General features: G+C 40.4%; 1 protein-coding gene and 1 non-coding gene across 2 annotated transcripts; one reads left to right on the top strand and one right to left on the bottom strand.

The window, feature by feature from the left end:
* The first annotated feature begins 28,713 nt into the window (after positions 1–28,713).
* SHQ1 (SHQ1, H/ACA ribonucleoprotein assembly factor) lies at positions 28,714–130,314 on the top strand. Its single transcript, XM_047097247.1, has 11 exons — positions 28,714–28,922; positions 33,389–33,453; positions 35,902–36,024; positions 37,241–37,401; positions 46,366–46,478; positions 53,291–53,418; positions 62,486–62,640; positions 64,448–64,501; positions 67,320–67,443; positions 86,954–87,074; positions 129,154–130,314. Exons 1-11 carry the CDS (start codon positions 28,780–28,782, stop codon positions 129,695–129,697), a joined length of 1,731 nt encoding a protein of 576 aa, XP_046953203.1. The 5' UTR covers positions 28,714–28,779; the 3' UTR covers positions 129,698–130,314.
* TRNAN-GUU (transfer RNA asparagine (anticodon GUU)) lies at positions 72,309–72,381 on the bottom strand. The gene has a single exon. It is a non-coding gene; the product is annotated as a tRNA-Asn (tRNA).
* Positions 130,315–130,970: the final 656 nt, after the last annotated feature.

Raw genomic sequence — 130,970 nt, 5'->3', positions numbered from 1 at the left:
CCTGCTGATCACTTAGATTCCACCTACACCTGCCTAAATAACCCAGAAAACCGCCAGAGGATTAGCAGAACAGAGTCACCGGACCCAAGTGCAGACGAGAGGCCCACGGAAGAGGGTAGGAAGGGCGGCGAGGCGGTGCGCGCTCCACGGACTGGCGGGAGGGAGCCGGGGCGGAGGGGCGGCTCGCCGGCCAAGCAGAGCCCCCGAGTCCGGCTTGCAAAAGCGGAGGGGCCTGACGGACTGTGTTCCGACAGCAAGCGCGACTTAGCGTCTGGGAGGTCATAAATTAACAGCTCTGCTCGGAAAGCGGGAAGGCTGGAGGACAAAGGGAGGGTGAGCTGCGGAGCCCCCGGACGACAGAGCTCAGTTTGGCGGGGAACAAAGGCGCTCGCCAGCGCCATCTCCCCCGCCCATCCCCCAGCCAAAATCCCAAAGGGAACCGGTTCCGGCCAGGGAAATTGCTCGCTCCGCGCAAACACCCAACTCTGTGCTTCTGCGGAGCCAAACCTCCGGCAGCAGATCTGACTCCCTCCGGCTGCCACAGGGCCCCTCCTGAAGTGGATCACCTAAGGAGAAGCGAGCTAAGCCTGCCCCCCCTGCCGCCGTGCACCTTGCCTTCCCACCCCAGCTAATACGACAGATCCCCAGCATCACAAGCCTGGCAGTGTGCAAGTAGCCCAGACGGGCCACGCCACCCCACAGTGAATCCCACCCCTAGGAGAGGGGAAGAGAAGGCACACACCAGTCTGACTGTGGCCCCAGCGGTGGGCTGGGGGCAGACATCAGGTCGGACTGCGACCCCGCCCACCAACTCCAGTTATACACCACAGCACAGGGGAAGTGCCCTGCAGGCCCTCACCACACCAGGGACTATCCAAAATGACCAAGCGGAAGAATTCCCCTCAGAAGAATCTCCAGGAAATAACAACAGCTAATGAGCTGATCAAAAAGGATTTAAATAATATAACAGAAAGTGAATTTAGAATAATAGTCATAAAATTAATCGCTGGGCTGGAAAACAGCATACAGGACAGCAGAGAATCTCTTGCTACAGAGATCAAGGGACTAAGGAACAGTCACAAGGAGCTGAAAAACGCTTTAAAGGAAATGCAAAACAAAATGCAAACCACCACGGCTCGGATGGAAGAGGCAGAGGAGAGAATAGGTGAACTAGAAGATAAAGTTATGGAAAAAGAGGAAGCTGAGAAAAAGAGAGATAAAAAAATCCAGGAGTATGAGGGGAAAATTAGAGAACTAAGTGATACACTAAAAAGAAATAATATACGCATAATTGGTATCCCAGAGGAGGAAGAAAGAGGGAAAGGTGCTGAAGGGGTACTTGAAGAAATCATAGCTGAGAACTTCCCTGAACTGGGGAAGGAAAAAGGCATTGAAATCCAAGAGGCACAGAGAACTCCCTTCAGACGTAACTTGAATCGATCTTCTGCACGACATATCATAGTGAAACTGGCAAAATACAAGGATAAAGAGAAAATTCTGAAAGCAGCAAGGGGTAAACGTGCCCTCACATATAAAGGGAGACCTATAAGACTCGTGACTGATCTCTCTTTTGAAACTTGGCAGGCCAGAAAGAATTGGCACGAGATTTTCAGGGTGCTAGACAGCAAAAATATGCAGCCGAGAATCCTTTATCCAGCAAGTCTGTCATTTAGAATAGAAGGAGAGATAAAGGTCTTCCCAAACAAACAAAAACTGAAGGAATTTGTCACCACTAAACCAGCCCTACAAGAGATCCTAAGGGGGACCCTGTGAGACAAAGTACCAGAGACATCACTACAAGCATAAAACATACAGACATCACAATGACTCTAAACCCGTATCTTTCTATAATAACACTGAATGTAAATGGATTAAATGCGCCAACCAAAAGACATAGGGTATCAGAATGGATAAAAAAACAAGACCCATCTATTTGCTGTCTACAAGAGACTCATTTTAGACCTGAGGACACCTTTAGATTCAGAGTGAGGGGATGGAGAACTATTTATCATGCTACTGGAAGCCAGAAGAAAGCTGGAGTAGCCATACTTATATCAGACAAACTAGACTTTAAATTAAAGACTGTAACAAGAGATGAAGAAGGACATTATATAATAGTTACAGGGTCTATCCATCAGGAAGAGCTAACAATTATAAATGTCTATGCGCCGAATACCGGAGCCCCCAAATATATAAAACAATTACTCATAAACAGAAGCAACCTTATTGATAAGAATGTGGTAATTGCTGGGGACTTTAACACCCCACTTACAGAAATGGATAGATCATCTAGACACACGGTCAATAAAGAAACAAGGGCCCTGAATGAGACACTGGATCAGATGGACTTGACAGATCTATTTAGAACTCTGCATCCCAAAGCAACAGCATATACTTTCTTCTCGAGTGCACATGGAACATTCTCCAAGATAGATCATATACTGGGTCACAAAACAGCCCTTCATAAGTTTACAAGAATTGAAATTATACCATGCATACTTTCAGACCACAATGCTATGAAGCTTGAAATCAACCACAGGAAAAAGTCTGGAAAACCTCCAAAAGCATGGAGGTTAAAGAACACCCTACTAACGAATGAGTGGGTCAACCAGGCAATTAGAGAAGAAATCAAAAAATATATGGAAACAAACGAAAATGAAAATACAACAATCCAAACGCTTTGGGACGCAGCGAAGGCAGTCCTGAGAGGAAAATACATTGCAATCCAGGCCTATCTCAAGAAACAAGAAAAATCCCAAATACAAAATCTAACAGCACACCTAAAGGAAATAGAAGCAGAACAGCAAAGGCAGCCTAAACCCAGCAGAAGAAGAGAAATAATAAAGATCAGAGCAGAAATAAACAATATAGAATCTAAAAAAACTGTAGAGCAGATCAACGAAACCAAGAGTTGGTTTTTTGAAAAAATAAACAAAATTGACAAACCTCTAGCCAGGCTTCTCAAAAAGAAAAGGGAGATGACCCAAATAGATAAAATCATGAATGAAAATGGAATTATTACAACCAATCCCTCAGAGATACAAGCAATTATCAGGGAATACTATGAAAAATTATATGCCAACAAATTGGACAACCTGGAAGAAATGGACAAATTCCTGAACACCCACACTCTTCCAAAACTCAATCAGGAGGAAATAGAAAGCTTGAACAGACCCTTAACCAGCGAAGAAATTGAATCAGTTATCAAAAATCTCCCAACAAATAAGAGTCCAGGACCAGATGGCTTCCCAGGGGAGTTCTACCAAACGTTTAAAGCAGAGATAATACCTATCCTTCTCAAGCTATTCCAAGAAATAGAAAGGGAAGGAAAACTTCCAGACTCATTCTATGAAGCCAGTATTACTTTGATTCCTAAACCAGACAGAGACCCAGTAAAAAAAGAGAACTACAGGCCAATATCCCTGATGAATATGGATGCCAAAATTCTCAATAAGATACTAGCAAATCGAATTCAACAGCATATAAAAAGAATTATTCACCATGATCAAGTGGGATTCATTCCTGGGATGCAGGGCTGGTTCAAAATTCGCAAATCAATCAACGTGATACATCACATTAACAACAAAAAAGAGAAGAACCATATGATCCTGTCAATCGATGCAGAAAAGGCCTTTGACAAAATCCAGCACCCTTTCTTAATAAAAACCCTTGAGAAAGTCGGGATAGAAGGAACATACTTAAAGATCATAAAAGCCATTTATGAAAAGCCCACAGCTAACATCATCCTCAACGGGGAAAAACTGAGAGCTTTTTCCCTGAGATCAGGAACACGACAGGGATGCCCACTCTCACCGTTGTTGTTTAACATAGTGCTGGAAGTTCTAGCATCAGCAATCAGACAACAAAAGGAAATCAAAGGCATCAAAATTGGCAAAGATGAAGTCAAGCTTTCGCTTTTTGCAGATGACATGATATTATACATAGAAAATCCGATAGACTCCACCAAAAGTCTGCTAGAACTGATACATGATTTCAGCAAAGTTGCAGGATACAAAATCAATGTACAGAAATCAGTTGCATTCTTATACACTAACAATGAAGCAACAGAAAGACAAATAAAGAAACTGATCCCATTCACAATTGCACCAAGAAGCATAAAATACCTAGGAATAAATCTAACCAAAGATGTAAAGGATCTGTATGCTGAAAACTATAGAAAGCTTATGAAGGTAATTGAAGAAGATTTAAAGAAATGGAAAGACATTCCCTGCTCATGGATTGGAAAAATAAATATTGTCAAAATGTCAATACTACCCAAAGCTATCTACACATTCAATGCAATCCCAATCAAAATTGCACCAGCATTCTTCTCGAAACTAGAACAAGCAATCCTAAAATTCATATGGAACCACAAAAGGCCCCGAATAGCCAAAGGAATTTTGAAGAAGAAGACCAAAGCAGGAGGCATCACAATCCCAGACTTCAGCCTCTACTACAAAGCTGTCATCATCAAGACAGCATGGTATTGGCACAAAAACAGACACACAGACCAATGGAATAGAATAGAAACCCCAGAACTAGACCCACAAACGTATGGCCAACTCATCTTTGACAAAGCAGGAAAGAACATCCAATGGAAAAAAGACAGCCTCTTTAACAAATGGTGCTGGGAGAACTGGACAGCAACATGCAGAAGGTTGAAACTAGACCACTTTCTCACACCATTTACAAAAATAAACTCAAAATGGATAAAGGACCTAAATGTGAGACAGGAAACCATCAGAACCTTAGAGGAGAAAGCAGGAAAAGACCTCTCTGACCTCAGCCGTAGCAATCTCTTACTCGACACATCCCCAAAGGCAAGGGAATTAAAAGCAAAAGTGAATTACTGGGACCTTATGAAGATAAAAAGCTTCTGCACAGCAAAGGAAACAACCAACAAAACTAAAAGGCAACCAACGGAATGGGAAAAGATATTTGCAAATGACATATCGGACAAAGGGCTAGTATCTAAAATCTATAAAGAGCTCACCAAACTCCACACCCGAAAAACAAATAACCCAGTGAAGAAATGGGCAGAAAACATGAATAGACACTTCTCTAAAGAAGACATCCAGATGGCCAACAGGCACATGAAAAGATGTTCAGCGTCTCTCCTTATCAGGGAAATACAAATCAAAACCACACTCAGGTATCACCTCACGCCAGTCAGAGTGGCCAAAATGAACAAATCAGGAGACTATAGATGCTGGAGAGGATGTGGAGAAACGGGAACCCTCTTGCACTGTTGGTGGGAATGCAAATTGGTGCAGCCGCTCTGGAAAGCAGTGTGGAGGTTCCTCAGAAAATTAAAAATAGACCTACCCTATGACCCAGCAATAGCACTGCTAGGAATTTACCCAAGGGATACAGGAGTACTGATGCATAGGGGCACTTGTACCCCAATGTTCATAGCAGCACTCTCAACAATAGCCAAATTATGGAAAGAGCCTAAATGTCCATCAACTGATGAATGGATAAAGAAATTGTGGTTTATATACACAATGGAAAACTACGTGGCAATGAGAAAAAATGAAATATGGCCTTTTGTAGCAACGTGGATGGAACTGGAGAGTGTGATGCTAAGTGAAATAAGCCATACAGAGAAAGACAGATACCATATGGTTTCACTCTTATGTGGATCCTGAGAAACTTAACAGGAACCCATGGGGGAGGGGAAGAAAAAAAAAAAAAAAAAAAGGACGTTAGAGTGGGAGAGAGCCAAAGCATAAGAGACTGTTAAAAACTGAGAACAAACTGAGGGTTGATGGGGGGTGGGAGGGAGGGGCGGGTGGGTGATGGGTATTGAGGAGGGCACCTTTTGGGATGAGCACTGGGTGTTGTATGGAAACCAATTTGTCAATAAATTTCATATAAAAAAAAAAGCCAGTTTGTTTAAAATAATAATAGCAATATGTGTCTGATGCTTAGAGGTATGTATAAGTGAAATGAATGGCAGCGATAATAAAAGGAATGGAAGGAGGGCATTAGAAATATTTTTTTACTGTAAGGTACTTGCACTACTTGTGAGGCAGTATAGTGCTGTTTAAGAGCAGACTTGGATTAGTTGTAAATGTATATTGCAAATCCTATTTTTAGAAAGAAGTATAATTGATATACTAAGGGAGGAGGGAAAATTTAATTATGTAATACACTTGACTAAAACCACAAAAAGCAGAAAGGGAAGAGAAAAAAACAGGAATAAATGAAAAGTGCAATGAATCAAAAACAGTAACAAATAGAATACATTTTAATCAAACTATATCAATAACTGCTCTAAATATCAATTGTCTAAATACACGAAATAAAAGAGATTTTCAGTGTGAATCAAAAAACAAGACCCAACTAGGGGCGCCTGGGTGGCGCAGTCGGTTAAGCGTCCGACTTCAGCCAGGTCACGATCTCGCGGTCCGTGAGTTCGAGCCCCGCGTCAGGCTCTGGGCTGATGGCTCGGAGCCTGGAGCCTGTTTCCGATTCTGTGTCTCCCTCTCTCTCTGCCCCTCCTCCGTTCATGCTCTGTCTCTCTCTGTCCCAAAAATAAATAAAAACGTTGGAAAAAAAAAATTTTTTTTTTAAAAAAAAACAAGACCCAACTATATGTTATATGTAAGAAACCCACTTTAAATACAAAGACATATAAAGATTAAAAGTTCAAGGATGGAAAAGCAAAGGGGTGGAGAAAGTTATACCATGCTAACACTCATCAAAAGAAAGCTGGAGTAGCTACATTAATTTCAAAAGAACCAGATTTCAGAGGAAGAAAATTATCAGGGGTAAAGAAGGAAATTACATATTGATATACGGGTCAATTTTTTAAGAAGACATAACAATCCTTAATGTGTATTCATCTAAGAAAAGAGCATCAAAATACGTGAGGCAAAAACTGATAGCAATGCCACAAGTAGGTGAATCCGCTGCTATAGTTAGAGACTTGACTTTACCAGCAGTCTGTCAGATATGGACACATTCATCAGGCAAAAAATCATTAAAGACATAGCACTTTTGATCCATCTATAATTGACATCTATAAACTACTTCATCCAACAAAAACAGAATACACACTGTTTTCAAGCTCACATGGAAGATTCACCGAGATAGACCACAGTCTGAGCTATAAAATGCACCTTAACAAAATTAAAAGAATATAAATTATTCAATGCCTGTTCTCAGAAAACAATGGAATTAAGCTAAAAATCAATACAAGAGATAACTGAAAAACTCTAAAATACATGGAAATTAAACAACACACTTTTCCAAAACACACGGGTGAAAGTAGAAATCTCAAGAGAAACTTTAAAATATTTTGAACTAGGGGCACGTAGGTGGCTCAGTCACTTGAACATCTGACTCTTGAGTTTGGCTCAGGTCATGATCTCAGTGTCATGGGATTGAGCCCCGCATTCAGTTCTGCACTGAACATGGAGCCTACTTGAGATTCTGTCTCTCTCTCCCCATCTGCCCATCTCCCCTGCTCACAATACTCTCTAAAATTAAAACAAACTATATATATATATATATATATAGTTCAATTATATATATATATATATATATATATTTGAACTAAGTGAAAATGGAAATACAACTTATCAAAATTTGTGGGATTCAGGGAAAGCAGGGCTTCGAGGGAAATTTATAGCATTTGATGCATATATTAGAAAAGAGAAAGGTGGAAAACCAATAACCTAAGATTCCACCTTAGGAATCTAAAAAAAGAAGAACAAATTATATCTAAAGTAAGATAAAAGAAATAATAAAAATTAGACCAAAAATCAATGAAATTAAAAGGTGCAAATCAACAGAGAAAATAAAACCAAAAGCTGTATCTTTGGAAAGACCAACAAAATAGATAAACTGCTAGCCAGACTAAGAAAAAGAAAAGACAGAGATGACTCATATCAAAAATGAAAGATAAGGTATCACTACAATTTCCATGGATGGTTTAAAAGATAATGAAAGAATACTGTGAACAACTTTATGCCTGCAATTTGATAAACCAATTCCTTGTAAATAACAATCTGACACAACAACCACCAGAAGAAATAGATGAACTGAAAAGGCCTATAGCTACTAAAGAAATCGAATCAGTAATTAATAAACTTCCCCACTCCTAAACCCGATATTGCACTATAAACTAAGTAAAATATAAATTAAAAAATAATGATAATTAGTAAACTTCCAAAATTGAAAACACAAGGCCCAGGTGGATTCATGGATGAATTCTAACAAACACTGAAGGAAGAAAGTATGCCAGTTGTCTCTAAAATTCTTTCAGAAAATAGAAGCAGAGAGAATGCTTCCTTATTCTATCAGGCTAGCATTACCCTAATACCAGAATCAGAAAAAGACATAAAAGAAAACTATAGTCCAGTATCTCTCATGAACATAGATACAAAAATCCTCAAAAAAATTAGCAAATCGAATCCAACAGTGTATAGGAAGATTTATACACTATGAACAAGTGAGATTTATTCCAGGTATACAAGGGTGGGTTCAACATTAAAAAATCAACTAATGTAATTCATCATGTCAACAGGATTTAAAGAAAAAAATCACATCAAATGTCAATGGGTGCAGAAAAAATTCAACACCCATTCTTGAGAAAAACTCTCAGAAAACTAGAAATAAAGAGACTTTCCTCAACTTGATAAAGAACATTAACAGTAAACTACAGGTTATATCGTACTTAATGATGAGAACTTTTCCCGCTAAGATCATGAACAAGGCAAAGTTTTTCCTTCTTACCATTCTTTTCAACATCATACTGGAAGTCCTAGCTATTTCAATAAAACAAGAAAAGAAAATACAGGTATGCGGATTTGGAAAGAAGAAATGAAACTACTTTGTTTAAAGATTACATAATTGTCTATGCAGGAAATTCAAACGAATAGACAAAAACTCCTGAAATTAATAAGCAGTTATAGCAGGAATGCGAGATACAAGGTTAACATACAGAAGTCAATCACTTTCCTACATACTAGTGTTGAACAAGTGGAATTTGAAATCTGTAAACACAATACCATGTATAATAAATAGCACCCTCCAAAGTGAAATACATAAGTATAAATCTAACAAAATATGTGTAAGATCTATATAAGGAAAGCTACAGAATTTGATGAAAAAATTCAGAGAACTAAATAAATGGAAAGATTCCATGTTCGTGTGTAGGAAGGCTCAATGTTGTCAAGATATCAGATCTTCCCAATTTGATCTATAGATTAAATGCAATTCCAATCAGAATACCAGCAAGTTATTTTGTGGATACTGACAAACTGATTCAAAAGTTTATATGGAGAGGCAAAAGACTTAAAATAACTTGTATAACATTGAAGGAGAAGAACCATATTGGAAGACTGGTGCTACCTGACTTCAAGACTTACTATAAAGCTACAGTAATCAAGACATTGCAGTATTGGTAAAAGAATAGACAATAGACCAATGGAACAGACTAGAGAGCCCAGAAATAGACCCCCATAAGTATAGTCAACTGATCTTCGGCAAAGGAGCAAAGACAATACAATGAAGCAAGGATAGTCCCTTCAACAAATGTGCTGGAACAATAGGACATCCACATGCAAAAAAAAAAAGAAAGAAAGAAAAAAAAATCTATACCTAAACCTTACAGCCTTCACAAAAGTTAACTCAAAATGGATCTTAGACCTAAATGTAAAATGCCAAACTATCAAACTCCTAGAACATAACATAGGAGAAAACCTAGATGACCTTGTATGTGACAACACCAAAGGCACAATCCATGAAAGAAATAATTGATAAACTAGACTTCATTACAATAAAAAACTTCTGCTCTGCGAAAGACAATCTCAAGAGAACTGGAAGACAAACTACAGACTGGAAGAAAATAATCGTTATAGACAAAATAGATCATGGACTGTTATCCAAAATATACAAAGAACCCTTAAAACTCAACAATTAAAAAAAGTCATCGCAGAGCCTTGCATGGGGCTCAAACTCACAAATCTTGAAATCATGACCTGAGCCGAAACCAAGAGTGGGACACTTGACTGACTGAACCACCCAGGTACCCCTAGAAGGTATTCTGTTAAGTGAAACAAGTCAGACAGAACAAGACAAATACCACGTGGTTTCACTTATAGATGGAATCTAAAACATAAAAGAAACAGACAAATAAACAAAGAAACAAACAAACTGAAAACAGAAATAGACTCATAAATATGGAGAATAAACTAGTGGTTGCCAGAGGGGAGGAGGTGACGGGGATAGATGAAATAGGTGAAGATGATTAAGAGATACAAACTTCCAGTTATAAAATAAGTAAGTAATGGAGATGAAAAGTACAGCATACAGGATATAGTCAATATTGTGATAACTTTGTATGGTGACAGATGGTAACTACACTTATTGTGGTGAACATTGTGTAAAGCACAGAATTGTCAAAACACTATGTTGTACACCTGAAAGTAATATAATATTGCATGTCAACTATACTACAATTAATAAGTAAAATTAAAAAAAAAGAATACCATAAAAATAAACCAAGTCCCCTCAAAGAGTGGCACCCTGATAGAAATCTAGAAAACAATCCATCTCACAGAAGATGGGGAAGATATAGCCTGTGTTGACTATGTTCCTCAGATGAGGAAAATAATATGAGAATTTTTAACAACCCACTTTCACATAGGCTTCTGTGAGGCAAAATAATAATAATAATAATAATAATAATAATAATAATAATAACTACTAAAAATAAATTTAAAAAAGAAGAAGAAAAAGAAAACATCCAAGGAGAAATTTTAGGTTAAAACAACCAAAAAGTGGTAGATAGTCCAAGTTCCAAAAGCAAAAGCAAACTTTAATTGGCAAAACACACTTAAATCTTAGGTATGGTGGGCTGAAGAGTGATTCCTTAAAATTTATGTCTAGTCATAACCTCAGACTATGACTTATTTGGGAAGAGGATCTTTGCAGATGTGATTAAGGATCCCAAGATGAATCACCTTGAATGTAGGGCGGGCCCTCAATCCAATGATTGGCATACTTATCCTGGTAAGAAGAAGAGACGACACAGGGAAACACAGATACATGAAAGAAGAAGCCATGTAAATATGGAGGCAGAGATTGAAGTCATACTGACACAGCCAAGAGACGCTGTGAGCCACCAGAAATTGGAAGAGGCTAGGAAGGACTCTCCTCTAAACTTCCGAGAGAGCATGGCCCTGGTGACACCTTGATTTCAAATTCTCAACATCCTGAAGCCTCAGACAGTACATTTCTGTTCCATAAGCCACCCAGTTTGTGGTGATTTTCTATGGTCACCCTAAGAAATGAATACACTAGGTTTCAGGAAATTCACACACATAAAATTCCAAGGAACTTGATTTCATCATCCCAAACTATAAAATACACATATAAAATAAATTATGATAGGGGCGCCTGGGTGGCTCAGTCAGTTAAGCGTCCGACTTTGGCTCAGGTCATGATCTCATGGCTTGTGAGTTCGAGCCCTGCTTCGGGCTCTGTGCTGACAGCTCAGATGCTGGAGCCTCTTCAGATTCTGTGTCTTTCTCTCTTTCTCTGCCCCTCCCCACCTCACACTCTGTCTCTGTCTCTCAAAAATAAATAAACATTAAAAAAATTTAAAAAAATAAATTATGATAGAAAAAAAAGAATCAACATAAAGAACAAAATGTGGAGAACAATCTGTAAAAAGGACAGGCATTGGAACGGTCACTGTGCAAAAGAACATAAGTATGTGCAATACCTTTTTTACAAGAGAGGTTATGGAAACTACATGTAGGTATAAGAGACTACCAAAAGGGAGAGGGAAGATTTGAAAATAAAAAAGCATAACTTCTAGTAATACAAAATTTGTAATAATAAAATTAGAAGCCCAACTTAAAAGTTAAAATCTAACTGAAAAGAAAACTCAAAAAAAAGGAAGATGAATAAAAAAAGATAAGGAACTTACGAAAATGTAGTACAAAGAGATAAATATAAAAACTTAAGTGGTTTTTAAACTAAAGGAAGATAGATTTAAAAAAATGAAGATAAGGAACGGATGAAAATGTAGCATGAAGAGATAAATAAATATAAAAACTTAATAGGTTAAAAGACAAAAAGGATAGAGTGAGAATATTTACTATACTTTTTTTTTTTTTAAGTAGACTTCACACCCAGCGAGAAGCCCATTGTGGGGCTTGAACTCACGACCCTGAGATCAAGACCTGAGCTGAGATCAGGAGTCAGATGCTTAACTGACTGAACCACCCAGGCACCCCAATTTAATATACTTCTAATTAAACTTCCAGAAGCTAAGAATGGGGCAAAAGGGGGCAATGTTAAAAATGAAAGTGGCTGAGAATTTTACAGAACTGTAAAAAGGTACAAATCCTTAAACTGATAGAGCATAGTGAGTTGCAAACAGGATAAATGAAAAGAAACACAGGCCTATATATATTTCAACAAATACACAGAACATAAAGGAAAAACAAGGAAACTTCAATTTGCAGAAAGAAAAATCTGTGTACCTGCAAGGGAATGAAAGCCAGATTTCTCATCAGCCATAACATAGACAGAATATAATGACATGATATTTTCAATGTGCTGAAGAAAAATGTATGAACCTGGACTTCTATGCCCTGAAGAATAGTCATTCAACTTAGAGGGCGTAAACGTAAAAAATATTAAAAATATTAAATCAGTTGGGGAATTGGTTAATGGACTGAGGCTGGAAGAATTTTGAGGCACATGATAGAAAAATCTTAGATTTCTTTCAAGAGATTATTGGTAGAAATATGGATGTTTGAGATGTTGCTGGTAAGCGTTCACAAGGAAGTGAAAAGAGAAGGTGTATGTCATCTCAGGGAATAATTAAATCGTCATAAACAGAATGTTGATACAAATAAAAATGCTAAACAAACTGTTGATGAGGGCTCACGGGGAAATGAGAAACACATTACGGAAAAGTGGAGGAAAGGAGATCCTTAGGACATAGTGTTAGAAGCTTAGGTGAATTGCCTCCCACAGTGACATGCAAAGCAGAATTTGTACTCGACGAACTCTGATACTTAGTGGAATGTTGAAAGTACGGACTGGTTTCTTCTGGCTGCATTTAGTGAAATGTGAGAGGTAAGAAATAAATTTAGGGAAGAACTGTTTGAAAAAAGGTGGAGGGGAACCAGGACTTTTGGGAAATTCTCAGCCTATCCACTTTGCAAGAAATGGAAAAATTTAGAAGATTCAGTGTAAGGAAACTATACCCGGGAGAGAAAGTCATGGATGTGGCTGGACAACATGTTGCTAGTACCTGGAAAGGAGCATATATATTTGGATATTCCACTGCACAGAGGGCTCTTCAAAGAGATTAGGTGTGTGACTCATGGATATCCTCAGTTGTCTCTGCAGAAGCCAAGCATGGAGATGATATTGTCCAGCAAAGACCTGTGTTTAATAGGATGAATTCTCACAACTCACATGAGAGACCCACATGATTTTTGAGAACGTATCATCAGTAGAAACACTGCCAGCTCAGGCAGAAAGATAAGACTAAAGGAAAGAAGGCCATGGGACCCCCAACATTCTACAGGCAGTAAACGGGTTACTAAAATAACTCCATTGCAAACATGTGCTATTTCAGAAAAAGAAAAGGATAACTCAGAAGGCAAAGCTGTGGGCTCAGAAGGCAGAGCCGAGCGCCACAGAGGATTGTTCTCAGGCATTGCAACTAATGGAGTTTGTCTAGCTGGATCAAAATTGCTCGGGACCTAGAATCTCCAGAAGGAACCAGCATTTCTGACACGTTGGCTTTAGCCCACTGAAACAAATTTTAAATTTCTGGCTTCCAGAACTGTAAGTGAGTGCATTTCTGTTGTTTCAAGCCAATAACTTGGTGGTAATTTGTTATAGTAGCAATAGCAATCTAATACAGAGGGTACAATACAGTGCACAAAGTCTGGAAGTGTACCGCCCGGAGATTATTCAGTGAATGAATAATAAGCATATACTTTGAAACGAAGGAAACTGAACTCAAGAAGGAATAGAATGTAAGAAGCAGAGGTGGGTTAAGAAATATGTAAAACAGGAGTGGCCGGGCGGCTCAGTCGGTTGAGCGTTTGACTTGGGCTCAGGTCATGATCTCACAGTTTATGAGTTCGAGCCCTGCATCAGGTTCTGTACTGACAGCTTGGAGCCTGCTTTGGATTCTGTGTTTCCCTCTCTCTCTCTGCCCCGCACCACTCATGCTCTGTCTCTATCTCTCAAAAATAAGTAAAAAGTTTAAAAGAAAAGAAATAGGTAAAACATATTGACAAATATTTTAAAAAGTAATATTTTGGAGGAGTTTTATAATCAGGGTGCGACTAACATCTATAAACAAAAACGTGAAAGATTGATTGAGATAGTTCAGAAGAAAGTTAAAAGGTTAAGATCCCTGCTCTGCCCAGAAAGAGGATAGAAATACTGTTTATATTTTTCCTAATAAAACCTAGATTCTTTATGTTCTTTATGTGTATAGAATCTAAAGCTAACTTTAAAAATGTACATATAAAAATTGAGGGTACAGGTGAACATAAAATATTCACTGTAACATTTCTTTTGACTCTTTTGTTTGCTTGAAAAATTTTGTAATAAAATATTGAGAGGTGAAAACCCACAGTGAGATTTCTACCAGAATAACTAAAATCAAAAAGTCCGATAATATTGGGGCACCTGGGTGGCTCAGTCGGTTAAGCGTCAGACTCTTGGTTTTGGCTCAGGTCATTATCTCAAGGCTGGGGGTTTGAGCCCCCCTGTTGGGCTCTGCACTGGCATCATGTAGACTGCTTGGGATTCTCTCTCTCCCTGTCTCTCTGTACTTTCCTCACTCTCTCTCTCTCTCAAAAATAAATTTAAAAAACTTAAAAAAAAAAGTCTGATATTATCTAGCATTGGTGAGATTGTGAAGCAACCAAAACTCATACCTCAGTGGTAGGAGGATAAATTGGTCCAAATACTTTGGAAAAATTGCAGAATCTACTAACAAAACGTGTGCATAATCTATGCCCCAGAAATCCCACTTGCAGGTATAATGTATATTTAGTAGAAATCATATCTATGTGCACCCAAAGCTATGTAAAAGAAAGTTCATGGCAGTTTCATTTATAATTGCTAAAAGCTAGAAATAACCCAAATGCTCAACAAAAGGAGAATGGATGCATAGTGGTACATATTCATTTGATGGAATACTATATGGTAATGAGAGTAAATAAGCTACTACTACATGCAATTATATGAGTAAATCTGATTAACCTAATATTGAGTGAAAGAAGCCACACACAAAAGAATCTAAATCGATTGTGTTTGTATGAAGTTCAAAAACAAGCCAAACTACTCTTGTTCCACATCAGGATACTGGTTTCCTCTGGGGGGGAGAGAGAGGTAGTGATTGGAAAGGGGATAGAGAGGGAGTTTGGGGGATGGTGGTCATGTTCTGTTTACTGATCTGGGTGGTAGGCATGGGCATGCTTGCTTTGTGATCATTCATCAAGCTGTGCACCTGATATGCTTTCTAAACTAAAAAAAAAAAAAGTATCGTTTTAAAAATTTCAAGGTAATTGCTGGTGATTTCAAAAGAGACACTAGGATCAATACTCAAGGCAGGATGAAAGATCTTCCAGTTATTTGGAGGGAACTGAGTTGAGAGGACACTGGAAAAGAGCCTTGGGAGTGGCCATGTCATAGGTGTTCCCTGGGCTCTGCAGAGTGAGAACACTAAGGAGGAACCCATAGCTGAGATCTTCAGAGCAGACAAGAAGAGGTAAGCTTCCTTGGCCCTGGAGTGGGTCACAGCATGGCTGAAAGTTCTATGTCCTGAGAAGGGCACTAAGTTGAGCAATAGAGACCTATCAGGCCCATCCCCTAGTATTCACAGGGTCTGAGGCAAGAGTATAAATGGAGACCTACCTACCACCTGCTGAAATATTGGGCAGTCATAAGCCAAAGTAACCACTGTCAAATAACATGTGTTCTATGCTCATGCCTGACACATATGCTTTTACAACAACCTGGAAGGTCAGAATGAACTTTAAGGGTTCTATACTTATACATGGAGGTGGTGAGAGCGAATCCCAAGCCTCAGCCTCTGGCCTACCCCCTTCTCCCTCCACCCCTGACACATACAGGGACACCCCACCCACACATCAAAGTTTCGTCCATGGCCCTGCCAACAGCTGACCCTTTGTCACCCTCAGGCGTGAGGCTGTGTACGCCAGAGAGAGTTAGACTTTAGAAGGGTCACTTGGAAAAGAAGCCTACATCAACCTTGCAAGTGGACTTGGGAGCATTTAGATAGGGACTTATCGTGTCATAGCTATCCAGAGGGTGTGCTACAAAGGGGAGGGGCTAGAGCTCTGGATGGGCACTGCCTGAGAAGGGCCAGAATAGGGCCTCTAAAACATGCTAGGGTATACAGACAGGATAGGTCCTTGTGCTGATGAGGGGGTGACTCAGCAGAAGTTGACATGTACTGTATGGCTATGAAATAGAACTTTGGATGCCTTCATAGTTTCATGCGTCTATGCAAGAGCAATGACTCCAAGGGTCAGCAGTCTCCTCAGCTCACCCTGTTCTACTCAATGCCATGATTCTTTGAAAACTTTCTTAGAAATGAGATGAATCAGGGAGGAAGAGAAGAACATTGACCTCTTGAAATGGAGGTCTCTTTCTCCAAAGAGATGGAGGAAAAACTCTCAAGTGACTGGGTTTACCATGAACTGACTGGCAAACTACAGCTGGAAAGAGAAGTTCAGATATGGAAAGTCAAAGTTCCTTTTTTTTTTTTGGCACACCAGAATTTTGTGCATTGAAAATTCCTATCTAATACAGATCATAGCAATGCTGTGTAGGGATGCTATGGTTTCAAGATCCATTTATTTTTTAGAACACTATGATTCACAGCTCACACTCATCTCATCACAGGGACAGGGAAGGAAGTCCAGAGCTCTGGTCTGAATAAAAGATGGTGGTCAGGTGAGGGGGAATGGACAAAGATGGAGAAAGATGGCGGTAAGAGGGAACCATGACTGTATGTATTACAAATAACTTACCCTAAGTTTGCCTTCAACCCAGGGGTTCTCTTGGTGAACTCAGAAGATGATTTTGCTATTAAAATGTGTAAATTGTTTCAAAATTCCCAGGCCATAGATATTAACAAAAATTGGACTTTCCAGGACAACATGAAACAAGACAATGTTCACAAAAGAGGTGTTAACCTCTATGTATCATGATGCATTAGTCAGGTATAATTAAGACAAGCTGGTATGGGCACGTAGAAGTTGCTTGATGAAATAGAATATAGACCTAGAAAAAGATTCAGGGTGATATTTACCTGTGCTGTGCAACGAAGAATGCTTTTTAAGTCAACGTGGAAGGATGGCTTTGGAGTACATACCAAACCACATTCAGGATGAAATAAAAAGTTATGTAAACAATAAACCAGAAAAGATCTGAAAGAAAACAGAAGTAAGTAGTTTTATGAATTGAGTCTGTAGATAACTGTTGTGAGCATAGCAACAATTAATGCTATTTATAATGACAAACAAATGGATAGATCTGAGTTATTTAATCATTGGGATAAATTATTAGCTAGTAATTGGGATCAAATTATGGTATATCAATTCAACAGAACGTTACTGATGTAGAAAAATTATTCATGAAAACATTAATTTTAAAATAAGCACATACTGGGGCACCTGGCCAAGCATCTGACTCTTGATTTTGGTTCAGGTCATGATCCCAGGATTGTGGGATCGAGCCCTGTGTTTGATTCTGTGCTGAGCATGGAGCCTGCTTGGGATTCTCTCTCTCTCTCTCTCTCTCTCTCTCTCTCTCTCTCTCACTCTCTTTCTGTCCCCCTTTGCCCCTCTCCCCTGCTTGCATGCTCTCTCTTTCAAATAAAAAAATTAATAAAAAAATAACAATTTTTAAAAAGTACGTACCATTTAGTATTATAAAGAAAATAATCATATATATGGTTAGAAAAAAGGTGTAGAATACTAATAGCATAAGTGTATCTGAATGAATTTATTTTCCTCTTCATGGTTTTCTGTGTTTTCTTATTTTAGTAAGCAATCCCCTCAAAACCCCCAAAACTTCTGTAAGTAATGTCTCTATACTTAGCAATCCTTACTACGATTAAGACTTAACGGAAGCAGCCTTATTCACAATAGCAAAAAAAGTGGGAACAACTCAAATATCTGTTAACTGATAAATGGATAGATAAGATAGGGTACATCTGTATAGTGGAATACTATTCATCCGTAAAAGGGAATGAAATACTGACGCATGTCACAGCATGGAGGAACCTCCAAAACGTGCTGCACAAAAGAAGACAGACATGAGACAACCTATTGCCTGGTCCCATTGATCGCAAATGTTCACAAAAGACAAATAGTGGGACGAAGTAAATAATTTCTCGTCTGCAGCTCCCGAAGGGAACAAAGATTAACTGCAAATGGGCAGAGAGATTTTACTGGGGCCGTGGAAATATTCTGGAACTGGACAATGGTGAGGCTTGCACCAATCAATACTAAAAAATCACCGAAGAGCATACTGAAAATGGAATGAATTTTATGAAATGTAAATTATACCTCTTTGAAGTTGTTTAAAAAAAACCTAGTGAAGAATGTGGTGAAAGCTCAGAGACTGAAAGGTATTGAGATTCCATTTGGTTTGGTTTCTAGCATGAAGGAAGAGAATGAGGTATGAGTGTTAGAGAAGACACTAACGTCTGGGGGTCAGTTAGTTAAGCATCTGACTTTTGATTTTGGCTCAGGTCATGATCTCATGGTTCACGCTGACAGCGAGCACAGAGCTTCCTTGGGATTCTCACTTTCCCTCTCTCTGCCTCTGCCTCGCTCAGTCTCTAAATAAATAAATAAATATTAGAAAAACATGTTCGAGACTTCACAACTACAAATTACAGCAACTGGCTTTATATGTGCAGTGGCTTTCCAGATATATTAGGGTGGGTATACTGTGGTACTTTGATGCCCAGGGAGACAGCTTATCTAGATTTAGATGCAAAAGAGTGATCCCATTTCCCTAACCAACTGTGGGTTCCTAGAGGAAAGAGATCATACTCTAGCCTTGAGTATTAATGTCTGTGCCAAACAGCTATGTGACTTTCCCTAAATCACTTCTTTCCCTAGGTTTAAGTTTCCTCATTTGTAAAGAAAGAAAGAAAGAAAGAAAGAAAGAAAGAAAGAAAGAGAGGAAGGAAGAAAGAAAGAAAGAAAAAAAAGAAAAGAAAAAAGAAATTGAGTTGTACTAGATTGTTTTCATAGTCCTATTCAGCTGGAACATTATTTTCCTTGGCATTCACCACCCTCACCACTCTGCCCTAGACTCTTTTCCAACCTGAGTTATTGCTTCCATTCTTGCAGTCTTCACATCAGATAAGGTGACCTGGTTCTACACTATTTATCTGTATTTTGTCTCCCTGGAGCCTTTGCTGGGGCCCCAGACATTCTTATCAGAAATGGGATTTTTCTAATTGTTCCATCCCCAGGCATTTCCCTATCTCTGGATCTCCCTGACTTAATCTGTACACCCTTTGTGGTCTTTCATTGCTGTTCCATTTGTCAATTGCTATATTGCAAACCTCTCCAAAACCTAATGACTTAAGATAACAACCATTTTATTATGCTGACCATTGTGTGAATTAGGAATTATGCACAGTAGGGATGGCTTATCTTTCCTCTCACATGGCTTGGGCGTTAGCTGGAGTTACTCAAAGGATTGGAGGTGGCTGGGATGGGGCCATAAGCCGTGTGCCTTGTTTCTGGCAGATGGCTAGGCTCCTCTCTTCTCTGTGTGGAGTCTGCTGGGGCTTGAATATCCAAGATGGCATTTTTACTCCTGTGAACGGTGCCTGGTCTAGGACGGCTGAGGTAGCTGGAGCTGGTTATACACCCTCTCCACGTAGCTAGGTTGGGCTTCCCCACAGCATGGAGGTCTCAGGGTAGTTGGATTTCTTACACTGTGGCTAGCTTCCATCAGAGCATCTGTTCCAAGAGTGTAAGGTGGATGTGGCAAGGCCTTTTACCACCTGGCCTTCAGAAGTCATCTAGTGTCACCTCTGCTGCATTCTCCTGGCCACACGGGCTCAACCTCAATTCACTGTGGGAAGGGACCAAACAAAGTGTGATCATTGGGAGTAGTGGCTCATTGTGAGAGGAGGCGTCTTTGGAAATTGGCCACCGCAGTTCCTAATCCTTCTGTGTTTTATTTTCTCAACTGAAGTCCAAATTACTTGAAGTTGAGAGTCATGTCTTTCATCTTTTATTATCTCCATTCACTTCTCCTCTCTTCCCAGAGCATCAAGAACAGAAACATGTGTTTTATAGACAGTGGGGATAGACATAGGATAAGTTTATGGATCCCAATCCTGGCTGTGTCACTTATAAGCCATGGGACTCGGGCGATTGCTCAACCTCTCCAAGTCCAAGTTTCCTCATCTACAAAATAATGTTGGAGGTGATGTAATAGCTTTTTCCTCATAGAGTTTATACAGAGATCAAGTAATGATATTGTTTGAAAGTCACTTGGGAAAATAATAAGCAACCAATAAATACCAGCTATTATTGTTGACTAAATGTATACCACAAATTTATGATAATTGGGAGCAGTTTTGCCTAGGGGAAAAGTGGAGAACTCAAGCATTATTCTCCAGAATGAAAAAAAAAGTTATATAAACTATGATAATGGAAGTAACTGGCTCTATAGTATCTATTCAAATTCTATCCCATTTGCTGGAAACTTATGAAGACATAGCTGAAGTTTTCATGTTTCTTTTTGTTTCTTAAAGTCTTGTCTAAATTTTTTTTTTAACGTTTATTTATTTTTGGGACAGAGAGAGACAGAGCATGAACAGGGGAGGGGCAGAGAGAGAGGGAGACACAGAATCGGAAACAGGCTCCAGGCTCCGAGCCATCAGCCCAGAGCCTGACGCGGGGCTCGAACTCACGGACCGCGAGATCGTGACCTGACTGAAGTCGGACGCTTAACCGACTGCGCCACCCAGGCGCCCCACTTAAAGTCTTGTCTAAAGAGAGGATAGGTCTAATTGGCTATAAATTATGATTTAAAGAGTCACAATAAAGTGGTTGTTAAGTACTGACCTGATCAAGAAAACAAGTATAAATAAACAAAACCCATAAAGGAAAAAAATAGATGTGAAATGAAGAAAATGTCAGTGCAGGAAAAGAATCAATCGAGGGGTGTAGATCAATTGAGGGGTGAAGGAACCCTTAACAGAGAATATACACAACCCGAGGGCAGAATGGAGCAAAGTGAAAGGAGAAGATTGGGAGGATCCAAGGCTATGTCTTGATTATGTACAATTGACAATAACATAATTACTAACCACATGTTAAACACTAGGGCATCTTGTTGAAAGGGTTTATCTTTATTCAGGAAAAAAAGTGACTAATGTGAACTCTTCTGGGAAAACAATATAAAACAATCCAGTTATGCCATTTTAACTTTATAGAGGAGTGCCTGTAATGAGTTTACAATACATATAATCAACAGAAATTGTTTCAAATTGCAGGGGAAACTATTTTTCTCCTGCTTAGAGCTCATAGTTTTATTGACTATTTTCTTCGCAAGATTGGTTTTCTTCTGAGTGGCTGCAATATTCAAAAGGCATTCAGGAAAATAGAGAGCCCTAGCAATAGTTTTTTTGCAATACAGTCAAAATCATGGCTATAAGACCCCCTTAGTGAGGAAATGTCGGGAAATGGCCTTGCAGAAAAATCAAGAAAAAGGTCATAGAGTTAATTTTGGGAATTTCAGTATTGAGAGGAAAGTGGATCTGTAGCACATACAACATCTTAGTTTGGGACTCTAGGAAACACAGTTTTCAGAAGGACAGTTGAATGCAGATGGTTTTGGGGTGATGCTCTTGGGAACTACACCTGTAAGAAGGGGAGGGTGGGACTGGACAGAGGCCTAAGATGCAATACAACCAAGGCCTCTGCCAATTCTACAGGAAGTTCTGGAGTGGGGATGACTTTCAAAGTTGTCCCACGTGAGATAGGACACCAGGCCTTTGTATATGGCATCCGCTTTCTGGAGAGGGTTAACTCTGTACAGGGCACTTCTCTGCAGTCAAGGGCAATCCCATGTGAGAAACACAGATGTGAGCTATCTGCTGGTAGCATCCAGGAGTGATCCAAATCTCTGATTGGTTTCTAGTCATGCACAGAATCTCATTTTAATTGAGATATTACATACAATAAACATTCCATACAACATACAATATGTAATAAATATTACATTCAATAAAGTGCACAAATCTCAAATATACAGCTCCATGAATTTTTATCTATGTGTATATTCGTGTAATCCCCACTAAAATCAAGACATTGACTAAATTTTCACCACCCAGCTGGTTTTCTCATCTCTCCTCCCAGTCAATAACCACCTTCACAAAGGTACTTGCTATTCTCACATCTATGACTATACATTAGTTTTTCCCCTTTTGAACTTCATATAAATAGAAACGTAGTATATGAACTCTTTTGGTGTTGTATAGAAGTTCATTCTTTCTTACTGCTTTGTTGCAGTACAGAGTGAATATATTACAATCTGTCTTTTGCACTCTTGATAGGCCCTTGAATTGTATCCAGTTTGGGCTATTATGAATGATGCATCTACGAACATTCTCATTCATACCTCTTGACGGGATGATTACCACTCATTTCTGTTATATATCAAAGAGAGAAATTGCAGGATGTTAGGGCATACATATGTCTAACTTTATTAGTATGTACTGCCCAACAATTTTTAAAGGTGTTTGTATCAATGTACAATCTACCACAATCTTTGACGCCAGAAGAGGTACATTTAAATAATTTCTGCATAAAGAATGAAAAACATGTTCACTCTGAATCAAAGACAACATTAGTTAGGTTAATGATAACTAGATTATGAGACCTTAAAAAAAACTAACATAAAATCTCATCAGGTAGTCTCTGTAGATATTGCAGATACTTTTCTCCAGTCATTTTGCAGAAGTGTAAAGAATGTGAAGGAAGGAGTTTTTTAAGATGAGCTCATGGGTCAGTGCCCTAGATCTATTCCCCAGAAGCAGATCCTGAGGCAAGGATTTGGCTGCCTGTGATTTATCCAAGAGGTGTTTGCAGGAGAAACCAGTAAGGGAGAAGTGAAGAAAGACAAAGATAGGGAAAGAACTGAATGAGCATGTGGACTCAGGAAAAATCTACTCTTGGCCACAAGGAACTCTGAAGCATAAGCCACACTGGAGTCATCTGCTCCTTTAAGGCAGTCTCAGTACCCCAGATCAGTTTTCATGGTTGTGGGCCTGATGGCAGAGTGGTAGTGGTGTTGGTGGTAATTATTTCCTGGAGCCTCCAATCAATCTATGGCAGTCATTTTCAACTGTGGGCAATTTTGTCCCCAGGAGACATTTGGCAAAGTCTGGAGATATTTGTGGTTGTCACAACCGCAGGGCTTGGACTGGTATTGGGAAGCTAGAGGCCAGGATGCTGTTAAACATCTTACAATGCACAGGACAGCCCCCCACAACAAAGACTTGTCTTCCAGAAATACTTGGGGTGGAGAAACACTGGACTAAGGCAATTCTTTGAAGAAGTGGTCAAGAGCAAGCCACTAACAACACTCCTGACTAGTGACAGATGGGTTCCCTGTTTTCCTAAAGGGCACCTGGGCAGGGCATCAAAACCGCACCTTTTGTAGATGTCTTTTAGAAATATGATGTTACACAATGAAGGAAGCTTGAGACGCTGTTTGGTTAGCATTCTTATGTGATCTGCGTTTCATCTAATGGGATGAGACTAGCATCTTAAAATATGTGGTGCTAAACCCTTGGCTACACATTGCACAAAAATGTTGCAAAAAGCTTACTGGTGTCAGCTGCAGCCATGTTAGATCTTCTTCAGAACTTCCCTGAGTTTGTATGAAATTTAAATTGCACTAAATCCTACCTGAAATACCCATTACTGTGCTATTGTTATTGCCAGTGCTGTGCTCTTTTAACAACGTAACTTGAATTTGCTGAAGGATTGGTGCAAGGATCAGAAAAAGTGCTTAACTACAAAGGGTTTAAAAAACAGTGGAGACTCAAGGGCTGCTCTATTTCCTGTTGGGACCATCCCTTAAGCCTCTTTTACGATCCAGTATTTATCTGTAAGTTACCCAAGAATTCATCCAAGCCCTCTGGGAATCGCAAAGCTTAGGATATCTAGTCTTACTGTATTTACTACTGTTACATAAAAGGATAATTTTATTTCATACTTCAAAATGTTTTTATTGAGTTTGTATTCTAACTTTCGTATTTTTTGGACATTTATTTATTTTTGATAGAGAGAGAGAAAGAGAGAGAGAGCAGGTGGGGGAGGTCCAGAAAGAGAAGGAGACACAGAATCAGAAGCAGGTTCCAGGCTCCAAGCTGTCAGCACAGAGCCTGATGCGGGGCTCAAACCCACAAACTGTGAGATCATGACCTGAGCCAAAGTCGGATGCTTAACTAAGCCACCCAAGCGCCTCCTAACTTCTGTATTTTTATCCTAGGGTTATGATCTATGTTTATGATTCTACTGTTGGTTTCATTTTTTTCATCTCTCAAAAACAATCACTACTTTGTTCATTTCTTAAGGGTTATGATACTAACACAGGTAAATAAGGAGTGTATGGTTATGATACAATATTCTTGGCAAAAAAAGTGGCCAAATGGAAATATTTCAATGCTATGTTAGGTGGAAAAAATTAAAAATATAGAGGATGATACCATTTTTGTTTAAACGTCTTTCTATACTTCCATGGAGTCTGAAAGGAGGTATGCCAAAATAATAACAATTTAAGGTGTCATTTGCAAATTCTGCATAAGATCCCACCACTTCCTAAAATGGCTCAGAGAATCAACTAGAGTTATAAATAGCTTTTTAGAGGAAGCTATTTCCAACATAAGTTAAAATTCTGTTCTTTGTAAGAACATTGTCTTAATCGACTGTACGAATGCCACCTTCTGGAAACAAGGAGTATTTCACCCTAAAAAACTGCTAGAACAATAGCATTTTGTCATAAGGCTGAAATTGGAAATGTTTATAGAAAAAATATTTTTAAATTTAATACTTAATTTTGAACCTTGAAGATCACAATCAAGTTTTGTTAGAAGAGGGGCTGATTCAATATAATCAAAGATGTAGATTATATACATATCCTCAATAATGTGGCCAAGCAAAAGATTATTTTTAAAACACTGGAATGGCATCCAAAAGTAAGCCTTAAGGAGAAGGAAAAATGTAAACAAATACTGTAGCCATTGAATAGCTCAAAAAATGATGAAAAACTTCATTCCTGTTTGATTTTCCTCTAGAGTTAACACAAAAAAATGAAATATTGTCTTTCTTTTGAAATAATGTCTATATCTAGACATGAACTCAACTGGTTCTATGAGTCAATGTAGATATGTCTAAAAAATTACCAAAGTAAAAAATTAAAATAATGTTGTAGATTTACATCTGTAGTGTGATAACATACCTATGCACAGACAAACAAAGTAACATGGTACCTAAAAATGTATACAGAAATGTAGAATGTTTGCAAGTGTATCTAGAATGATTAACTTTGGGGAAGTGGAAGAGAGGACCAGTTAGATGGCAAAGACTTACATGTAAGTTTATATGGGAAACTTACGTGTATGTAATATTCTATTTTTTAAAAAGAGAATGTATTTAACTTGTATAATTTACTGCTAATTGGAAATACAAAATAAAATGAACTCTTGCTGAGAAGTAAAACAACAGAATCCTGTTATATAGGTACAGCTGTCAATATTTTGTGCTATAGCAGATGCAATGTGTGTTTCTTACATATACTGTATGTGAACCATACAGTCTAACTGTATTGCAATCCTGTGTGTGTGTGTGTGTGTGTGTGTGTGTGTGTGTGTGTGTGGTCAAACACAGAATAAAGTATCTAGGAAGTGCACAGGTCTGATTTGTAAGGTGCTTTCACTTACGGTGTCCTCATGGATAACATAGACTCAGTCTCAGTTAATTCTTTGGCATTAATAATTTAAAAATATTAATGCTTGTGACCTATAGAAATGAGGTCCCCTGGTAGAAGTAAAGATACTTTCTAGACCAGCCAAAGGCCTATCTCAAGGGACCTTTTGAGAGTTTTGCTGATTCCATGGTTGCACCAATTCATTTTCAATATTGAGTGCCTATGATAATACCTGTGGTCTAAATGTGGAACAATTGGGTACATGGTAATATTGGAGGGATTGTAACATAGAGTCAATTCTATAGTATATGAGAGCCTGGGCCCAGGAATCAGACTCATTTGGGTTTCAATTCCAATTGCACCACTCACAGCTGTGAGATACTGTGCCTGCCTTGGGAATATAGAATGCCTATTTTAAAGAGCTGTCAAGGGGTGCCTGGGTGGTTCAGTTGGTTAAGCGTCTGACTTTGGCTCAGGTCACGATCTCATGGTTTGTGGGTTCGAGCCCTGCGTCGGGCTCTGTGCTGACAGCTCAGAGACTGGACCCTGCTTTGGATTCTGTGTCTCCCTCTCTCTCTGCTCCGCCCCCCCCCCCACTCATGCTTTGTCTCTCTATCTCTCAGAAATAAACATTAAAAAATTAAAAAAAAATAAAGAGCTGTCAGGAGGGAAAAGGGAGATCATTATAAAGGATTTGGCACAGCGCTGGCACATACTAAGTATTCAGTTAATTCAATGAATCCTTCTGCTATCCAGGAAATAGATTGATGTTTAAAGAGTACTGTTCCGGGGGCCTGGATGGCTCAGTTGGTTAAGCGGCCGGGTTTTGATTTTGACTCAAGTCATGATTTTATGGTTCTTGAGATTAAGCCCCCAGCCTGGATTTGTGCTGACAGCACGGAGCCTGCTTGGGATTCTCTCTCCCCCTCTCTCTGTCCCTACCCCGCTTGCACTCTCTGTCTTTCAAAATAAATAAAATAAACTTAAAAAAGATAAAAGGTACTCTTTCAAGTGTTTCACACACAACCTCTTATTTTGTGTTTATTAAAACTCCCAGAGTTAGGGCGACTAGGTGGCTCAGTCGGTTGAGCATCCGACTTCTGCTCAGGTCACGATCTCATGGTTGGTGAGTTTGAGCCCTGCATCCAACTCACTGCTGTTAGGCCAGAGCCTGATTTGGATCCTCTGTCCCCTTCTCTCTGCCCCTCCGCTCCCTTTTCTCTCTCTCAGAAGTAAGTAAACTATTTTTTTAAAAAATTCCCAGAGTTATGGGGTGCCTGGGTGGTTCAGTCGGTTGAGCGTCTGACTTTAGCTCAGGTCATGATCTCACGGTCTGTGAGTTCCAGCCCCGTGTCGGCCTGTTTGGCTCTGTTTGGTCAGTTTGGAACCTGGACCCTTCTTCGGATTCTGTCTCCCTCGCTCTCTGCCCCTCCCCCGCTCACGCTCTGTCTCTCAAAATATGGATAAACATTAAAAAAAAAAAACTCTCAGAGTTAAACAGAGTGGTTTTTATTTTGAAATTTTTATTTTATTTGCTCCTACTATTGTTTTCCTGGGTCCTAATTAATTTTTAAGATTCATAAAAATTGGAGGTTGAAAAGGCTTTTGAAGTTATCTGGTCCACTACCACAGAGATGACTCTTACCCCTTTTCCATTGACATTTAAAACCAGGAGGTAAATACTATTTCCTGGACTAATCTAGTTTCTGGTGGAATAACAGCAAATACAACAAGAAGAAGCAAGGCCAAGGGACTAAGTAGGGAAAGATGGACATCAGTGGGACGGGTACTGGGAGAGTATGAGGAGCATAGACTAAAGTGTACAGAGAAAAGTGAGAAAAGGAAAGAAGGGATATGGAGGTACAGCAATTTGTCAATTCAGGCACTAACAGGGTTTAAGAGTCAACGTCCTGGGTTCTGGTAATTGTAAGATGTATGATTATAAGATACAGTGCTTAACCTCTCTTGACTCGTGTTCTTTGAAACTCATAGTAGAGATTAAACGAGGTTAGGGAGATGGACGATCTGTATACGAGAAAACTACTCAAGGAAATCGGAAGGGGAAAGAAAGTAGCAGATAAAGAGAGGGAGAGGGAAAGGGAGGGGAAGAGAAATGGGCAGTGAAACACGGAGGGGGGGCTGGAGAAAGGGGGAATTGCGGACAAGGCAGGTGAGAACTAAGGAAACCACAGTAACGACGCTGCTGTGGCTTCTGCGGTGACTGCTTCCATACAAGGAGCGTTGACAACTTGCCAGGTACCTTGTTAGAGCTTTACTTACGTAATATCATGTTATCTTCACATCTCTGCGGGGTTAGTGTTAGTGCCATTTTATCGAAAAGTTATCCGAAGCATGGGGACGTTTTGTAACTTCCCTAAGGTCTTAAGCTGAGAGGTGGCCGAGAAGGGATTCGAACGCAGGTCTGTCTACCTCCAAGGCCAGTGAGGTTAAAATTAATCTCTTAGGATTTCGAAACAGGGTTGGTGGGTCTAAGGAGGATTCTAGTCCCGGTTTTTCCAAGTTTTGACCTTAGTTCCATTTCTGCGGTCAAATCCCCACGCTCCGCGCCCTTTCTCCACTAACAGCGTCCAGTCTCCATGGAGATCGGCGTGGGGCGGGACTTCCTGCCTCACGCGCAAACACTTCCGTCTGGAGCCGGAAGCGCCTTGGCTACGAGACCCAGTCTCCCGCGTGGGTACTTACTGGGGAGTTTGAGTGGCGGGACTGCGGCGACCGTGAGTGTAAGTGGCTGGGACACCTGAGTCCGGCGCGGCCATGCTGACCCCCGCGTTCGACCTCAGCCAGGACCCCGACTTCCTTACCGTCGCCATCCGCGTGCCCTACGCCCGGGTCTCCGAGTTTGACGTCTACTTCGAGGGGGTCGACTTTAAGTTCTACGCCAAGCCGTACTTTCTCAGGCGAGTTCTCTGTGTCCGGCCCTAGAAAGAATGTATTTAGGGGATTGATTCGTTGATTGATCTTTCATCTCCCAGTTACTCTTGAGATAACTGTTTACCGAGGAAAGAAGAAAGAGCGAGGGATTTAATGATTGCCTTTTCCCGAGATTTCCGCGGCTTCTTTCAGTGCTGAGGAAATGACCTCGTCAGAAGTGCATTCCACGTGTTGTACAAGCTCATTCCGTTCTTAAACTTTGTTAAATCCCCACCGTAAAAAAGATTTCGAGCCATTATAAGACCTGGCGTTTGGGATCTTGTAACGTCTGCAGTTTCTGTCCTACCGCCCTAGTTCTCGTACCTTTTTACTGTTGTTATTGCCCTGCGTTGGTCCTCCTACCCTATCCCCTGCTCCAGGACGGTGCGCGCTGACTTCCCAACTGACCAGTCCTTTTGACTTTTATCAGTCGACCTTCTGCTTAAGAGTTGTGTCGACGCTTGGCGGGCCGCTCCCTACTTCCTGATATTCTCTCCTTTCTTTGCCCCCTTGACACCAAATTAACCTCGTTCTCCTACCTCCTCCTAACTTGTCTGATTTTGCCCTTTGGTTGCGGTTGTCGTGCTTTCGCAGTGAGGGCCCTTCATCACAACCTGTTTGCATTTTTTCCTTACAGAACCATGACAAAAGTAGCAACAGCTCCGTGGGCTCACTTTAACGCATAAAGGCGTATTATGTGTATTTGTGTGTATTATCCCATTTGACCTGGGCAGCGAGAGCTCCTTGGAAATAGGCATTGATTGATATTAGCTTCTTTTTACAGAAGACACTGCAGATTTTTCTTCCTAAAACATTGTCAACCCCTTTCCCTTTCCTGCTACATAAAATCCATTCTCCTAATCTTTCTAATTCAAGTGTAGCTGTAGCCTACCTTTTCTGCCCAAGTACTTTCCTAATAAACCTTGCTCTTGAGTCAAACTCGTTCCTTCACTGGGTGGGAAACCGTTTTGCTCAGATTCCGATTAAGCCCTGACTTAACTTGCATATACTGCACTTTCCTGTTTCTTTATTCATTTGTTCCTTTGATTTATTTATACCAGGCTGGGTTTTAGGTATTGGAGGTGTAGTGGTGTCTCATATAGTTTACATTCTAATGGGGAGAGAACAGCAATAAACGAACAAGTAAAGGTATGACTCCAAATTGTGATAAGTGCTCTGAAGGGAAGTGCACGGAAAGAAAATAAAGGGGATCCTGTTGAAATGTAAAGTGGCCCCGGGAAAGACTTTGAAGAAGTGATATTTAAGGCAGGACATGAAGAATGGGAAGTAGATGGTGATGGTGGTAGCAAACATGTAGTGAATTTTCACTTCAGGTTAATACTTTATGTGGATTATCTCATTTGATTTTAGGACAGTCCTACAACATAGTTTCTGTTGTTAACTCATGTCACAGATGAGGTATCAGAGGCTCAGAGAAAAGATGTTAAATGTGATAGGAATGTAAAATTAAATACAATAATAGGAGTTTCAAGGTAAAAACCATTTTGCCTAAGTTTGGGAGTCTTGATGAAGCCCAAATAAGAGGTTATTTGTGAAGTACTTTAAAGAGTATTCTTTACACCAATTCATCCATTCCTTGAGTAGCAGGGACTGGGGAGTTGGGCACACCTGCGTCTCAGCACGCTTAACAGTTCTGGCACTTACAGCAAATTATGCTGTCTCAGTTTCCTAATCTTTACAATGGGACTAATATTAGTGATCGTACAGAGCTGATGTGAGGATTGATATAATGGATGCATAGTTTTTATTGCCGTGCCCATATGTTCAGTAAACAGTAGATATTTATTATAAGGGCATATTGTTCTAGTTATCTGTTGTTGCATAACCAATCAAATAGTGTTTTAAAACAACAGTTATCTAACTCTCTTGCCCTGGTTGTACCTCAGGAATTTGGTAAGAGCCTGGCCAAGCTGTTCTGACTTGAGATCTTTAATTCAGTTGTAGTCATATATTGGCTGGACCTGGAACAGTGAGGGCCAAAGCAGGTGGGGACTGGTGGAGTGGCTGGGGCACAGCCTCTCTCTTTGTGTACTCTCAGGACTCCCTGTGTGGTGTGTTTGCATGGTCTAGTTTGATTCCTTTGTGGGGGGTGGGGGGGTGGAGCTGAAAGTTTCAAAAGCCAAGTATTCCGGGGGACAAGGCAGGTTCATATCATTTATGACCTAACCTCAGAAATCACACTGTCATTTCTGTTCCATTTTATTGGCCCCAAGGCCACTCAGTTTAAACAACAACAACAACAACAACAACAAAAACCTAGTTAATTAATTTTTATTTTAATTCCAGTATATTTAATATACATTGTTATATTAGTTTCAGGTATACAATATAGTGATTGAGCAATTTTGCATGTTACTTAGTGCTCATCATGATAAATGTGCTCTTAATCCCTTTCACCTATTTAATTCAGTCCCCCCCCCCCCAACCATTGGTTTGTTCTCTTTGGTTAAGAGTCTGTTTTTTGGTTTGTCTCTTTTTTGTTTTCCCTTTGTTTTGTTTGTTAAATTACACATATGAATGGAATATGGGATTTGTCTTTCTCTGACTTTGCTTAGCATTATACTCTAGATGCATCCATGTTGTTGGACATGGCAAGATTTCATTCTTTTCTATGGCTGCATAATATTCCATACTTCTATGGCTGAGCAAATATATATATATATGTGTGTGTGTGTGTGTGTTTTATATATATGTATATACATATGTATATGTGTATACATGTACACACACACTGCAACTTATTCATTCATTTATCCATGGACATTTGCAAGCTCACTCAGTTTTAGGGGGAGGGGACATAGACCCCACAGTTGGGAGGAGTGATGTGAGATGGGCCATCTTTGAAAATACAGTTGGCTACAGTACAGCAGAGGTGAATAAAACCTCCTCACTCCTCTGCTTGGGAAACTGAGAGTCTATCAGGGGTAGCAGATCTGTGGATAAACAGGATTTCACTCTTATGCAGTAAGAATTTAACTCTATACTTACAAAGAATTTAGGAGAAGAACATTGGTATTAATAGCTTACATTTTTGGAATGCTTACCTACTTCACAGTAATAACCTCTTCTTGCAGTAACTCTGGGGGAGATCTGTTATTTCTCACTTTTTACAGATGAAGTGTATGAGCTTCGAAGTTGATTAACTTATACAAAAAAAGTTGGAGAGATGGCGAATGGCAGAGCTGGAACTCAGTTCAGATTCTGAAAGTGAAGTTAGTGTTTGTAACCATTAAAACAAGCTAGTTTATCCATAAACGGACTTCTTATGTTGGACTTAGAAAGGATTTTGGTTTGGAAACTGCATTGTAGCTCCAGGAAGCATTAAGATCAAAGTTAACTAGGTTGTGAAGCCCCGGGCCTTTGGGACCTGCCAAGTTTTGTTATTGTTGTTGTTGTTGTTATTATAATGTTAGAATAGGAAGCATATGAATAGGAGATGTGGGAGGAAAGGAGCCTCACATTTTAAGTTTGGAATGGAATGGAGCTGGTCTCATATGTGGTACTCATGAGTGTAAATTATTGAGTTGATGTCAGGCAGCCATGAAAACTTTTTCACTAGAAAAGTGACACTCTGATTTCTATTTAATTTTTTAAAGTCTGTTTCAGTGTTTATTTATTTTTGAGAGAGAGAGAGAGAGAGAGCCCAAGTTGGGGAGTGGCAGAGAGAGGGAGACACAGAATCCGGAGCAGGCTCCAGGCTTTGAGCTGTCAACACAGAATCTGATGCGGAGCTTGAACCCACAAACACTGAGATCATGACCTGAGCCGAAGTTGGGCACTTAAACCCACTGAGCCACCCAGGCGCCCCTGATTTCTATTTTAGAAAAATTCTTTTGGGACCTCTGTGGAAGACGCGACTGAACCAGAGTAAAACTGGAAACAGGGAAATCAGTTCATTTCCTTTACAGTGAAAGGGGGAAAATCCCTGTATAGTAATAATGAGAGTTGAGAAAAACTTTTGTTTTTTGCTTTTTTTTTTAAAGTATTAATTTGCCCCAAATAAACAATTGGTTTTGTTGTTTCTTTATTGTTTTCCATTTTAAAAATGCTTTTGGGAGGGAGGGGAGCCATTTAGTATACCTTTTTGGAGTCCCTGCTGTATCAGGCACCAGGTATATGATAATGCCCTTACTCATTAGGAAGACGAAAGTACTGTAGAAATAGTGATGACTAATATTTATTGTGGTTTTTCTTTTTAAGCATCGCTTTTATTGGTGACTAGGGAGTATTCAGACAGAAAGATGAGGCAGCTGTGATTTCTTTTATCTTAGCTAGGGAAGAAATGTAAGTTATTTAGTTTGCAAGATGTTAAAGAAATGCTGAAGAATTGCCTTTTAAAATGGTTGATAGATTTCAGTGGTAAACGTACTATCATTGATGGTCACTTATACTCTGTAATTTAAGGACTTGATGTAACCTATTAAATCTGCAGATTAACCCTTCCTGGAAGAGTTGTAGAAAATGGAAGTGAACAGGGATCCTATGATGCGGATAAAGGTATTGCCTTTGGAATTTTGTTACTTTTTTTCTTTGGATTCTTCATGTTAGAATAAGTACATCATAATCTTTCAAGATACTATGGGGACCTTTAGATGTATTGCAAATGCACACTTCTTTGTTTCTTAACGCCCCATGCCTATTGTTCATGGATTTCTTGACAATTACAATTTCCTCAGTCCTGTAAAGTACTTCACAGTATTCTTTAAAGTTACTTAAATACCCTGTTTCTGTTTCCTAGGTGTTTTATTTTCTACTTCTTCTACTTTGAATAAGAGTTTAAAAGTTAGATTATGTGGGGGGTGCCTGGGGGGGCTCAGTTGGTTAAGCGACTGACTCTTGATTTCAGCTCAGATCATGATCTCACGGTTGGAGAGTTTGAGCCTCACGCAGGACTCTGTGCTAACAGCAGAGCATGCTTGGCATTCTCTTTTTCTCCCTCTCTCTCTGCCCCTCCCCCGCCCAATAATAAATAAACTTTTTAAAAAAGTTAGATTATATGAGAAAAGATGTGGATGATTTTTGGAAGCTGCAAATCAAATTTTTCTTGTATACTTTTTAAAGTTAATAACAGGTAAGTGAGAAACTGTTCAAAGGTGGCAATTAAAGGCCGACTGCATTTTCTTCTCATGATTGATAAGCCCTTCAGTTTAGCTAGTGTCGAAACCATTTATTTTCCTTTTGTAGATGCCTCTGGATTTTTCTTTATCAGTGAATCTGGAATAAGAATACCCTGTATAGTCTTGTGTAATTTATTAAGTGAATATTTCTTGACCTCAGTAAACTAGGGTAAGAGAGGAAGGATGGCATGAAAGTTAAATGACAAAGTTATAACCCATAATACAATGTAATTAATGTGATAATGAAATAGGAAACTGCCTTTCTAGGTAGTAAGTGTGCTTTTAATTGCAGGGAAGTTGCATACTGAAACAAATTTATTAAATTTCAAAAGTACCCAGGGATTTAGGAAGCTGCACCTGTGGGTTTGGATTGAGTTGTTTTTGATATATACTTGACTTTCATACAGCGTGGGTTTGAACTGTGCAGATCCACTTATATGCGGATTTTTTTTTGATACGGTATTGTGTTGTAAATGTATTTTCCGTACGATTTTTTTTTTTTAATTTTTTTTTTCAACGTTTATTTATTTTTGGGACAGAGAGAGACAGAGCATGAACGGGGGAGGGGCAGAGAGAGAGGGAGACACAGAATCGGAAACAGGCTCCAGGCTCTGAGCCGTCAGCACAGAGCCCGACGCGGGGCTCGAACTCACGGACCGCGAGATCGTGACCTGGCTGAAGTCTGACGCTTAACCGACTGCGCCACCCAGGCGCCCCCCGTACGATTTTTTTTAACAACATTTTCTTTTCTCTTTAGTGTAAGGGCACAGCATTTAATGTATACAATATACAGAATATGTGTTAATCAACAGTTTATGTTATTGATACGGCTTCTAATCAACAGTAGACTATTCATAGTTAGCTTTTGGGGGAGTCAAAAGTTAAACAGATTTTTGACTGGGTGGGGGTTCATATCCCTAAGCTCCATTTTGTTCAAGGGTCAACTGTATTGAAATATGTTTAAGTGCAATGAAAAAGGTAAAAAATATTTTAAATTCACAGTAGTAAATAATGTAAGAAGTCTATGGGGTAGCCTCGATGAAGTGATAAACCTAGTCAGGGAAAGGAAAGAAGTGCATAGGTAGAATTTGAGTCTGTCTTAGACTTTGGGGATATGTCTCTTGAGATCTCAGATAGCTTTTTAAGCTATAATTGCTTTAAGATTTTGTGAATTTTTGAAATTGCTGCTATTCATTGGATTAGATATCTTGATTTTTCTTTCCTAGTTCAGAAATAAATCTTATAAGTAGTTATGGGCTAATTCTAAGCTACTGCCTTCTCAGGTCATTGAGTTTTAGAGGTTTTGGCTTGGACTTTTAATATTATCAGTAGGTTAAGGGGATACTGTGTAAGACTAAAGCATTCTGCAGTTTTAGCAGATTAATTTCTTATACAGGTGACAGCTGAATCAGTGATTCTGAAAAACCCTACTTGAGCCTTTTTCTTTTTTTCCCAAGGTTTTTTTTTTTTTTTTTTTAATATTTATTTTATTTTTGAGTGAGAAACAGAGCGGGAGCAGGGGAGGGGCAGAGAGAGAGGGAGACACAGAACCTGAAGTAGGCTCCAGGTTCTGAACTGTCAGCACAGAGCCCAATGTGGGGCTTGAACTCACGAACCGCGAGATCATGACCTGAGCTGAAGTCAGACACTTAACCTACTGAGCCACCCAGGGGCCCAAGCCTTTTTCTATCCTGATTTTTATTCACTGTATAACAAGGGCATAATTTTGGAGCCCTATGAAATAGGAATACATATTTCTTGGATGTATTTGTGTGAAGTCTTTGATTTTTTTTAATAGAGCTAAGTATAAAACAAATTTATCTTTAAGGAATTTTTACCATTCGATTGCCGAAAGAAACTCCTGGCCAGCATTTTGAGGGACTGAACATGTTAACTGCTCTTCTGGCACCAAGAAAATCCAGGACTGCCAAACCACTTGTGGAAGAAATAGGTATGTTTTTTGTAGTTAAGAAGAAATAAAGATAAACAGAAAATTTGGAGTGCTTTGTGTTTCTGGGGGAAGAGGGATATAGCAAATAGGAAATGGGAGAAAATGGTTCCGGTGACAAGATAAGGACATCACATGAAAATAAAACTAGCTCATTTGGTGACATATTATTTCATTTATTATTTATTTATTTATTAAACATTTATTTATCTTTGAGAGAGAGAGAGAGAACATGAGTGGGGGACGGGCAGAGAGAGAGAGGGAGACACAGAATTCGAAGCAAGCTCCAGGCTTCAAGTTGTCAGCCAGAGCCCAACACAAAGTTCAGACTTGTGAACTGCAAGATCTATCAAGACCTTAGCGGAAGTTGGACGCTTTACCAACTGAGTCACCCAGGTGCCCCGGTGACATATAATTTAAAGACAAACACATTACTGACTCAGTGTGTCAGTCACATTTTTGGACTAGTTAAAACAGCATCTCTGTCTTTTGCAAAGTAATGGCCTCTTGAGCTTTGATCAAAAGTTTATAAATTCAATGAGTTACATAAAATGAATACCGCCTAGGTCAAGAAATGGAATGTTTCCAATACCCTGGAATCCTACCCTGTGCCTCCTCCTGGTCCCTTCTTCCTCCCTCCTCTGCAGTGTTACTGCTACCTTCAGTTTTGCCTGTTTTTGAATTGTGTATATAACTCAGGCAGTATGTGTTCTTTTTTGTATGGCTTCTTTCACTTAATATTCTTGTGAGGTTTTTCCATCTATAGCTGAGGTTTGTTTGCTTTCATTGCATTTATTATTTATACATCTGACTCTTGAGGGCCTTCGGATTGGTTCCTTTTTTTGGGGGGAAGCTATGAAAAATAGTGGGGTTGGGGCACCTAAGTGGCTCATTTGGTTAAACATCTGATGATGGCTCAGGTCATGATCTCACGATTCGTGGGTTGGAGCCCCACGTTGGGCTCTGTGCTGACAACTGGGAGCATGGAGCTTGCTTCAGATTCTGTGTCTCCTCCCTCTCTGCTCCTCCCCCGCTTGTTCCCGTGCCCTCTCCCTCTGTCTCTCAAAATTAAACGTTAAAATTTTACAAATAATGAGGTTATGTATATTCTTTTACATACCTTTCAGTGCATGTGGGCAGGCATTTTTTATACTTTTTCCCCTCCAAGTTGTACCTAGGAAACCCAGTACTTGAATAAATTAATATTTAACACATTCAGGTGCTTCTGAAGTTTCTGAGGGAGGAGTAGAAGCTGAGGATGAAGAGTTTGACTGGGAAATTGAACAGGTCCCCTATGAAGAGGTATCAGAAAGTGCTCTGAATCCACAGTGCCACTATGGATTTGGAAATTTACGATCCGGAGTGTTTCAGCGGTTACAGGTACGGTTTCTTTCTAAAAGATCTTGTTGTATAGGGTTTTACCATTTTGATATTTTAATTTCAGTTCTGCTCCTACTTGGAGATCTTTAATGAAGATTATAGGAGGTGATGTATTCAGAGCACAAGTCACAGCTGCTTCTCTGTAGTGATTACACACGTTTGTTCCTTTCCATTGCATTGGTGGTTCTGCCCAGTCACACTGTGCTTACAGATGTCAGATGTCCTGTTACTTTCTTTTTTCTCCACTTCATTCAGTATTCTAGACATGAAGTTTCCAAAACACAAAACGGAACTCCTCTTTCCTCATACTTAACTGCGAATCTTTGTGTTACACTTCTGAAAGATGAAAATGATTACGTGATGTTTTATAACTATAAATGAGAGAGAATGTTCCCGGTGAGAATGAATTTGTGTCTTTTGATCGAATTGTTTAGTTCTTGGTGTACAGTGGGCACTTGTGTCTGTTTACTCTTGGTGGGGGTTGAATGTAATCTCTTGTTAGAACCCAATCGTTTGTCACTTAGGCTAAAAAGGAATGACATCAGTCTCTCTTCCTCAAAAAACATAGGAAATTCCGCTTTATTTTAGTTTATGAGGGGAGAATGAAATGGAGAGGAGAGATTTTGAACTATTTTGTACCTGTGTTGTTTTATAGAAAATGCCTCCCTAGAATGTTATATGATGGAAAGTATTTTTTTTTTTTTTCAGCGTTTATTTATTTTTGGGACAGAGAGAGACAGAGCATGAACGGGGGAGGGGCAGAGAGAGAGGGAGACACAGAATCGGAAACAGGTTCCAGGCTCTGAGCCATCAGCCCAGAGCCCGACGCGGGGCTCGAACTCACGGACCGCGAGATCGTGACCTGGCTGAAGTCGGACGCTTAACCGACTGCGCCACCCAGGCGCCCCTGATGGAAAGTATTTCTGAACCATTAGCTTGGAGTTTTGTTTCATTTTGTTTTGTTTGAATTTTAAATGAAAGAAATCGTAACAGACAACTTTTTTTTTTTTTTTTTTCTCAATCCCTATCTGGGCAGAGGACATGAAATCTCTTTAGGCTGTAGTTTATTATAGTAAGACATATTTGAATTTACTAAAGAAGGGTTTACCTATGTTTTAGTCCCACTTCAGCTGCTTAGATTTGGGGTGATAGGCCAGTTATTTGATCATAAACAAGTCTTGTCTCCTCTTTATCAAATAGGGATAAATTTACTCATCTACATTGTAATAGCATTTAGAAAACTTAGGAGATGCTGCATTATAAAAACTCTTTGAAAAAGAATAGGATGCTAGAAAGACTTCTGCCTATGAAAATATAAAATGCTCTCCAGACTCTTTAAAGAGAACAAAATTGGGATTTACTTGAGCAAATAATGCTGATTAGATACTCCCTTCAAAACCCTTATATGCTTTTTTCCCTGAATTACGGTCTCTCCATAGTCTCTCTCCCCAATCACATTTTCTGGTCATCTCTGAGGTAGTTAGAGTCCATTTTGTCTACAGCGCTAACTACAGTGCATGGACCTCACTGTTTAGCTGAGAGCTACTTTGTGGTCCATCACTTGGGGTGTACCTGTGTGAAGCTCTAAATGAATGCTAATACAAGTCAAGCAGGCCAAGTACAGATTGTACATTCAGATGGATCATCATTTCTGAGGCGAGGGCACTTGCTTTCTTGCTGCTGCCGTTGAGGGGAGAGCCTTTCAAGGGATTTCTGCCAGGTTGCTGAGAAGATGCTGGAATGCCATAACGTAAGCCTAGGCCAAGTCCTTTAGGTCCCAAGTTCTTGTATCTGTTGGAAATGTTCAATAAGTAATTTAGATTTATTTTTAAAAATGTTATGAGATATTCTCTGGGTCTTTCTGAATGTCTTAACTAAGGCACCAAATCTCTGGGCACCTATCACCCAGCTTTAAAAATAAATGTCAGCATAGTTAGAGCCCCTGATTACATCATTCTGTTTCCCCTCAGAAATGAAACACTGAATTTGATGTTCATGATTCTCGAGCCTTTAGCTTGATGATCTAAAATCATTAAAATGTTCAAATTTGAACTGAATGAGCATTGCTGTTCTAAGCTGTTTGAATGCATATTTTCTTCAACAGAGGAAAAAAAGAGAGCCATGGATGTGAACAAGCCCTGAGGGGTGATGTAACTGGTAACTAGTGGTGCAGGCTTATAACCCATGTCTGTAGTAACGGGGTAACAGAAAGTTCTCAAAGTAAACATTTTTGTGTGTTTAGTTTTGTGACAAAACCTGATCTGAATCGATGTCTTTATTATTATTTTTTTTTAACATTTATTTTTGAGTGGAGAGGGGGAACAGGAGGGGCAGAAAGAGGGAGACAGAGGATTGGAAGCAGAGTCTGCACTGTAAGCGCAGAGTCTGATGCGGGGGCTTGAACCCACGAGTTGTGAGATCATGAGCTGAGCCAAAGTCAAGTCGGCCCCTTAACCCACTGAGCCACCCAGGAGCCCCACTGATGTGAGTCTTTTATTAGTTTCTTAAATCCCGCTTAGTGTGCATATTGACAGATTTTGCCAGAGAAATAGTAATGCATTTGAATACAGGGTGCTGCCCCAGATTTAGAGGGGGTTAAATAAAATATGTAATGGGTGTGTACCAGTTAACTTCTCTAAATTCTTTAAAAGGTCTGGATGCTGAAGTTCGCTCCTCTCTAGGGGGACTTGAGTAACAGGTACTGGACTTCCCTGTCTGTGCATCAACAGCCAACAGCTACTGACTATGTCGCTGTGCCAGGCACTGTGCGGGGCTCTCGTGTGTATCTGTTCCATCCTGGCATCGTTGCTGTTACTTGTGCACCTTTTACCAGTGGACAAACCAGTAGATGTAGGTACTGGTTTTTCAAAATGATATACATATATTTTTTTATTGAATGATTTTTTTTTTAAATATAATTTATTGTCAAATTGGCTAACATACACTGCGTAAAGTGTGCTCTTGGTTTTGGGGGTAGATTCCTGTGACTCATTGCTTACGTACGATGCCCATTGCTCATCCCAACAAGTGCCCTCCTCAACGCCCATCACCCATTTTCTCCTCTCCTCCACCCTCCCCTCAAGATTGTATGTTCTAATGAATAAAACTAGAAGTTTGTGGTATTCTTCATGACCATTAAGGAATGAAAACTTTCAAAAATCCTCTGTGAACCAAAGGACACCCTCTCTGGGGTATTAACATAGGTGTGTTTTGTGCGATAGTGGCCCCCAAATCTCACATAATTGGTGTTCCTCGCAGAGTTGTTCTGCATTCATGACTGCTCTGTGTATGACACCACTACCCTGTGCTTAAAAACTGAGCGATCATTTGACTAAGGTTAGTGGTGTGGGTGTCTTTCTGCTAGTGAAGCAATGAGAAGAAGCTGGAGTGATTACTGCCTAAATACCTTTGAGAACATCTCTTCTGTTTTCAAGTGATGGACTTAAGAAACGTCAGCATTTTCTCAAAGAATGTTTTCTCACAAGTTTAGACTTTCTCTCATTCTGCCTTTGGATGAGAAAATATCCATGAAGTTTTGTTGATGGCTCATATTTTACTAGTTTTTCCACAGTCTCTTTTTCCCCCCCTTAAGTGAAAAATAGGTTTATTTTCTTTGATGATAAAAGCGATACATATTCATTATAAAAATATAACAAAGAAAGGAAACATCATTCGTAATTCCAAGACCCAGGTATCTGCTCTTAATCGAATAATTTAATCCTTCATGGTGGGGGGGGGATTTATAGTCGATGTTTTTTCCCCTCTGACCATGTACACGGCATATGCTTCGAAACTTCCATATTTCATACTGATAATGAGAAGAAAAAAGAAGTGGTATTTGCTGAAACATTCTTTTTAATGTATCTCTCCCCTCCCCATCCCTTTTTTCTTTCCTTTCTAAAACCGCTGCCAGCCGCCGGGGCGCCTTTGGAAAACTGCCCCGGCTGCTCAAAGTCAGGGCCTCACAACCGGCGTCAGGCGGTGGGGGCTGCCAGGAGCAACCATCCCAGAGTCTCTGGGCGCCAACCCAGCAAGCTCCCGGCACCGCCGCTGCCAGCAGCCACAGGACGCTGGCTGGCCGGCCCTTTTCCTTCCCGCAGCTGCACCAGGGACCCGAGGCTGTTGTCTCCAGGAGGCCTATTGGCCAGATGTGCACACAGTTCATTTTCTCCCTGGAGGGTCTCTGCCATAGCGATGCCAAAATTTAACATAAGCCTGATTTTCATCCTGCATGACCTTTTCTTGGCAATACCCACTTTAAATGGTTCAACTGACAGTGGCCGTAGCAGAATCACCGCTGTTCTGGTATGGCCGAACATTTCCCATCTTCTTATCTTTCTACCTTTGGTTGGTTGATGCCCTAGATGGATTTCTCTTCCCCCACGCTAACTTGGCTTTGTAGTTCCTTTCGGTTCCTCTTGAGAGTCTGGTTTGAACAGGGCCACTGTGTATGACCGTGTGTAGGACGAGCCTGGTGGGGCTTGTACTGCTGGGGATGTTCGTGTTCTTTGGGGTACAGACTGCATAGCTACATGTGGAGGCCCTGAGTCTGGAATCAAGAGGGGAGAGGAGGGAGAGAGGAAGGACAGCTGCATTCTTACTGTCTAATTCTTACTCTCATGAGAGCAGAGACCTGGTGTGTATATTTATTTCTGGGTCTCTAGCACCCCAGGCAGCCCCTCATACAGTATTTGCTGAATGAATGATTTAATACTGAAGGTCAGGAACAGTGCCAGGGATACAGTGAGGAAAAATATTGACCAGACTCCTGTCCTCATGGAATCTTCTAGTGGGAAGCTAGTCCGTAATCCTGTAAACAACAAATAAACTAGAGAATTTCAGATAGTGACAAGTGAAGGAATGGATGGGGTAATGTGGGAGACTGTGGGGTACTCCTTTGGTGAGGATGCCCAGAGAAGGCCTCTTTGAGGAGCGACATTTGCACTGAGTCTTGAATGGTGAGAAGTGTATTGTAAATGCAAAGTCTCAGCGTTTTAGAAAGGGAAGGAAGCCTGGTATGTGGCTTGGGGGATTTGAGCCAGAAGAGGAAGGTAGGAGGTGGGCATGAAGTACAGGACAGGGGCTAGATTGTGCAGAGCTGTGGGGAAAGTCTGGGTTTATTCTCAGTGCAATTAGTATTTTGAAATGCCTGTGGTTCCCTTAGTCCGTTTATCCTCTGAAATGTAGTTACCTACAGAAATTCCCAGATTCTACCCCATTTGTGACCTTATATCTGGTTCAGGTGAAGTAATGAAGCAGCACATTTTAATCCCTATTTTTCTCTTTTTATTGCTACTGGCAAGTGAGGACGTGGAAGGGGAAGGAGGACAGGTATTCCCAGTAGGAAGTTGGACAGTGAGTGCAGGGAACAGCATGGAACAGGGGGACACAGAGGAAGGAAGCTAATTATTGAATGTATTAAGCCTTGTACTTGATGCTTTACTCGTATTATTTCATTTAATCCCCATAACAGCCTGTGGTAGACAGAATGATGCTCCTTCCCTCCCCATTCCCTGGCATGTCTGTGTGTGCCAATCCCTGGAACATGTGAACATACTGCATTATGTGGCAGAAGGGACTTTGCACGTACAATTAAGTTAAGGATCTTACGATGGGGAGATTATCCGGCATTATCCAGGTGAGTCCTATCTAATTACAGGGCCTTTATAAGAAGGAGGTAAGACAGTCAAAGTGAAAAGAGAGAAGGCCACATGATGATGGAAGCTGAGGGAGGAAGGGCATTGTCATGGGACATTTTTTTAATATGCCTGCCAAGAAATGAGGAAGCTACCCTCCAAGATGAAAGAGGCAAAGCAACCGATTCTCCCTTAGAACCTTGAGAAGGAACCAGCTTTGCCTTCCCTTCATTTTAGCCCAATGAGACTGACTCTGGACTTGGGAGCTCCACACCTATAAGAGAATATATTTGTGTTGTGTTAAGGCGCTAAGTTTGTAGTAATTTGTTATAGCAGCAAGGGGAAACTAGTCCCCAGCCTCACGGTGGAGGTGTCACTAGACTCATTCACAGAAGGGAGGCTAAGATTCAGGGAGGATGCACAGTTAGACTGGAGCTGAGGTGTTTTGTTTTTTTTTTTTTAACTTTTTAATGTTTATTTTTAGTTTTGAGAGAGAGAGAGTGTGAGTGGAGGAGGGGCAGAGAAAGAGGGAGACGCAGAATCTGAAGCAGACTCCGGGGTCTGACCCCGACACAGGGCTCAAACTGAAGAACTGCAAGACCATGACCTCAGCTGAAATTGGACGCTTAACCGACTGAGCCACCCAGGCGCCCCTGGAGCTGGGTTTTAATTTCAGTTTGTCTGACTACAGATTCACATTTTTTTCTGCTTCATTGGGCTGCTTTCAGAAGTGAGTGAGTGAGTGAATGAGTACATGTATGGTATGTGCAAGGAACTCCTTGGGGCTAGTAGGGAAGCAAATGTGTGACTTAAGGGTGCTGGGAAGAAGGACTTGGGGTCCGTGGGCAGGAAACGGCTCTCATGGTAGCCATCTGGCTGACATGAGTCCAGTGGGCCCAGTACAACTCGACCTCTCCTCCCAAGGCCTACGGTCAGCACCTTTTCTGGCCATGTGCCTGGAGGACTTCATTTCAGGCAGGTGAGGAAGAGAGGAAGAGTCCAGATTGTCCTGCTTGGGGAAGAGATGTTTGTGGTGGGTTGCAGTGGAACTCTGAAAGCATTTTTTCATGGAAACATTGCCACAGGGTTGTACGCTCTTTGAATGGAGAGTACTCTATTTAAAGTTTATTATAAGTGGAATAAACTTGTGGGTTACCATGAGCACATAAATACTGGTTTTAATAGTATTTCTATAGGGAAATATATTCTTAATCTCCCAAAAGTGAATTGTAAGGGAACTTTTGGAATGCAAAATTTTATTTGGGGACAGCCAAGAATCTGGTTTTTGCCTGGAATGTTTGTAGTTAGAAGTATTAACGTATTCTGGACGTGACATCCAAAAAGTTTTCTGGGCCCTTTCATTGTATTAGAATGTGCTTAGGTTAAATGTTGTTGATATTACTTGAGCTAATTGGATTGTGATAGGAATGAGAGAATTTTTTTTTTTCAATGCAAAAATTTGGATTGTGTGGGGAGTGTTTATGTTAGTGTCTCCTTGGCTCCTTCAGCTTATTGTAGCTCATTTCTTTGTGGTGAGGTTGCCTCACGGCTCTCGACTTTAAGCTCGATTATTAGGCACTAACCTGTCATTCCTTTTGCCAATCTGTTTTCAGTTTCCCTCCATGACTCTCTCGAGTAATTTCCCTGGATTTCTTTTTAGTTAAGGTTCTTTCAGTTTCTATACTTCTCATTTGTGGTCAGTAATTGGAATGAAGAGGTTGAAAAAAAGATGTCGCTATAGGGATATTTTGCATTGTATGAGGTTTTTTGGCTTCATAATTCTAATAATAATAAAAAAAGATTATATGGTTTCCTAGACAGTTTTCCTACTATACCTATTTTCTGTAGGATTTGACCTAAGAAACATGCTCTGTATCAGTGTGTGTGTATACATCAGTGAAGACTTTTACGGTAAAATTGAATATCAATTAGGATTAGATTTTTAAGTTTGCAGATAGAAAGTCATATACATCAAAATTGCCCTTAAAAATTCTTAAATATGCTCATAAAGTAGAACACACACAGTTTTATATGTAAGTTTTATTTGGAAATCCTTATTTGAGACCAGCTGAGTTAGTCCTTAGGAAGAAACAAAAGGAAAGTCTGCATGTAGATGTTCAAAAGTGATTAAAGAAGACAGTTTTCAGTGATACAAACAGACTTTATTTAACGCTTTAGGAAGTGAACAGTCTTCACTGGGAGACATGGAAAAATGGGCGAAAGGCAGAAAATTTTAATGGGATAAAGAATAACAAAGAAGAAAGATAGGAAATGTCTGATTGGCTAAGGCCACACAGTCAACCTTGTTTGGGGTAAGAGGGAACCAGGAAGTAAGCATAGCACCCAGGGTTGGCCTGGCTTCTGGAGATGGGCTGACTGGGTCTAGTGGATTTCTGGTCGAGCAGAGATTTATGGGCACACAAAAGTTACCTAAGGTTCTGTTTGCTAACATGGCAGGAGCATCTCTATCTTCCAGTCTAGAAATGTATTTAGGGGCGCCTGGGTGGCTCAGTCAGTTAAGGGTGCGACTTCAGCTCAGGTCATGATCTCATGGTTCATGGGTTCGAGCCCCGCTTTGGGCTCTGTGCTGACAGCTCAGAGCCTGGAGCTTGTTTTAGATTCTGTGTCTCCCTCTCTCTCTGCCCCTCTCCCACTCATGCTCTGTCTCCCTCTGTCTCAAAAATAAATAAACATTAAAAGAAAAATTGAGAAATGTATTTAAACATGCTGTTAATAACTTTAAAATCTCTAGGAGTAAATGGGGAAGAGATGGAGAATTGAATGTTCCTGTTGCTTGCAGGGAGTTATTCTGTTTTTTGCTTTTTGTTTTTTGTTTTTTGTTTTTTTAATGATGAATGTTCAGGGGTGCCTGAGTGGCTCAGTCAGTTAAGTGTCCGACTTCGGCTCAGGTTGTGATCTCATGGTTCGTGCGTTTGAGCCCCACATCGGGCTCTGTGCTGACAGTTCGGAGCCTGGAGCCTCCTTTGGATTCTGTGTCTCTCTCTCTCTGCCTCTCCTCCGTTCGTGCTCTGTCTCTGTCTCTCTCTCAAGATTAAATATACATTAAAAAATTATGATGAACGTTTATGTCTGATATATATTGATCACTTTGTTGTACGAATTAAATGAGATAACTTATGTGAAAACTTCTAACAGGGAAGCAGTAGGTGTTTAACAAACATTTGCTGGATTTGAATCTACATGTCACAGGTAGTATTATGGCCTGCTGATCAGATTGTTCCTTTGTTTTGGCCTTTCATGCAAAATTAGATTTTTCAATGACAAAATAGGAGATAGCAATTATTCTTTCTTTTCTGGGTGTTCTTAGGATGAATTGAGTGATGTTATTGATATTAAGGATCCAGATTTCACTCCTGCACCTGAACGAAGGCAGAAACGCCTGGATGCTGAGCTGGCCAAGTTTGATCCTGATCATTATCTGTGAGTATTGAGTTTTTTGAGCGTTTAATTGACCTGACGTTGATTTGAAAATTTTTGGAGTGCCTTTTTAACTATGCTAGGCCTGTGGTTTTGGGATTCTCGAAATTAGTGATGGCTCAGAACCTTAATTGACTTTTGAATTAACCTACAAAGTGTTAAGCCTCTGTGATCTTTCTAAGATACCATTCCAGCATCGGAGAACTCTTAATGTACTTCTTTAAGTTTTTCCTCGCCAGGCTAAAAAGTAGAACACTGCATTCGTGAGAATATTTATAGTTCTTCTCAGTAGACTTTTTGTTGTAATTAATGGTCTATGTAAATGAAAAGATGTTTCAGTTTTTTTTTAAGAATTTGAATCTACATTTACTTCATTTCTTGGCTGATCCAGGGTTTTACCAACACTTCATTTCCGAGCACCTGTAATTGAAGATCTGAGTCTAATTAACAAATAATTGTTCATTGCAGTAGGGTATAAATAAAATCTAATTTTAAGTTTTGTTGTATTTCCCATCTGCCTTGATTGTGTCTTTTGCCATAATGTGTCACTTGCAGGCTTGTATTTGCCTAACAAACTTATCTAGTTGATGCATAGGTAAATAATCACTTGAGCATTGTGATGTCTCTCATTGGCCACAAAAGCAGTACTTCTTCCAAGTAAGGGATTGTCACCTGGCTTCTGTGGATACTCGGCTCTCTTAGGATGTGAGTCCTAGGTTGATGTAGGCTTCAATTATTATTCTTCCCAAGCTCTGGGCCAACAATTTCTAAACCGTTATACATGCAGCTGTAATCATCGTATTCCCTTATATTTGTATAGTGCTTTCAGCTTATCAAGTGCTCTCAAGTGATTATTTAAATCCGTTTTCACAACAGTTGGGTAAAGAAGGTTAAGGGACTTGCCCAAGGTCATACCACTACTAAGTGGCTCCGTCAGGACTTGAAAAGAGTCTTTCCATTTGTCATTTTGTATTTCCTTTTCATGTACACTATTTCAGTTTAACTGCTGTTACTCTTGTGATTAACATTCTATCTCCTGTGACACAGTGGGAGACTAATTGGAATGGCAGAAATATATCTTGTGATGTGCAAATGCATTGAGTGATGTGTAGTGATAAATGGTCAGAACTGTTCAACATCCTAGGGGGAACTGGGTAAGAGCAGGGTATGTTATATTTTGGAGGACGTCTGAGAGATTCAGCTCCATTTATATTGCCATTTCTAATTACCTTTATCTCTCCAATTGTGGCTTTAAAGGTCCACTGAAGAGTAATTTGAAGAAACCTATTTAAAATCATGCTGAATATTTAAAGTGGGAAATTTCATTGTCAGCAAATTTCTCAGGCCAGCATGAAAACAGAATGAGCTTTACAAGAGTAAAATTTCAAGTGGGAGGGAGCTTAATTAGAAGAACTGCCTATCTCTTCTCTTCTAAAACTGGAAGAATAACGACATGGCCTGAGAGAATTAGGAAATTGGAATTTATAGTTAGCAGTGTGATATTATATGCAGCCCTTATTTTTCTCCATCTTCTGTGTTTCTTTATCCAGAAGCTCATTTTCTTTAATAGTATGCATGAGCTATTCTTTCCATTATTTAAAGAAGAGTTCTTACACGAGTGGTTTAAATTTAGTCATGGGCAGGTCGGAGAGTGGGAGCTGTGCGGTAAAGGTTCTTTGTGACTTCTCCAGTAACAGTAAGACTTTGGCTAATTGTAGTTTTTGTGTTACTTCTTACCCATTATTTATATTGGCTGACTGACTCACCCAGATGTGTTAATACTAGAGAAGTCCAAGTAAAATTCTTTTAAATTTTCAATTAAAAAAAATTTTTTTTAGCTCAGTGCTTTTTAAATTGTTCTTAATGGTTAATACAGTGGAGGAAAAGGTTTGCTTCAATTTTTACCTACCATGCAGACAATACATTGCGTGTGTCATGTTAGACATTTATGTACGTGAATGTAATGTACACGCGTAATACATAATATATGTCATTGTGAAGTATATGAGACTTTCAAGTTGTGTGACTTCTTACTGGTCGTGATGTCTCGTCACGGTGTCTGATATTTTACAGGCTTAAGGAAAACTAATTTTAATTCTATCCTAAGGCAGAACAACACAGTGAGGTAAATTCAGTATATAGAAAAATTCATACCTTTCAAAGGCACATATAAATGACTTAGGATAATAACTATTTTTTAGGTCTTGTGTTGTAAAATCTAGAGGCCATTCTGTGATGTTATTCCTTGCTGTGTGTTTTGCAGCCCAGCAGAATACTGGGCATATAACAGATGATCCATAAACATGCATTGTTTTTGATTGTCTATTTTTTGCTATTTGTAACTCCTTTTGGGCATTATTTTTACACTACAGTTTGTTGAAGGTATCTGGAAACATTCTTTAATAGGCCTTCCTGTTTTGCCTGTCATAGCCAAGTTTTCATATTTCTCTTGCCGAGAGTGGTTTTTCTTTCCTTCCCTAGGCATATTGTTTTTTTTAATTGTCAGCATATCTTTTACCTGAACCAATTCATAAATCTGCCTATGTCCTTCTTTGGGAGAAAATAGAAGAATTGAGTTAGCATTCTAAATATCTGTGAGATGAGAAGAGGTACAAAAATGATCCCTAGCATTTGGGGTGCCATTTTAAATTGTAACTTTTCAGTGCTGTAAATTTGTTTAAGAGTTTGATACACTCATCTGGCTTTTGGATTAATTGAGGAATGTCAAGGCTCCGAGTACTAATGATGAGGCTGGGAAGAAGATCACTTGCTTCCAGCATGGCTCTTTATTCAAAATGGCAAGCTTAGGAAAAAGCATTAGAGGAAAATCTCATCGATTTCTTCTTTCACATATGCACTAATTTGTTCAACAAATCCCAGTTTGAATGAACTGCATGCCAGGCAGAGTCACACATACTGAGGATTTGTGTGAATACCACAAGGTCACTGCATTCATGGGGCTTACTTTCTAGTGGGGAAGGAGACAAGATTTGGATTGTGATAAGTGCTCTGGAGAAAAGTCACGTTGTTAAGGGTTTGGGGAGCGACTGGGTATTTGCTGACCTCCTCTGCTGAGTGTCCAAAATTGAACTCATCATTTTTACCTGGAAAGTCTTCCTACATTTTCCGTTCGGTGGAGTGTACCATTTTTCACTCCAGTCACTCAGGGTAGAAACCCGGGATTTATCTTCGACTCCTTTCTTTCTCCACACTTCTAATCCATCCAGAAGTGGTACCATTTATCTCTTTGCTGTTTCCTTCACTCAATCTCTTTCTGGTCCTCCTATATGTCTGGCTTAGTGCAGCAGTCTCATGACTTCGTATTTGGTGTATCCACCTCCAGCCTGGACTCCTGCAAATCCATCAACCATAAAACCACCAGTATCATGTCTTAAGTACTGAAAGTGAACATCTGTTTTAAATCTTCACTGGGTTCTCCATCAATTAAAGTATATAAACTTCTACCTCCTTAGCACGGTGTAGAAAGTTCTCTGTGACCTGGACTGTGCTTACGTCTGGAGCTTCTCTTTTGCCTGTCCCTGTCTACCCTATACGCTGCAGCAGTAATGAATTTTAGTTATTTCTCTGCCTGTACCACGCCACTTCTTGCACACTTTGTATTCATGATGCTCCTGTGACAGCTGTTTTCTCCCTTGCTCCACCTAGCTTGGATAACTTTTATCTTTTAAGACTGGGCTCCAGTGTCACCCCTTGGCACACCCCCTCTCAGACTGGCAGAGGAAGCCCTCCTCGGGGCTTCCAAGTGACAGATCATCTTGATGTTACAATATTCTCTCTTTGTATCCATTCCCATTTCATTGTGGAGCCCTGAAGGGTCAGGAGTGTCTTACTGATCCTCATCTCCCTGATGCTGCATTTTCATGGGGCACTCGGTAAATGCTCATTGAGTGAATGACATTTAGAAACTTGAAAATAAATTCATTCTGGAAAGTAGAACATTAATCAACTTCAGATCTTGTTCACAAAACTCTTGAACCATGGACAGTGTAAAGGATAAGCCATCACATTTTCAACTATTGGGTCTATATTAGTGAGATTTTACCCAAAAGAGTCATTTAAACATTTTGAAATTTTTAGAGGGAGGGCGTGGAAGTGGTAGATTTTACAAGGTCTTGTTTTGTTTTTTTTTGCCATCACTTCTTCTAGGGAGACCCAGAATCATTTTAGATGGGCTCTTCAACTCTTGACTTGTGTCGTCAGCCCTCCAGTATGTGGAGTCCTTTTTTCTCATTCTCCCAAGTTCTCTCTGGGTGATTGTGTGTTCTCCCTTGGCCTCCGTCACTGTCTAAATGCTCACAATTCCATGTGTCTCTCCTGAGCATCAGATTTGTGTGGCTAACTGCCTATTGCGCCAGTCTCTGTATGTCCTGCAAGGATGTCTCAAACTCAGCCTGTTCCAAGCGGAAGTCTCCAGCTATTCTGTTTAGTGTCCCTGTGTTCCTGTCTCGTCAGAGGGCACTGTTGTCCACTGAACTGTCTCAGCTGGAATGCTGGATATAGACCTTGACTCCTGGCCCCCTTTATGTCTACATCCTAAGGATTCTAGCCTATGACTGTAGCTCAGATCCACTTTGCTCCATGTCCGTTGCTACTGCCCCCTTCCAGGCCTCCATGATTTCTGTGCTCTGGGGCTTGCTCCTAGACCATGTTCCAGACCAGTGAGAGCAGTGGGCCAAAGCACACTGATATGAGACCCATATGTAAAAGGTTTTAAGTGTCTAGTCGTTTTTAGTGACAAAAATCCACTAGATTTTTTGGACATGGCTTACAGTGTTGTTGTCACTACAGCGTATTGTTTTCAGCTATCCTCAACTCCCCTTTGCCCCCTTAAACGTGCCTTCTTGTTTCCTGGCCTTTGCTACCTATTCTTGTAGTCAGAATACTCTCTCCTATCTGTCTTAGTCTAGTTAACTGTTTATTGTCATTCAGCTATTGGCTTAGATAGTCTTCCCTTCAGGGACCTTCCCTGTCATCCCAGTTTGACTTTACCATAGATGCTCGTACTGTTAGGTCATAGTAGTTATTACATAGCACTTATATTGTGACTGCTGGGCCCTCCTATGACACTGTAAGTTCTGTAAGGACCCTGACTGCATGTTCTTGTCAGCCGTGTAACCCCAGTGCCCAAAATGGAGTCAGTACTACTGTTGGCACAGGGCAGAGTCACTACTTCCTGTTGACTTTTATTAAAGCATTTTAGCTGTTTACTTGTAGTACTTATCTTTTTGAACTATCTGTCATGTACCTGACAAAAATTGATAATTGAGAATTGCTATTTCAAGATCATTGCTATTCGGTTTTGTCCCATATGTACTTTTATTTCCTCAAGCATAAAAATGGAATGTTTATATTGGTTAATGGCTTGGATTCTGGAGTAAGACTTAATTGGGTCCAGCTCCTGGCCACACTTCTTCCTGGTTCTTTGACCTTGGCCACGATATACAAGTTTTCTGACCCTCAGTTTCCACCCATGTAAAATGGGAGTATTAGTAGTACCCCCTGCCTATGGGGATGGTGTGAAGATTTAAGAAAGTGATGGGTGAAAAGTATTTAGTGCAGTGCTTGGCATGTATGAAGAATTCAGTAAGTTATCTGATTTTCTAATCAGAAATTAACTCAGTTAATAACTCAGTTATCTGAGTTTCTAATTTTAGAAAGATTTCATTATCTCAGTTGAAAGAAAAAATATTTCAGGTCATAAAACTATCAGCTAGAAAATCAACCTGTGAAAACAACCAATTCCTTGAGTTTCTAATTAACTGACATATAAATGAATTTTTCACCATGAGTTCTACTTTTTTGTTGTTCTGTTCCCACGAATACCAGTTTTCAGCCTTGAATGCAAGGTGGTAGAATTTCTGAATAAATGTCCTCCAGGAACCTATTTTGAAGGTAGCAGTTATTTTGCAAGTTAAAACCCAGAAAGTGAAGTACACGCAAATTAATTTTCTCTCCTTTACAAACGTTGCTTTGTTCTTTTCCATAGTTTTTTTTTTTTAATTTTTTTTTTTAATTTTTTTTTTCAACGTTTATTTATTTTTGGGACAGAGAGAGACAGAGCATGAACGGGGGAGGGGCAGAGAGAGAGGGAGACACAGAATCGGAAACAGGCTCCAGGCTCTGAGCCATCAGCCTAGAGCCTGATGCGGGGCTCGAACTCACGGACCGCGAGATTGTGACCTGGCTGAAGTCGGACGCTTAACCGACTGCGCCACCCAGGCGCCCCCTTTTCCAATAGTTTTAAGCCAAGGGACTATTAGGACTAGCAGAGCTAAGTAAGAGAAATTGCATCTTGGTAGAAAGTGTGAGGGCACATGCTAATAAATGGTGTGTGTGGGGGGGTGGGTGGGTGTGCAGTATCTCGTATTTCCTGTTGATTTTTTTTTTTTCCTTTGGTAGAATTAAAAGATTCTTTCCTTTATTGTAACCTTACCAGAACAGGTGGTAGTTAAAAACCTAGCCCAAGTTCAGTGCTTCAGTCCATTTTGTGTTCAGATTTGCCTCATCCCATGCCAGTGCAGTACGGGGGTGGGCCTTCAAGGGAAGGACTGGTGCTTTCTCCACTTTGTTTCTGAGGAGAGCAGAAATGTCACATATCCCTTTAGTCTGACCCCAGCTTTCGTTTTATGGTGATTAGTGACCACTCAGAAAGTGAAAACAGTGCTCATTTCCTTGATCTGTACTTTGAATTAACAATCTCTGTTTCTAATACAAAACGTAAGGAGTTAAGATAAAAGAAAAATGAAACTCAGCTCAACTCTATGTAACAAGCTCGTTGACTGTTTTCTTTCCAGAGCTGACTTTTTTGAAGATGAGGCTGTTGAACAGATTTTGAAGTATAATCCTTGGTGGACTGACATATATTTAAAAATGATGGCTTCTTTGGGAAAGAGTCAGGAGCAAGAAAATCATGCTGCATTAGGTAAGCAACTCAAAATTAGGCTCATTTGTTTCCCGTCTTCCCTGTTACTAAGCACACAGTTGTAATTCTCTCATGGAGGGAAGATATTCTTTTGGTTTGCTAATTTTGGAAATGGAGTCTTCACCCCAGACTGGAAAATGCTACTCGATGATTAGACTGGTCTTGGAACAGTCTTTTGAAGTATAGTTGAATCATTGGGATCCTTTTAAAAATTTTTATTTTTTAAGTAAATTTAGGGACATGAACACACAGGACATCTGTAATAGTTGAATAATCTGCTTAAAAGATCTGAACATTCCACTGTAGTAAGGGCATTTGAGTATTAGCAATGGTGGGAAAAGACCTAGTTTTCATTCCCTTTGTCTGTTGATTGAATTGGATATGTCCTCTCCAAGTTTTTCATGATATTACATCTGTATGTTAGAATTATAACAGTTTCAGATAGATCAAGAGTAGAAGGCCCATGTTTTGCGGTATACTGATTTGGCTTTTTTTTCTGTATTAAAAAACAGTAATCACTCTTAACAGTTTTAGGGTTTTTTCAGTGCATATACCGACATCTGAATATTAGCTGTAAGAAATTTATAAACAGACTCACATGCACTCTGTTCTTTCTTGACTTTCTCCAGTGTGTAGCACATGTTGTACCTCTTCCATGTCGGGCACTTAGGGTTCTTCCTGAGCTTTTAATAGCTGCCTGGCATTCTGTTGTATATTTTTATCATGATCAATGGATATTTGGGCTATTTATTACTGATGGGATGTTTGGGTTGTTTACAGTTTTTTTGCAGTACCTTCTTTGGCCACTCAGTCTGAAATAGCTGCAAGTCTATTGCCTAACAGTACTTTGATTCTCTGCATAGTAACGCGGTCGTCTGTTGTTTGCTATATTTCTGTTGTCTAGCAGAGTGCCTGTTGTATACTAAGTTCTTGGTAAATATTTATGGAAGAGATAAATACTGTACAAAGTATTTTTGTAGTTCGGTTTTGTTAGAGTTTAGGTGATTTCTACCAGATGGAAAAATTGCTGCTTTAATCTTTTATAATTGACTACTGCAGTAGAGAAACTCATTTATAAATAATGGCTCTTGTTACATTCTTTTCAACAAATCCTTGGTTTTATATTTGATTTGAGTTTAAGAATCTTTCAGAGACCTCCCACATTATATTGACACATTTTCAGGTAGAGGATTGCTAACACAGTTGGGATAGGTAATTGTATATGCCACGTAGGTCTGCTTAAAATGTCTGCTCACTCTGAAATCATCAAGGCTATCTGCTGGTCTCAATCAGTTTCCCCAAATTTGGTGCAGTGTTTTGATAAGGTGGTGCAGGTGGAAATTGGTGGTTGTGTAGTTAAGTTTTCTGTCCACAAGGGTGAGCTAGTTGCCCTAAAAATCAAGAAAAGGCATTACCTTTCTTTGATTTAAATTCGAACTTGCTTCACTTGGATCCTTTGTAGCTTGCTCTAGGTCCTGTTTTCTGTGAGAGCCAGCCTTTGAGTTAGTTCTCTGTGTGTAATTGTAACAGAAGATTAGACTAGTTCTTCCCTTTAACCACTGCCTCTCCTGTCCCTTCATCTTCATTCCACCTGTGACATGTATCCCGACTGGTGCTTAGAGAACAATTGTAGCCTGCTAAGCTAGTATGGTGATTCATTTTAAAAATCACCTTTAAAAATAGCAAGGACTTGTGATCTAAAGGTAGAAGAACTTGAGCTCTGTGTTGTTGTACAGAAAGCACTTTTCGTAATGTGCCAAATATAGGGTTAAGGATGGATATAAGCTAAAGATGGGGTTCGGGCTTTAACACCTTGCTCCATCACAGGCTAGTTTTGTGATCTTGCAACTTGGCAGGGTTGCTGTGGAAATCTTATACCTACCACATAGAGTTGTCTTGATGACTGAATGAGATGATGTACTTGAAATCCCTAGCATGTTGTAAATGTTAGAGATTATTATTGTAGACTAACATCAATGGTGGGAGTGCCAGAAATTGAATGGCCTCTCTGTGAAATTAAAATTTTTGTACATTTATGAAGCTTTAGGGGGAAGTTTTTTGTTAATGAGATCTTTCTTTTTTTAAAAAAATGTTTATTTTTTTATTTTTGAGAGAGAGAGAGCACGTGCATGTGAATGGGGGAGGGGCAGAGAGTGAGCCAGAGGGAGAGAGAATCCCAAGCGGGCCCTGTGCTATCAATAGAGACCCTGATGGGGGGCTCCATCCCACAAACCATGAGATCATGACTTGAGCCGATACCAAGAGTCAGACGTTTAACTGACCGAGCCACCCAGGTGCCCCTGTCTTTCTTTCTTGGTCAAGTATTGGAGGTCCCCAGAATTGTGAAAATGTTTTGAAGTGTGTTCACCCAGATGATAATATGGGCAAAAAGAAATAAACCAAGAAATAAACTTTCAAGTCCTTAGCCTACTCAAGGAGCATTCTCGTGCTGTATTTTCCCTTCCACTTCCTCTTTGTTCTTTGCCTCCCTGGCTTCCTTCCTTTCTGTGTCACTGCAGTGGGTGTTGCCAGGCAGATACAGCAGTGTGGGTGAGGGCTCTACCTTTGATTCAGTCTCATCATAAAATAGTAAGCTAGATTGTTTAGAATTCCAGATAAGCCTTAGGTGGTGAACTTTGCTCCCTGTCTTTGCCTCAGTTATGATTCCTTTGATTTTATGATTCCTATGATTTTCATTGTAGGCCTGAGTTACAACACGGAGACTTTTATTAATGATCCCAGTCTTCCTCCCCAAAGGCTTGTAAATGGAAGTGTTAAATGCTATGCTCCTGCTGAGCTCTGGTTTCATGAGGATGGACTTACCACATTTCCCATGTTGTCTCTCCGTGGTTAATCTCAGCCCAAGAATCTTGGCACATGGTTGCATGGTGTGACACCACATAACATTTTTAGTCAATGAACTTCCTAGCGGGGGCATCCTGTTTGGCACCAGTGAGTTCTCCAGTGTTTGTAGAGCTAACTGTCAGTGTCAGCTTTGAAAGTTGTAGCGCTGCGGGACTACCCATTTAGGCTAAAGGTTTGAATGCAGCACATTTTCTTCTGGTTCCCTTGATCTGTTTCCAGAAAGTATACAATATAATAGACAGATTTGCATTCCTCCGAGAGGAGCCGGATCAGGGATTATTTAATTGTTGCCCCACAGAAGACAGATATTTGGGAGGGGGATTTAGAGAGAAGGGACGATTTCAAAGTAACACAACTAGAGAATGTTCAAAGTGAAGTTAAGAAGGTCACTTTCCATTTTGATGGGAGCCCCTTTGCAGTCTTCACATGTACCGATTGGGGTTTTTTTTTTAGCATTGGGAGGTGGTCCCGGGCCATTTGCATCATGCTAGTGCACCAGTGTCTTCCCCAAATGAATTGAGCTTTCCGCTGCCTTTGTTTGACTGTAGATTATTTATAGAAGTATAATTAACCGAAATGTTGTGAACTGTATAGCAAGGCTGCTTTGTAGTGTAGCTTAGTCATACAAATGCTTGACAAATGTTACTCATGGTGGCAATCATCCAAGTATTGTTGGCACCGCATCTGTAGTCATTTCCATTGCCGCTGCTTAGTTAGACCTGATTGTGTGCAAACCTCCCCAAGTTCCCCTTTGGGTGATGTGATTTACAGCTCTAATCAAAAAGGCCTTGGGGAGCTAAGACTTTTGGTTTCTCTAGTGATTTCCTACTTTGTTAATATTGTTATTTATCATCTCTGGTTCCTTTGCTTGAATTTCAGAATTTAAATGCATTTGTGTATTATTAATGAGCTATTTAAGCCAAAATGGACTTGAAAACGCTCAGAAAAAGGTGGTGGTGTGTTTTAAGGAAAGGTTAGGGGCACCTGGCATCCAAGAATTCTTGAGTACATTCAAGTAGGCTTTTCTTACATACACGGTCTTGGAAAGTGACTTATGTTATGCAGAAGCCCTTACTTGTGGGTAATGGAACATCAGAACCTATAGTTCCTAGGTCAGTCTTTACAAAGGATTAAGTGTATATACAGGTGTGATTACTTGAGAATGAAGGTATAAACATTTAGATGAATAAATGTATTATTAAATGGTTCTGGGAATGCTTACCTCATGATTTAGAATTATCTGGAAGCAGAAGTCCTTATGAGTCAACTAGGATAAAGGCTTTTCTCAAGTGAGATAATATCATCATGAACACCTGGCACTTTGCTATTAGCTGAAGTAATGAACATCTCAAAACTATACCTATGAGAATACTGTCTCAAACCTTCTTATGAATTACTAGGGGACTAAAATACTTTGTTAGGTATACGTTCTTCATGCAGTGAATATGTGCTTTCTTACATTTTCCTTAAATCAGATTGCTTTAATTGAACTGAGAGCTTCTATTTAAATTAAGGGATCCTCACATTAGCCCTTCAATGAGACATTCTGCACCCAGTTTATCTGTCTTATTAATTCTATTTCCAAATCCCAGTCTTTAAAGAATGCTTCACCTGACACCTACCTGCATTAAGTTTAAAAGTATACACATATCTTTATGTTGCTGCCAGCAAATTAAAGCAAATGCATTCCCATCGTTGTCATTTATGTAAGCAGCACTTGTGCAAATACATTTCCTGTTTCTTCTCATACTTTTTAAACATAGAATTTCTAACATCATTAAAAAATGATTACATAAATATATTTTAAGATCTGGTTTTTTTGCACTAAGTAAATTTTAATGAGTAGAGGGGTATTGCTTCTAGTAATTTCCAATAACTGCGCTTAAGATTTTTTCCCCCAGAGGATAGAGTGTAAAATGGCTGGAAGGAAGCCTTTAAAAAAAAAGAAGCCATGTTAAAGTTAAGGCTCCTAAGAGAGGACAGAAGTGGGTTTGGGAAACTATGTGAAAAGGGCCCAGCATGTGAGGAAATCTCTCTCTTCTGGCCTTGTCCAGTTGTGATGAGCAAAAGGGCAGTTGTTTTTTTTTTTTAACGTTTATTTATTTTTGAAACAGTGAGAGATAGAGCATGAACGGGGGAGGGGCAGAAAGAGAGGGAGACACAGAATCGGAAGCAGGCTCCAGGCTCTGAGCCATCAGCCCAGAGCTCGACGCGGGGCTCGAACTCACAGACTGCGAGATTGTGACCTGAGCCAAAGTCGGACGCTCAACCAACTGAGCCACCCAGGTGCCCCGCAAAAGGGCAGTTTTTGTTGAGCAGATAGAAGGGATGGGGTAACTGGCTAGTAAGAGAGTGATTTGGGAATACCAAAAAGCAACTTAATTTTTGGGCTCCTAAAAGCATCACAGCCACCTGGTGTCTGTTTTAGTCTTCCTCCCCTCAGGGGCTTCCTGAGTTGGAGCTAGACACGTGAGCATGCAGCTAGTGACTTCCCTGTTGACTCCCTTTGCTCTCCTTCTTTGCCCTCAGCGTGGTCCTGTGCCTAAGTCCTGGGTGATGGGAAATGACGGAAGTGGTGTGTGCCCTGGCCCCGGTCTTGAAGGAGCTTGCCGTCTTAGGCTGCTTGCCCATTGGTTAGGAAATTAGGTAAAAACCTGGAACAGCTTTCTTAGATGCATAGTTGGAAGTCATATGATGGAGATGCTGATGCCTCACCAGTCCTGGATCATTCACTCAGAATAGTAGTGTGGGAGACAAACTTCTTTTGCAGAGAAGCCACTGTATTTTGGGGTCTCTTGGTTAGCAGTTTAGCCTGTCCTTACCTAAATGTAACAGGCAATTCTAAAACCTGGAGAAAGAGCCTTTTAAAGTTTTGTTTTGTTTTGCTTTGTTTTGAGCTACGTTAGTATGAACCACTGGGACTGGAAGCAAAATGCTCCTCTTTATTGGGCCTAACTTTTTAAGTGAATTTGAAACTAATGGTCTGATAGGGCATGGAACGAGAGTTAAAGATTACTTTGCAAGGTAAAAGGTTGATAACCTTTTTTTTAGAGGTAGCTTAAAATATCTAGATGCTTAAGTTTCTTTAGAAATCGCTCTAAGGTCTGAGAACAAACTGAGGGCTGATGGGGGGTGGGGGGGTGGTGATGGGTATTGAAGAGGGCATCTTTTGGGATGAGCACTGGGTGTTGTATGGAAACCAATTTGACAATAAATTTCATATATTTAAAAAAAAAAAGAAATCGCTCGAAGGTAAGTAGCAGGCCATGTTTTACTTACACTAGCTAGGAACTGAGTACACTTATGTTGTTAGTTGTTACTCTTTCTGTAAATCTTGCTCTAAGATAAGATGCATTTTACTTCGTATATATGATAATAACCGATAATGCTCATATTGTTTTAAAAAAAATTTTTTTTAACATTTATTCATATTTGAGAGACAGAAGGGAGTGTGAACTGGGGAGGGGCAGAGAGAGAGGGAGACAGAATCCAAAGCAGGTTCCAGGCTCTGAGCTGTCAGCACAGAGCCTGATGCGGGGCTTGAACTTACTGCCTACAAGACCATCACCTGAGCTGAAATTGGATGCTTAACCTACTGAGCCACCCAGGAGCCCCAGAAAATGCTCATGTTTTAATGTGAGAAAATAGATCCTTGACGATAGCTTGTCTATATTGTAAACATCAGAGGAAATTTATAAAGAACTTCAGCCTTATATACTTGCTTACCTTACCAATGTAGACATAAAGGTTTTTTTTTTTTAACTATTAGCATTTATTAAGTACTTTGCTTTTTTTTTTTAGTCAAGGCAGCCAAATATTGGGTAAGGTGGTTTGTGAAAAGAAATAGCTTTTCTCTGTCCTATCAAAAATTACTGGAAATGGGGGGGGGGAGAATATTGTATTTACAAGTCACTAAAGCTGAAAATGCTTGGAAGTAATAGTTAGTAAGAAAACAACAGATCTATTTGACAAAGCTAATAGTTCGGTACAGTGGGGAAAAGATGGATTACTGACCAAACTGTGCTGGTGCAATTAACTGTTTACCTGGAATTAACCAGAATCCTTTAACATAAAAAAATTACTTCCAGATGGATTAAAAACTTAAGATTTTAGAAAGGAAACTGTAAATCTTAAAGAAAAGATGAGAGGTTTCATGTACATTTTCAGGAGTTGGGGAAACTTATCGGAGACTGTCAATCCAGAATCTGTTTTTTTTTTTTTTTTTAAAGATGGATGTATTTGGCTACATGCAAAAAAATAGATAAATCAATGGCAAAGGATCCCATAAACAAAGTCAGTAGAGATACAGTCGATTTGGAGATATGACTAGGGTTCATATCTATAACAGCAAGTTCTTAAAAATTTGATAAGACAAGCCATCCAATAGAAAAAAGTGGGTAAAACACATTGAATGGTTCGTTCAGAGGTTGCCAGCAAACCTATAAAATAATGCTTAAAGTTTAGCAGTTAGAAAAATACTAACCGCAGTAACAGTGGTATATCATTGTATTAGGTTTCTTTTGCTGTGTAACCAATTACCACAAATTAGAAACAGTTCTAATTTGACTCATTTTCCATGGCTCAGGACTCGAGTTTGCTAGCTGGGTTCTCTGCTCAGGGTCTTATCAGGGTGTACATAAATATGGCCATCTTCTCTTTTCTTTTTTCATATGTGTTGGTAGCTATGTTCTTTTCTGGACCTCAGGGTTCTTTTCCAGGCTCATTTGATGGTTGGCAGAATTCTGTTCTTGCATCTGTAGAACTAAGGTCCCAGTGCCCTTACTGGCTGTCAGCTGGAGGCTACTCTCACATCTCACAGCTCCCCACACTCTCCTGCCAAACAGCCTTCTAACAACATGGCATCTTATTTCTTCAAAACCAGCAGTGAGTCTCTGGCTCCAGTCTGTTCTTTAAAGCGACATAATCATGACAGTGACTGTCCGATCACCATTGCCATATTCTTTTGGATAGAAGCAAGTCACATATTCTGCCCACATTCACTGGGTCTCCTCTTAGAATTCTTCATACTACAGTCACTTCCTATCTGTTAAAATGGAAATGAGTAGGAAAAGCTATGATATTTATCGCTGGGTGGGAGGGATGGGTGTAGAAGGAGAACTTGTATCCAGGGCCATTAAAAAGGAGAGTTGTAGCCTTTAAATAAAGTATTCTTAAAAAACAGATGCACTTTTTAACCCAGTGAATTTACTCTCGGGAATCTCTTTTATAGAAATAAAACCTCCCAGTATCCAAGGATGTGTGGTAAGGACATTTATGCAGTCTTACTAGCAGTGGCAGAAAACTGGAAGCATAGTGGATGCCCATCAGTAGGGGGAGTGGTTGGATAGAGCATACCACACCATGGAATATTCTGCGCCTTTACAAAAATTAGCTAAGTGCCAGTTGACTTGGAGAGATTTGCCAGAGTTATTCAGTGAGGTAGGCTAGGTGGAAAAAAAGGATCGAATTCTATGGGTGGGGGAGGGAGGATCATATAAATTCCTTTGTATATGTTTATGTGTCTGTATAGCATTACATGATTATAGAGAAAAATATGAAATGATATATACTAGATTTTTAATGTGGGGGAGGCTGTTGTTGAAGTTGTAGACAGGGTGAAAGCCAGAGAAGAAAAGACACACTGTTGAAAAGAACCACCTTCTTCCCACAAGTCAAATATGTGTGATGTGGTCCCATTTGTGTGTTATGTAGGTAATACTTTGTGTCTAAAAGATATTAATAGATACTTTGCCCTTAACATTGCCTATTATATGGGAATATTCCTATTCTTTTGTATAGAACTTTCAAAATGGATAATGAATATTTACAGAGTGCTTTATTTAGCCATTATGTTTTCTGTTCTCAAACTGTGTTACCTGAATTTTAAAGTCAATAGCTCTGGCATTTAGATGCCTTGAATACAGGACAGTGTAGCAAAAAGAGGGGGCATCCCGGAAGTAAGGAATAAATACTGTTTAGACATTTCTCCTTTATTTAGCTCTACTAGGGTTTGAGCAGATGCACAGCCCTTAATAAAACTGTGAAGCCTCGTTTAAAAGTTCCTTCTATATTCAGAGTTAAATTACTCTTATTTCAGTTTCTATAATCGAAGTTCTAATTTTGACAAATCCTCCGCACTGGGTTTTTTTTTTTTTGCAAAACTGAATGGAGTGTTTCATTTTTAAATGCATTTTTTTCCTAGTGTCTTTTTCTGAAGAAGAGAAATATCAGCTGCGAAAATTTGTCAATAAATCTTACCTACTGGACAAGAGAGCTCTTCGCCAAGTGTACTACAGTTTGATTGATATCCTTCTGGCATATTGCTATGAAACTCGTGTCACTGAAGGAGAGAAGAACGTAAGTGCACACGTGTCTGTGCATGTTGGCATACGTGAGCAGACTAAATCAACTGTACGGCGTCACTCCTGTGGAGAGTAAGCCCTGTTGGGATGATTTATTTGGGGGATGCTCCTGGCAGAGCTGCACGTGCGTGTTAGTGGTGGGTACCGATGTGAGCACATATTGCTGGCTTGTTCTTTTTTCCTTCTCTCTCTGCGCATCAGTGTCTATCACATGGTGGAGTGGGGCAATAAAGCTGAGGGTAGAGAAAGGATATCCTGAACTCTCATCTCTTTAGGAGACGACTTGTTCAAAGAGGGCTGTTTCCATGTGACACTTGACATTGGCAAGAGGTGAACTTTACCATACCCGTTTACATTCTCTGGCCAAGCTGTCCATGAGCGGATGTGAGGTATATCTATTTTACAAAAAAGGGAATCTGAGCATTTTTCTGCAGGTGTCCCTCAATTTATATAGTATGTATGCTTCTGAAAAAATTACATGTAAATTACATTTTGAAAAACCTGAATCCTATCTTTTTTGCTATTTAAAGAAATCTTGTAAAAGTAAAACCTTTTGTAAAGAACATTATTTCTTAAATGGTCTTGTTTTAATAATATAAACATTTTTTGTATCTCTTCTTGATCCACATTTGATTTTATAAATGAAGAGTTTAACGTCTTTCTCACCTATTTCAGTGATCATACATTTTAAAAAGGCTGAAGAACCAAAAAAGTCTTTCCAGTCCATGTGCCCCTGCAGCTGTTTATAATTGTACTTGCTCAAGAGTTGTTTTCAAGCTGAGCATATGCTCTCCTTTTTTTAAAATTATGCAGATAATTCCTATCAGTATAAAAGGAAAATATAGGTATGAAAAAAATAATTAAAATTTCCCATAATGTCAGCCATTGAAATAGCTACTGTTATAAGGAGATACATCTCTTCATCCAGTCTTTCATTGTGTACGTGTGTATGCGTATTTAAATTGGGTCACGATGTATATTATTTAATCTGCTTTTCTCACCATCACAGCATTAGCATAGTATTAGGATTAGAATTTGATATGTGCCAAATTTTCTGTTGTTAGGATTCTGAAAATTTCAAAGGTGACTCTTGGGATTTGCATTTGACTCCCAAATGAATATTAACGAGTATATCACGGGCACACTATAGCTGGAAATGGTTTTTGTTTCTGTTCAGCGTTTAAGGATAACTGTACTTGGAGAAAATATTTTCTTTTATGAAAAAAGTACTTCACATTATTGCTTAAGGAAATGAGTGAGTGTGTTCAGTCATGCCTGATAAAATTGACCATTTTTGATTCTTTTATTTGCATGTTTGATGCCGCGAAGTCTTGCAACTTCAAGACCTTCTCTAGAATGCACTTACTCTCACAAGCCTTCTCTGAAAGGCCATATTTCGAGCATCTTTTTAAGTGCCACAGTCAGCCCTTCAGCATTATCTTTGAGTCCTCTGGCAGATTACTTACAGAATGTTTGGGTAAGTTAGTTGAGAAGGACAGTAATTGAGCAAACATCACTTTGCTTTAAGTTTTAGTTTCAAAGCCCCTGCTTGTTTGCTCTTATGTTCTGGTACTCTTATCAGTGGAAAAGCTTTACTTTGTGAAATCCCAAGGAAAGTAGGCAGAAACTTGCCTTTGATAGCTTCTGCAAAGCAATTATTTTTCCTCAGCCACAGACGCTTCTTAGTTCTTATGTATGGCAGTACTACTGAGACACTGGTTGAGTGAATGGATATATTTACTTTATTTTTGAATGACTTTACCTCGAAAATGACACTGCTCTTTTCTCCAAAACAAATGAAGGTTGAGTCTGCATGGAACATTAGAAAACTGAGTCCCACACTGTGCTGGTTTGAGGTATGATTTTCATTTGCAGTTCTTGCCATTTTGTTTGTTTAGAAAGTTCTTTTTTTCTGTCGCCATTAGTTTGTTGTGGGTAATTCAAGCAATTCCTTAACTTTTTTAAAGTGGAAACTTGATTATACAAGTTTTTTCCCCCCATCTTTTTAAATAAAATTCTGATTGCGTTTGTAACTCTTCTAATGAAGCTAGATAGGGTATTGTAGCATTTGGGAGAAGGAGAGCAGCGTTTGTAAGTTGGTGAGTATTGGGGCTCAGAGCTCAAAGTTGGGAAGCAAACCTAGGTGATAATTCTACTAGGGGCCATTTCCTGGCCATCAAAAGCTGTGCTAATAAGCCTTTTATATGTATTACCTCTCCTGTTCATTCCAGTCAGTCTGTGAGATAAGTATTACTGCTGTGTTACAGACGATGAAGCTTAGATCATAGAGTTTAAATAACTTGTCCAAGGTCCTACAAGTAGTATGGTCAGATCTGATAACTCTTCTAGTATAGTAATCATTGTTTTTATAAATACTTCCCAGTAAATCGTTTTGTAGATCTTATCAAAAATATCAGAGGATGCCATTTTAAAATTTGCTGGCTCTGAACAAATTGTTGAATATAAAAACAGCAGTTAAAAGTAGAAGGGCACCTGATGGCCTGATGGCTCAGTCAGTTGAGTGTCCGACTCTTGATTTCGGTTGAGGTCATGATCTCAAAATTCATGAGATCGAGCCCCACGTCGGGCTCTGCGCTGTCAGCGTGCTCCTCCTCACTCACACACATGCTTTCTTGCTCAAAATAAAGAAACATTTAAAAAAGTTTTTAGGGGCGCCTGTCTGGCTCAGTTGGTAGAGCATGTGACTCTTGAACTTGGGGTCATGAATTTGAGCCTCACACTGGGTGTACATACTACTTAAAAAAAAAAAAAGAAAGAACAAAAGCTAGCATGTAAAATAATAAAAGCTAGCATGTAAAAAAAAAAAAGTGTCATTTTACACAACTAACAGTTGCATCATCAATTAAGTCAATTAGTTTTTTGCTTTTCCAGTTTAGGCCCCCTGAGTGGCTCAGTCAGTTGAACATTGGCTCAGGTCTTGATCTCGCCGTTTGTGGGTTCTAGCCCCAAGTTGGGCTTTGTCCTGACAGTGTGGAGCCCACTTGAGATTCTCTGTCTCCCTTTCTTTCTCTGTTGTTTCTTGCTCTCTCTCAAAAATAAACATTAGAAAAAAAATCCTAGATACAGTACATTGTAAGTTATAAAATCAAGGTTGTTTCATGGCATCACTTTTTTTTACAGTTTATTTGTTTTGAGAGAGAAAAAGCATGGGTGCACGGGGCGGGGTGGTGGGGATGGGCAGAGAGAAGAGAGGGAACATCCCAAGGAGGATCCATTCTTTCAGCTCAGATCCTGACAACGACACGGGGCTCAATCTCACAAACCAAAAGATCATGAGCTGAGCCAAACACTCAACTGACTGAGCCACCCAGGCGCCCTTCATGGCATCACTTTGTTTAAATAATAGATAAGATGGGAACAGGAACTGAAACATTGAGCTTTGTTAGAGAATTTTGCTACTCCAGAGAATGTTCCATGAACTAATGGCTTGACCAGCATCTCAGCTGGGAGCTTGTTAGAGAATCTGAGTCCAGACCCACTGAAGCAGAACCTGTAGCAAGATCTCCAGGGATTCGTATCCATGTTAAAGATGGAGGAACACTGCTCCCTAGACTTCATTTGAGTTCTACTTATTGCCGTGATCAGCATGTAAGGGAGAAACTGGATTTGGTAATAATGGCATCGATTACTGATGTTGAAAACAAAGTAGTCAGTAACTGAAGAGTTTCATAGTTCTTTTATTAAAATCTACATGAATAAATTCACCTATATATGATTTCATTTTGAAATTTTTATTGATTTTGAGATAACTTAGAATTGCCAGAGCTATTGAGAGCTATGTGAAATTTTTATTAGTTTTTGGTAGAATTTTTTAAAAGTTTATAGTTCTTTTTAGGTATAAACTGTTCTTTGTGATATACTCAATATTCTTAATCAGATCTCTCATTTGTTAAGGATTAATATACATGGAAATTTTTCTGCTCCCTTAGTTTTACTTTTATATTTTAAGTTTTATATATGGGTTACATTTTTCATACAGTTTTAATCAAAATCCAATTAAAAAACAATTTTGTGCAAAATTGCGTTCGTCTAGTGTTTTCAGTAAGTTTTGAATTGCTGATGGTTTCAGTTTGATACTATTCAAGATAAAATAACTTTTTTCAAGAAAGCACTTTTCTCTTTGATAAGTGAAAGCAAATTACTGAAATAAATACCATGTTTTTCTCATGCCCTAAACACTAAAAAAGAAGAAAAAGAAAAAGTAGAAGAAGAGGGAGACTGTGAACACACTTCACTAAAGAGTTCTCCATCTTTCATCTACACCATCTTGAGTGGTCCTAAAGGACAAAAACATGAAACATATATCATTTAACAGTGTCTTTTATGTGCATCTGTATTTTGTTAGTACCATGTGTTTTAGATTCATATTTGTAATTCTTAAAGGACTTTTTGAAACTTTCCTGCTGCATATGTGATTTTTAAGGAGCATTTGTGATATCTTGATGAAGTATGAGAAATTACAAGGACTGCAATTAAATATTTTATTGTAAGGTGTACAAAAAGCATCTCATTTCACGGTTTTATATTTCTCTCTTGCATGGCTTTGTGATGATCCAAACTTATAGTTTTTAATTGAGAGTAGTTTCATATTTCGTTGTGTCCTTTTATTTATGTAATATGGAAATGATTACTTATTTAAACTATACTTCACAGACTTGGACTAATGTTCATGAAATCCTGGTGTCTTTTGGAAGAAGAGTTTTATGCTACCCACTTTATCGCCACTTCAAGCTGGTGATGAAAGCTTACAGAGACACTATAAAGATCTTGCAACTAGGTAAGATACTCCTGTGCTTGCAGATTTGAGAGGGAAAAAGTTATGTTTTTAGTCTGTGAGGATGTAGTCATGATTTTTGCTTCTCTATGCATAAATCAGTAATGAAGATCATCAAATCCAATCACTTCTCCCTGCCAAGTATAAAAAGCCATAGTTCGTCTCTGTAGATACACTCTTTTCTGAGAGCTGCTGGGAGGGGCAGTGGAGAAGGTACACACGATTCCAGACCAGTTCATATTAAAGTAGAGTGCATCATTTAGTATTTCTTGGAAGCCTGCAGTTTTCTAGGCACTATGCTAGGATTGTGGGTATAATAATAATAAGATCTGTTCCCTGTTTCTGTGCAGTTTACAGTTTTGCCAGGGCGACAGATGACAAGTAAACAATTCCATTATAGAGTGAGAAGTGCTCTGCTGGGGGATGTAGTGATCACGGGGAGGGGGCACAGAACCTGGACTTGGGAGGTCAAGAAAGACTTTCCAAACAACAGCACAGCTACTCTGAGGACCTTTGACTATTGCAAATCTAACCTGAAGAGACAAACATTTCCTGGTTTTAAGGATGTGGAAAATTTTGAGCTCTGAAACAAATTCCGAAGTGACTATAACAGTATCGTTGGATTAAGTATATAATTTCCAAAGTAATGAATTTGAAGGTGGCAGCATCCGTTTGTATGGATTAGTTCTGGCACATTTATTTAAAAGTCACTTTCCATCCTTTATGGTCATTTCTTCTATTCTTCCCTGGGGAGTCTCATTGTTCCTTGGTCCTTAGGTAAAATACTTCTAGGTGTAGGTTTTCAGACTTGAGGGTAAGAAGGAGAAAGTAAGGAAGCTCTTCCCTTTACACCCACTTGAAGTCATTGGCTTGAAAGGAAGAATCCCATCTCCAACGTTTGTCCCTCCTAGAGGTATTCCTAGGTTTTTCTTTGACTTCTGTGTGACATATCACCTTCTATCCTGGAAGCAGAAAATCAGTTTTGAAGTAGATTCTTTTAAGGTAGACAATAATTATCAAAATGAATTATGGTTAAATGAAGGATACCTTTTTATTAATCCAGTTGGCTTAGGCCATCTGTATTTTATTTCGAAGGATTGTTGCTTGTAAAATTGCAGAGCTACTACCTTTGAAAAAAATCAGTCTTTCTTAACTCATAGGTAGAAAAGAAACTGCTTTGTTTTTTCTTATGTTATTTCTTCTTGCCCCCCTTTTTTTTTTTAGACGTTTATTGATTTATTTTTGAGAGACAGAGACAGGGTGAGAGCGGGGCGGGGTAGAAAGAGAGGGAGACACAGAATCCAAAGCAGGCTCCAGTCTCTGAGCTGTCAGCACAGAGCCCGACGTGGGGCTCAGACTCACAAACGGTGAGAACACGACTTGAGCCAAAGCCAGATGCTTAACCAGCTGAGCCACCCAGGCACCCCTCTTGACTTTTAAGAGGTTTCTTGAATTGTAAAAAATTACCTTGAAAGATCAACCTACTATAAGTGACTTGAACTTGAGTTACATGTCACAATTAATTTCTTGTTTGTATTAGATGATCTTTGCGTTATTCATAGATTTAAACAATGAGAGTAAATTTGCGATTATCCTGTTACATCATGGTTTCCAGATGGAAAACTGGCAAAAACCCCTATGTGTGTGTGTGGGCGTGCCCTCAGGCACATAGTTGCTACTCTTTATTCTGGGGAGTAATCTAGTTCTCTGAATTTTTATTTGAAAAGTAATCAGTTCTGTGATTGCATAACCAGAAATAAATTCGATTGTGTCGACTTACATGGTAATCGGTTACTCTAATAGTTTTAGTAGGTGAGAAGTGGAATTTAGACTTAACTTTACATCTTTATCCATCTGACAAGAAATAGTCTTATCAGCCGTGTCTTGATAGCAACAGAAACCTTAGGTAACACACTGAGGTCTGTCTGCTGAAAATGAGTGGGAAGCCTCTATAAACTGTACACAACATGTTCTGTGGCTGATTTGGGTTGTGGTTAGTTAGTTAGTTCTGAGACAGAGCTGGGTTGTCTAGAATTCCCACCATAAGCTATGGGGAACACAAGCTCCGGATGAGGGTTGTAACCTGTGTTTATCCAGGTGGATGGCACAGGGACGCCATTATTGCCATTGAAGAGTCTTGTGTGTTTGGATACCCCATGATTTCAATGGGGATAGCTCTTCTGTGGCATTGAATGTTTTCCAAAAATGAATTTGTGTCTACTTATAATTCAAAATGCAATCACACTTTTTATTAGAAAGGTCTGTTGAGTGCCTGCATAGTTTGAAAGTAATGAATAACTCTCCAAATAACTCTCCCCCAAAGAAATATTGATCTTAACTGGAATGAGCTTTCAAAACCAATGTAGCAAGGCTTCAGAATCTACAGAAAATTTCATTATAATGGAATGACTACAATCTGAATTTTTATTTTGTTTGTGTAAGATCTGAATCATGAATTTGCCTTGAGTGACTTCATAGTAGCCTTCCAAGGGATTCTTTACTGGGCCTTTGGCTATTTTCAAGTTTGTGTTCCTTCTCTCACCCCTTCCCCACCTCTGAAAGACTGTGTACGCTGATCTCTTGGTGTTGCTGTATGTCTAATCCAAATTCCTTTAAGGGCAGAAAACCTATGTTGTCCTTTTAAGTATTGTTTTAGCGCTTAACGCAGGACCTTGCGCATGGAGTTTCTTTCCCTGGATCAGTACCCTTTGGGCCACATGATCATCCCCCCTTTTTGTTTCTGTCCTGTTTTAAGCAACTTTTACTTCCTCCTCCCTGTTTCATTCTTTAGGATTAAGTAGGTCGAATCCTTGATGGAAGCATTGCTTGGCTGCTGTTACTCACCAGAATTAAATGAAAAAAGAGATGAAAAGAGAACAGCTTTTCTAATATGCCTTGAAATTTTATTCTGTTTAGAAGTGGTATGGTTTAAGTTGATTATATACTTGTTACTATTTATTAGTTGTGCTAATATCTACATTTCATTAATCTCTATGATGGCGCTCGTCATCTTCTCTGCTCTTGCTGGGCTTTTGAACATATAATGTAACTATTATATGGAAGATGCTGAACATCATGGGAAACAGCTTAGTTTTTTCTCTCAGTTCCCCCTTTGAACTCATTCTCTCTGTTCTTTTATTGTTTCTGGATGGAATATATAACCTATAAATATCATATCACATACACACCTATCTTATATAATAGGTATTCTTTAAATTTTTATGTCACTTTAAATTACAAGAATCTCTTTTAAGTACCTAAAACGTCCTCTTTGAACTTGATTAAAAAAGTAAATCTTCCCTTCCCATCCCCGGCCTGCCTCAGGTTGGGAAGCCAGCACTGGGGGTGGAAGGGGTGGGGGTCCTCTTTGCTGTTCCAGAGCAAGCTTCCACACAGCCACCACAGGCTGCTCCTTCCTGCTTCTCACTGGTGGGCTTTTATCAGGTATGAGTCAGTCACCAGTCTTTGTACCCCACAATTTCTAGGGGTGATAGGTTACACTCTCTAGGGGACTCTCTTAAAATTCCCTTTCTCTTGGTTTATGGTGACCAGAAGGTAGTTCCTCCCCTCCCCCATGGAGGGTGGTTGAAACCCCATAACACTGTAGTTTTATCCAAAGAGATTTTCTGGACTTGTTTTCCTTAAACTCCTGGAGGTCACTGTTGGGCTGAGGGGGGTCATAAATCACCAGTTTTTTGTTCGTCCCTCTGTAACTTTAGCATAGAGAGGTTAGTATCTCTTTTTAAAATATGGGAATACTTGCTATTTGTTTTGTCCTTTGTGGGGCTCATTGGAAATGAGTCAGAAAGAGTCCTGCCTTTCTATGCTCGTATAGTAATAAAAACCGCAGCTGCCATAGTAACTATTTTCTGTGGGCCAGTGCTAGGCTTCATTCCTCAGGTACCTTATCTCATTTTGTCCATTTTGCAGATAGAAGACAAGCTCAGAGAAGTTCAGTCACTTGCCCAGGGTCACACAGCTATTAGTTGGTAGAGCCTAGACTTGACACCGGGTCTATCTGCCTCAAAGTCTATGGCTTTTGATGTGTTGAAATAGTTATAAATGAAATGGTATGAAGCCTGGGATTTGCTTCCGAATAATCCACAAGGGGTTGGGGGAAAGTGGGCCAGGTGCAGGTGAAACAAGGTTGGCCCTCAGTTGGTAGCTGCTTAAAGTTGAGTGATGTAGTTCACTATCCTGTAGTCTCCATTTGCATGTGATTTTCCTTTATAAAAGATTTTTGTTTTTGTTTTTTAAGTGTGCGTTCTTAACCACTGTGCTTAAATTTATTCACCATTTTATGGAAAACATTGTAATTCTTGATCAGACAGTTGTATACATATTTTTTTGGCTAATGAAAACATACGTGTGAAATAATCTTTTTTGGTTCTGTGGGTTTTTTTGTTTTTTAAAGACTTTATTTAAAAAAAATTTTTTTTTTTTTTGAAAGAGTGCACATATGCAAGCAGGGGAGGGACAGAGAGAGAGGGAGAGAGAGTACCTTAAGCCGGCTCCATGCTCAGGGTGGAGCCCAACGCAGGGCTCTCTCAGGACAGTGAGATCATGACCTGAGCCCAAATCAAGAGTTGGATGCTTGGGGCGCCTGGGTGGCGCAGTCGGTTAAGCGTCCGACTTCAGCCAGGTCACGATCTCGCGGTCCGGGAGTTCGAGCCCCGCGTCAGGCTCTGGGCTGACGGCTCAGAGCCTGGAGTCTGTTTCCGATTCTGTGTCTCCCTCTCTCTCTGCCCCTCCCCCGTTCATGCTCTGTCTCTCTCTGTCCCAAAAATAAATAAACGTTGAAGAGTTGGATGCTTAACTGACTGAGCCACCCAGATGCCCCAAAAGATTTTATTTTTAAGTAATCTTTCCACCCACCGTGGGGTTTGAACTCACAGCCCTGAGATCAACAGTCGCATGCTCTACCAACTGAGCCAGTCAGGTGCCCTGGTTCTGTTTTGTTTTTAAGACTATCAGAAACCTACCTTTCTATAAATGTTTGACTTCTGAGGACTCGTAGCCACATGTCAGGCTATAACCCAAGAAACAGCCTTCAGGAGATTAGTTATTGTTGCCACCCAAAAGCTGATTTTGCTTCATATAATTAATAGGCCTATGTATGAGTAATTGTCGGACTTAATCCTCATTTTTTCAGAAATGACTGCCTTACTTAGCCCTTCTGTAAATAGATATAATAGTACATTCTATGTGAAAGATAAGAAGAACCATAGCATGGGGCTTGGGACTGTTCTTTTTCTTTAAGGAAAGCAATTGTCCAAGAAATTGGGGTATGACAAGTATATTGTGTGAATCCGAGTTCTGATGCAACCTTGAAGATAAATGAGTTTTTAGCATTTGAATTCTCTTTAGCCCAAAGTCTTCTTTTTATTGAGTTGTAACAGTTACCCCCAACTTGAAAACTAAAAGGTGAAATCACAAGGATTTTCCCATGTTGACATTTATCTGTATTTAATTTTTATGAGTTCTGTATTATGAAAATTTTATTTTATTACTTTTTTATTTTGAAAGGGAGAGCAAGAGAGTGTGAGTGGGAGAGAGGGGCAGGGGGAGAGAGAGAAACGAATTTTAAGCAGACTCCCTGCTCAGCACAGAGTCTGACAGGTGGCTCGATCCCACGACCCTGGGATCATGGCCTGAGCCAAAATCAAGAGTTGGACACTCAACCAACTGAGCCACTCAGGCACCTGTGTTACGGACATTTTAAAGAATTGTTAGACCTTCTAATGTCACTCCTTAAATACCTGATGTAAAACTAGTTTGCAAGTTATTCAACTATTTGTTGAGCCTTCGCTGTGTCAGGGTGCTCAGCTGAGTCTGGAGGTATGCTTGTGAACAGGGGACATGCAAGTCACGAACTCAGGGAGCTTAAGATTCTCATGGGGCGGGGGCGCGGAATTATACAACTATCAGGTTTTTAAAAAATTGCATTCGTAATAAGTAGTTCAGAGGAGAAATACATTCGGTGAAAATAATAAAGCCGGGGAAACAGACTTGCCTTTAAGTTGTCATTTAAGACATGTAACCTCCCGAAGAAGGGAGCTTCTACATTATTTGACTTTTGATTCTCAGTTCTTACTCCATTTTCCTGTCATTTTAAAGTACTTGTTAATTGGTTGATGAGTTCATCTATTAATTTATTCATTCAACAGTTACTTTGTCGGTACCCACTAAAATGCAATTTATTATGTGTAGAGTAGAGTAACCTGTAAATATAAAGAGCTGCAGAAAGATGAATTAGAACCGTGTACTGTATTTGGGGAGTGCATGCACTCATCAGGGAGCTAAGAAGTCCATCACTGGGGTGCCTGGGTGGCGCAGTCGGTTAAGCGTCCGACTTCAGCCAGGTCACGATCTCGCGGTCCGTGAGTTCGAGCCCCGCGTCGGGCTCTGGGCTGATGGTTCGGAGCCTGGAGCCTGTTTCCGGTTCTGTGTCTCCCTCTCTCTCTGCCCCTCCCCCGTTCATGCTCTGTCTCTCTCTGTCCCAAAAAAAAAAAAAAAAAAAAAAGTTGAAAAAAAAAAAAGAAGTCCATCACAACCACAATACATTGTAGATGGTTGTAAGTATGTTATGTGAGGCACAGACGAAATAGTTCAAAAAAGGAGAGGTGACATTTCACTAGGAATCAGAGAAAGATTCACTTAAGGCATGAGATTTGAATTGGGACTTGAAGGGTGAGTGGTACTTAGACATAGCGGGATGGAGGGGAGTGTTCTAAATGCTGTGAGTGAACAGCATCAAGTGTATAGAATAGCGTTTCCTCAGTGACAATTCCGAGTTGATATCTGAGATTTGGCCTACAGCCTGCGAAATAGTTCCCTTTCCTGGATGAGTTAACTGGCTCACCAGAATGGATTTCTCTAGTTCTTCGTGGTTATCACCTAATTCCCTGCCCCCTATCCAGGAGGAACTTAACTTTCTGTTTTCTTTCTCTCTTGAGTTGTTGTTGAACTTTTCATTTTCTAGCCAGTTCCCCACTGCAGTTAAAATGTTTCTAAGAGTGGAACAGTCCTAGTGCTTTAAGGAAATTTAAATTTTTTTTTTCAACGTTTATTTATTTTTGGGACAGAGAGAGACAGAGCATGAACGGGGGAGAGGCAGAGAGAGAGGGAGACACAGAACCGGAAACAGGCTCCAGGCTCCGAGCCATCAGCCCAGAGCCCGACGCGGGGCTCGAACTCACGGACCGCGAGATCGTGACCTGGCTGAAGTCGGACACTTAACCGACAGCACCACCCAGGTGCCCCAAGGAAATTTAAATAGCATGGAACTCGAATAAAATATTGAAGTACCATCTGTGCCTGTTTGTGCTGACCACTTCCATGGCAAAGAAGGAGGGCCTCAGAGCCCTAGGGCACAGGCCCTGCAGCTCGAGTGTGTGAGAGGGAGGACAGGGCTCTGCTGTGCGGTCACGACTCAGCCAGTCCTTGTCCCCTTTCTCTCCTTGGCTTGTCCTGCCATGTGGCAAAGCAGATTCCTTTTCCTCTCTTCCTCAGAGCCGAAATCTGTGTTCCCAGTCTTTTAAATTGGCACATTCTTTCTGTTTATCCTTACTGTTTGTCCTTGGAGTATTTGTGGGTTTATACACACGCTCCTGTATAGAAGGATATTGTATGTGTGCATAAACATTAAGGTGAAGAAAATAAAATTCCAGTCATCTCCATCGGATTCCTTTTTCCTCTAATAATCCTGTCACTCATTAAGTATTGGTATCACTAGAATTTTAAAAAGTTGCTCTCATGGTAATTTATGGGTTACATTTATATAAAACATTCTTTGTTCTTATAAAATACTCTGTAGAGGGCAGTATTTCCTGTATGGTTTACAAAGATAATTTGCCTTTTAATTGCCATAGATGACTAAGAGTTTATAGTGATTCTGCAAAAAAAAAAAAATCACTTGAAATCTTTGTGTCAGGGTTCTTTGGAAATTTGATTTATATATTAATGCTTGCTGGTAAGTATAGCTCAGAATCAGCTATCTCTTAAATATTACTCATATCTAGTCAATTGAAATTTGCATTATATTTCCTATACTATTTAAGGTAAGTTTTGTTTATTTCTGCAGCTTTAGAGCTCAACAGTGTCAAAAACTAGGTTAGTTATATGGTTTGATATTATGGCTTAAAATTTTTTTCTGTAATTAGTGCCTTTTTAAAATAAATCTAAAGTCAATTTTGAGGGATGCCTGGGTGGCTCATTTGGTTGAGTGTCCTGATTTTGGTTCAGGTCATGATACCAGGGTTATGGGATCAAGCCCTATGTTGGGCTTCGTGCTGAGCTTGGAGACTGGTTGAGATTCTCTCTCTCCCCCACTATGCCTCTCCCCCACTCATGGTCTCTCTCTGTCTCTAAAGTAAAATATAATAAAATAAGTCAGTTTTGAGATTTTTTTATTGATCTGAATTTTTTTTTAATATGACTTTATTGTCAAATTGGTTTCCATACAACACCCAGTTCTCCTCCCAACAGGTGCCCTCCTCAATGCCCATCACCCACTTTCTCCTCCCTCCCACCCCGCCATCAACCCTCAGTTTATTCTCAGTTTTTAAGAGTCTCTTATGGTTTGGCTCCCTCCCTCTCTAACTCTTTTTCCCCTTCCCCTCCCCCATGATCTTCTGTTAAGTTTCTCAGGATCCACATAAGAGTGAAAACGTATGGCATCTGTCTTTCTCTGTATGACTTATTTCACTTAGCATAACACTCTCCAGTTCCATCCACGTTGCTACAGAAGGCCGTATTTCATTCTTTCTCATTGCCAAGTAGTATTCATTGTATATATAAACCACAACTTCTTTACCCATTCATCAGTTGATGGACATTTAGGCTCTTTCCATAATTTGGCTATTGTTGAAAGTGCTGCTGTAAACATTGGGGTACAAGTGCCCCTATGCATCAGCACTCCTGTATCCCTTGGGTAAATTCTTAGCAGTGCTATTGCTGGGTCATAGGGTAGATATTGATCTGAATTTTTAAGGAGGTAACTTTAATTTCTTTAAGAGGACAAAGGCAGAAAATTGTATATATTTAAAGACAGATTTGGGAGAACAAAGAAGAAACATTTTATTTGATCCTAATGAATCAAGGTCCTATTGCACAGTAATAGCAACAGGCCTAGATGAGGTTAGTTGAAAAGTACTTCACATGTTGTCTGGAAAACATGGAAGATTTGTATTCTTGCAATTTAGAGTTCTTTAAATAGGAATTAATACTGAAAAATAACGAGCAGGAGACATTTATGCAACATAAATAAATCAAACCCCTTCTCTGTGCAAGGCATCATAACAGAATCAGCTAAGAGTTATAGGAATATATATCACTTGGCCTTAGCTTTTTTTTTTTTTTTTTTTTTTTTTTTAAATTTTGTTTTTCAACATTTATTTATTTTTGGGACAGAGAGAGACAGAGCATGAACGGGGGAGGGGCAGAGAGAGAGACACAGAATCGGAAACAGGCTCCAGGTTCTGAGCCATCAGCCCAGAGCCTGATGTGGGGCTCGAACTCACGGACCGCGAGATCGTGACCTGGCTGAAGTCGGACGCTTAACCGACTGCGCCACCCAGGCGCCCCTTGGCCTTAGCTTTTAAGGAGTTTATTATGTAATAGGAATGATAAGACAAAGGTAAGATACAAAATACAAGGATTTACAAGTTACAAAAGAGAAAATCCATTAGGAAGATACCTTAAATGAACTCATAGGCCAAATCCAAATCTGTACTGTATGTGACCTATGAGCCGAAAATGCTTTTTACATCTTTAGATGTTGAACACAAAATCAAAATAGTGTTTCATGACACACGTAAATTATATGGAATTCAGATTTTAGTGCTCATAAATAAAGCTTTATTGGAATACATTCGTGCTCATTCACTTTATATTGTTTATGGCTACTTTTGGGATATAATGGCAGAGTTGAGCAGTTGAAACATATTATGTGACCTGCTGAGCCAAAATATTTACTCTTCGGCTCTTTACAGAAAAAATGTGCCTACCCTTGCTCTAGATATACATACATACACAGTTGGAGGAGAGCCTTTCTGAGTGAGCGGAAGTCTTTGGCTGTCTTCCATCCTAAACAGTGGCCAGTGTTGAAGGGAATCATTTCAGCTTTTTCTTGTCCTCCCCAGAGGGTGAGAAGTAGCTAATCTTGCTTGTTCCCATGAGAGTAAGGCCCTCAACACTAGGAGAAGCGAATTGAGATGCCTACTTGTCCAGACGGGTAAGTGAATGACAATGGCGGGACTTAAGACAGTCTGGAGTAATGAGGCCTGTGTGAGCCTGGGACATACATGCTCCATTTGTAGCCTGTTGTTGCCATGTGGAAAGGTAGCATTGCCAATTTGGGGACTTGAAAAAAAGAATTAGAAAGCAGTGATCTTTAAGATAAAATTTTTCAAAAGTCTAAGTATTAGCAATGAAGTAGAGGTTGTCAATAATACTCTAAGAGCCATAGCATGTCTCATTGCCCAAGTCAGCCTGTGTGGGTCCCAGGTTTTTCATTTGGACTCCCAGGCATTCCAAGTGCCAGGCTGTTTTTCTCACACCCTCCTGCATCTGCCAGTTTCCAGCTGTGTTGAGGGCTTGTGCCAGATCTCTGCTCTTTCAGTCCCAGCTTGAAGCTGAGTCTCATCCCCGTGGGTTCCAGGAGTAGATTGGAGAAGGATGTGGGAGATAATCTTCATTACCTAAATAGCTATGCCCAGAAACCTTAAAAAACAAAAACAAAAAAACAAGGCAGATCCCTTACCTTTCTTTCCATTTACTTTGTGTTACTCTTGAGAGCCAGAGCCTTGTCAGGATGAAGGGGATGGGTCACAGGATTCTAGTACCACACCTCCCTGTGACCCCCATAGGGTGGGTGCTTTTGAGTAGAAGTGAGGGGAGGGCTTGATAAGGAAGAAGCAAACGCACAGGCCTAATGATCCTGAATGACCTGTTGTCTTCCTTCCCTTGTCATCTGTAAAGTATTCACACGGTCATTGTCTCATTTCCTTCCCTTAGCAGTTCTCAAGAATGTCCCCCTCTGTTGACACATGTGGAAACAGATTCAGATTAAGTACCAAGCAGCTAAGAAATGACACCAGGAGCAAGCAGACCGGGGCTGCATAACTGTTCCACACGGAACAGGTGAAATTGTTACATCACTTTTACATCAGAGGGAAATTAGCTAGGACTGCACAAAGATTATTTATGTGTAGCTTTTTTTCTTTTTTTAAGTTTATTTCTATTTGAGAGGGACAGAGACAGCGCAATTGGGGGAGGGGCAGAGAGCTATAGAGAGAGGATCCCAAGCAGGCTCCAAGCTGCCAGTGCATGAGAGAGATCTTGACCTCAGCTGAAACCAAGAGTGGGACACTTAACCGACTAAGCCACCTAGGTGCCCCTATGTGTAGCTTTTTAGTGATCTTTCTTTAGCCTTTTATAGCGTGGGACCAGAATTCTAAGATCTAAATTTCATTATCAAAACTCTATGTAACCTTTTAATGTACATTAAACTTACATGTAGATACAGATACCTAACCATTTTTACTAAATTATATTTGTTATACTTGATTAAAATGTAAAGAAGTGTAACTCAGTTCTACCAGCGTGCACCTCATTTAGCAGTAAGCATGCTGTCACTGTAGCACATTGCTGTTTTCCTGAGGTTTGGGAATTCCTCTCTTGAGGTACTCCTCCCTAGGTCATATCCCCAGAAAGGACTCAGAAGGCTTTTCAGGCTGGGTTTGTTTTTTCTTCCTATGAGCCATTTGCGGAATCCACTTGTCTTTCGTCCTATATGTTCTTTTTGACTTTATGCACAGTTTTAGCTTTCCCAGTTCTAAACTAAATTAAATCCATAGAATGAGTCAGAACTGTGACTATTAGGTAGTATCTATTGGAAAAATAAAGTCTCATAGTGTGAATAGTCAACAACAAGAATTTATTTGAAATCGAACTACCAGGCATTGACATACAAGCTGTACTCATAAGGTGCAACAGTTGACGTTTTGCCCACAGAATTACATAATTTTAGATTCTTCTTATTTTTTTTAAAGGTTTAGATTTAAAAGCAACTGTTTCCAGAGCTTTTTCCCGTGAATCTTCAGCTTTTTAACCTTTTCTACCTTTGTAGAAAGGTTTTTTTTTTTGTAATGTTCTATCTTAAATTTGGATGCCCAGTTCTTAATTTCAGAAGAAATTAGAAATTAGTCATGCCTCCATTATGCAATTTTGATGACATCCTGCTATGTATTTCTAGACTGAAGCAACCACTACTTTGACAGGTGACTTGAAGGAAAATGGAGTTAATGTCAAGGCTGTCCTTTCAAACCAGCAAACCTTGTAGGAATTGTTAGAGCAGAAAAGGCAAAAGGCAGCCTTGGGTTAAATCTACTACTTGAACTTTTGATGGTACAGTGATACGAGGAAGTTGGCACAGCTGTGTTCTTTCTTGTCAGGGAATAGACATAATAAGGGAAGGCACAGATAAACTGTATATCTCACATGTGTTGTGACTTAATAACATAAATCCATAGATCACATACAGGTTTGACAACTAGACACTGACTGAGCAGTTTGGCCAGATGTTTCTAAACTTGGGCTTTATGTACTCCAGACCACATTAACAACTAGCCTTATTGAACAGACTCCTACAGTTTGTCAGACACTGTGCTAGCCCAGGGAAGAAAGGTGAGGAGGTGCCATGTTTCTTTTGCTGTCCAGGAGTTCACCACACCAGGTGATAAATACTGACATGGTATTTATTGCATATGGTGGCTGGGAGGCAGAAGTACTTATTTTCAACTCCTGACTTACTTTCAAATCCTACAGTTGCTTCCTAACTGTCATCTTGGCCAGCTCCATGTCCTTGAGCCTCACTTTTCTTTATGAAGTGAGGAAGGAAGTACCTAATTGGAAGGGTTAAACGATGTGGAAAGTACTCGGTGTAGAGCAGGTAGGTAGCTACTAACTCCCATATTAGATGTGCCAGCCATCTGGCACCAACCTGAGGGAGTGTTGGAATCCTATTCCTAGAAGAGGTACTGCCTGATCTGAGACTTGACGGTGAATTGGGGTCGCACTTGGGGTTGTTTTCCCCAGGCAAAAGATGTATCTACAAAGTGTTTGTTTGCTTTGTGTCAATTTTGTTTGTGGCTATAATAACAATACATGTAATTCTAAGAACTAACAATGTTTAAAAAACTGGCACAGGATTATAAATTGTGCTCAAAATAGTAACTCTTATTGCTTCATACGTGTTTCTTATTACAATTCCGAAATGCAAGAGCCTAAATAGCTATATGCGGAATTTGAGAATAAAAAAAAAAAACCCGATAAAATGGATTGAAAAGCTTTCTTAAAGCTGAATTTAATGTATGTTTGTGTTAATTGTTAGGGACTTGACTTTAAGCTACTTCCTAACAGGGCCTGGTATTGAAGCAAATTACCACACTTTGATTCTCTTAATTTTGATTAATTTGACACAATTACCCTATCATCCCTTTTTATGGTTAATAATCTATGAAAATTAATGTTAGAAGTAATTCATAAGTTATCCCTCCTGATAATGTGGTCTCATCAAAATCCCAGCAATCTAACTGATATATACTAAGTTGTGCATTTTAAGATGATAGCAATGTTGGCTTTTATTTTGAGATGATTTTATAAATAAATACCAAGCAGTGTTTCCCTTCAAGTATTCCCAGTAACCACCTCTTTTTCCTTTACTCTGATTGGCCTCTTGTCTTATATAGCTCAAAACTCTAAAGGGTAGAACTAGATACTCAGAAAACAACAGCCATATAGCTATAATGTATCAGTAGTTGAAAAGAAATTTAGGTCTTACTATATAGAGTTAGCAATTGATAGTTTTTTCTTTTGCTGACTTTTAGCCAGAAAAAAAAAAAAATCCACTATTCTGATAATCTGTTAGTGATGGGAGCCCTGTCTTTTAAGTGCTTACAACCATGAGCTGGTCTGTCAGTAAGACATTATTGCCAAACCTGATCTATTAATAGGGAGATTTCAAGTAGCCAGTGTCTTCTAGTTTACAATAGCTTAGTCTTGTTTCTCTTTTAAGATCTATAAACCTGAAATGCCACATATGTCAGAACAGGAAAACACTGCTCTTAATTTACCTACTGTTTAAAGGAAAGCTGGAGAATGAGTAGCCAGAGAATGTGTTAAATACTGTTCACTGCCCACCTGCTTGTTGACTGGCATCCCTGTTTTCTTTATGTTTCTCTTTGTTGCTATTGTGCATTTTTCCTGAGGTAAAACGTTCATGGCCCTTGTCATTTATAATACCAGGATACTGATTTTAAACTGCCTTCACAAATGAACAAGAGATCTTGGTCCCAGAAGCCTTTCTTCCATGGTTACTGTTGGCTTAAGGAAAGACCACGTCTATCTGGAGAATCCCTAACTCTCTGGAGATACAACATCTTGGAGAGGCCTGTTGGGGCATTGCTGTAGTGACAGTAGTTACTGTGGTTACTGTGCAAAGCACCTTCTTTTTTTTTCCTGCTTTGGACCAGGCAGTGAACTAGCTGAAAATGGTCAATTTTCTCCAGTCCCGTTCAGCAGAAAAAATGTTCTCAGACTGAGGCCTGAGAAGTTTTTTTATACCTGTATGCTCTGTGATGAGCCCACAACTGGGTGAAGCCCCTCAGGAGCCAGGTACTTTGAGTCCCCGAAGGCTTCTGGCCACTGGTCCTGTCAGAGCTTGGAGCAAGGCCAGTTTTTTTCTTTGCTGATCGCTATTAGATAAGTGGTTGACAACCTGAGAGAAAGAGCAGTCAATACAACAGAGACAGAAAAACCTGCAAGCTTCCTGAATCTCTTGGCTGTGTGGCTGTAGTCTGTGGCGGTTTAGTGAGAACAAAAGAGATCAAGTATGACCTTGGGGTAACAATACACATTGTTGGGGAGAGGATAATTTAAATGTACTTATTGTTCTAGATTGTCAACTGCCAGTAGCCCAGTTCTCTTTTACCTTTTTTTGTCACACAGCTTACCGTGAAAATACTTTGAATGAGACCTGCAGTGACAACACGGCTTTTGGGGAACGCACAACTTTTCTTTTCAAAACTGCCTTGCATGTGATTTTCTAAAATTACCTGATCTAAATGTTGCCTCTCTGTGGTTCAAAACTACAACTTATAAGAAAATTTAAATATGAATTAAAACTTTTTAGCATTCTTGCCACTATTTCAAGGGTTGGCTGTGTGGCCAAATGTGTCTAACTTTTTGTTAAATAAATGTTTATTGTGGAGAAGCTTGAAAACAGGGGAAAGTTTAAAGCAGCAGCAACAACTGTAATCCCACATGTCAAACAGTGGTGGGCACACACAGGCACTTAGATATGTTCAGTGAATGTAGAGATAAACTGTAATATTATTCAAGCGTATATATGTTTAAGGGTTTTTTTCTATGTGTATTTGCCTTTGTTTTTTTTAAAGAAAGTAGGGATTAAAACATGCAAGTAAAATGTAACTTCTCTTTAAAAAAAAAAGATTATTTTTGACATTTCTTGTATTATTATTCTTCTGTGATAATGAAGATGTGAATTTGCCCATGGCCCTTAGCAGGGGGGCAACCTTACTTTAGGCATGTCTGCTAACGGAAGCTATAGAATTTCATTAGGGGAGTGGTTGCTATGGATTTTCATTAAACACATGACCTTACTTCCATACCCTTCTTAAGTAAAAATCCTTGGAGTCAGGCCTCTTATCCTTGCACAGCTGTGTTTAGGCCTGTGCACCTCATCCTTAGGACACCTGTCTCCCCATCCCTGGTTACACTCTTCTTCCCAGCTCACCTGCCTACTCTCCCCATTTCCCATCTGCTCCAGTCTAATGATCTTTTCTTGTTGTTCCCTGAATCTACCCCATTTTACGTCTCCTTTCTGCTCCATTTCACACCATCCTTCAAGCCAGTGCATCTCCCATTTTTCCCATTTTTCTTCACTCGCTGAATTATTTACTGTGAGGTCTTGCTCCAAATCCTGCATTTTTTTTTTTTAAGTTTACTTATTTTCAGAGAGAGAGAACACAAGGGGGGAAGAAACGGGGGGGGGGGGGGTAGAGAGAGAATCTCAAGAAGGCTCTGCACTGTCAGCACAGAGCCTGATGCGGGGCTCCAACTCACAAACCATGAGATCATGACTTGAGCCAAAATCAAGAGTTGGTCTCTTAACCTACTGAGCCACCCAGGCGCTGTCTCCACCTCCCCCCGCCCCCAAATCCTGCACTTTCTATTAATCGGCTTGACAGTATTCTGGGGTGTCACACTGTAGAAGGGCTTTTGTAAGTTTAAAGTAAATACTTTTTCGTTTCTGATTTCAGGGTGTGTGTGTGTCTGTTTTTGGTAAAGATACATGGTTAACTTTTTAAAACCTTCAGTTGGTAGTTATAAAAGTAAACTCCTTCTCCCTGGACCCCTGCCCCCCATAAAAGAGAGAGAAAGAAAGTAAGAAATTGGCATATGCTTACCCTGACATTTTCTTCTCTGTGGCAATTAAAACTGTTTGAGAAATCCTTAGACTTTAGGGGTGCCTGGGTGCCTCAGTCATTTTAGCCTCTGACTCTTGATTTCAGCTTAGGTCACGATCTCCTGGTTTGTGGGATCAAGCCCTGCATGGAGCTCTGTACTTAGAGTGGAGCCTGCTTAAGATTCTCTCTCTGCTCTTCCCCCCTCGTGTTCTCTCTCTCTCTCTCTCTCTTTCTCTCTCTCTCATACACACACACACACACATAAACATTAAAACACATTCTTACACTTTAGTTAGTTCTCTCTTGATTTTTTTTCTTCTTGGGTTAATGTGGCTAACTTGGTTTCATCACTTCTGTGAGTTTTGATTGTATTTCGTGCCTCCTGTCATCAAACTGTGCATACAGCATTACATAGGCATGTAATGAAAATAGGCCTGCCGTGGGGGGATTCACATGAATCATTTGATATAGTTAATCTGGGCCACTGTGATATATCACAGTTCTGGCCGTGACTTAGCCAAATATAGTTTTAGGCCTTCAAAGTATTTGTTTCTCTTACCCAGTTGAGCATTGGGGTTTTTATTGGCATTCTTCCCATCTGCACGTGAGGAAGCCACATAGTTAAAATTTTTGAATAAGTGACGGCTCCTGCTTTGAACGTACTATTTAACTCCTGAGTAATAAAAATGTGCTGTAGACGGAGTGGGCCATGAACGTATGGGTAGTGTAGCACGGTGGCTCGCTACAAGCTGATGAGTTCGGAATTTGGATCCTGTAAATACCTTATCAACCTTGAGCCTCAGGTTCTGCTTCTGTGAAATGAGCAGGGGGACTGTGGGGAGAATCATCTCTTTCTTTTCCACATTCCTTTGCAGGGTTCAGTAAAGAGCTCTGAAGACTAGGAAGTGAGCCGAGGCTCCCTGAAGGGTGAAGTCTTAATGCTAGGCCGTGAAGGCAGGCTGAGATGTTATTCATTTTCTAATCCATAGAAAAGGCATAGCAGGTATGGGAGCCAGTTGAGCACAGGACTTTGAAAGCATGTACAGAGAGGGGACTTGAGGAAAGCAGTGCATAAAAAAGTGTGTCAGAGGTCTAGAAGGACAGTCTGGAATGCAAGGGAGGAGGAGGAAGATACTATAATCCAGGCATGAGGTGTTGAGAGTACAGGTGAGGATAATTGCCCAGGGAGTTGTGGGGAAAGGGCAGCTACAAGGGCATATTCAGGAAGAATCCTCAGGGCTGGTGTGTGGTGCTGTGGATGAGAGGAATTGCAAGGGTGTAAGGCAGGCGAGAACTGTGTCATTCATTCATTCATTCATTCATTCATTCTTAAGATACTGAAATTGACAGTCTGCTGCTCCAAGGTTCTGTTCTAGGTATTGGGGACTAATCCCTAAATAAAACAGAAGTTCCTGCTCTTTTGAAGTGTATTTTCTAGTGTTAATTGTGTTAAAATTTTAGTGGCAGCAATTTTGGCACCTTGAGATGTCATTATCTAGCTCATGATTCTTTTATCCTGTCTAAAAGTCAACTGGGAAATGTCGATTTAAGCATATCCAATACCTTCAGGAAATCAATAGACAGTATTTTTATGTTTCAGGACTGTAAAGATACGAATGGAACTGTTAAACTGAAAATGCTGTATTTTACTGATCAAAGGAGGTCGGGCTACTATACATTTAGTAATTTGCCTCATAGTTTATACATTTCAGGGAATGTCATGAAGTTGGGACACCTAGGGACTTGTTGAGTTGTCAGAGGTTCCTTTGGTAAGCTTTTGGTGGCATTAAAATTAGGTTCATTCACTAACCAGGAGGAAGTAATTAGATTGAACAAGAAAGACTTTAGTACTTGATGGCTTTTTTCCAAGAGATTTTGTCAGCTTATTTTTGAATGAGTGCTGTGATATTTTAGTTTTCAGCCTCAATTTTCCTCAGTTCTTTAAGGTGAAAAAATTTTAAGCTAATACCAGATAACTCCTTGACAAAAAATGTTGACATAAGAAATAAAGAGGCTTAAAAACCAGAATATAATTTTTCATGGTGTTTTGAAAGCTTGAATTAGAAGAACATTTTATAATTAAAACTATGGTGCATTTAAATATTCATTTAGTTTGGAGAACTTTCCTTGTACCTAGTTGTATTTCATAGTGTTTTTATGGTAAGCACAGTTAATCTGCTATAGAAATAGAGCATAAGAATTACTCATAATTCTTTTTTTTTTTTTTTTTTTTTTCAACGTTTATTTATTTTTGGGACAGAGAGAGACAGAGCATGAACGGGGGAGGGGCAGAGAGAGAGGGAGACACAGAATCGGAAACAGGCTCCAGGCTCTGAGCCATCAGCCCAGAGCCTGACGCGGGGCTCGAACTCACGGACCGCGAGATCGTGACCTGGCTGAAGTCGGACGCTTAACAGACTGCGCCACCCAGGCGCCCCAATAATTCTTTTTTTTAATGTTTGTTTATTTTTGAGAGAAAAAGACAGAGAGAGAGAGGGCGGGGGGAGAGACAGATTGAGAGGAGGATGGGCAGAGAGAGGGAGACACAGAATCCTAAGCAGGCTCCAGGCTCTGAGCTGTCAGCACAGAGCCTGATGTGGGGCTCTTAATCCCGCTTTCTCAGTTTGTAGCATGCACCCTGAAAGAGCACCTACTTTTCAGGAGAGAGGGAGAGAGAGAATCCCAAGCAGGATCTACACTGTCTGCACAGAGCCCCATGTGGAGCTTGAACTCACAAACCGTAAGATCATGACCTGAGCCCAAGTTGGATGCTCGACCAACTGAGCTGAGTCCCCCCCAGGTGCTCCTACTCATAATTCTTAATGAAGGAAATAAAGAGCTTTGGGCTTTATAGTACTGATAAGATTTTATGCAATAAAGGAGTGTTAAAAATATTCTAGAAACATGGTTAAGTTTCTTAACTGATATATGTATGTTACCTTGCAGTATCTGATTTTCTCAGTTTAAGATAATCAAATGTTTTTTTCTTATGAATGACTTGATTTTTTAAAAATTTCCTTTAGGTAAAAGTGCAGTTTTAAAATGTCTACTGGATGTTCACAAAATTTTTCAGGAAAATGACCCAGCTTACATTCTGAATGATCTCTACATCTCAGACTACTGTGTGTGGATTCAGAAAGCCAAGTAAGTTTTGAGTTACTTATGAATTTTATATGCCCCCATTTCTGGAATACCTCCTGACCCAGGAGGAAGAAAATGAAATAGCCTGGGAGACAAGTTGTAATGAAAAAGAATACTCCATCTAGATACCAAATGCTTTAAAAAGTGACTAGATCAACATGGGGAGCTTGGCAAATTGGCTTTGGGAAAGGTACAGATGGTAAAAATTTTACTGGAAAACATGGTTATAGCCTAGAAAGTAGATGTGAGAACAGACAGTTCTGATTGGTTGTGGCTATGCTATTGACTGTCCAATATGAAATCTCAAGATTTCATACGTGGGTGTCCAGACTTGTGTCTTTGGTGTACTCACAGTGGGCTGTGAGTGTGTGTGTATGCATGTGGGGGCACCTTGTGCAAACTCCATTAAGACACCAGCCTAATCAGCCGTCATCCTGGTGAGAGTTGTGCACTCATTGGCGAACCACTGGCTTACAGAATCTGTTACACAGAGTATAAAAAGTACAACCTTCAATGCTTCATGTGATGATTCTTGGTAACACTGGTATCTACGGGTCTGAACTCTCACAAATAGGCTCCTTGCACGTGGTATGTAAGATTTTAAAAAAGCGTTTACCATTTCCTCCCTCAGAGAGGGAGTTTAATAAGTTTATTAAGTTTAAAAGGAGGTGAGCTTTTAGGGTGCCTGGGTGGCTCATTTGGTTAGGCATCCAACTCTTGACTTCGGCTCAGGTCATGATCTCACGGTTCATGAGTTTGAGCCCTGCATCTGGCTCACTGCTGTCAGTGCAGAGCCCACTTTGGATCCTCTGTTTCCTGTCTCTCACTGCCCCTCCCCTACTTGCTTCCTGTCTCTGTCTTAAATAAAAATAAACTTAAAAACTGAACTTTTCTCTTGTGAAGAGGTTCAACAGACGTATGCAAATTAACCATTTCAGTAGCAGGAGACGATTAACTGAGAGCATACAAACAGAGCTGTTGATGAGAACGCTTCTTACGGGTTATGGGGAATGGTGGCACAGTATCACTCGTGACTTAGAAGAAAAACAGCCACGATAGTTGTACTGTTGCTGTGATTGGTAAATGAGTGCTTTAGCATGCCTTTAATGCCTGTTTTGAGTGAGCCATTATATAGAATTCACTTTTGGCCTCTGTTCACGGGGAAGCAGCCCTAATGCCGAGTGAGATGAGAAAACCTTGTGGCCATACCTGTGGTCGGGAAAAGCTGACGGTCTGCTCAGCATAACGCCTAATACCATACAGCAGGTGGTGGTGGGGTCTGTGGTGGAAATCTCAATGGCTCCAGATGGAGAATTGCATCTTTGACCCCTGAGGTCATCATGGCGTGTCATCACTCCCGTTTGATCCTCCTGCTAATTGAGCTTGTCAGGTACCCTGCTGCCATTTCCTGTTGTTTTCATAATAAAATTAAATTGAAATAGTCTATTTGTGTGGGTTTAGATTTTTCTTGTTCCCTTCAGGGTGAGGATTTTATAAACATGCAGTGAGCACTGAGGTTTGTTGTGAGGATCCCATTTCTAGGAGTGCCTCCTTTCTCTATGGCATTCCTCATTAACTAGAGAAAAGATTGTGTTCCATTAAAGTAGAAGGGCGTGTGCCCCTGTGTGCATGTGGGGATTACCACACCTCCTTGCGCTTAAAAAATCCTTTTTCCCTTGGTTTTAAGTTGCACTTATCTTCCTAATAATTGTTATGATAATACTAATTTTTTCAAAGAGATAATGGATTGGGAAATGAGACAGAAGAGGGATACCAGCAGGAGCTCTTCATACTACTTTTTTTTTTTTTTAATGTTTATTTATTTTGAGAGTGGGGGGAGAGACAGCCAAGCAGACAGAGAATCTCAAGCAGGCCCTGAACTGACAGCACGGAGCCCAACGTGGGGCTTGAACCCATGAACCTTGAGATCACGAACTGAGCCAAAATCAAGAGTCTGATGCTAATTGACTAAGCCACCCAGGTGCCCCTCTTCAGATTACTTTGGAAAAGAATTTTTTTATTATTATTTATTTATTATTTGAGAGATAGAGTGTGAATGGGGGAGGGGCAAAGACAGAGGGAGACACAGAATCCAAAGCAGACTCCAGGCTCTGGGTGGTCAGCACAGAGCCCAATGCAGTGCTCGAACTCACGGATCGTGAGATTGTGACCTGAGCCGAAGTCTGATGTTGAACCAACTGAGCCACCCAGGCACCCTAGAAAAATTTTTTGGACTTGACCAATTTGACCATAACTTTCCTTTCCCTAAACAGGCTGTATTGGTTTCACTTTGTGTGTTACATTTTAACTCTAGTTGAATCTGGCTATTTTTTTCTTTCTCTTGAAATAATACATTTGTTCATTTACCTGATTTTTATTCAGTTTTCTGATTTAATCCTTAATTTTTCAAGCGTAACATAATTGAGGTTCCATGGTCATCTTTACCCTGAACTGTCTTGGCTCTAAATCATTTATACTATAGTGAATGTTCATGATTTCCATAACTAATTTCTTCCTCACCATTCATCTTCTTTATTTCTTTCCCATAGGGTTTATCAGTGAGATCTTGCACCCAATTTTTATGTTTTAAAATAGTTCTGTAGGGGCGCCTGGGTGGCGCAGTCGGTTAAGCGTCCGACTTCAGCCAGGTCACGATCTCGCGGTCCGTGAGTTCGAGCCCCGCGTCGGGCTCTGGGCTGATGGCTCAGAGCCTGGAGCCTGTTTCTGATTCTGTGTCTCCCTCTCTCTCTGCCCCTCCCCCGTTCATGCTCTGTCTCTCTCTGTCCCAAAAATAAATAAACGTTAAAATAGTTCTGTATTTTCTTTAATTTCTATTCGATGATTTTGATTATAAAGACTGAAATTTTATTTACAATATCAGACAAGTGCTAAATTCTAATGAACACAAAGAACAGCATTTCATTTTTATAGTCTGACATTCACTTTGGCAAAAACTTGTTGGAATTGGGTTGCGAAGTCATTCTTATATTCAATTAATGAAGTTAGGATAACAGTTATCCTGCATTTTGCTTTATACTGTGTAGTTCTTTTTCCTTGTGATGCCTGTGTCTTGTAGAGCATATTTGCAGATTTTCAAAACTGAAGGTCCTATATTCTTATTCTGGGTTAAAGTCTGCGAATTATTTTTCTGAAAAGGAACACCCCCTGCCATCCTTCACCGTAAGCGTCATTGGAAGTTTCGAGAATGGTGGTCACTGCAGCAAATGCTCCCTGGGTGGCAGCATGAGGAAGTGATTTGCTTGAAGTCATGTAGCATCTCTGAGATAGGTGTGTGATAGTGTCAGAGTTTCTGGATCTGGATTTCATGTTTTCCCAGCCATGCCTCCTAGATAACCAGTTTGTCTTTACCCATGGCATGTGGGGGGAAAATGCCAGAAGACACAAGTTCTCCATTTAGAGAGCTTTATCTATTGGAAGAGGAGTTAGTGACTCACTCATCTTCCTCCTAGATGTTCCCATAGCTTTTGGTTTAAGATCATGTAGGCATATTTCATGCCTGCCTCATTTTGTAGTAATTGTAGTGCTTATCTCTTTCCCCTTCTACAATTTTAAAGTCCATGTGAATGAGCATCTCTCTGGGCCTGTCAAAGTCCTTGGGAGCACAGTAGGTTTTTGTTGAATTGAATGGTACTCAGTACAGACAGTTACATGAGCATTTTTCATCGTTTAAAAAAAAAAGAAAAAAGCATAGCACTCTAAAAACTATGCATTGGCTCTTACTTATTTTAATTGACATTTCCAGCTACATTCAGTGGATTTTGCCCTTCCTTGATTTCTTTCCTGGTGTGCTTCCTTAGCAGTTAGCAGGGATTGTTCTGACCCTCTGAGAGTTTACACCCTTTTATATAAACGTGGCTAGAAAAGCATGAGCTGTAGTGTATGTGCCAGTTCTTTCTTTTCATTGGCGGCAATGCTTGAGCAAGTCACTTTCGTCAGTTTATCTAATGCAGCCAATGTTAGTATTTTAGTATTCCCTCTATTTTCCAGTGCATTTTTAATTTTTTTTTCAACGTTTATTTATTTTTGGGACAGAGAGAGACAGAGCATGAACGGGGGAGGGGCAGAGAGAGAGGGAGACACAGAATCGGAAACAGGCTCCAGGCTCTGAGCCATCAGCCCAGAGCCTGACACGGGGCTCGAACTCACGGACCGCGAGATCGTGACCTGGCTGAAGTCAAACGCTTAACCTACTGCGCCACCCAGGCGCCCCTCCAGTGCATTTTTAAACCATTGGAAGTAATAGTGCACATGTCATTTTGTAACTTGTTTTCTCTTTATAATAGTACCCTATGAGTAATTTTCCTTTACCACATAATATCCATAGCATAGTATGTTTTTTAAACAATTTGTTTCTCATTGTAAAAGGAGTATGCGCCCACTGAAGAAAATGTGATAGTGCATGGTTTTAATGGGTGGTGTATTTTGAAATACAGGGGGTCAAGTAGGGTATTATTTTGTTGTTGCTACGTGGAGAAATTTTGGTTGCTTCTTTTTAAAAAACTGAAATTAAAATCTAAAATCTTGGGTGTCTTTCAGTCTCAGTTTGAGCTAGTCATGAAGGTCTGAAATCATACTTTTTCTAATATAGTTTTTTTAAGGTAGTTGGTTATGGAGAAAAGAACAAAAACGTCTTTGAGGAAATGAACCACTTTGCGTCAAACTGATAGTTTACTCTGCTTTATACACTTGGTGCATTTATTTTTTTCACTTCTTTTTAGCATACTTTGCCCACCAGATCTTACTTTGTGGCCCTTTGGACACTAATATGGAAAGTTTTTAGAGGGAAACTGTCCTACCACTGAATCATTGTATCTTATTTGATAAATCCTGGACCTCAGTTTCCTCAGTTGTAAATGAACATAAGCCATTTCAGCCTTGAAATCTTAAAATTCTAGAAAACTTAGGACCTCATCGTTGCTTTATACTGTTTCACCTGCTTCCTCTGTGTATGTGCTTTGGTAGGGGATAGGTTATGCTCCTGAGAATAGCACAGATCTCTTCCTTTTGGCTCTCTCTTGTTCTTGGTTCACCTGTCAAAAGTCATGGGCATGGGGGTAACTCAAATGCCAAGGTAGAACGTTAACATTGAGTGTAAAAGTGGAATTACTTATTTTTTCAGCCGCTAATTGTTGAGCCTTACTATATGCTAGGTCCTGAGGTGGGCAGTGGGGATACTGTGGTGAACGAGAGGCACACCATCTTAAAGCTGATCTTGTGGTGGGGAGTACAGATGTAAGGGGAACACAGTGCTGTAGCCTGATAGCAGCTGTAGTGGGGAAGCATGGATGCTGTGGAAGCACTTAGGAAGCCACATGTTTAGCCTTGGAATAGAGGAAACAGCTTCTGGAAGGAACAGTTGAAGCTGAGAGCTGAAAGACGAGTAAGAGTTGGTCAGATGCAGCCGGGGAAGCTGGGGCAAAAAGTATTTCAGACAGTAGGGACAGAAGAATATGATTCTTTTAGAGAGCTCAAAGGCTCAGTATGGATGGATCACAGTATAGGCATGAGAGGGAAGAAATGAGGCCAAGGAGTTCATGTGGAGCCTTGGCCACTTGAAGATGCTTGGACTTTGTCCTGGGAGAGTACGGGGTGACTGAAGAGGTTAAGCCATACAGTGTCTGGGTGAGTGATGTGATGAGATTCAGATTCTGGGAAGAGCCATCAGGTCCCCTTCCAGGGAATGAACTGAGTGGGGCAGAGCTCAGACTTAAGACTGAAGTCCTCATCAGGATGTGGGTGATGCTGGCAAAAGGTGTGGACTAAGCCAGAGGAGTGAGCAGGGAAGGAGACTGGTGGTCATATTTGAGAGGTGGATGAGCCAGGACTTAGTAATGATGGGATGTGAGGGGAGAGGGAGAAGCGGAAGCATCAAAGAGAAGATCCAGACTTTGACTTGGCCAGTTAACTGGGCCATTTGAAGTGTATTTGCTGAAATTAAATAATAGTGGAGAGAGGGTGTAGGTTGGAAAGGAAGAGAGAGGGAGGGAACATGTCAATTTGAGGTCTTTAAGGAATATCTGTGAGGAAGTAGTCAGGAACATTTGGATCACAGCTGGAAAATATATATGGAAGAGAGTTTGGACAAAGAAGGGATCTAAATAGCAAAGCATAAAAAACGGTATCTAGTTGCATAGTACTATTACACATATGAATATAATAATAATCAGGAATGGATCCGTTCCAAGCTGGGAAAATAACATCATGCAGAGGAGTAGATGAGTAAAACATGTAAGTAACATGATGAACAGATTTCCTGGTTGTAGCTATGGTGTGTTGGAAGGGTGAGAACGGATGTAAGGCTTTTTCGCATTTAGATCAGTTTTATCTGTCCTCGTAGTATCTCTTTATTACTGAATAAGAGAGTTCACAGTTAGCTTGGGGTCGTGGTGTTTTGGTAATAGAACCACATTTGAAATCCTTATTTCTCCCATTTGGTTACACAGAGAAACCCACTCAGACTTTTATAGTAAACATAGCAACTTTGTTAGGAGGCTCTAGGTTATCTTCTGGAACCCAGGTGCAGGGAGTACAGCTGGACTTCATGAGCTCAAGTGATGAAGAAGTAACAGCAGTCAGCTTACTCTCTGGTGACATGAGGCCTCTCGTGTTGCTTCCTCATGGAAGTCGCTGCCACCCTTCTCTTTTGATGCACATGGGCGAGAATGGCTGTTTCCGCAGCTGAGTTCATGTGTACCTAGTTTCAGTAGAGGTAAACTACGAGTCCCTTGCTTGTAATTCCAAGGGAGGAGGAATGGTGGGCCCAACCACGAGTCAGTGTCTTCCTGGTCTAATTGCCTTGGTCACAGTGGGCGTGGGGCAGGGATGCTTCGTAAGGCGGTACACGCATGACACTGGGGCCCACTTTGTCACTAGTGGCATTTTGGAGAGGGATGCATGTGGGGCATGCAGACACCTTAATAGACACTGCTGTAATTCCATGATGCAGTTCTGAGCCATAGCTGAGGAAGAACCCTAACACTTGACCATCACCCATGTCACCGATAGTCATAATAAAGGTACAGTGTTGAAGGTGATTTCAGGGGTCTGTTAAATTCAGGCATACCACCTAATAATCAGACACTCTAGGTGGGTTTACTTTTGTATGGGAAGTTACTTCTGTGATAAATGGTAAAATGTTAAGTGTTACATGAGCTGCTAATGATTAGCATATAGAAATTTCAAGAAACAATTGTGCATAATTTCAAGCAAGTTAAACCTCTCTTGAATTGAAATCATTCTTGGTAAGGTGCTTATTCTGGCATGTCAAGTTGCTCTTTGGTTTTACTGTTTATTTTTAATTAAATCCACAAATTCATCCTGGATGGGAGTGGGTTTTATCTCTATAAGAAAAGATTAGTGCATGCCAATATTCATTCACTTGTATGCCTTCTGTGGGGTTTCATATGGAAAGGATTTACTTAATGGTTCTTTACCTTATCACCAGTAGTTCAGCAGTGCCCACTGGGGACTGTAGCTCTTCATTAGACTTCTCTTACAAGAAATGTGCCAATAAATCATAGGATTATGAATGTTCCTACAGATTTCAGACTAAAATAACTCTTTGTATAGATACCAATGCTCTCTGCAACTATGTGTATTGAGAAAACTAGCAAAAGAATTCTGTACCGGAATGTTAAAGTTTTGTGGCTTTTTTTTTTTATTGTAGTTGTTTTGCTTATTATGTTTTTCTTGCTTGTAAATTTTTTTTTAATGTTTATTTCTTTTTGAAGGAGAGAGAGACAGAGAGTGAGCGCGGGGGGGGGGGGGGGATGCAGAGAGAGCGGGAGACACAGAATCCGAAGCAGGCTCCAGGCTCTTAGCTGTCATCACAGAGCCCGACGTGGGGCTCAAGCTCACAAACCGCAAGATCATGACCTGAGCTGAAGTCGGATGCTTAATTAACCGACTGAGCCAGCCAAGCGCCCCTCCTTATTTGTAATTTTTACCCTACTTTTTCTTAAAGGTAAACTTTTTATTTTGGTACAGTTTTATATTTCTAGAAAGTTTGTGAACATGATACAGAGTTCCCAGATAACCTATGCTCTGTTCTCCTATGATTAACGTCTGATATCAATAATGAACCATTATTGATACATTATTATAAACTGCAGTCCATAGTTTATTTAGGTTTTTCCTAATTTTTACCCAATGGTTTTTCCTATCCCAGAATACCATGTTTTGTTTTGTTTTTACTAAGAACTGGAACTCAAGAATCAGTAATGTTCAGTTTCTTGCACATTTTGATTCTTCAAGAGCTTAAATGCTATTGAAAGGTAGTAAAGTGTTACTGAGATACTAAGATAGCGGATATATACAAATACTCCAACCATCAAGATTCCAGACCTTTAAAACACTAGTATTAACATATTTTGATAATTTTTAGATATTTGGAATTACATAAGTCATTTATTATTTTTACTTCTACATGTGCTGCAGGCATCATTATTATGATCTATGAATAAACATTAGAAGTTTGCAAAGATATAGTGGGCAAGACTTTATATTTTCATGTTAACTTTCTTAAGGTAGAGATTAGAGGTGAAAGTGTGCCTGTGAGTTCTTGTAAAAAGTGGATGAGAAGTCCCAGAGGTGAAATAGGTGGCTTCCAAACTGGAAAATGCCCCCATGTTTATGGTACATGGGGGCTTGTGTACATCAGGCCCATTTTAGAGCTGTGACTGGGTGGCTGTGTTAGGTTTGTGTCTGTTCTTGTTTTTGGTCTTGGGTACTTGGCCAGACTTCTCAAATCCTTGGTTTTGGCTTGCTGGAGTCAGGGCTTTTTATAGTGTGTAATTAGCGACTGTGTGAACAAATTGGCATTTTCCCACACCTCCTTGTTCTGAGGCTTGTTCACCCATCAGAGGTCTTTGGAGGATTCTCCGAGGATGCTCACAGGATCAAGTGAGTTCGGGGTGGGCTTGATTTAGTCCGGTTTTGTAAACCAGTATTCTCTACTTGATGTAGAATTGTCACAGTGCTCGGATTGTCTTCACATCTCATTCCGAGAAGAGGCTTACGTTGATTAATGTGGCGTACGTGTGGTTATCGCACTTGGAAAGTGCTCTGTTTAAGAAGAGCTTTGTCAAGAGCGTCCTTTGAATGGAGTCACACGAAACCTTTTTAAAAAAACTGTCAACTTCAAGTACAATTTTCTTTTTCTTCTGCCTATTATGATTGAAACCCAATCCTTGTTATAACATAATTATCTCAACCCAAGGCAGCAGGGAGTTGCTGCCTTAATGTAAGGGGTGTGAAGTCCCCTAAATAAATAGAGGATTAATTACATTCACAGCATGTTGTGAAGGTGATGAGATTGATTGTGATCATTTGACTTGTCCCATTTCCTGCTCTGTCTACTTTTCTGAATAAATACAAGCTGGGAAAATAATAAATAGAGCTACAGAGCATATTGTCGGGACTGGGGTGGGGAACGATGTGGGGAATGGGTCTGCTTGAAGTAGAGTTCCACATTTTGAGTGATACATGCTATTTATCTTACATAATTTTATCAGTGATGATTCGCTTACTATTCTCAATTTAAACAGCTTTCTGGGAAGTAGTTTTTATCTAAAAAAAATAGATATTAGCGGAACATTGAAATAATTTGACAGATTGTATTTTCAGTGGGTGGATATCAACAAATTTCTGATTCATTTTTAAATGTTTTCACTTAGTGTGGCTTTTTGAAAGGTTTAAACTAAAGAAAATGTTAGCTGTTATATGTTTGTATTGTCTTTTCCTTGTAGAGGCTCTGTGCTTTTCTTAAACTTAAAATGATTAATTGGTACTTTCCTAAAGTAGATCATGTTTTCTGTTTTTATTTTATGTTTGTCTTACCTCCTTTGCCTGGACAGTTTTATAATGTTGTAAATTGTGATTTTGATTTATACATTTATTCTCCAAATTTTTTATAGCAATGGCCTCCAAAGGGAAGTGTATTTACCCCATGGAGCACATTGAACAGTCTTTTTGGAGTGGAGGAAGACTAGAATAGGCATATCTGTTTACTTTTAAATGTTTATTTATTCTTGAGAGAGATAGGAAGACACAGAATCCGAAGTAGGCTCCATGCTCTGAGCTGCCAGCACAGAGCCCAACACCAGACTCAAACTCACAAATGGTGAGATCATGACCTGGGCCAAAGTCGGACACTTAACCGACTGAGCCACCCAGGCACCCCTTCTGTTTATTTTAAAAGAAAGAAATCAAGGTCATTAATGGATTTCTAGCAAAATGTCATGTTTTGTGAATACCAAACATATTTTTAGTGACAGGATACTTGATCAGAAGTTTGGAGCAACGACCATCTTCATTTCCAAAGAGAATCACATATGTTTATTCTGAGTGATGACAGGGGAGGGTCGTCTTGCCTAAGCCATTGGAGTTCAGGTTCAGGGACTCAAGTTGGTCTCTTCCAGTTGCTTGAACTAAGTTGAAGACATGTAGGATTCTGTGAGGAATGATTTTGTGATTTATTGTTAATTACTGACTCAAGGAGAATGGGTCCAGAGAAACCTGGACTGTGAATGTTCTCAGGGTCAAAGGTGTTGCTCAACTTGGTACCCCAGCACCTTAGTCAAATGCGTGTTGCTTATTAATGACGCTCAGTAAATGCTCATTGAACTGAAAATATCTTTTCTAATTCAGTTAAAAGCTTCAATGAAAAGAAGCAGCTTTACCTTCTTTTTACATGATACTGAACCTACCTCTTGTAGGACCTGTAGTGTGTGTCCTGCTCTTCATATCCTAGCATAAAACAAGGATGCCTGCTTTTATAGAGGTGGTATGTATTGGGATAAATGACAAAGGAAACCTATAACTTCCTGCTTGTTTACTTACGTATGAGGAAGTCAGAATGAGTTGGAGGTATGTAAGAGAGAGCCAGAGAATAGTGTATGGGTGTTTGGATTATCAGGTAGATGGATGTTTAGATCTCCTGCATGCCATCTATTTATTGTTGTGCAGAATTGGCTCAGAGTGTGGTGTTGGGAATGCCATGTACCTTTCCCAAGGAGTCAGGCTCAAGAACTGACCGTCTTAGGATCTGTACCCACCTGCTGTCCCTCCCCAAGTCTGGAGACAGAGTGTGTGTACGGTGGTTGGGAAGGAAGAAGAGATTCCAGCCATCACTTCCAGGATGTTCCCCAGACTGTCATCCCCAAATTATGCACATGGCCAGGAGACATACTGAGCGATCTGTGGTGTGATTGAGGGATATCAGGTATAGCCATTCGATTTAATCCTGTTTCCCGTCGGGAGATAACCTGTGAAAAGTTTTATAGATTACACCACATCTATCTGAAATATTTATGTCTTTATTAATGATTAATACCTTATTCTTTATAATTATCAATTATTTAATTGTTAAATGTGATTATTTATAATGATAAATATTTCTGTTTTCTGTGGCTCATTTGTTTTAAATGAGTTTACAGTGTAATTAAACCTGAAATTTATTGAGCACCTGCTATGGCTGGCATTGAACTCTCTGCTATAGATAAGATCAAGGTCAAAATTTCGGCAGCAGGGAGCCCACTGTCTGGGAGGGTTAAGGATACTGTACTGCCATGAAAAATCATAACTGGAAAGCTAAATGGCAAAAACAGTGTATAGGAAGCTGTATGTGCTGAAGTGTTGCAATCACATTAAACACATATTCACAGGGCAAAAATCCTGGAAGGAAGCTCATTCATGTTCATAAAAAATCATCTTTGGTTTGTGGATTCATGGGCACCTTTTCTATTTCATACTTTTTGGTGAGCATGTATTTTGTTTCCCCCCCAGATATACATCTTACTTTCATCAAGTATAACAGGATATTACACAAGTAAATAAAGTTAAAAGTGTGGTGGTCTACACTCAAGGCTCAACTACATAGATAAAGGCATGAAAAATGGAATCCCTTATGCCCTGAGTGGAATGAAATAAATGGAATAATTAGGTAATCAGTGCTTGTTTGAGCTCTCTCAAATATTAACTTGCATTTGAGTCACTGTTTTATTAATTTTAGGAAACCACATAGCAGAAAAGAGACCACCATTAGGAGTCAACTGTGTGCATGTTCTTAGTCTTACAAGAACACATCAAGCAATAGAAAATATGTCTATTATAGTACTTTTGCCTTTCGTTTAGTTAAATTTTTGTTAGTGTTGTGGTGGATATATTACCTCACAGATTTATAATGTGGTGTGCTTTAAATGACAAGAGTGAAAAGTGATGTCTGTTCTGACCATCTTGCTTTCTCCAGACTCATTCTTGCCCTGCAACCTCAGGTCACCTACATACCCAGAGTTGTTTTGGGGGAATGTTATTTTTTGATGCCTTACTAGAACCCAGAGTTAGTTTTTTGAGCAAAGAATAAAACACCTTTGCACATGTAGTATTAGGTACCTTTGTGCTATTCCAAGTAAGCTTACCAGCCAAGTTAGATGTTATTGCTGTCCTTAGAGCCCCCTAATACTTCAGGAAAACAAGGGTTTAGTTCTTATTGGGAGAAATTGCCTTCATTTTGAACTTGATGTTAAAAATTACAGTTGTCAGCATATGTCCTATATTCTTGTTTTAAATGGACACAGCAGTTAAAAGGGTTTCACTTATGAGCGGTGTAGACTAAAGCTTTGTGAATAAAATGATTGGCAAAGGCTCTCCACTCTATTAAATACTGGATTAATTATAAAAAGCAAGCTTTAAAAACTCAAGAAGTTGCAATGCTTGTATTCTCAACACAGCAGCACTACACATACTAAGGTTTCAGAGGCTTTATTATAATCCATGATTTCAGGTAAAATTGCAAATCTAAAATGTTCAGAAAGTAAATACTGGGTTTATCTTACCTTTTTATCAGAAAAATCCAGTCTTGCTCCAGGTTGTAAGAGAATATTTTGGTTTTGATTTTAAACAAGAGCTATAAGCATGTTCCCATCTTCTTTGTAGGACTGTGTAACATTTTTCCACGGATCCTACTTTTTCAAGGATCACCTACCAGTCTGAGATGGGCTCTCCCTTTGAGGCCTGGGAGTGAGAGGTGATACCATACGTCTGTTTTGTTTCATATCTGTTGGGGTCTTGTTACCCTACTGTGGTGGTTGGGAGTGGGGGTTGTGACTGCTTTAGGCTTGAATATCTCTTCTTCCATCCATCCATCCACCATCCATCCATCCACCCATCCATCCATCCACCCACCCATCCATCCATCCGTCCATCCATCCTTTCATTCAACAGATTGTTACAAGGTTCTACTCTATGTGACATTCCATGCCAAGATTCTGAGCCTAGGATGGTAAGCGAGAACCAGACGTGGCCCCCACCCTCCAGGAACTTAAGGTCTAAGGGAAGAGAATTGTTAATCAAATAACCAGTTACACAGAAAGTGGAGTCAAAACCTTGGAAGGGGCTACAGAAGAAGTTTGTTGTCGCTGAGAAAGCACCTGATCGCTGACCTAGTCTACTTGGGGGGATGAGGGGTGAGGAGAGCTGTGTCAGGGAAAGGTGTGCTTTGGGTACTCAAGTACAAGTAGGAGTTAAGACAGGTGGACGTCAGGAAGGTGTAGTAGGTCCAGCATGTGCAGAAGTCCTGTGGCAGGAGGGACTTTTGTGTGTGTTCAAGAAACTGAAACAAATAGGGTGTTCAGTGTGGCTGAAACAGACAAATGTGTGCATGTGGAGGAGGTGGGTGCCGAGGGGCCATGATGAGGCTGGTGATTTAACCACGGCCCAGATATTACAGTACCTTCTAAGTTGTGTTCAGAAGTTTAACTTTTACCCTTAGAGCAACGGGAAGCCAGGGAAGGCTTTGGGGCATCTGGTGGGAGAAGATCCATGGCAGGGACAGTAGTGTGAATTGCTTATTAGGCCAGTTTGAAAGGTCCTTGGGAGGCATGAGTGTAGCCTGACCAGGGCAGTAGCATTAGGAACTAAGGTGGATTTGGGGAGGGTGGGGGAAGGCAATAGGGAGCGTGACACCTGATGCCTAGGTTTATGGCTTGTGCAGCTGAGCGGATGAAGAGCCCTAATTAGCATAAAGTAATTCTCAGGCTGTTGGCTTTTCTTAGAGAAATTCTTCTCTGTACAGAGCCCTGCCTCTCTGTGGGTGATCTGTACTTTAGTTTATAATTCTGGGTAAGGGATAGTTGTCTTTCTTTGTTATTGTTCCCTTTATTATTTAAAGGAACTGTTGGACTCAGGTATTTATGGAAGGTTACCTTTTGTGTACCATTTTTGTTTGTAGAGATATTTCTTAAAGTATTTTTTCATGAAATACAAAATAATAGAATACATAAAATATATGTGTACATTTTAAAGAATAATAAATTGAATATGCCTGTACCCACCATCAACCTGAAGAAATAGATAACCAGGAGCACCTGGCTGGCTCAGTCAGAGGAGCAAATGACTCTTGATCTTAGGGTCGTGAGTTCGAGTCCCACATTGGGTGTAGAGATGACTAAAAAAATAAATAAGATAAACTTAAAAAAAAAAAAAAAAAAGATGACCAGTTTCCCAGAGGCTTCCTGTGGAACCAGCCCCAATCATGTTTCCCCCTCTACCACAACCCTGACTTTTGTGTTAATCATTACCTTGCTTTCCCTTAAGGTTTTACCATCTATGGATGTACCCCAGTTTACTTTTAGTTTTGCTCACTTCTCATACTGTGTGTGCTTTTCTATCACTTGCCTCTTTGGATGTAATGTTTTTTTTCTTTTTTCCTTTTTCATTTATCCGTGATGATGTACAGTGGTGTAGTTTATTATTTTTTTTCCTGTGGTGTACTTTGTCATTGTGTGATACATTGCAGTTTGCTTATCTATTCTCTAGATTGTTTGTTGGTGAATAGTTTCTTTCCAGTTTGGGTTATTAGGCAAACACTGCTCTGAACATCTTTGTGCGTGCTTCATGGTGTGCTTATGTACAGCTTCTCTAGCAAGCTCTGTGCCTGGGAATGGAAGTGCTAGGATTTAGGGGATGGCTGTGGGTGAGACTTTACTGGGTGATGTCCAGCTGTCTTCCACAGTGGTGGTACCAATTTATTTCAAATGCTTCACCCACTGGCAAAGTACAAGAATTTCCCTAGTTCAACCGTAATGCCAGCACTTGTTTAGATTTTAAGATTTGACAATTGGTGAGGGTGTTGAAAGAGTTCCTTTTGTCGTTTCCATTTTCGTTTTTTTGATAGGTTATGAGGCTGAGCATCTTTTCATGTGTTTATGGGCCTTTCGTGTTCGCTCTTCTTTGAGACGTCTGTCTGTGGTATTGCCTATTGCTCATTAGTGCTCTCTTTCTCTTTTTGATTTTTAGGATCCTTCTGGTATTCTGGATATTAGTCCTTTATTAGTTAAACATGTTGCAAACATTTTCTCCCAGTTTGTAGTTTATCTTTTTAGGTTCCTTGTAGTGTCTTCATAAGCAGAAGTTTTTAATTTTAATGTTGTAGAATTTATCAATATGTTCCTTTATAGGCATGCTTTTTGTTTCTCATTTAAGAAACTTTGTATGATGTGGATGTCATAAAGATATTCTCATATAGTATCTCCTGAAATTTTTATTCTTTTGCATCTAGCATCTAAGTCTTTAGTCCACCTGGAACTGATTTGGTGCATTTCATGAGAGAGGGGATCCAGTTTCATTTTTTCTCATATGGATCACCTTACCCCAGCTTCATTTATTAAATAGTCCATCCTTGCCTCATGCATCCTGCAGCGCTCACCCTGCCATACATCAAGTTTACATCTATACTTGGATCTGTTTCGGGGTTGTCTTTTCAGTTCCACTGCTTTGCTTGTCTGTCATGTGCGCATACCATACATTCTTAATTACTGTGGCTTTATATCTTAGAATCAGCTTGTCAAGTTCCATGAAAAACATTTTGATTGGAATTGCTTTGAATCTATAAATCCATTTGGGGAGACTAAAACATTTAGTCCCCTTCCATAACATGGTATGACTCTGTATTTAAGTTGTCTTTAATGTCGTTCAATAAAATTTTATCATAGTATCCTTAAAAACTTTGTACAATCTTTGGTTGGAATTAACTGCTATAGATTTTGTGTGTTGCTGTTGTAAATGATAGTTTTTTTAAAAAATCACTTTCCAACTGTTTAAGCATCTAGAAATGTTAATTTCACATTTTTATATCAATTTCTGTATCCAGCTACCTCGCTAAACTCTACTATTAACTGTTAGTATGGGTTCTCTCCAGTTTTCTGTATAGGCAATAGCAATGCAAATAGTGATAATTTGGTTTCTTCTTTTCCAATTTTTATATTTTCTTTCTTTTTCTTTATTCTTCATCTTACTGTACTGTTTACACCCTCTAGCACAATGCCCAATAGGTAACGGTGGTCAGGTATTTCTCTATCTTGTTCTTCATCTTTAAGAAAATGCTTTTGATGTTTGCTGCGGGCTTTTGTAGATCGCCTTTATCAAGTTAAGAAAAGTTCACATTATTCTTAGTTTGCGAAGAGTTTTTGATCTCAAATGGTCCTTGAATTTCATTGCGTATTTTCCCTCATCTTTTGAGATGATCTTAAGGTTTTTCTTTTTTAATATGTTGATATAATGAATGGCATTTATAAAATTTCTAACTTAAGTCAGGCCTTGCATTCCTGGGATAAACCCATCTTGATTGTGATGAATTTTTTAAATGTGATTCTGGATTTGATTTGCTTGACTGTGTTTGTGTATTATACACACCAAGAAACAGAAATGGAGAGAGAAGGAGGGAAAAGAGAGGAAGAAGAAGAAAGGAATTTGGCTCATAATTTTCCAGTCTTGTACTGTCCTTTTTTGTTCTCTGAGGTAATTTCTATGAATTGTAATCTCTTCCTTGATTCTTCAGTAAAATTCACCAAAACCATCTTTCTTCTTTTTGAGATTTCTAACGATTCAGTCACATTTTCCAATTGTTATAAAACTGTTCTGGTTCTCTATTTCTTCTTGAGTTGGTTTTTGATAGGTTGTGTTTTTCTTGAAATTTGTCCACTTCATCTAAATTTTCAAAAGTATCGGACATTAAGTTATTCTTATTTTCTCTTAACTGTTTTCTTTACAGCATCTATGTGTTGTTTTACTGTAATAATTGTATTATTGTGTCCTATCTTACTGTAATATTCATGTTTCCTTCTTTTTTAAAAAATTAATCTTTCAAGAGAGTATATTTGACTAGTTTATCAAAGAACCAATATTTGCTCTTTTGATCTTCTAGTTTTGTCTTCTGTGTCATTACTTTCTGCTTTTTTTTTTTTTTATTTGAGAGAGAGAGAGACACTGAGTCTTAAGCAGGCTCCATGGTCAGCAAAAACCCCTCTGCAGGGCTTGATCCCATGACCCTGGAATCATGACCTGTGCCAAAATCAAGAGTCTGATGCTTAACCGACCAATGACCCATGTGCCCCTACATTTTGCTGTTATCTGTATCATTTAATTCCTTCTCTTTTGGGGGGTTTCTTAGGCATCCTCTTCCCCCACTTATCTAGATGCTTAATTCATTAGCTTTGGGGCCTTTATTTAAGCCTATACACTTTCCCACAGGCGTCTGCTTTGTGTGCACTAACAGGGTTTGAAACATACTGAATTTTCATTATTATTCTACTCCAGATATTTTCTGATTTTACTCATGAAATGTGGAGAAGTATGTTTCTCCTTTCCATGTAAATGGGGTTTTTATAATGCTGTCTTTGTTCCTGATTTCTAATGTCCTTGTATTTGTCAGAGAATTTTACCATTGTTTGAAATTTGTTGAGATTAATTTTATGTCTCGTATGCAGTCACTTTCATAGATTTTAAACCTTGAGTTCTGTGTCCATTGGGTGAAACTCATCAGTTGAGCTGTTTAAAGTTTTTTATCCTTGTTGGTTTGTTTTGTCTGTTTCATACATCAGTTTTTGCCTTGGAAGAGTTGTGTGAAAATCTCGTACTGTGTTGGTTGTGTCATTATCTTCCTGTAGACAGATAGTCAATTTTTACTTCATATTTTGACGCATATTTTATTCATTTTTGCTAGTTTAAAATTGTTACATCTCCCTGGCAAATTGCAATGTTTATTATGTAGTGGTCTTCTTTATCACTAATAATGCTTTTTTACCTTTGTTTATTTTGTCCTATATTAATATGGAGATCCCAGCTTTCTTTTGGTTAGTGTTTACCTGGCATATCTTCTTTCTGTCCTTGGAGGAATTAACTTTTATAGACATGATTCTATAAGCTTTTGGTGACTGGTTTCACATTCAAAGATAATTACAAAATCTTGTATTTTTTGTATGTGAAAAATGTACTCTGAGCATAGGATGTAAAGCTGTGATGGGATAGTAGTTTGGGACCCAGTTGTGACTTTAGATGTTTTGGGGGTTATTTTGGTCTTAACTGTTGGGCATGTTGACATATGTGGGTTCCCTGATTCAGGTATATCTGTCTTTGACTCTCCACCCCACACTGAATCATTCACAAAGTCCTTGTAATTCTTCCTAGATGATGTCTTTGATTTAAATTCCTCTTTTTGGTCTTACTGCTTGTCTTTTAATTCAGGCTCTTGTTTTCTCACTGATGCCGGAGCGTTCTGTCTGTTCTTCTTGCCACCAGAACCTCATTCCCCTCTTGTTTTTCCTGCAATAATGCCAGTCTGATCATTCTGAAATGCCCGTTTTGATCATGGCTGTCCACAGAAGTTCTCGGTGATTTCCCCTTCCCAGCAGCACAGAAGCCTGAGTGACTCAGCTGGGCTCACGGCCCGAGCTCTGTATCCTCCTCCTCCTCATCTTTTATGCTTCATCCTTCACTCCTGCTGACTGAGCTCCCTGTCCTTCTCCTGCCAGACAGATACTGTCACCACTTCCCAAGTTTGCCATAAACTTCAGCTTTTCATTGCCTTTGTGTATTCCGTTTTCTCTGTTAGGGATACTACATTTTGTTTGAAGCTTTCTCTCGTCACCCCAGCAAAGTCATCTCCATTGTACGGCTTTTCTTGGCGATGAACATCTTTAATTCAGTCACTCATAGAATTGAAATGCTGCACAGTCTTCTCATTTGGGGATCAGTTCCCCCTGTGCTGTTGTCACTGTGTGATTGCTTAGCCTTGTCACAGATGGCTCCAGTGCCTAGAAACCCTCTCATGAGTGAGAGAGCCTGTTCTACTCTGAAGCACCTTAGATTGGTTAAAAAAGTTCTCCCTTAAGTTGGACTGAAATCTATTTTCTTCATGTGAGATTGATTGATTGACTGATTGATTTATAAGTAGGCTCCATGCCCTACTTAAGTGTCAAACTCACGACCCTCAAGACCAAGACCTGAGCTGAGATCAAGAGTTGGACACTTAACTGAGCCACCCAGGTGCCCCACATTAGTTTTAATTCTGAACCCATATAGAATAAGTCTGTTCTCTCTTCTACCATGCCTTCAGCTATCTAGAGGATCGCTACTATATCCCTTTTCAGGGCTCCCGATCTACTTTTTTTGTCTTGAAGTTATTCTTACAGGTTCGTGCGTCCCAAATCTTCAGCGTTCCTGGTCTTCTTTTAGGCAAACTACTTTGTCAGTACTTCCCCTGACAGTACTTCCCAGCATCCTTTTTAAGTATCCTTCAAGCTAAACAAAACATTCCAGGTTTGGCCAGGAAGTAGAGAGGAGCTTTTGAGCTGTTACCTTTCAGGGTTGTGTGTGTGTGTGTGAACATTACCGTATTCATTTAGTCTGGGTGCACATCTGCTTATTATTGGGAAACCTCAACACACTATTCTTAGAGTTTACAATTAGCCAAAACTCTTAACAATTTAGTCTCAGACATTGGTGTTTAACTGTAATTCTGCTTCTCTATAAGTGGTTGAAAACTTTGTATTTGTCCCTGTTTGTTTGCACCTTTTTGGATTGGGTTTATTCTGTCCACCTGTATTAATAATATTTTCGGAACTGGAATCTGCCATCTGCTGTAAGATAGTTTGTAAACTTCCTCTTGAAATCCCTTCAGCGATCATTTTTTTTTTTTTTTAATTTTTTTTCAACGTTTTTTACTTATTTTGGGGACAGAGAGAGACAGAGCGTGAACGGGGGAGGGGCAGAGAGAGAGGAAGACACAGAATTGGAAACAGGCTCCAGGCTCTGAGCCATCAGCCCAGAGCCCGACGCGGGGCTCGAACTCCCGGACCGCGAGATCGTGACCTGGCTGAAGTCGGACGCTTAACCGACTGCACCACCCAGGCGCCCCAGCGATCATTTTTGAAGTACCTACTGTATGCCAAGCATAAGGCAAGGCCCTGGGGAATTGAAGAGGCGTTAAGTTAGATAAGGCTTCCACCCTTAAGGAATTAGAATGAACATTTTCTGATTTCATCTAAGACAGTGAATGAAATGTGCAATGAGGAAGTCTGTTGTTAACAGCTTTGTGCTCTTCACTAGATACTTTCCTTCAGTTTTTAAATTGCTCTCACCTATAAAGTCAAATGTGCGTCCAGTCAGCTTTATAATCATCCACCCTGTTTTCTGTATTCTGCCCATAAAGAAGACACAGGAAATTGTCATATGCCAGCTTAAAACCCGGGCCCTGTCTCTGCGCGAGGCTCCTGAAGGCCACCGTTTCCCCCTCTTAACTGCCTGCCGTTCGTGGATTTTGAGTTCACTGTCTTTGATTTCATCATTTTCCTTTTACCTTTTTGAAGTGAAGCGGGATATAGATGCCTCTTTTCTGTCTTCTCTGGATGTTGGAGGCTAGAAACATGGTTCTGATTCCGTCCCTAGTTATTTTTTCTGTGATGAGCAAACTGTCTTTTCTGTTAGTGTAACCTGTGTCACAAGTTTTGCCTTCCCTAATACCAGCTATCATGTTATGATTTGGGCATTTTTTCTTTTCTCTTCATTCTCAGTTTATTGAACAGACCGACAGACCTTGGTCACACAGAGCAGCAAACTCCATGAGTCTTCAGAGATATAGTCTGGCCCAAGCCAGGTCCTGATCATTCTGTCGTCTTAAGCCACGGCCCACAAAGCCAAATCCTGCTTTTAATCCTCCTGTTTGCAGGAGCCAAACCCTCCTGCAGAAGGTTGAGGTCAGAATGTGTCCCTTGCCATCAGGAATGTGGAGAGACCATAGAGTATCATGGTTAAGAGTGTGGGAGCCAGCTGGCTGACTTCACATCTCTGCTCTGCCTGTATGGCCTTGGACAACTCATATAAATTCTCTCTGCTTCAGCTGTTCACAAAATGCGGCGAATTAGATGAGGAAACACATGCGGTATGATTGGAGCATGTTAACACAGAGTAAGCAGTCGATAAACGGTTCGTGAATAACAAATTGCCAGCCATGCAGTGCTTGCTTAACAATAACACCGGCTGGGTTAGGCACTGAGTCTGCAATAGTAATAGCTCACTGCATGGCAGGTGTTGTACTGTGCACTTTACGTTCATCATCTCTCCTGATTTCACAGGTACTATGTGAATTTGGGGTCTGTGTCCATTTTGAGAGCCCCTGGTTAGAAATATGGAAATTGAGGCTCAGAGAGATAAGGTAATACAGGTCTATTTGTTCTTCAGAACCTGAGCTTTTAGCCCCCTTGCTGTGGTCCGTCAGTTAGTTCCCTGTCATCTTCCAGAGTGACTGACACCAGACTGCCCCCCATTAATACTGCACGCGCTGTAGACAAAGTTTCAGCGTGGTTTCCCTAATTGAGCATTTAGTCTGGTTGGGGAGAAGATACACAGATGGCAGAATTAGAGCACTGTGGAGTGGGAGCCCCTCCACATCGCCAGTGGTACAGTCATAAGAAAGATCGGGATTCGAGGAAGGGCGACTCGGTGTGGTCTAGGAGGCTTGGAAAGTAGAGTGTTGAATTGGGAACTTGAGATGGGTGGAGTCTGGCCAGGGACAGAAAGAAAGGAAGGGGAAGTTCTAGGCAAGGGCACAACTGAGGCAGATCCCCAAACTTAGGGTGTGCTGGGTATGGGAACAGAGGTAAACTGGTCACACTAGTGGCAGGTCCTTAAGGGGTGTACACGATATGTTAGGGCATAGGGGAGAAGGAGCGAAGTCTGCAGAATGTGGAAGTTGCACGCCAGGGGCCCTTGGGTCACATTTGGCGCTCAGTGAGTTTTTAAAAACTTTGAATTGGTTGTCAGCACTTAAAAATTGAAAGATTTTATGTAAAAGTCTGGATTTACAGCTGCTCTTGAAATACCGGAAGTCCTGGCAGTTGCTGGGCCCACATCCCCACATGGTAACAATTGGCTAGAGCTGAGGCCAGCTGTCTCCATTATGCGGGACTGGCGCTGTCTGCTGTGGCACAGACCCCCGCCCCCTCCACTAGACTCCATCTGCACGGCCGGTGAGAGCAGCACAATTGGTGGCCTTGGCCGAGTGGACAAGGGGTCTGATACCGGATCAGAAGTTCCTGTACTTTCTTCCTGCCAGACTGCAAGCTCCATGCAAGTAGGAGCCATGCTTTGCTTGTGTACCACTTTACCGCTGGGGCTAGTGAAATGCCCAGCAAATCCCAGGCACTCGATAACTGTGGCACCTGTGTGACGGCAGTGACCACGTTATAGTGGAATCCATCTCAGAAGCTGCAGCAGGCCTCTCGAACGCTTAGGAGAAAACAGAGAAAACAGACTGATGACGCACACACCAGTGGGCTGTATGGGTCATGTTGAACCCTGTTTTTAAGGCAAAATGTGGATGACCAGTAAGCAGCAAATAGGCTGCTTATAAAGGAGAGAGTGGTCTGTGTGCTTGTCAGGGCAAAAGCTGGTCAGGAATTGCTGTTCCCAGCACCTCTCCCGCAGGTGGAGAGCTACCCTGTCGGTTTCTTCTTCAGACACACACTAAACAATAGGAATGCGTAAGTAAGGTTTGTGGCATGTACGTACTTCATTGCCTCCCTCAGCAGGACAGTAGCATGACGGAGATCACAGCTAGAGCTCGGGCCTCTGTGTGGCTTCACGAAAACCTGTAACACCGATTTGCTTTTAACCAGGAATATGATCTTTCTTCTTGGCTGCTGCTGTTTCCCCTCTCCGCTGTTCAGCCTGTGTTCTTGTTTTGTTTATTTATTTACTCGCCTTTCTTCTGCACTTGGTATTCCTCCGGGCTCCGTCTGAATGCACCTTGCCGTCGGGAGCACTAGGAAAGAAGAAAGTCAAACTGTCTCTCCCCTCGGGCTCCAGCTCTGGAAAATCAAAGCCAAGCAGAGGCAGCCCTTCGCCGCCTGCAGCAGGGTCAGCGATTTGTGTAATGTTTTCCCTGTCAGCTCATCTCTGCTGATTTCTTGTGTTTTTGAGCAGGGGAATGAAAAGCTGTAGCGCTGTGGCTGCCTTTTTTGAGCAGGTGGGAACCGCAGCTGGGATCAAAGCCCAGCTCCGGTGCTCCCGCCGACAGCAGCCCCTGCTTTTTTGTAAACCGCTCATCGCAGGGGCTGGATTTGTCTCTGTGGAACGAGGTGGCTCCAAGAAAAACCACCAGCACAGATGCCCTGACAAGGAATGAAAGGAGAGAGCATTTCTGCCTCTCACCCCATGCGGGAAGCGTTTGATAACATCATTTGAATCAAACCATAATTAGGCTTCTGCAACCAGTTCGTGTAGGAACATGAAATGCTGTTCAGCCAACAGGTTTGGTTCTAACAACCATCTGACTGGCGGTTTAAGTTGTACTGTGTAGCCCTATATTTAGTCAAATAATATCTTTGAGCCACTTTTTCATTCTTATTTTTAGCCATCAGTAATTTTTGTAGGTAGTAATTTGGGTCTGATTGGGAAACTTTGGCAACTCTTCAGTTCTAATTATAGAAGACTTTTTGCTTCTATGTCTTGATGATAAAGCGAACAGGGGATTGTAAGGAGCTGGCCAACAGACTAGTTGAGTCCTAATTTTTGAGAATCGTGGTTACCACCTTAAAATATGGAACACATTACAGTTCCCGTCCAGATAAAACTACCCCGGGAGACTTAATCTGCATGCATGTTTTGTCAAGGATTGGATCCCATGACATAGGAAAGATTCTCCAGTGGTTTTCCTGGCAAGTGCCCTCTTCAAGAATCTTGTTTCATGTAGTAAATGACCTCTAATTACCCACATGGTATCACTACCGCACTGTGAGCCAGGACCTAGTGGGTCTGCACATCAGCAGCTCTGGCCGTCCTTGGGATTAACCCTTTGCCATTAGGCACATGTTTGCTTCTGAGCACCGATGAAGCACGGACAGGTGTACAGACCTGTTTAGCTCATGTGGCCAAGGAGAGGATCCGACAGGCTCATGCATATGAAAGCCGTTGGAAAACCCTCCAGTCTGATGCCGGTGTGGAGTATTAGTACTCAAGGTTGTGGTTAGTCCTGTGGCCTTAGCTATGTCTAGGCCTCATCTTTGTCAAAGAAAATTAGATTGGTGTGGTCCAATTTTGTATGCAGAGCCACATGAGGCTCTTTTAATGTAATCAATTAAATAAGATTTAAGATTCAGTTCCTCAATCACATTGGTAACATTTCAAGTTCTCAGTAGCCACATGTAACTAGTGGCCACCTTGCTGGACAGCATAGAGAACTTCTCTGTCATTATGTAAAGCTGTACCGGACAACCCTGGACTCGGTTATTCTCTCAGATATCTTCTGATCTGAGGTGGTGTAGACTTCAACAAAGTGACATGCTTGGTTCTTAAAGGAGAATTGTGCCCTCAATGTCATCCCTGCCACCCGTAACAGGGGGGTGGATAGGCTGAAATCTGTACTCCTTGCTGTCCTGGTGGCTGAGCATGAGGCCTTCCTATGGCATCGTCTCCAGTTTTTTACATGAGATAAGTTCGTTGTAGAATGATACATTTGGGGGCCCTCAAATAGTTTGTATTTGTAGTACGAAGTAATATAGAATTCTGACTTGGCCACAATTGTTCTTTTTTTGCTAAGCTTCTGGGTCTTCCTTTTTAGGACAAGGTAACCTGTTGCTGTTTCCCCTGAACTTGGGACACTGTAGGGTGGGTCTCAGGACCAGGTGAATAAAAGGTACTAGAAGAAGCAACAGAGGCATGGCAACATGATCTGGAGATTACAAGTAGCCAGGTGGCTGTCAATGCTAGGAGAGGGGGTAGGTGTGAGTAAGCTTAATAGACTAGAGAGGTCAGCCAGGAAGAAATGAGAGAGGTAAAAATCAAGAATAAAGCTAGGTTCCACAGTTCAGGCTATTCAAATATATTGGTCCCTTTCATCACCTTTCAGTCAGTGAGGCCTTCTTGAAGCACTCCTGAAAATTGAACACTCCCCACCCGTAGCCCTCCCGGGCCACCTTTTTAGCTGTTTTTTTTTGTTTTTTTTTGTTTTTTTTCCACAGCACTTATACCATCTGGCACATTCTATATTTTACTTGCTCTGTGTTTATTGTCTGTCTTTTCCTATGAAAGAGTAGAAGCTCCATGAGCACAATGATTCTTGTCTGTTTTGTTCATTGCTTGGGCACGTTAGGAGTTTGAGTACTGAATGAATAAATGAAAAGAGCAGACGGAGAGAGAACGTTTCTGAGAATGAGCCTCAGATCAAGAGAGGCCAAGTTGGTGACTCTTGAGCCAAAAGGACCTTTAGAATAGGGCTACTTTGCAGTCCCTGTCAAAATAACACCAGCATTCTTCACAGAGCTAGAACAAACAATCCTACAATTCGTGTGGAACCAGAAAAGACCCCACATAGCCAAAGCAATCTTGAAAACGAAAACCAAAGTAGAGGCATCACAATCCCAGACTTCAAGCTGTATTACAAAGCTGTAATCATCAAGACAGTTTGGTCCTGGCACAAAAACAGACACTCAGGTCAATGGAAAAGAATAGAGATGGTGCTGGGAAAACTGGACAGCAACATGCAGAAAAATGAACCTGGACTCCTTTCTTACACCATACACAAAAATAACCTGAAAATGGATGAAAGTCCTAAATGTAAGACAGGAAGCCATCAAAATCCTCGAGGAGAAAGCAGGCAAAAACCTCTTTGACTTCGACCGCAGCAACTTCTTACTCAACACATCTCCGGAGGCAAGGGAAACAAAAGCAAAAATGAACTATTGGGACCTCCTCCAAATAAAAAGCTTCTGCACGGCGAAAGAAACCATCAGCAAAACTAAAAGGCAACTGACAGAATGGGAGAAGATACTTGCAAGTGCCATAGCAGATAAAGGGTTAGTATCCAAAACCTATAAAGAACTTATCAAACTCAACACCCAAAAAACAAATAACCCAGTGAAGAAATGGGCAAAAGACATGAATAGACACCTCTCCAAAGAAGACATCCAGATGGCCAACTGACACATGAAAAACTGCTCAACATTACTCAGCATCAGGGAAATACAAATCAAAACCACAATGAGATACCACATCACACCTGTCAGAATGTGTGCCTTCTAAAGGCGGTCATTGAATACTCCAAGCCTTAGCAGACTTTTACATTGATTCCCTGCCTGTGAGAGGTGGTTATACCCTGGAGGGGGTGTGTGTATGTGCTAAGCCATGGATCAAAATGGCCCTCTAGGGACCTGGGTCAAAGTTACAAGTCGGTTTTTATGGTACAGAGAAGCTGACAGCACCTGACTCACTCTGAAGGCTCACTGTACCTTTAAAAAAATTAGTGTCCTGGAAGATTTAATGAGAGGCAAAAGGAGCGTTCAGAACTATGGACATTTCAGCTTTTGGGTCTGATAGTCAAGGTCCCTTGTGAGTAGATGTTCTTATGTGCACCTCTCTTTCCTGCCCGTTCCAAGATACAGTTGACCTTTGAACAACATTGGGGGGTAGGGCTGCCAAACCTCTCCCCCTCCCCAGTCCCTGTCTCTGTCTCTATGTAGTCAAAAATCTGCATATAACTTTTGACTCTGCCTGAACTTAACTACTAACAGCCTACTATTGGCCAGAAGCCTTACTGATAACATAAGCAACTGACACATATTTTGTGTTACATGTATTACATACTGTATTCTTACAATAAAGTAAGCTAGAAAAAAAAAGGCCGTGTTACTTAGAAAACTGTAAAAGAAAATACCCTGACAGCACTGTACTGTATGTATTGATAAGAATCTGCATGTCAGTGGGTCTGTGCAGTTGAAAGTCATGTTGTTCCAGGGTCATACGTATTTAGTTCTTGTGGAATGTTGTCAGTCTGTCCTGTGGTCCAGGGATGTAGCCATGGACCTAACGGTGCTGTTGTTCTTGTGCTGTGATCCTCTGGTTCCCGTGTCACCGAACCCTTCCCACTTTTCTCACTTGGACTGCTCTCATAGGCCTTAAAAATGTTTCATTGTAGATTACCACCCCTTTTGTAGGAGACCTTTTCTGCTATTGTCCCTTCCCTTTACCATTCCACCCTAAAGTGGCTGTCCTTCCTCTTTGGTGTCACGGCCAGGACCGAATTACGGTCAGTTCTTATTATTCATAGCAGTTATGTTCCATTAAGTTTCTACAAACCCTGACTTAGCAAACTCAATCATTGCTCCTAGGGGAAATACAGGGTTAGTTTCCTATGAGCCTCTGGTTACGTTTTCATCAGTCATTCAGTAGGTATCCTTGTTTTATGTGTGTTTATGTTTAAAGGCACCGTATTAATATGTATTGTTGATTCATTAGCAGTGAACCTCATGGCAAAAGCTTGGGAACTCAAGCCTGGACAAAGCTTATCTAACACAACTGTTTTCTTTCATAAGACACATTATAACCTTCAAGCACTTAAGAATACTAGAAAGTAATTTGACACTAAGTGTGAGTGCCATTTTAAAGAGTGAAATTATCAACAAAAAGCCCAATGTGGCACTATCTAGACCATGAAAATGACATGTTTTTCACAGTATGAGAGCTAAAACAAGAAGTCTGGAAATGCATTGATTTGTAACTAAAATTTTCATCCCTCTGTGCATGTCCGTGAATGACCATATAAGTGCTAAGGAGTGTTGACTTTGAAGTTACAAATAAAATTTAGTAAGTAGGCGAATTCACAGATATGGAATCTGCAAATAATGAGAATCTACTGTACGTTATAGACTGACTAAGCATTGATATAGGGATTAGCACACAAGAGACAGAAAAGAATATATATGTGTTTCCTCAAAGAATTTAATATTTAAAATTTCTTAAAAAATTTATTTAAGTTTATTTTGGGAGAGAGAAAGCAAGTGGGGGAGGGGCAGAGAGAGAGGGAGACAGAATCCCAAGCCTACTCCATACTTTCAGCATAGAGCCCAATGTGAGGTTCAAACTCAGTAACCATGAGATCATGACCTGAGCTGAGATCAACAGTCAGATGCTCAATTGACTGAGCCACCCAGGCGCCCCTTATAGTTGAAATTTCAAGAAAAGCATTGAAGTAGTCAACCTGGGCAGAATTAGGATTTGGGTGGATTCCTTGCCTCCATTTAAAAATACAGAATGGTTTTTGCATAGAACTCTCTGTAGGAGGAGACTGTCTCCTCTGTGCCCAAGACTCTCAAAGCCCCTGAGCTAGACATTCGCTGGGTACCTTGTGTTAATCATTCTCATAAACTTACTTCACCGTGCTCTAATGGCTTGTTTCTTGCCTTCCACAGACTGAGATGATCTGATCTGCAAATCGGAGACTGTGTTTTGTCTTCACCATTATATATACCAAACCTGGCAGATAGCAGGTGCTCGGTGAATATTTGTCAAAAGGCTGATCTTGGACCTGGGCACTTGAGCTGAAAAGCTGCAGCTCAGTCTGCTAGCTTCTGGTTCTAATGCTCAACCCCTTGTGTGCAATTCTGAAACCCAGAAAATTTTGAAAGCACAAGTATCTTCAGGGCAATTGGCAGCAAAACCTGACTGACCTGAACTCACCTGACATGAGGCTATTTATAATCTTTCCTTATTCCACTTGGAGAGACTAGCTGTACATTTTGCTGCAGAAAAATATTACTATATTTGATTACAGGTTGTTGCTGGGGGTGTTCGGTCATAGATGGTATAGTAGTACATATCCAGGATTACCTTTCGGAAATGCAAAAGAAACAAATGGAAATTCCTACAGGTCCAAGGGTTTCAGATAAGCCACTGTTGACCTGTAGTAGAATTTAGAGATTTTCTGTAGAAATTTTATTGGAGGAAATTGACAATTTATTTAGAAACAGATTAGCCAGAGGCATAAATGGTTAGTCTCTGGCTGATGAGAGTAGAATTGAGTGATGTAATCTGTGGCATAACTCCTGAGGGGACAGCAGGTAATATAAAGTAAAGCCCTAGGGTTAGTCTGAAGAGTGCTAAATAGTTCTTTTTTGTGAAGAGGTAGCTTAAATAAGGAAAGGGAAGGGAAGGAGTGGATTCCTCTAGAGACTTTATCATCAGTATAAGAAATATTTACTTTGAGTGTTAATCTACACATGAGTGGAGTTTATTAGAAAACGAACTCCCTTGGGGCACCTGGGTGGCTTAGTGGATTAAGCAACTGACTCCGTCTCAGGTCATGATCTCATGGTTTGAGAGTTCGAGCCCCACGTCAGGCTCTGTGCTGACAACTTGGAGCCTGGAGCCTGCTTCAGATTCTGTGTCTCTCCGGCTCTCTTCCCCTCCCCATCTTGTGCTCTCTCTCTCTCAAAAATAAATGAACATGAAAAAAAATTAAAAAGGGGCAGCTGGGTGGCTCAGTCGGTTAAGTGTCCAACTTCAGCTCAGGTCATGATCTCATGGCTCATGAATTCAAGCCCCACGTCGGGCTCTGAGCTGACAGCTCATAGCCTGGAGCCTGCTTCGGATTCTGTGTCTCCTCCTCTCTCTGCCCCTCCCCTGCTCACACTGTCTTTGTCTCTCTCTCAAAAATAAACATTAAAAAATAAAAAAAAATAAAAAAGAAATCTCTTGAATTTCGGAATTGATTTGAAAAGTCTGACCATAGGTGCACCTGGCTGGCTCAGTCGAGCATCCAACTTCAGCTCAAGTCGTGATCTCTCAGTTCGTGGGTTCACGCCCTGCATAAGCCTTGCTGCTGTCAGCATAGAGCCCGCTTTGGATCATCTGTCCTCTTCTCTCTGCCCCTCCCCCACTTGCACACCTGCACTCTCTCTCTTTCTCTGACAAAACTAAATATTAAAAAAAAAAGATAAGAAAAGTCTGATTATAATATCCAATTCTGTTATGTCGCAGAGAAATGTGTTGGTGAACATCCTCATGTGGCAAAAAAATAAATGTCAGCATTGAGGCAAAAACCCCTCAGCGAAAAAAATGTGTCCTTGTTCAGTTCCCTAATCATCATCATAATAAATGAAGCATCTCAAAACTTGGTCTTGTTGTTTCCCCCCCCCCCCCACCCCACTCCGCAGGTGGGAAGTTTTTTTCTTGTTGCTGTATAAAGTTTAATTGGGATTGCTCATACAGAACGTAGTCTTCTAAATCTTTAATGCCCATTAAAAAAAAAAAACTATTGTATGAAAGTAAGCTTTATTCTGTAATACACAAATTAGATAAAATCTCTCACTTCAAGTAAAATATTCATACAACTGGTATAAAGACTTTTGGTGGCTCATCTTTAGGTTTTTGATAGATAGGATGCCGTTTTAGAGGCTTAGAAGCAGTACCAGAAGGAAAATTAATAGAAATTATTATTTTATATTTCAGAAAGTACTAGGGTTGGTCTGTAGATCAAATGTCCAGGGGACTAGGGGGCGAATACCTTTAAAAATATCATTTGAAATGCCCCCACAGACAGGTTTTCACCGACACCAGGGGAATAACCTCCATGGCGGTGAGCTGTGTACTTTGCACAGAACAACTTTCTGTGTCTAGTACACACATTGAAAGAGATGACTAATGGGTCTTTCTCTAGGCACATTTTGAGATTCTCTTTGTATTTGTAGAACATGCCATGCCTTTTAAAAAGAAGTTTGCAGTGAGGAGTGTTGTATTAGAGGTCCTGCCCAGTTTGCCAGAGGAAACCGGAGCCAGCTCCATGATCCTGTCCCCTCAAATGGACACATTCCTCCTCTCCAACATTCCATCCCCTTTTCCAGAGCAGATTGTCCAAAGCCTGTGACTTCTTTTCCAGGACTCGTGTTTCTTATTGTGATGGTTGTTTTAAGCTAATTTTTGTCGAAGTGCGCACAGATGATAAGTAGACTAAGAATGAATTCTGGTGTGGTGTAGTGCCACCCAAATCAGGAATTGTGCCTGAGAGGTTTCCCAGAAGCTCCTTAGTGCACTGTCATTCCCCAGCCGCCACCCTGTAACCACTGTCCTGACTTCTCTCACCATCTCTTGGTTTTGCCCATTTTCGAACATTGTACAAGTGAAATAATACAATCTGTACTCGTGTGTGTGTGGCTTCGTTCCTTCAGCGTTATTTTTGTGAATGTTCCAACCCAACACCAATCTTAAAGGTCTCTTTGGGGCACTTAAAAAAAGAAAATCTGGCACAACGAGAGCATTAAATCTGAAGAAGGTGCACAGCCAGTAGCGTAGTAACGTAGCTGTGTGGGGAGTGCGAAGTAGGGAGACCAGGGAGTCCAAGTGCTGACTAAATTATATGTGGCATATTTTCAGAGCACTCTCCTCTTCACCTTTGCTGACCAGTTCTAAGACGTGCCAGCAGGACCCCTTCCCTTCCAGGGTGGTCTTCCGGGTGCAACAAGGAACAGACGTGGTGGATCTCCATTTAGGAGGGGGCCGAATGCTGCAGCTCTAGGTCCGGCTTCCCCACAGAGGCAGACAGGTCAACCAGCTGCCCTTGTTATACCAGTGAACTGTATGGGTGGGCACGGCACGGAGTGATTTGTGTAAGAGCAGAGGAAGGTATGGCGGGCCGGCCCCAGAGGTGGCCACTTAGCACTGTCACTGCTCCTGTCTGTCCCAGAACTGTGTCCTGTCATGTCGTTCCTGTTTTCTCACTAGGAAAGCAAAGGTTCCAAACTTCCCTTAGAGAGCGTATTAACCGTGGTTCACAGTGAGTGGCGAGAGGCAAAGCTTATGTGACAAGTCAGACAATTAGTAATTCTGGAAAAGCCAAACCAGCGAGCAGTGTACCACTGTCATTCATTTTGTAGGAGAGGATCGTCATTAAGAAACCATAGAATGGCTCAGGATTACGTGCTTCGTGCCATTGCAATGTGTGTTTCAGAAGACGTTTCACTGTGTATCATACCAGTGAGTGGATAAATATTTCGAATTTTCAAAGTTTTTGACGCTTGTCCTAATCTGGAGAGCTGCAGGCTTCAGCCTGTGCATGTGGTAAACATACCAGCACGTAAGTATTTTCCCGTCTTAGTATTGTGAAAGCAACATAGCGCACTAACTTTATATTTTGTAACCAAGGAACATTTTAGCATTTAGAGCAAGCGCTCAAAGAAATAAACACATTAAATCACTTAACCCTCTTTTTCAGAGGATGCCAGGAAATTTGGAAGCAGCCATTTTCATTCTGCTTTCAAGAGGGAAGGTGGAGACAAAAAGGACATATTTGAAAAATTCAGCCAGAACTTCCACTTGTGTAGACCTCAAAACTGCCCTGTTCCACCAAGTTCCTAATAGGAGGTCTGCGTATGAGAAGTTGGAGGGCGAAGGGCAGGGTATACCGGCTGGTGGTCCATGGCACCACAAATGGGTGTCAGGGGAATGAGAACATTGGCCCCTCACCTTCAGGATGGCAAGTAGGGTGCAGGCCCAGTACCATGCCAGGCAAATACCACTTTCTTTGTGTTCCAGGACATAAAATAGGTCTGGAAGCACTGCTTTTATAAGACTGAGGTGGTATTTTAGCTGATATTGAATGAGTAAGACCCAGCATGGGAAGACTTAGGGGAAGAATGTTCCAGATGGGGGGGTGCGACAAGTGCAGGGGCCTTGAGACACAATGCAGCATTAGTGTGTCCTCAGGATGGAGAGAGGGTGGTGAATGGCACACAGTGACTTGGACACATATGGCAGGTGACCTCGTTGAGAGGCAGGCAGGTAGCACCCAGGGGCCAGATCCCTGGGACTTTGTCCTCAGTGGGGAGTTTGGATATTATCCTATTTTGGGGAAGCTGTTGCAGGTTTTTACACAGGGAAACATCATGATGATAGCACAGAACTGTAGAACCAAGGTGTTGAGATTCAGACAGGAATCGAAACAGACCGTTCCATTCTCTGCATTTTATCAGTGAAGGCAACTTTTCTGTGCCCTGCTGCTGTTGATATTTTTGGTGGTTCCACTCTGTCATCTGTCAAACCAGGAACTTGTATGAGCTTCTTTCTAATTTGTGTTCAGCTCTAAAAATCCTGATCTTTATATACCCCTCTTTGTTAGTTCCCGAGGACCAGGGTAACAGATGACCACGGACTGCATGACTTACAACAACAGAAAGTTAGTCTCTGAAAGTTCTGAAGGCCAGAAGTCCAACACCAAGGTGTCCTCCACAGGGCTGGTTCCTTCTGGAGGGTTGAGGGGAAAATCTGTTCCATGCCTCTTTCTTCCTTCTGGTGGTAGTGAACAAGCCTTGACATACCCTGACTTGTACATACGTCGCTCCAGTCTCTGTCACTGTTGTCACATGGCCTTCTCTGCATCTCTTTATCTTCACATGGTATTATTATTAGGGCAGCAATCCCTTTGGAGTCATTGGGTTGAGGGCCTGCCCGAACCCAGTGTGACATCGTCTTGACTTGATTATATCTGGAAAGATCCTGTTTCCAACTGAGGTCATATTGACAGGTTCTGGGGGTTTAGGACTTCAACATACCTTTGTGGGGGACACATTTCCACCTATAACACCTTTCTTCTGACACCACCTTCATAGTAATGCCTTCTCCATCTTTTTGATTGACCTCCACTTGGTTTAATGGAATCCAAGCAGCCATTTCATCTGAACATTTAAGAAGAGGTCAAAATACTGTGCCTCTGTTATTAAACAGCACCATCTGCCCTTTTCGCATAGATGAAATGTAGAAATATTGTCAAAATGGTTCAAGTCTGAAATACCCAAAATGTCGTGCTTCATGGAATCATTTTGAGAAGAAAATATATCTGTCTCAGGCTGGAACCCATAATCCTCATTTCCCCATATCCTTTTCTGTCCAACAAAAGTGGGTTTTTTGTTGTTGTTGTTGTTTGTTTTGTTTTTGTGTATTTTTTACTTAACCAGCTATTTTATTTCACTCAAATGACTAATTTTTTTTCTTTGCCTTCTACCAGAAATTATTTAAAGCATGTGTGTGTGTGTGTGTGTGTGTGTGTGTGTGTGTGTGTGTGTGTGTAAAACAACGTGGCATTAATTAAAGGTAAGAAAACAAAAGCAACAGAATGAAAAGGAAGGCAGGAGGAGCTCTGGGTACATTCCATTACACCAGGCGGGTCACAGATTTGACTTCCCTAACAGCCAGCAGGGAAAGGGAGCCCTCTGAGTTTGACAGTTCCAAGAGTTTCATGGGGCTGGTTTTGAAATTGACCCTGAACACCCAGTTTTGGAGGATTACAGTTGAGCACATTTCAGCAAAAGCATTTCTGCTGAGATGTGGGGGAGTAGAGGGAAATGTGGCAAATTTATGGGACTCACATTTCTATCTCTGCTAATCTGATTCGGTCTGACATAAATAAATGCAAAATAGTTTCAAGGAGGAGTTGAGTCCACTTCTTTTGAACAGTTCTTTATGAACTTTGTATCTTTCTTAATCTGTTTATCACCTTCACCCTTCCACTTCTTAGATGGATATCAGTGATGAGGCGAATGATAGCCTTTCTAGATCTCTGGATTTGGATAAACCTTCATCCTTCATTTATCCTACCTGAGGCATAGTCTTCAGTATGTGGGATTACTATAGCAATTTATTTTTTTACCTCAAGTCTAAAAATGTGTGTGTGTGTGTGTGTGTGTGTGTGTGTGTGTGTGTCTGTGTGTGTGTGCAGCTGTGTATGTATGTCATGCAGGGGGTCTTTATTTCTGAATATTCATTATTTGAGTTTCTGACTTCCAGAGTTAAAGAGAAGTGATGATAGTCAAAACACAGAAATATTCCCTAATGACCAAGTCACTTAATAAATTTAGTCCCACTGTAGCATATCATTTCCTTTCTAGCTTCCTCCCTACCCATCCATCCAGGCTTTTTGTCATTTGACCTCCTGCTGATTGTTGGTAGTGTTTGATACAAATAAATTGCACATTGTGTGAAAGATCAAGGACTTCACAAAGACAGTGAAAGTGATTAAAGGAGCTGTGCTTGAGCCACACAACCACGGACACTGATGCTTTGAAGTGTGGGATTAGTTAAGTGCAGGAGGGGGCCCCTGGGTGGCTCAGTCAGGTAAGTGTCCCAACTTCAGTTCAGGTCACGATCTCACGGTTCATGACTTCGAGCCTCGCATTGGGCTCTGTGCTGACAGCTCAGAGCCTGGAGCCTGCTTCAGATTCTGTGTCTCCCTCTCTCTCTGTCCCGCCACCATTTTGCTCTGTCTCTCTCTCAAAAATAAATAAACATTAAAAAATAATAATAATAGTTATTTGCAGAAGAAAACTCTACAATAATAATGGCATTAGTGACAAATCTTTAAATACCAAAGGAATCATTTGAGTGTCACATGATTGAAAGACCCTTGAGAAAATGGATGATGCTTCGATGGTTATCTGTTCTCTGATTCGCCCTAGAAGATGATGAATATCATTTAGTGCCATAATGTAATTTTGTTAGAACAGATGTAAATACAGTTAATATCTGGTTCATTCTTTGTTCATTTAGAGAAATGGTACATAGTCATAGTTTTAACCTACATATTAAATGATTAAACATTTTATGAACTTGTTTATGTAGTTTGTAATTTTGTTTGAAGGTGAAATCTTAACTTTTTAAAAATTACTATTTACTATTAAATTTTGGCTTTTTATGTTGCTTTACCTTGAGTGACCTTTTTTGGTTTTAATTTATCTTCCATTAATGAGCATCTCCACTGTCTGTTTCAGCTCTAAGGAGTACAGTATGTTGGAGAGTGTCCCCTCAGAATTCCCAGAACCTGAGAATGTGACTTTATCTGGAAATGGGGTTGCTGCATATGTAATTGATTGTGAAGATGAGGTCATGCTGGAGTAGGGTGGTCCCTTAAGCCAGTATGACTGATATCCTTGTAAGGAGAGAAGAGCCAGAGACACTGCCATAGGGAAGACAGCTTGTGAAGAAACAGACACACGCAGAGAGTGCCGTGTGATGACAGAGACCGAATTTGGAATGATGGGTCTATAGGCCAAGGAACGCCCAGGATTACCAGCAATAGGAGAAGTGAAGAGCGAGGCATGGGACCGGTTCTCCCTCAGCCTCAGAAGGGACCAGCTCTGTCAACACCTAGATTGAGGACTTGTAGCCTCTAGAACTGTAAAAGAAGGAATCTCTGTTGTTTTAGCCACCAGTTTGTGGTAGTTTGTTATGGCAGCGCTAGGAAGCCAGTGCGGGGAGTTTTCAGGAAATTATTCAGTGGCTCTGTAGACTACATGTTAATATGCATAGCCCAAGCCCACAGTGGTGGTACGTGAAGTCAGAAATAGGGTGAAAACTGATTTCACTGGCCCAAACTCAATATGGGTTAAATAACTTGTAGTATTTTCTGTATTAAATTAGTAGCTTCTTATTTAAAGAGATCATTTCTGTTAATGATGGAGCTGGAGGCAGTTTTCAGTAGTATGGTATGATGGCACATAATTGTGTGATCATCTGTGCATCAATTGGTGTGTGTTTTTCAAGTCAAGACAAAAGACTGTCATTAGCAACTTCTACTAAAAGCTAATGTACTATCTTTTTTATCAGGCTACATCACTGTGTTTCGGGCAGGGGATTTTGAAGTTTGGAACCGGTACTTTTCAATAGGGAGGAGCTATGATCATATGCCATTATTATCAGTGTACCCTTTAAAAAGATAGTTGATGTACTATTTGTTCCCACACAGAGCCTGGTGTGTATGTGTCCTTTGAAATTAAAAGGCCAAGTCATTGTGTCCTGTCGTCCCGTATGAAATGTTTGTTGCATTGCCTCACTGGCGTCCTGTCTTACGTTATCAGTTGCTGGCTCTAGTGTCAGTATGTCACGCCTGACAGGTTAGTGGCTTTTGGCAGAGGAAATGAAACCTAGTCAGTTACTACGAGATTTATAGTAGATCAGCTATTGCAGGAAGTGGTGAAAAGCTGATTGATAGTTGGAAACAAAACTCTACAACAAGAAACAGGATGTATGCTTTCTATTTATACATCATTTTCCCTTCACTTTAGAGCCCTTTTTGGACTTTGTTTTGGCTATTTCATAAGGCCTTGGATCCCTCCCCCCCTTCTTTTAACTCATTCACCAAAATATAAAATAATTGAGGAAGTTGTGTATTAGCCTAGCGTTGGTCAAGGCGTGTACTTCCAGCTGTTGCTATTAGTCACTGATCGTAGTTGTATTTGCTACAACTTGTCAGAGAGCATTTTTAATTAAAAAAAAAAAAATCCTCCAAATAGGTGATTATTTCACATATACAAACAGAATGAAAGCTTTTTAAAAAGCTACGTGGTAGGATTACATTTCCAAAAACTGTCTAAGGAAAACCTATTTTGAGTATAGTTGTGTTAAAATATGACATTACCATTATCCAGTTGTCATGGCTCTTAAATAATGAATCTCTTCATTCCTTAATAAATACATTCTTAACAAGTAGGCGCTCTTCATTTCAATATAAAATATGTACCGTAAGTAAAACTAGTAACTCAGTATATTCATTGCTTGGATCAGAATGTACCTGGTTTTTGTAAGCATTCTGGTTAACTAATAATGTCACTCGGCAAAGCTTTCTGACATGAACTAGCTGGTCTGTTTTGACTGTGACGGTGGAAAACCACTAACTACATTAAATGAGGTGCTCTCTGAAATGGAAAGCGCCGTTGCAGAGTTAGGTTCTAGAATATAAGAGTGGCAGATTTAGAACCAACTCTAATTTTACCCGTGGTTGAAAGGACAAAAAGGCTACTCTTTCTCGGCTTAATTTTTTTTCTCTAAACAGATAGTTTCTTTTATTGTAAACAGTGATTGCTAAGTTATCTGCATAAAATAATTTAATAGAAACAAACCCAACTTTAATTCTTTGGACTGTTGGGTCACATTCTCCGTCAATGATGTTTTGAAATTTTTAATTCCTTTTTATTCTCGCATTCTTTAAGTGGAGAATTCAGAATGCTTCCTCTATAAACTTAAGGTTTCTCTCAGAACTTTAGTATTAATTTAGGAAAGTAGCCAGCTTGAGGTAGTAAAAGTGGGATTAATAAGAAACAGAGATGGGTCAGCACTGTGAAGAAGCAAAAATGAACATAGGATTCATTTTTTACATATTTTATGTGAATGGGTCACTTTAAATGAATGCAGTACTTAAAGTGAGAAACAAACTGAAGGGTGAAAATTCACATCACCTGGTAACAGGCACAAGTCCTGTTGGGGGTCATATGGCTCATCTGGGCCACTTTCCTGCCTCTTAGAGTAGATCCTTTATAGTCTCACAGTGTGTGGGGTTACACTGTGTCTGAAAAGAGCCAGGATTAGGGGTGAGGGGCTTTGAAATTCCAAATTTGTTCTGTTACACATGACACAGATAGTGGACAATAACAAAGATCCAGATGGTTTCAACCTGAGAGTTCACCATATCCTCACAAATAATTCAGATGTTTTGCTTCAATTTTAAACCTCTGTAGTTAAGGCTTAGTTAGATGTATACTCCGTTTAAGACTGCTAAGCTAAAGAGATCACTGTTTGCAGCCTTCTTTGCCTATGCCTGTCAGAACTTGCTCATTTGGAAGATGTTGAATTGAGCTCCACCTGGGGAGAAGGGAAGAATGTGGTCATAGGACGGGAGACTTTTCAGAGCCTGGATAATTTGTGGGAGGCCCGGTAGTGGAGGAGGAAGCCCACTAGAGCTCTGCAGCATGGTTTTCCAGTCTTGACTGCCCCTTTCAGCTGGGGAAACTGCAGCAGATCTCTTAACCCTCTAGGCTTCTGTTTTGTCATCGGTAATGTGGACAAAAATGCAACTGACCCATGAAGTTGTCACTTGGAACGAGTGTCGGGATGTGTGTGGAACATTGTCTTTCATATACTGTCGATAGTATTTGTCATGGCTAATCAGAGTGTGAAATGTATGGTCATTGAAGGAAGAGCTTTGATTTTAAAATCTTTTTTTTTTTTTTTTAATGTCTATCCTTGAGAGAGAATGTGTGAGTGGGAAAAGGGCAGAGAGGGGGAAAGAGGATCCAAAGCCAGCCCTGCACTCTGGGGATCAAACCCATGAACTGTGAGATCCTGACCTCAGCTGAAATCAAGAGCCAGACACTCAACCGACTGAGCCACCCAAGTGCCCCTGTTATTTTTTTAAAGTTGATTGATTGATTCATTGATTGAGCGAGTGAGATAGAAGCAGAGAGAGGTAGGGAGAGAGAATCCCAAGCACATTCCAGGCTGTCAGCATGGAGCCCAGTGCAGGGTTGAACTCATGAACCGTGAGGTCATGACCTGAGCCGAAGTTGGATGCTCACCGACTGAGCCACCCGGGCACCCCCAGATTTTATTTCTAATATTATAATTTAGTAAGAGGCATTGTCTTCTTTCCTAGATTCCTTGCTCTTTACCTCTCACAGGTGCACATCACTACCCAGAGAGGGCCCACTTCAGTGAGAAAGATGGCCATGAACTAGCTTCTAGGCTGACAGGGCCTTGGGGCAAAGATATTGCAAACTGGTCCACTAATTCAGACCAAATTCTTTACTACTGGCAGTCAGGGTTTCAGCATATATGGTTTGTGGATGTCATCTACAGCTGTCTTGGACATGGATGTAAATTACATTGCGACCATGTGATTCCATAACTGTGCTTTTAGAGATGTCTTAAAGTGATGAGAGTTCATCCAGAGTTTGTAGACCATTGGTGAATCATAAGCTGACTTCAGCTGATCCCATCCTAATTTTCTTCTTTACCCTACCTGCCGTTCTTTTTCTAAGCTCTGGGAATCCCAGCACTGAAACTCAGGGGTTTCCTCACATAAGAGGAAGTTGCCCTCAGTGATGGCTGTTGCCCTTGGCCATTCACCTGGCAGTACCTCAGCACCCACCCTGGGACACTGCAGTGGGGCTTCTGGGACTTGACTGTGCTCATGGAGGGCAGCCGGGGCACAGAGCATCCCTGCACAAAGTCATTATTACACTAAATATTCTGAGATCAAAGGGTCTCAGATATACCTGGGCACTTAGGTGAAAAACACCACCTTTGTTCACTAGTTCCCATTGCCCCACCAGTCACTTCTGCTCCAGTGAAACAAAGCCCCATTTTCTTGATATTATGGGATGGACTACACTTTTACAAGTGAATTTATCTTGTGAACTCACCGTCATCCAGTTTGTCTCAAAGCCACTAAATGTTTTGTACACTCATTTCAGCTTCAGAGTTAGAGAAACGTAGAAGCCAAGGTCAGCGTGCTGATCATTTTCACTTGCTCACTGCCGCCCTTTTCAGTTGTCACTTCAGATTTTCCTCTAGGGAGGAGTAAAGCCATGAGTTTTGGACACCTGCAGTATGCTTTTTTTGCTTCTTTCGAAACAAAGGAAAAGTACGAATGCCTCTAAGTTTAATAAAAAAAAGTTTAGTATAATGTAATGTTACAAATTGAAAATTATCCTCTGAAAGAAGATGGCATGATTTTCTGATAAAAATATAAAGGGGGTGCCTGGGTGGCTCAGTCAGTTGCACATCGACTTGGGCTCAGGTCATGATCTCACAGTTCATGAGTTTGAGCGCCATATCTCTCCACTGTCAGCACAGAACCTGCTTCAGATCCTCTGTCCCCCTTCTTTCTGCCCCTTCCCCGCCTATGTGCGCTTTCTAAAAAATAATTAATAAACATAAAAAAAAAGTAAAAAGCACGTCACACTGCTCTCTATAGTATTGCTTTTTTATCTTTTGTATACTTAAAATTTTTGAATAGGTGTTACGCTTGCAGAGTTTAAAAGTAAACAATTGCAGTGAAAAGCCTCCCTCTTATCATCCTCCTCTACCTTTCCAGTCCCCACCAGACCCCCCCACATAAGCTAGTGTTTTCTGCAGCTTTCCAGAGTTTATTGATAAGTATACAAGCAAACAGAAGGGTGTTTTTATTTCTTTCCCCTTGTTTAACATAAAAGGTAGCCTCCTCATAACGGTGTGCCGTTTGTTGTTGCTGTTACACAGTGTAACCTGGGTTAGCCCATAGAGCGCTTTGTTCCATACGCAGCCATAGACTCTTCCTTTGCATGGATATCCCATAAGGTAGTTAACCAGTCCTGCGGTCGCGGGCACTTGGTTATTTACCATTTTGGGGTATTGAAAACAATGTCAGTGAATACCCTGGGCCTCTGTCCTGTAGCATGTGCGTTTAATTTCCAGATGTGGTATTGTTCAGCCAAGGGTGTGTACATTTTCAAGTTGGGAAGTTATCGCCACCTTTTCCACAGGGGCCGTACCTGTTTAATTTGTCGCCAGTGGTGTGGGGAGGGGTCTTTCCCCCAAGCCTCTCTAGTGGTATCATGTTTGGATGTTTGCCATTGTGATAAATGAGAAATGTATCTCACTGTGACTTTAGTTTGGGTCTCTTATTTGACTGGAGTCGAACATCTTTTCATACGTTTAAGAGGCATTTATATCTCCTTTTGTGAGAATTGTTGCTTATGTCTTTTGTCCATTTTTCTGATGAATTGTTATGTCCATTTTTAAGAACCGTGTTAGGGGAATTAGGCCTTGCTTTGTGACATGAGTTGCTAGTATTTTTCTCAATTTTCTATTAGCCTATTGACTTTGTTTATGATGTTTTGTTTTTTGGTTTTTGTCCTATAGGTTTTTTTAAATTGAATTTATCAGTTTTTTGTGGCTTCTGGATTTTAAGTCATAGATAGAAAGGGCTTCCTCATCCTAGGGTTATAAAGGGAATCTCCTGCATTTCCTTGTAATACCTCACCACTTCATTTTCTTTTACGTTTCTTTGATCTGTTTTGGGATTTATCTTGGTGTGTCACGTGAAGTATGGACCCATCTTTATTTTCTTACTTCTTTAAGCTATATAAAGAAGCTGTTTCGTTCTCAGGCCAATTAATGAATTGTCCTAATATTTCTTCTTCAAATGGCTTTCAAGGTCCAATAAGTTGGCAGCTCTTGCAGAAACCTTAAAGGAAGTGTCCCTGACAAAGGCCCAGCTGGGATTAGAACTGGAAGAACTGGAGGCCGCAGCACTTCTTGTCCAGGAGGAAGACACTGCATCAAGAGCAGGCCGTCCTGTTTCCAGGCAGCAGACACCTGCCTGCCCTCCTGAGGCAGGTGACACGGAGGAGTCAGACAGCACCACCTCACGTGAGACCGAAGGCTCGGACTCCGAACAAGGGGAGCTCTCAGTTGGTGAGTCTGAGACAGTGCGTTCCTGGCAGGGTCCCTTTCTCAAGGAACGCGGCGACCTGCTAATTGATGACGGGGTGTGCAGAAACTCAGCCGTCGAGAGATGTGGTGGTAGTCCGAGAAAGCCACCCGCCTCCCCCCGGGCTCCTGGAGGCTCTGGGCCGCTGATAGAGGAGCTTGGAGAGCAACTGAACTCGAGAGTTCAAGTGTCCGGACCTGAGGACTCCGCGGCTGCAAGCCACAGCAGCGTGCAGGGCAGAGGCGACTGGCAGACACCAAGTGATTGACTCTGCGTGGTTTTCCTCACTGCTGAGAATTATGGCGGGTTTGGTTTCCTTTACAGAACGAGAATCCACTTCCACTTGGTCCTTTTTCTTAGTGTATGCAACACTTTTCCACGGAGCTTATGTTGATACCTGTTGGTTTCCTTGTCACAATCTTAAAAATAACGTTTTAAAGTATTTTCACCAAAGTATAATTAATATTGAAGATGAAATAACAGTTCTGGCAGAATCTCTAGAAGGTAGAGCCCATGAATATATTTTTCTTAAAGATTTTATTTTTAAGTAAGCTCTATAACCAACGTGGGGCTTGAACTCGCAACCCTGAGATCAAGTGTCGCACGCTCTACTTGCTCAGACACTGTACATTAAGTATGCATCTCCTAGGATTTAATATAAATGGAATTATGTAATATGTACTCTTTTTTAAATTAGGCTCATTTCACTCACTGTTATTATTTTCAGATTCATCAATGTAGCCTGTATTGAGAGGGCTTTTTTGGTTTTTGTTTTTTCCCCATATCAGAGTAGTAGTTCATTGGATAGATTTTTCCATTCACCTACTGATGGACGTTTGGGTTGTTTCCAGCTTTTGGCTGCTCCAAATAAAGCTGTTACGAACATTTGTGTGCTAGTCTTTGTGTGGACATATGCTTGCATTTCTCTTAGGTAAATATCCAGTAGTGGGATGGCTGAGCCGTATGGTAGGTGGATGTGTAACAGTTCGAGAAACTGCCAAACTGTGTCCCAACATGGCTGTCCCAGTTCACGTTTCCACCAGTTCCAGGTCTTTTGCATTCTTGTCATCACCGGGTATGATCTGGCTTTAACATTTTTACCGTTTTATTAGGTGTGAGGTGGTATCTCCCTGTGCTTTTAGCTTGCATTTTTTAAGGCTTCTATTGCTGTGCGTCTTTTCATATGCTTATTTGTCATCCACAAATCCTTGGTGAAGTGTCTTTTCAAATCTCTTGCCTTTTTTTTTCTTTTTAAAGCTGGGTTGCTTGTTTTCTTATTTTTGAGCTTTGAGAGTTCTTTGTAAATTCTGGATACAAGTCCTCATTATGAGTCATCTTTGCATGCCTTGTAATCTTCGACTGAGTGCCAAACGTTATAAATTTTACCTGGCTGAATATGTATGTATTCTTACGTTCTGTGGCTTTGTTTGGGGATGCAGTTAAGTTACTTGGAAATAGTGTGATCTTTGTGGGTCTTGCTCATGTCATTTGTTAGGCAGGTCTGGAACAGTGTTCAGCCTAGGACAAACTATTTCCTGGTA

Source organism: Lynx rufus, unplaced genomic scaffold (genome assembly GCF_022079265.1).
Source record: "Lynx rufus isolate CCGP_SWC_20201006 ecotype Redwood Valley unplaced genomic scaffold, mLynRuf1.p SCAF_4, whole genome shotgun sequence".
In the NCBI taxonomy this organism is placed as follows: Eukaryota; Metazoa; Chordata; class Mammalia; order Carnivora; family Felidae; genus Lynx; species Lynx rufus.
Note: the sequence above shows the minus strand (reverse complement) of the source record. Positions and strands in the feature narration are given on the sequence as shown.

What these genes read in the sequence shown, in the direction of transcription:
- SHQ1 (XM_047097247.1), top strand. Translation starts at nt 28,780, where the DNA reads ATGCTGACCCCCGCGTTCGACCTCAGCCAGGACCCCGACTTCCTTACC. An exon ending in AGAAAATCATGCTGCATTAG is followed by an intron (nt 53,419 to 62,485) that starts GTAAGCAACTCA and finishes TTTTTTTCCTAG; the next exon opens with TGTCTTTTTCTGAAGAAGAG. An exon ending in TATAAAGATCTTGCAACTAG is followed by an intron (nt 67,444 to 86,953) that starts GTAAGATACTCC and finishes AATTTCCTTTAG; the next exon opens with GTAAAAGTGCAGTTTTAAAA.